Source organism: Lemur catta, chromosome 6 (genome assembly GCF_020740605.2).
Source record: "Lemur catta isolate mLemCat1 chromosome 6, mLemCat1.pri, whole genome shotgun sequence".
NCBI classification, from domain to species: Eukaryota; Metazoa; Chordata; class Mammalia; order Primates; family Lemuridae; genus Lemur; species Lemur catta.
This window is the reverse complement of record NC_059133.1, coordinates 67561899-67706077: the sequence shown is the minus strand read 5'-3', so window position 1 is coordinate 67706077 and position 144179 is coordinate 67561899. Positions and strand designations below refer to the sequence as shown.

At 36.6% G+C, this 144179-nt stretch overlaps 1 protein-coding gene across 1 annotated transcript; it reads right to left on the bottom strand.

Annotated features, from left to right (window-relative positions):
- Positions 1-68369: 68369 nt before the first annotated feature.
- Positions 68370-125420, bottom strand: SYT10 (synaptotagmin 10). Its single transcript, XM_045555252.1, has 7 exons — positions 124983-125420; positions 113930-114287; positions 100159-100726; positions 78841-78961; positions 75482-75653; positions 72669-72798; positions 68370-69858 (listed from the first exon to the last, which is right to left on the bottom strand). Exons 1-7 carry the CDS (start codon positions 125131-125133, stop codon positions 69787-69789), a joined length of 1572 nt encoding a protein of 523 aa, XP_045411208.1. The 5' UTR covers positions 125134-125420; the 3' UTR covers positions 68370-69786.
- Between the last annotated feature and the right edge of the window lie 18759 nt (positions 125421-144179).

Sequence of the window (144179 nt, the reverse complement as noted above, 5' to 3'; positions counted from 1 at the left end):
TTTGTTCTGGTCTAAAGACTGGGCATTATTTTATTAATATCACCAGGGGATCAGGCTAACATGGAATGATGACAGATTAGGAGAAAAAAAGAAGAAAAGGAAAATAGGACAAGGGGAAAAAAGAGAAAAAGGAAGTGAATGAGAAGGTCAGAGAAAAGAAATAAACAGGGAGGGGGATGTAGGATGGACACAAAATTCAAGATAAACTGGGGCGGAATACAGGACAAAAAACGAAGAAACACAATGGACCCCTATCCTATTCTGTGACAAAGAGCTATGTGGAAATAGGAAAAAAAATGTTTCTGACCCATTTAACTTCTCAGAAAAGAAGGACTAGTGCTAATGGAAATTTGGACTACTGTAGCATTTAAACGTAAGTTCCATCGCAAAGCTTCCCTGTTATTAACATCTTATTATTATTATCTTCTAACGCCCTCATAACTCCCTCTCTAATTGCTTGTGCTGTAGAATCTGAAAGAGCTCTGTTTCCTTAAGAAGTCTTTCAAAAGCACCATTTGTAACATAAAAACCTGTTATAGGAAAATAAACAATATTTTAATTTCAGCTTTAGTAGCTGATGTTTCAGATTTTCCCGGCTGAGTGAGGCAATAGTAACAACACCATTTCTATATGTTTATTTATACTCTCTGTAGGCCTCGGCCAAAATGCCACTTCTTTATTAAAACTTTCCCAGATCTTTCCTTTCTAGAGGGAATTTTATCCTCCTCTGTATTCACAGCATTTTATCCTGATTATGATGCCCTCTGCCGTTATTATAGTTATGGGTTTGTTGTACCTCTTCTATAACCATCCACGCCTGATTTATTTATATATGACCTAGTTGTGGTGGCATCTGTAGGAACTCAACAATATTTATTAAATGAATAATTGAATTTCTAGTTTCACCAGATGAAAGCAGGAGAGAATTTATTGGCATCTATTTAAAAAGCCAGTTGTTTATATAAAATTTAGCTTAAAGAAGGTATAAGTATATTTTCCCCTCTTTGTTTATGTATGTGTGCACACAAATGCATGCATGACTATTTCAAATAGCTTTATTTGATTTATAAAGATTGAGTAATTTCAAATTCAGGTCAAAATATTTCCATGATGCCAGCCTGCCTTTTCAAGGGAGATATACTTCTGCTCAAAGTAAAAATTTTTAAATGTCTGTATCTCGTGAGAAATGAGAAAGTGCTTCCTTAAGGTAGCTTACTTTTCTTTTTGCTGGTAATATAACAAAAGGGTTAAGATCTTACATTCTGGAGTAAGACAGAAGGGTTGACATTTCCACTCTGTCCCTTTGGCTTACTCAATTTCTATAATCTTAATTTCTTATTTACAAAATTGGGAAAATATGATTACTTTATAGGATTATTCTGAGAATTAAATGAGATGTAAAGTACTAAGGAAAGTACCTGGACCAGAGAAAACAGTGTTAATGTTAGTTATAATGACATCAATAGAGCTCTGTGTCTAATTCCCACTTTTCTGGAAACTTCTTTCCACCTTAATACATGTGGTTACTTCCGTGTTTGTTCAATATATGCTTAGCCTTTTGTCACAGTCAGTTAGCTTAGAAATGGACTTTATCCTAAGCAAGGTCAATATGAGTTTCTTCTTTGGGAATGGGCATTTGAGACCAAGAGAATTATTTTTTTTCTCATGTTGAGTTGCTAGCACTATAATGTAGACATGGGAGGTATCGTATGGATTTTGCATATCACCTAAAGAACAAAAGAAAGCTAGTCTTCAGCAAGAAAAGGAAAAAAAATGGCAGCTTGCTGGGCCCTGGCTAAAGATGGTGGATTGAACATACATATTAACCTCACTGTTTTCTGAAACCCTCAATGAACATTGTAAAGGAATAAAAAGAAGGCACAAGTAGCCAGGTGCAGTAGTGTGCATGTGTAGTCCCAGCTACCTGGGAGGCTGAGGCTTAAGGATTGCTTGAGTTCAGAGGCTAGGAGTTTGAAGCCAGCCCAGGTGACATAGCGAGACCTTGTCTCAAAAAAAAAAAAAAAAAAAGAAGAAAAAAAAAAAAAAGAAAAAGAAGATACAAATACATATAAAAATACACAGAGAGAAAAGAAAAGAAAATAGATTTTCCACTTCTAGAACAAGATGGAGGAGGTGCATTTCTTCTTATTCCTCCAGTACATATAGCTAAACACTCTGGACATTATATATAAAACATTCCAAGAAGACTTTGAGAGGTGGAGAGAAGACAGACTAGCTCGGTATCTTAGGACCCTAGGTAAGGCACAGCATTGAGTTTCCTGGGTTTTCTTTTTACCTCATATATGCTCATATTTTTGTGTGCAGAAGAAGCCAGCAACCCAGAAATGGGAGTGATCAGACAAAAAGAAAAACCTAAGAAAAGCCTATTCTCTTTAGGCAAAACCAAAAAAGAGGTAGCATACCAATACAGAAAAGTTCTAGACAACAATCACACTAGTATAAGCAAACATCATAGAAATAGTGTGGCCCCTCCCACACCCCCAACAGCAAAGGTGCAGTGGGAAGCCTAGAATTCCACCCTTGACCAGCTGTATTGAAGTCCCTCCCCCGCTTGGTGTGTTTCTAAGAGGGCCAAGAGGGAGCTGACACTTTAATCTCTGACTGGCAATATCAGTAGAGCCTGGACTTTCATTCCCACTCAGAAGTAACAAGATGCCCGCCCCCCCTACTGTGGTAATGTTAGCAAAGGCTGAGCAGGAAGCTGAGATTTTCACCTCCTTTCAGGGTGACAAGGCCCCTCCACCCCATGGAGTCATCAGAGACTTAATGGGGAGCCAGAACTCCCATCTATACCCAGTGGCAGCAAGAAACCCTTCTCCCTGCTCCCCAGGTATAAATTAAGGCTGAGTGGGGAACTTGGACTTCTACATTTCTGTCTCCAACTGGCAATAATGTGGGGTAAGGCCTAAAATTAAGGCCTGATATTGTGTTGCCTCAATGTTTGGTGAAACCAGAAGGGCCTTATCTGGCCTAACCACAGGTTCCCCTCCCCACTATTCCCCTGATGATAAGGTCCCCTAGCCAAACAATCCTCCTTATCAAGTGGATCAGGTGCAGTTCCTGCTTATCTCTGAGTTGTAGATTTCAGTTTCCTGCCAGCTTATGGAATTATTCAAGCAAGCCAATCATATCCTCTCACAGGAACCAGAGGGCACCTTACCCTTTTGATGCTACCAAGCTTGCCTACTATAATCCCTCATTGTTCACTCCGATCTTGAGTGCAACCCCCTGCCATGTGACCTGGTGTGGAATGGTGCGTGGTGTCTGTGGCGTCCTTCTTCCCTGGGCTGTGAGTATGTGTGATTTACAAACTGCTGCCAATCTCCTTTGTCCAATGTTGAGTGACATGTGCTCAGCCATCACTATAGCTCTAGAGCAGGAATCCCTCCCTAACCAATGAGGTAAATGGAAGGTCATGAAAACAGGAACAAAACAGAATCATCCTACCTCCACTGGAGCAGTGTGGAAAAAAAAAACCAAAACAGAAAGTTTAACGGAGATCCAAAGTCTCATAACGCGCAAATGTCTAAGTTTCTATGAAAAGCAGCTCATCATTCTAAAAACCAGGAAGATTGCAAATGGAGTGAAAAAGACAATCTGTAAATGCCAACAGTGTGATGATACAGATGTTAGAATTATCTGATTGGACTTTAAAGCAGCCATCATAAAAATGCTTCAGCAAATACAAACGTACTTGAAACAAATAAAAAAATAGAAAATCTCAGCAAATAAATAAATAAAATTATAAAGAGGAAACAAATGGAAGTTTTAGAACTGAAAAAAAAAAACAATAAACAAAATAAAAACTCAATGAATGGGTTCCACAACAGAATGGGGAGAACAGATGAAAAAAATCAGTGAACTAATAGAATAATAAAAACTACTCAATCTGAACAACAGGGAAAAATATACTTTAAAAAAAGAACATACTCTCAGGGAACTGAACCTCACACCCTATACAAAAATTAATGCAGAATGGATCATCTATTTAAATGTAAAATGTAAAACTCTAAAACTTCTAGAAGAAAGAATAGGAGAAAATATTCAGGATTTAGGACTTGGTGAAAAGTTTTTAGACTTGACACTGAAAACATGATACATAGATGAAAAAAATTGATACATTATACTTCATCAAAAAGGCCTTATTAAGAGAGTGAAAAACAAGGTACAGATTGAGAGAAGGTAATATGCATATTACATATCCAGCAAACGACTCATATCTAGAATATAAAAGGAATTTCCAAAATAAGTTTTTGTTGCTAGGACCTGACAATGTTTTAATTTAAATTCATTCATTTGAGATGGTTAGATTATAAAGCATTCTGATTCTAAACTGAAAGTATGTTTTAGAGTTAAATTAATGATGGAAATGTTTAGGAAATCCAGACACAATTAGGTTTTCTTAATCATACATCTGAAAGGATTAAGATTCTTAAGCTCTTACTAAACACACACTTGTAAACTAAATTATTTTGGTGTGAGATCAGATTAATGGAATTAATTATCTAAGTTTTCCAGCTATTCTCAAATATTTATAATAATTGCATGCATGAAGATCAAAGAATTTTTAAAATTAGAATATTAGAGATCCTATTCAAAGTTTAATTTATGATGCCAATTTTGTCTGTCTCTACAAAATTTTTTGTCTATAGCCCACTTGTATAACTGAGTAATTCTCTGTTGTATTTATAATAAAATATTTTTTTCTTTGCTTTTAGACTAATACATGGAAAAACCAAAGATCACAAGATGAGATACAAAATTAGATTGTTCTCTGTCTCTCATTACAAGTAAACTGTATAAGTTCTCTAACTTAAAATTTTCACATTAACTAGAGAAGTAGTTCATTTTACACTACAGGAAGACTTGATCTTAAGGAATCTGCAGCCAAAATATAAGATATAAAATTCTCATCTATCAGAATACATTATTGTAACCCAAGTACATTAAACATTGTGATTAACTAGAAAAATGATTTTCAGGCCTCCTCTGAGTCTTCAGTTAGTTAAAATGCATATCAAAATTTAAAATGATTTCCAAAATGATATAAGAAATAACTGGCAGAATGGGAATTGGGATCCTGTCTAACTTACTCCAGATTGAAGATCTTAACCATTTTGCTACATAAGCCTACAACTTGAATCCTAAACATCTCCAGAGAAGATTTTTCCATTGGCCCATTTTCATTAAGGCAAAGAAGCTACATCTTGTCTTTCTCTGATTTCTTCTAGTGCAAACTAAAACAATAATAATAGCACTGCTCTATTTTGTTTATGAGTCTTATATATAATATCCTGCCCTTTAAATGATTGTGTTAACTCTGTTTTATCAAATGTGACAGCATGTTAAATGCAACTTTTCCGGCTATCTTTAAGATTACTCATAAGCCCCCAAACCTAAAAAGAAGGACCTCTAAGTCATAAAATGAGGAAGGAGTTAGATCACACATTTGGTGCAAGACATGCTGAGTGATTGGGAATCCTGTTTTGTCAAACTCTGCTTGTCGGCCACATCCAAGTTCCATAAGACACGTTGAGGAGGCTGTCTTTTTTCCCAAGGGAAGCATACATAATTCCAGCTTAGAAGGAGAATAAATATTAATCAACAGATTTGCTAACAAGATGGCCTTAAGTGGTCTGATAGAATTATAGTAAAAAGATATACAAGGATGGCAGGTTGACACCTAGTGCCCCTGCCCTCAAACTCAAAGGTGTCTCAAAGTTGAGAATAATAATGTGTCACACATAACACACAAAGAAGGTATAAAAAGATTTATTACTTACTTATGAGGCTTTCTGGGGAGAGTGCGGCAGGCATCTAAGTTGATCCAAAATAGCTTGAATGAAGGGAGAAGTAGGTAGCTTTGGTTTTTATTGTGGTCAAGGGGTGAGAGCAGAGGTTGATGTGGTATTCCAAGTTTGGAGGTCCCAGGGACTGATGCTCTGTGTGACTTTTATCAGGAGATATCTATGGGCAAACTGTCACCTGAGATGACTACCTGGTGGCAGAGAGAAAAGGCTGCATGGAAAGTGAGCTGTAACTCATGGTGTGGTAAGGACCTATGTCTGGGGTACTACATGTTGACCCAGAAGGAATGTGGGTTTATATATAAAGGGAGTCCACATAAGAGTGGCATCTGGAGTGGTAAAATATTCCAACAGAGGAAGGACCCATTGGGAGATAGGAAGCAGGCATGGAGTCCTAAGTAGACAATGTAAGAGACTCTACTATCATCCTGGGAACTTGGTGGATCTAAGGAAACCTCAAGGAGGTTTCCTCAGGGAGGAAAAACCTTGCCTTTTACTTTCTTATATTCAGTGTCTGGGAGCTGGTGACTTAAACTAGCAAAAGATAGATTAATAGGAGAAAAGGCATGCAATTTTTAAATAAATGTTTATGTGCATGGGAGTTTACAGAAAAATAAAATAAAACTTGTAGAAGTGGTTAGACTCAGGGGCTTATGTCAAATGGTAATTTTAATAAAGGAAAAGGAGTTTAAACTTCAAGGGATGATAAATTGTGGGGAAGTGACTAGGAAACATAGGGGGAAACTATTGGAAGATAAAGGTTATTTTAGCAGGGTCTTTTAATGCAAACTCACCTTGGTGTTGACTCTTTGTCTCTGGTGATAATAGTCACTCTCTTCTTCCTGGTATTGGGGAAACCAGGGGGTGGAAAGACATGTTCACAAAAGGAAATTTATGTTCTGCTTTTGGGCAGTGTACCCAAAGGGGAGGGCAGAGAACTCTTTCTGCATCTTGATTCTTAATTACCTTTACTTCAAAATACTCTTTATGCCAAAGTGGCATATTTTGGAGTGGCTTATCCTGATCCCCTTCTTGAATTTGGAGTAACATGACAATTGGACAGGAATTGTATTATTTATTACCTAAGAGTGACTGAAAAAGCTGGGGGGCCACTGCGATTCCATTCAGAGAATTAAACAGAACTTTTCAATGGAATGAGTTTAATGGAGAGTGAGAGAAAGAATAAAGTTGCTTTCTCCTTGCTTTCGATTGATTAAACCCATTTGTGAAAGGGAAACTCAATGGAGACAGGCACTATGAAGTGATTGACTGCCTGCATGTTAGTGGCCCCCCAGTCACCTGTTAGAAGAGTATAAGAGATGAATATGCCAACACAATATGGAGTTAAGTGAGATGATAAAGAGATGATGAAAAATTTCCTATTGCAATGGGAGCGAACTATGTGATAAGATCATGGTGTGACCTTATGTGAAAATAATAATTATTTAAAGATATAATAATTATAGCAATAGGTAAATTAATGGTATTAATTTAGACTCTGGATAGAAGATGGGAGCCATGTGTCTAGATAAAGGAATAGAGAAAATGGTGCAGATAAGTTGGTAGAGGGAGTACTCTGGAAATTTTGAGAGCAGCGAAACAGTACACACCTCCAGTCTCATTTGGGGCTAACATGTATTAATAACTGCAACCCAAATTAAAGAGATCATTTTTCTTTGGCCAAGGAAACTTGAGAACTCTGTTTGAACCAGATATAGATGAAGGTTGGAATACAGAAAAAAAAGTCAAATTCTAACTTAGAAGGAGAATAAATATTAATAAACAGATTTGCTAATGAGGTGGCCTTGAGTGGGCTGATAGAATTATAGTAAACAAGTGCACATGGATGGCGGGTTAACACCCAGTGCCCCTGCCCCCAAACTCAAAGGTGTCTCAAAATTGAGAATAATGACGTCACACATACACACCAAGAAGGTTTATTACTCGCCTACAAGGCTTTCCGGGGAGAGTGGGGCAGGCATCTAAGTTGGTCCAAAATAGCTTGAATGAAGGGAGAAATAGGTGGCTTTGGTTTTTATTGTGATCAATGGGTGGGAGCAGGGTTTTTGTGGTTTGAACTTGCCACCTGTGCTAAAAGAGAGAGCTCGGGCTTTCTTAGCTGAGTTTGCCTAGAAGTGGGCCAAGAAGAGAGGGGAGAGGGGAAGGACTTGAAAATTGTCAATAGGTAAACATCAGAAATGGAGTCAGACTCTTTAAGATGATAATAGCATGTCTCCTCAATTTTATACTTTTAAAGTTAAAAAGTATTTTGCATTCAAGGTAATTGATCTGAGGGTGTACTTTGAAGAAAAAAAAAAGTTTGTAATGTAGAATTATAGCCCCTGGAAACAACCTGGAGCTCTTGGATGGTATTATAGTAATAAAGGCAGAAGGCTTGGTGTTTCAGACTGAAGAGACAATTTGTATAACAAAGTCTTTCTTATATTAGAAAGAATTTTTATATTGTTATATACTTACCTCTTAATTTTTTACTACTTCACCATTTTAAAAAATCTTATTATTTAAATTAAGGTACTTTCTATACAGCTCAAATTTCTTAGACTTAGGGCCAGAGCACTTACTAATTACTCACCACAGGTTTTCTAATAGAGTGTTTACTACCCACATTGTTGGACCTCTCACACAAAGTGCTTTTGCTGAAACTGTCACAGACAAAAGAAGTTGGAATTTTAAATTTAAAAGGTCTCATTTGTAATTTAAATCTATGACTAAATTAAAGTAAGAGAAATAATGAGATCAGAAATAGATGATGGGAAACTAGAAAAAACAAACGATAACTGTGAACATTTTAAAGAGAGATTTACTGTATTTTCTGACTGGCTTTAAAAAAAAAAGTATGTTGATGGAATTTTAGGTAATTAGGATGTTATGTTTTAGAGTTAGTGACAGAAAACTATAGCCTACAGGCCAAATCCAGCCCACTGCCTGTTTTTGTATAGCTCACAAGCCAAGGATGGCTTTTACATTTTTAAATGGTTCCATTTTAAATGGTTATGTTAGGCTTAAAGAATTCACCCTTCCCAAACTTCCATCCAAACCTCCTGTAAAACCCGTGGCTCTCCCCTCCCTAGGCATGTATTAGGCAGGTAGCCTTTGCCAGACCCCTAGGGAGATAAGGGAATGACATGCAAAAGGGGAACTTACTTTCCTTACCCCTCCTGATGAGGACGATGCTTATCCTTCCCTGTTGTTTGAAAAGAATTTATTACAGTGGCTGTTCTGGCCCAGTTACTCAGTCCCCCTGAAAAACCCTTGGTAAAACCAAAGGTTCTTCCCTTTCTCAGGGTGGATGCCTTTTTTGGCCTCTACCCGTCTGCTCCCAGATGCTCAAAATAAACAGCATTGTGCTACACATGAGGCTTCATGTGTCTCTCTCTCTCTCAGCTCTGGACCTAACAGTTATCCAAGTAGCTTTATAATATCCTTGATTTTTGCTTCTTGTTCTGTAAAGTCCAAAATATTTACTATCTATCTCTTTACAGAAATAAAATTTGCTGGCCTCAATTTACAGGATAGATTCAAATCAGTGTGGGGGTCAGGGGAAACTTCCCCTTTCCCTGAAAGTTCTCGGAAAGATCAGCTCACAATTAAGGCAGATTAATAAAAGAAAGGTTTATTTACCATTTGTGCATAGGAGAGAATCACAGAGTGATTACCCAATATCCCAGTGAGGTCCAGAAATTTACATACACTTCTTTTAGAGGGATGAGATGAAGAATATAAGTAATTTTGTTTAGAGTCAATAAATCCTTGCTAGGGAGGATAAATGGATGGGGGAAACAGATTGACTTATAAATGATTGTCTTTGCAAATTAAATTAACCTGAGAGACAGGTATTATATTTAAAATGATTTGGGCCAGATCTAGTTGCAATATATTGAGGTAATAGGCAGGGAAAGGGAAATCAATTGTTCTTTTTGATGGGTCTGTCTAGTTTATGCAGATAGAGGGAGAGCCCCTTCCAAGGCCTGTTGACCTCTAAGGGCCTTCAATTCAAAATACTCTTTATTCCAAGGAGTCATATTTTGGGGTGAGGTTTCCTGAGCTTCTTCATCAGCAATCATAATGGGCTCGAATTTTGAGAAATAAGCAAAATAGTAAGAATTTGTAGAAAAAAAATAATGATGGGGGAATAATCTATTTGAAGGTAGCATGTGTGTTTAGGACCTTGCCTTTTAGTATATGAACATTATAATCTTGGCATTATCTTTTAGAGGATTAGAGTGGGCCATGCAGAGAATCCCACAATTGACATTTGACTGTTGTGGCCAATATCTATGAGGACTTTATAATTTGGTACCTTTTATTGACAGTTGATTATTACCATAGAAGTGGGTCTTCATGAGGATGTCTTGAATCAAAGAAGCCAGGACCTCAGCAAAGTTATAGGACAGTAAGACTTCACAAGAGTGGCAGGGTGGGTTGGACAGATGAATTTAGCATGAATCCTGCTGCAGCTTGACCATATGTGCTAATCAGGAGGGGATGAAGAAAGATGCTGGTGGGCTGCAGAGGTCTGGTTGGGAAGGGGAATCTGAAACAAGGATGTGACTAGGGCAGAGAAATGTTTACTGTTTTTCAAATACAACATAACTGAATTTTGCGTGTGCTAGACAGCATAGTAAGGGGCTAGTGCCTATCCTGAGTAGGTAGCAAATGATCCGTTGCCCAAATTCCATTCTGTGTTCAGCACCAAAGAGGCACTTGTGTAGGAGCTCCCTTAGATTCATGTTCTTCTCCACACGCTAAAAAACATTACTCCTATTAATTGGTTCAAATTGGATCCACTTGAAGAACTCTTTCCAACAAGACTGGTTTCTTAGATATCACCAGTTCTTTAGCAAGATGTAATTTTTTAAGCAATGCAAAAACAGTCAATATGGCACAGGGCTGAACATACCTTCTCACACCAGAGTCTAGTTGCTTTAAAACTAAATAATGCATCATTTAATTCAGTACTGGAGTGCCAAAGGAAATGAAAATTGAGAGGTTTGAAGGGATGTAAAAGAAAGGTACCCCAAAAATAAACTAGTGACTACACTTGCTACCATTGCAAATTGCTAAACTTTGCAAGAAGGGAGCAATTTCTCAGATGTCATTGTCTGAAAAAACAAAGAGAATGGTTTTTCTCCAGCTACGATAAATTTATCATGTTAAACATTAAATTTTTTTCTGAAAGATTTTTCCAAAATCATTTTACGTTTGCAGTTCATAGGTTCTGGACAACTGGCACAGGATGACCATTTTCTCTCTCTTTCTGCAGTTAAAACACTGAGTCTGTGCTTTGCTTAAAGGTTACCTCAGGTGATAGATTTTGGCAGCAGTTTTTAGTCTGGAATAACTATTTTAGGGTCTGAAGAATGATTCATTTTCTAAATGTCATGCACATGGGTCACTGTTGGGATAATCTCTTCTTTCCCGTTAACTCCTTTCCATAAAAGTGAGTTTCTTGAGAGATGTGACATTGAATTGATGAAACTTCCAAGACCTCTTCCAATCAGAGATAGTCCAGGGTGCAGGTCCTCAAAAACTCCATCAAGATCTCTAAAACATATCTGAGAGACTGGGCAGAATTAAAATCTGAGAAGTAAGAAATCTATATATAATTCATTTGAACTTTATCTCACAAGGCCAAGAAAATTTAATTTCTAACTTTAATTCCTCTGGTTTTTAATATCTGTGGACTTTAACTTGCAAATGGAATTTATGTTTGAAGTTTAAATTCCCCCTGAGAATTTTAGAGTGGGATTAGTTTACTTGCAAATTTGAGATATTTCTGTAATACTGAAAATGTATTTTTAGAGTGATTTAATGTTGTCATTTGCTTTCATTGCAGAACCTTGAATAGATTATGATGGATAATATTATGTGCATAATTTGAGGTGAGAGTCCCGTCTCTCACCTCATACTGCAGAGTGAACTTTTGGCCTCGGGCACGGAGTGACTTAGAAATTAATTAATTTAATTTTCTGTTCATACCCGTTTCAGAGGCTTTTGGGAAAAATCTGTGCAGACCACTAGCAGTTCTAGGAAAGGACCCAAAAGAATAATGGTTGGTATTAGGTATAGCAGATCAGTTTGGATTTATTGCTGATCTCATCTACAAGGGAAAAGTCACAGGCTTTGCACATTAATGACTTAATGATTGAGCCCAATAAGGAAAGAGAATGAAGAAGTAGGAGATGGGATTGGGGTGGGGGAAATTCTTCTTTCTGGCTACCTTCCAATGAAAGTCCACTCTATTAGCTCATGGGCTCCATCCATCACTTTGTTCATTTCATTTAGAGGCTTGAAGTGATGTATGTGACTGCTGAATTTTGGAGAAGCAGCGGGTGTAAGAGTAGCCCAGACTCTTCCTCTTCCCTTCTTTGGGAGTGAGGCTGCCTTCTGACTGTACATTAGCCTCTTTTATACCCAAAGTTTTCCAGGTCCCTCAGTGGAGAGACATTTTCTGTGCTTGGGAAGTGAATTCTATCTAATCCTGGGATTCAGTATTAACAAGACCATTTGCCTACAAATACAGGTCACATTCTCCAACATCAGACTTATTAATAATGAAAGTGACATGTTGGGTTCCTTAATGAATATTTTTTTTCCTTTATACCTTAATTTGTTCAGCACCTGGATGGGAAATGGAATATTATTCGTTGGATCTTTTCAAAGACTTCAAAACTCACGATGCCAGAGCTGCTTATAATTACATACTTCTTGGCCCTACTTCTTGTTCTAGTTTATATCCTTAAATAGGGGTGCATCGTACCGTGAATATTTGATCAATACATAATATTTGACCTGTCTCTATATGGACAAATGTACTACATATTTGACTTCTTTTTCTTTTCTCAAAATCAAAGGTGAATCAAGCTCCAGGTTCTAGTTCTTTTTAATCCATAGCCTCAATTTCTCATTATCCATAACTGGGACCATGTACGTTATTGTTCTTAATGTAATTTCGGTGATTCTTTTAATTTTAAAAGTCTAATAGGACCAAGAGCAAGAAAATTATCTTGCTATATTTTTAAACACTATACAAACATCATCATAGGAAGTATAGTTTTATGCAGACTCTTGAGGCTAATAATATCATACTTCACAGACAACCTTCTGATCCTTGGTTGTCACAAAAAACGCAAGTCCCTCAAATCCTTTCCTGTGTTCTGTGCTTATTGTTCTTAAGCTTACCTCCTAGTTCTGCCTTACTCCTGAAACTACTTCTCAGTCTTTGGAATGCCTAGGGCAAAAAAATTCTCTAGGTTCTCATAGTCGTGAAATGTTACAGGCAAATTAAAGATGCTCAGCATCATTGCTAATCAAATGAGTGAAAGTGAAAATAAAGATTTATCGCTCTACAGCTATTGGACATGTAACATTTAAAAACCTGGTTACAGGGATATGCAAACATAGGAGCACTATTGTACTGCAGGGTAGGGGCTCACTCCAGAGAGCAATCTAGTGATATGTCATCAAAGTAAATAGAGTATACACACACATACATTGATTCAAAAATATTGTTTTTGCATATAAACCCCAGAAAATTCCCACACAGTCCCATAAGGAGATAAGTACAAAAATATTTATTATTTTTGGTGATAGAGGATTGGAGGGTACCTGGTTATCTGCAGAAACAAGAAACAAAAGGCTTTCCAGAAACAAGAAATAGTTTAGAAGACTAATTTTAGTTCTTATCAAAAGAGTAAAATAAGCACAGGTTGCTGGCCCCCTTTTTCATATAAACCCCTGAACATTCTGGGAACAACATAGGAAGGCAGACCAACACAGGGTCACACTAAAAACTGGTATAAAACTGTAAATATCCCAAAAGGGTGACATTTAATAAACTCCAAAAAACAAAAAGAAGCTCACAGACAAAAAAAAGAAAAAAGTCATGAGATGTCTAGATGTATTGTTAGAAAAATACAACAAAGAGAATAACTTATGCTAAGGGAAGCACTTCTAATGGAACACAGCACAATGAGGGAGACTAAAATAATAACAGAAATTAGTGCACTGTTACAAATAAAAAATAAGAATAGGTAGCTATGAAGAATTGGAAATATGGGACATGAAAAAATATACTTGTCAAAATAAAAAAAAAACTGATCTGGAGAGGAGGCAACATTTGAAGAATTATGTTAAAGCATTTTTTAGAACTAAAGGAAGATGTAAGATGTAAGAATGCTCAAAAGATTCCACATCTTTGCAATTGTGAATTGTGCTGCAATAAACGTTCGAGGGCAGGTGCCTTGAGGTATCTAAAGAATGGAATAAAAAAACCAGATGTACTTGCTATGAAATTGGAACTAACTTATGAGCACAAGAGTGCATAAAGGGAAGTAAATCTCAAAGGAAATCAAGCAGGGGGGAAGGGGGAGAAGGGGATGGGCAAAAACCTACCTAACAGGTACAATGAGCACTATCTGGGTGACGGGAACATTTTTATCCTTGACCCTAGCATTACAAAAGTGATCTATGTAACTAAACACATTTGTACCCCCATAATACTTTGAAATAAAAAAAGAGAATGTGCAAAAGAATAGGTAAGAAAAATTCACAGTTGGGCACAGCAAAAATAACAAAATATTTTAAAAATCTCTATAGAGAAAAAGCATATAATTTTCACAGAAATGAAAATTAGATATTTATTCAACAGAGATTTATAGGGTGTTTATTATAAGCTAGGAATTTTCTAGATTCTTAGGATATTTTGTGCCCAAATACACTAAGATCCCTGCCCTTATGGAATTTATATTGAGGCAAATAGATGAAGAGACCATAAATAATAAACATAATAACAGAGGTAACTAAAACAGAGTAAGGGGATTAGAAGTGCCATGGAGAGTGGGTTGGGAGATAAGAAGATTGCAGTTTTTAAATATGATCATCAAAAGAGTCATCTATCTCTTCTAGCCATTATCCTTCGAAGAGTAACCATTATTCTGACTTTTAATAGCATAAATACATTTTTCCAGTTTGTGTAATTTATTTATATTTAGTAATTACATGCATATTCAGCTTGTCAGTTTGGCATGTCCAGTGGGTTATTTTAAGTCTAGTGACTGGCAATTCTAGTTGCAGCTCCTGTTTGAGATGTGGTCTCATTCCTGAGGTGAATAAACACAGACCCCGGTACTTGATACACAGCAATTGAAATATGTTATTTTTCTCTCTACCAATAAACTGAGAATTCCAGAGCAACATGCTTTCACCAGGCAGGGACTGCAACATACCTTTACCATCTTGATTCAGTTCTACATCATATCTCGGGCTCTATGCCATAATTCTATCATGAGGGAACAAGATTGTCTATTCAACAGAGCATCACTCTGCTTCACTACATGGATAGAATTCATGCTTACAAGACTTAATTTATAGGAAGTAGCAAATACTTAGATGCTTGTTAAAATACATATGTGGCAGAAGATGGAAGATAGACCCCACATAAATTCAGAAGCTTACAACTTCAGTGATAATTCTAGAGGTTATGAGTCTGAGGACGTCAGGATAGCACTTGAAAATTTTCTGCACTTACATCTCCTACCAAAGTGAAAGGAGAACAATGCTTGGTAAGAATCTTGAGAGTAATGCAAACATTTTGTTTGCTTCTCCAATCTGCAATGCTGTGCATTTTGAGTGAGTTCAAGAGCAAGAGAATACCCTCAAATTCGTCCAGGCAGAAATGCAAGCATCTCAGTCTCTTGGCTCTGATGAGACAGTCATGCTCAAAGTATCTTTGGTTTACTGAGATGCTGTTTGGAGCTTCTAACAAATTTCTATAGGAGAATCACAAGATAGTCTTTTAAGGTTTTGAGGTAAAGCCATGACCCCTTTGGCAAATTATTATTTTGCTTTTGTGAACCAGATTTGGCCTGCTTTGGAGACCTGGTAGAGAACACCAAATGATTACCTGAATTGAGTTGAATATTATATGGTCTATCAGGCTGTAGAATTGGCAGTACCAACAAATTTCCATCATCAAGTGGTAGAAGTACAAATGAGATTGGGCGTAAGGTGGTCTGGAGGTACAAATAAAGTACGTGATAAACCTGTTCAAATTCTCAAGACACATGCACTGTCACTTCTTAATAAGCACCTGAGACCCCGGGTAAAATTCCCCACAACCATATGATGGAGGATGATAGTTCATAAAATGGATTTGCTTTCCCTGCCTTCATGGTTTTCCTAGCAACATCATTGTTAAACTCACTGAATAGTTTATTCACCATTATGGTGCCCCACACAGTACTACTTCTGTTTAAGAAAATCATTGTACAGGAAAAAATAAAAAAGAGGTAATGGCCTTTCCATAATATTAATTCACCTTACCGTGTATCAGTTATGGTCTTCAAAAATAGATTAGCCTATTGAAGACATTGAAGTCTATTGGAAAAATGCTTTGCAAAGTTACTATCTTATTCTTCAGAGTTATGTCATATCTTCTGAACAAAGACAAAATACTTAGTTTTCTAAAACCATAATAGACGTGTCTGGGAACTAAGGAGTAGCAGTGGAAGTGATACTTTTCACTAGTACGCTTAATTACTAACTTGAAATATATTTGCTCCTCACTCTTAAGACCCTCAAGGGTCTTAGTTCCCAGGGGACAAATGCTTCCATTAAGGGAAATAACAAAGATTCCACTGAGCTGGGAAGTTGAGACTGGCCTTTGTTTGTTTGGCCTCCTCTTATTCTGATCCAATATATAAAAAAATGATACTCTACTGATAGAGCGGTTAATCCTGATTATCAAGGGGACACAGGGTGGCTGCTACACAAAGAGCATGGAAGTGTATATCTAAAATCCAGGGGATCCTCTCAGAATCTACAAATATCGAAGTGGTAAAATTTAATTAAAGGTGCAGCAACCACACGGGAGCAGGACCTGTAGGATTCAGACACCTCAGGAATGAAGGGTAGGATCACATGTCATATAACAAACCTTGATCAGGCGAAGTGTTGAGGTTAAAGACACATCCAATAGGGAGCAGAATAATGAAGTTATAAAAATACTAATTACAGTCTGTGTCCAGGTGCAAAGACCAAGACTGAATAAGATATCTGTTTCTTCTTGATATAGTATGTATTTATGAGAATTAATCAGTTTTCTTTTTTTTTGTTATTTTCCCCATATTTTATTTAAGGTGTATTATAAGTTCATTATTTAATCACTCCAAATATATTTAGATAAAATTGTGACTGAGATAAAGGAGCAAAACACAGCACCTGAGAAGAATATAATGACTGACAAGATAGTACATTTCCCCCAAAGAGAGGATAGTTGCACTTTTATTTGTATACATGTATTATGTTATGTGGGAATAGTTATCATTTATTCCCTTATTTACTCATTTGTTAATTTTTTCGTATTGACCACCTACTATATGCCAGGTACAATTCCAGGCACTGGAGCTATTAGAGTTAACAAAATATAAGTATTACATTCATGGCTCTACACCTCAGTGGGGAAAGAAGGCAATAAATGCCATAAATAAGGGAAATGCATGGTGTGCTAGCATAATGCTAAGTTCTATATAAGGTAGAAAAGAAAGATTGGAAATTCTAGAGGGAGGGAGGTTGATGAGGATTCAATGTAAGAAAGTTGAGCAGGAAAGACCTCATGATTTGGTGACATTTGAAGTATCATACACTGTAGGACATGAGGGAAGGAGTCATGCAATTATCAGAAAAAGACATCCCAGGTGGGTGACAGGCATCAGGGCCCTGAGATGGGAATGTGCTTGACATATTGAAGGGACTACTAGGAGGCTAGTATGGCTGGAAAAAATGATGTGTGTGTGTTGGGGGGAGGGAGACGTGCAAGGGAATTAGAGAATTCAAAGGGAGCCAGATTGCCACTTGTTAGTCACTCTTATGGCCCTGGTTTTCAATTGGAAGGAGAAAGAATTTTAAGCAATGGGTTTATTGCTATTGTTGAAAGCTAATAATGGGAAGAATGATATCAAGGGAAGAATCATGATGGATAGCATAGAATGACTCACTCAACATCTTTTCAATCACATTCTATTGAGCTTTTTGCACATGAAAAGGCTGCAATCCACACTTTCCCACTAAGGTTTTCTTATAGCTCTGCTTTTGGGAGTAGTTTAGTTTCTGCAAATCAGACGCATTTGTACAAGGATTGAATCTGTAACTGTTTTATATAGGGAGACAGTGTCGCCGTAGGTGTTCATTGCAGATTGAGCAGGTGCTGTATGTACTGCTCTGCAGACATCTGCTATGGCAATGGCTTCCTGACCCCCAGATTGAAGGCAAGGCGGAATAGTATCAGAGCCAACAGTTCTGTTGGTCTGTTGGTGACTTCTCGATGCCTTTTCCATCAGGTCATGTTTTTCATCAGAAAACAGTTCTAGCTATGAAATCCTGATCTCCAGATCACAACTAAGGTAGTGTGCTTGTGAAGGCAACAGTTGGAAATAACTCTAACCTAGTCCATTTTCTGTTGCTATAACAGAATAGCAGAGATTAAGTAATTTATAACAAAAAAAATTTATTTCTCACAGTTTTGGAGGCTAGGAAGTCATCCGTGTTGGCATCTGATGAGGACCTTAGTACTGCATCATAGCATGGCAGAAATGCAAAAGAGCATACAAGACAAAGAGGAAATTGGATCAAATTTATCCTTTTTAATTGTGAGCCCACTCCTGTGATAACTAACACACTCTCACAATAATTATGCTAATCCATTCATGAGAGCGGAGCCCTTCTGGTTTAATCACCTCTGAAAGGCCCACCTCTTAATATTCTTATAATGGCAATTAAATGTCAACATGAGTTTTGGATGGGCCATCCAACTTTTGCTAGAGGGAAACATTATCTTAATTATCTTACCCAGGAAGCAAATCTGTCCTCTGCCCCAGAAGGAGACACTAGTTCTATCTTCCAACTCTATTTGCTCTACACCACCATCATGGGATACTTCTGAACAAAAGCTCACACAAGTTGTGAAAAAATTGAAAAATGTCCTGGAAAGATGTTTGAATTTTTTTCTCTTTGTTATTTTGAAATACACAATACCTTGTTGCTATGGTTTGAATATTTGTTCCCTTTAAAATGCACCTTGAAATTTAATCCCCAATGTGACAGTATCGAGAAGTGGGGCCTTTAAGAGGTGATTGGATCATGAAGGCTCTGCCTTGATAAATGAATTCATCCATTTCTGGAATAGCAGATGAATGGGTTAATGGATTAATGGGTTATCACAGGAGTGGGACTGGTGGCATTATAACATGAGGAAGAGAGACCTGAGCTAGCACACTCATCCCCTCCCTATGTAATGCCTTGCTTTGGTACTCTGCAGAGAGTCACCACAGTAAGAAGTCTGTCCCTAGATTCAGCCTTTAGACCTTGGACTTTCCAGCCTCCAGAACTACAGAAAATAAATTTCATTTCTTATAAATTACCCAGTTTCGGGTATTCTGGTATAAGCAACAGAAATGGACTAAGACAATTGTTATAGACTATAGTGACCCTGCTGTGCAATGGACCTCAAAATTTATTCTCCTTGTCTAACTAGAACTGTGTACCCTTTGACCAACAACTCCGCATTTTCTACCTCACTCCCCTTCTCTTGTTAAGCCTCTGATAACAATTCTACCTCTCTACTTCTATGAGTTTGGGATTTTTTAGATTCTACATACAATTATGATTTGTCAATTAAAAACTACTAGTAATAAAAAATGTCCTGGAGGATTGTCTCCCAAAGGAGACCAACCTGCAAATGTGAGTAAATGGATTGGTGAGTGATCTCCCTCAAAGTTGAAAAGGGCAAGTGATTCAGTTGTTAAGGTAAGATAATATGCTCAGTTTTATTTGATTTAAATAATTCCTTCCTCTCTTGGGGTAGTTCAATATTTGTTCTAGTTTACTTAATATGTAAGCCATGTTCTATCTGCTGAGTTGTTACTGTGTGAATGTAGAATTTCTGATTAGAGGAGGAGTAGGTATAGACCTCAGTAATGTCTGAATTTTGGACTATGGAAGGATATTGTGTCTAGAAACTGACCTTGACTTCCTCTAGTCAAACATTAAAAATTCTCACCAGAAAGCTACAAGCTTATTTCTCACCAGAAAAATATACCTGGTAATATACCTGGCAGATATGATTTTGGAGTCTTGAGGAAGCTGGGGTAGTTATATAGAACATTTGGGATGGGAGAGGCAGAAGAATGTAAGCACCCTATGAAAATGGCCAGGTGAGCTCTTACACTTGGAGGAATCCCCCATTGCTTTGTCACTCTACACAGCTGCTAACATTTAAAATTCTACCATCCTGTCCTGTGAATGCCTGGGGTCCTGGGTAATCTGTACTTCCTTCTGAGTCCTTTCTTTTGTTTTCTGCTTTATTTAATCATTACTATAATTTTTATATTATTTTCTATTAAAGCAACTTTATATGCCCTGATGGTATCTATAATATCTTATCATTATTCAAAGAACAATCCCATTGTGTTGTGCTATGCACTCCCTCTCTCTCAATTTTAAACTATCATGGTTCTGTGTGTATTCCATGCTATCTTATATATCCATGCCATGCCCTTATTTATATAATACCACAATTGCTCCCTCTCATCACTAGGATATAGTTTAATCTGTGAGGCACTACTATCACCATGGACTCCCTGAGAAATATAAGAGGGGAGAAAGAATGGCAATGTTTGGGCTAATTTCCTGCTAAGCTAGCAGATGGAGCCACAGGGCAATTATAGCTTAGAGGATTGGTATTAATATGACTTTATTTACATCTTAAGCTGGTGAGCCCTGTAAACATAGGAGCCACATATTAGTAATCCTTATTAAAGGAGAGGAGTACATGTCTCAAATAAAAGTACTTTTCAAAATAGGAGAATATTAATGTAGTGGCACTGTAATACATTTCCCTTTTTTCTATTATATCTTTTTTTTCTGACCTTTAAGGCAAATATAATACATTTTTGTTTTCAGGAGACAACATTGTTACTTTTGCTTCCTATTGAGAGTCTGGATTAAATTTAGGAGCAAACACACTCCTACAGGATTATGATGAAAGTATAACTGAGAGCCAGCAGAGAATAGAACTCAACTCCAGTATCATACGCTCTATCTAAATAAGGTGTAGCAGTGAAAGGAAAACTTCCCCTTTACCCTTCACTGAAATGAACTGATAATAGACAGTAACAGTAGAAAAAAGCATACAAATTTATTAAGGTGCACAGGGGAAAATCACAGGAGAGTGAGCCAATGAGGTTCAGAATCTTATATACTGTTCTTCACAGAGAACAGGGAGATGAGGGGAATGTTAGTAATTCTAGGGGGTGGTAAACAATTTTTAAGAGAATTGAATTGGCCCAAGGAACAGACAATACTTTGGAAATGATTGTCTTTGTAAAATGGAGAAGATATGATAGTCTGGGACAGAGTTTGCCTAGGCTATGGGTGTGGTGTTCAATTTTCAGTCTCTTCCTCTGTGATATGACTTTACATTTTCTCTGGTTAATACAATTTCAGGGAGAGGATCAAAGGCAATTGTGTTCCTCTTTTGTGGTCCAGTTTCTAGGTAGATAAGCTAACTTCACAGGACAGCCTCATCCTATGCTTTTCTGGAAAGACAAAGGATTGACACATAGGAGCGGAGAAGGGAAAGTCAGAGCAACCTTGTTGCTGCTGCTTTATTTCAGCATGTGAAAGTGCCATATTCTGGGGTATGGTGTAGTTTTCCAAGCCCCCACAAAGGCATAAAATGTAACTTTACAAAAGACTTAACATCTAACCTCACACATAAAAGGTTTCTTACATTCCTAACATACTTTTGCAGACACAGAGGACAGGTTTTGTAAAATATATGCAAGTATTCTCAAACAAAGGTGCAAAATTAATCTGATTACTCATTTGCTGTACTTGTGGAATATAAAATGAAGAGATTATGTGATGGTATTCAATATGAAATGACAAGGGCTTCTGAGAGGCTGTCAAGCTTTGTGGTTAAATGTATATCGGGAGCTGGGCTTTCAGTGGTAGAATGATGGTTCCGCTACTTATGAGATGTGGCATCATGAGCAAGTTACTTAATTTATCTGCATCTCAATTACCTTACTTAACTTATCTGCATCCAGTTGCTAAGTATTTTTTTTTTTAAAGAATATGTCTTTATTGGTTGCTATGAGGATTCAATGAACAAGTCTATGTTAGGCAATAAGGTCAGAACTGGGCTTATATATTTGCGTAGAATATTTCTGTAAGCTAAAAATAAAATCCTAAGTGCCCCTCTGACTGCACAGACATCTCTTGGCCAAGGGGACCTGAGAAAAACCTTAAAACTGAGTTTCTGGCCATGATGAGAAGGGAGGTTGGACACGTGTCATTATACTCCCTTCCTTTTAGAATTTAAATGTAACAATTGGCCAGCATTAATTAATGTTAAAATAGAGATTATAGACTGATCAAGACTGACAAAACAGACTTTTGGTGGCAATAAGATACCAAATTATAAACAAGACCTGAGGGCATGCAAGGCAAGGGTTAAGTCACACCTTACAATCCATAAAATCTAATCCGGCCTTTTTTGCTCACATGGTATCACATGACAGATATCAGACCCCGTTATCTTAACTGAAATATTCTTTCCTACTCATTCTGAGTTTTTAGAACAAAACTTAGCACTCTCAACTAATTGCCAACTAAAAAATCCCTAAACCACCTATAACTTGTAAGACCTTGCTTCAATATGGCCCTCCTTATTGGGCTGAACCAATGGATACATTCCATGCATTGATTTATGATTTTACCTGCAATCTCTGTCTCCCTAAAATTCATAAAGCTAAACTGTAGCCTGACTGCCTTGGGTGTACTTTCTCAGGACCTCTGAGACTGTTTCCCTTGGCCGTAGTCACTCATATTCAACTCAGAATAAAATTGTTTTATTATAAAATTATTTTATAGAGTTTTGGTTTTTTCTGTTAACATTTCTTTTTTTTTTTTTTTTTTTGAGACAGAGTGTCACTTTGTTGCCCTGGCTAGAGTGAGTGCTGTGGCGTCAGCCTAGCTCACAGCAACCTCAAACTCCTGGGCTTAAGCGATCCTCCTGCCTCAGCCTCCCGAGTAGCTGGGACTACAGGCATGCGCCACCATGCCCGGCTAATTTTTTCTATATATATTTTAGTTGGCCAGATAATTTCTTTCTATTTTTAGTAGAGACAGGGTCTCGCTCAGGCTGGTCTCGAACTCCTGACCTCAAGCGATCTACCCGCCTCAGCCTCCCAGAGTGCTAGGATTACAGGCGTGAGCCACCGCGCCCAGCTGGTTTTTTCTGTTAACATTTCTATATGTTCACACAAGAAATTTGGTATGGTCATTGCCTCTGGGATATGGGAATGAGAGTCTGGAAATCTGTGCTGTGCTAAAGATTTGGTTTTCTTTGCCCTTATACTGTTTATACTTCCTACATATTAAATACCCTAATTAATTTGAAAAGATTAAAAATAAATGAGAATACAACAATTTAAAATTTCACAGCCAAACTGCTTTTACTAGTACAATCGTAGAAAAGTAGATTGCAGATTTTGTTTTGAACATTTGATCATATAATTTAATAATACCACAACTTGAGAAAATTGTTCTTATGGGAGGACTGCCCTATTCTTTAGTATCCTATAAAATTTTCGTAAGACTTTCTTTTTTTTAAAATGTTTAAATGTTTTTTGAACAATGTATATTTAAGATTTTTCCCATTTCTAATTACATATTCAGTTATCAATTTGTTCTCTTTTGGAGAGTCTCCTATTTTGGTCAATAGAAATTAATTTATAACAGCATCTCTACAACTTAAATAATAAATATCAGCTCAGAAAAAAAGGTTTGGATATGTAAGTAAAGGCAATATAGTACCAGGCAGCTCAATCTACGACATTATGAAAATGTTTCAGAGGGGCTCTAATCTATCGAGATGTGGGATCTTTGTGTCCACCAGAGAGGATGGATTATCAGGTTTGCGTATAGGTTTGAGATACATTCAAGTAGGAAAGAAAATGGAGTAGATCCAGTTCCCATGATTGGCATTATCAATACATGTTGAGTCAGAAGAAAGCTGAACCTTGAGAGAGAGAATGGGTCATTGCATTTCTAAATTTTGAAAGATGGAGGAATTGAGTTGGAAGTACCAAGGAATACCGTGAGCTGGAGAGGCACCACACTGGGGACCTTTACTCAACAAGACAGCTGTCAGTCTTGGGGAAGGAGTGAAACAGAATTGTCATAGTGGAAAGCCGAAAGCAGAGACATTCTCATTCTTGCCTAGAGGTTTACGATCTTGTCACTTTGAGATTTAAGTCATCCATTTAATTACCAGTATCTCTCCCTTTAGTATTACAAAAGCTTTTGAACATATTGTCCTTACCAAATGCATATATTTTCCAGACTTCTTTATTCCCATCTTGGCACTAAGCATAAAACATTCCTTAATGGGACTCTGTCTTCCAAATATCTTAGTGCTTTTTCTTCATTCTCTGGCACTTGACATTTTATCAAATAGTGTAGATGAAATGTCCTTGCCTGTTGCTACAGCAAGCAAGGTGCCAAATGTTCACATCTCTTTTAGTTGACAATATCCAAGAGAACTACACACTTGGCATTTGGGCAGTAGACTGTGGGATCTATGTTGATTTTCAGTAAGTGCTAGGAGTATCATCCTGGCAGCTTCATCCCCAAGGTTACACTTAGTAGGAACACAGTATTGTTTAAGTCTTAGGGAATATATGTTTCCTGACTTTTTCATTTGGTTAACTGCTAAAAAATAGTGGTCCACAGCAATTACATATGCAGCACTTTGTTGTGTGAAAGAAGTGTCTCAGTCAGCCTACAATGGACAGCTAAAAATCAGTCTTATTTTTATGAATAACACACGTGAGTTATAAAGTTAATGTTTCATTTAATCTATAATCTAAGAATTGGTTGGTGCTGTGTAGGCTTCTGGCCTTTCTTAGCTCTGCCCCATCTGAGGCTTTATACCCCATACTCTCTCTGTTTCTGCAGTCATCGCAATGCAAATGAAGCATGAGGCTGTCACGAAGTACTTTTATGGAGACGGCAGGTGATAAATCCCTTTTCTGCAGGGATGACTAATGTGGATTTGGTTTGGAACCATTATAAAAGTCAATAATGCAAAGCATTCTAGGACAACAACAGAATGGACTTCCACGAACTGAAATGGCAAAATAGATTTTACAATTGTGAATTATTCCAGAATTTATAAAATGCATCAGAGATTGGACTGTGTAATTTATCTGCTTTTTAGGTTCCTGTTCAGAGTCACATTATTTGAGAACTTAGTATATGCAGATTTTATGTTCCAACATACCTTATTATTACAAAAGCAAGAATTATACTTGCTACAGAGACTTCCCCAGCTTCTGATGAAAATAAGAGAAAGGAAGAGAGAATGGGATGCATGATGGAAATAATATGAAAAACACACCAGCTGGAGCTGCTATGGTACTCTAGATGTGGTGAGCCCAGAATTATTTCTCTATAGCCGACTACCTGCCTCACTTTTCCCAGACATGGGGAGTAATATGGATTCTACAATAATATGGAAAATATAGCTCAGGGTTTTTCTTTTAAATCATTTCTAACCCACAGCATTTAGATAACCTAACACAATACTAGGTTCTTTAGTTTCTTTTCTTTTAGGGACAAATAGGGGAGGTTGCCGAGATATGCAATAGATGTAGCTCCACTATTCATCTAGTAACATGTGCAGCTGTAAAAACATTTTGGATATAGAGAAGAAAGACACAACAGAGTTTTCCAGATAAAAGAGATTCTGTGATAAATGAGGATAGAGCTTATCATAAGAGACAGCTATATCTGGTTCTGTTTCAAGGTCATTAATGGAAGGGGAAAAGAAAGAAATGAGCTGGTAACCTCCCCTAAGGATATGCCTGAAATTCTTTCCTAATTGTCAGAGAGAAAAGATGAGGCTTTAAAAAGAGACTGAGGGCAGCAGGGGCACTCTGCCTCCTTCTCTGATTGTGGTTTGCTCTTTCTTCACAGCAGGGGCTGGGGCTGGCCCCTGAATCTTTACAGTGGCTGGGGCTTTGTTCCTGGAGGTCTTTGGCTAGAGGGCATTGACATGAGCTAACATATATGAGGTGTTTTAAACAGTGGTTGGCATTCTATTATTCTCAGCAAGCAATAAAGCATTGGAACATCAGTGGTAATTAGCACATATTTGTTAAATTAATGCTTCAAAAAATTCTGGGTTCATGTAGCACAATGTTCCAAATGTGTGAGTCCAGGGTTGCAGATATATAATTGTTAGGTAGAGGGACCTCTGGCTCTCCTAAAGACAAAAGTGGTCACCCTACCTTGGTGTAGCCCCACTTTGATCCTGCCCCAAGCAATTTGCACACCTGGGGGAAAACGAATGCCCTACCAATCTGCAAAAAAATGCAGGGAGTTCTCCAGCCCACAGACCAGACAGCCCAGACACAATACGGTCTGGAAAAGGACCTAGAGTAATCTAAGGCTAATCATCATGTCATTAACTGTCCATCAAAGTGGTTCAATGGTGACGTTTGAATCACCAGGAAGGCCAAATCCAGACAATATAAGACAAGACTCCAGACCATAACAAGCGCCTCTTGTTAATGACAGGGGTCCTGCTTGTCATCTGTGGCAAATATATCTTGCTCTTGCTCGACAAACCTATTTTATTCTTCCTCAATAAACTTCGCTTCGTACTTACCTTGCTTTCGGTGTGTCTGGTCATTCTTTGGCCAATGGCACACCAAGAACTGGGAGTGGACTGCCAACTTGACGAAATCATGGAAATGAACCAAGGAATGGAATGGGTCAGATTTGTAACTGTTCACATGTAGAGCCTGTAAAGAAAAAGTGAAGGGGAAAATTGAGAATTTAGAGACTTTCTGTGATGTGGATTTTAGCTCTATTTTGGGATGAGGTAACAGAGATGCAAATAAGTAAGACAATCTCGGAAACATAGCATTTGCAACCTGTTGTAAACAAGAGAACACTAAGTTTATTTGACCAGACAGGTTAATAGTCTAGTTGAGAGATGTAAGGAAACAGTAGGACAGTAGAATCAAGATATGTGTTGGGGCTAAGAAAGTGATACCCCAAAGGCTGCTGCCTTGACGAGCTGAGAGGCCTTAGAAGCTGCCTCAGAATCAAGGTTCTTGTCTTGTTCCTCCTTCACCGAAGCTCAGGGAGGAACACTTTCTCGAATTTCCTTATCTGACCACAAAAGCTTCTTTCCAAAACAAATACAATGGTCTTAAATCTCATTTTTCAAGATCTCACTAAATAACGAGGAAAGACCAGCTACAGAGAAGAGAAGAGACGGGCGTCATCACCTGCCCAGACAGACTTTCCATATACTCTTCTGAGGGCTCCAGTGATGACCTGGGGGAATTTAACTGTATAAAAAGAGAACCTTTTTTCCTGTGCCTCTCCACCTCTCACTTTCCCTTAGTATCTGCCTCCCACCTCCCAGATCCTTTCATTGTCCCTAATGATATCCTGTCCCTCAGAAGAATTGCCTACATTCCCTGTCTTCCCCTGCCCCAATGAAAAGCATATATAAGCTTCTGTACCACAATGGGTTATTGGATAATTATTCTCCTGTGATCTCCCTGTGCTATGAGTGTTAAATTAAAATTTAGTATGTCTTTTCTTTTTTTTTTTTTTTTTATTTCAGCTCATCATGGGGGTACATAAGTTCAGGTCATATACATTGTCCATGTCCCGCCCATCCCCCTGAGTCAGAGTCCCAAGCGTGTCCATTCTCCAGACAGTGCGCCTGGCACTCACCATGTAGTCATATCTTTTCTTATATTAATCTGCCTTTTGTGAGTTGATTTTCAGCAAACTAGAGGGCAAAGGGGTAGTTTTCCCTTGGCTCCTACATATGCATATATATGTATATATATTAATGTACATTGTGATAACACACTGTATTTTTAAATGCTCTGGAAATAGTAAAATTCATTAATTATACAGCACTTATGCAAGATTAGCAAGATGGATAATGTGGAAACAAGAAAAAAATGAAACATAGGGTAATATAATTAAAAGACGAAAGTCCTATTCTTTTGAAGAGGTCAGAAAATAATGAGACTTAAAAAATACCAAGAGAATTCTCAAGGAAAAGGGTAAAATAAGGTTTAAAGAGCAAAAATTGATATTCTTCAGTATGAGCTCCATTAAGTTATAGACTGAAAATCTAAAGGTGAAGAGATTGAGATAAAAACAGCAAAATCAAGGAACAAAAGAGTAATTTTATAAGTTGGTTTAAGGCCCTGAAAATAGCAAAAAATGTTGATGTGTGAAAACAAAAATGAAGCAAGAAAAAGCAATTCACAATGACATCTTAAAAAAGGAAAACAATGTGTAAGGGAGATAGGAAAAATAATTTTCTCTCTGCCATTCATAATTCTTAGTTGGGGCAGACTCCTGTGGCGAAAGACAGATTAATAGGGGAAAAACAAACAGAAGTTTAATAACAGCATACTTCATGGATACACAGAGTAAATCTCCAAGAGGTGATGTTGAATTCAGAATTAAATACCATTCCCCTGAAAGAAGGGCGTGAGGATGCTCAGTAACAGAGATGTGACCAGGAAAAGCAGGTAAACAAGGGTAAGGTTTGTTATGCAGATTTAAGTCAGTGCTTTGACCATGGATAAGACTGTAGTGATTTAGAGTCATCTTTTCTTCCCTGTTTAGAGAAAGAGGCACCCTGACAAATGCAGAGTTACTTTATGGGTGTGAATTTCTCTTATGAAAGGGTAACTTCCTACTCTGTTTTCAGAACTTCTCCTGTAGCTGCAGTTTTTCAAAATAATCGATTCAAAATAATCCTTACACCAAAAGGGTATGTTTTGGGGTGGCATATTCTAGTCTCCTACAAGAGGATATTAAGAATTTAGTATGCTTACAAAATTTTATTCATGAATTTTTTTTTGGTGGGGTGGGGGGTGAGGGGGTGGGGAGAGTCTCATTCTGTTCCCCAGGCTAGAGTGCCGTGGCATCAGCCTAGCTCACAGCAACCTCAAACCCCTGGGCTCAAGCAATCCTCCTGCCTCAGCCTTCCGAGTAGCTGGGACTACAGTCATGCACCACCATGCCCTGCTAATTTTTTTCTATTTTTTAGTTGTCCAGCTAATTTCTTTCTATTTTTAGTAGAGACTGGGTCTTGCTCTTGCTCAGGCTGGTCTCAAACTCCTGAGCTCAAGCAATCCTCCTGCCTCAGCCTCCCAGAGTGCTAGGATTACAGGCATGAGCCACCACACCCGGCCCAAAAGTGTTTTTATACAGGTAGACAAAAGTGGCCCAAATATGAACATCCAAGGTACAGCAATATATTATGGACCAAAATTAGATTATTCATTCTTAAGAAGAATGAATCAGAGGAGTAGAATGAGGGAAAATATTTATGTTTGGATCACTAAAATGCCTCTACTTCAGTAAGTTTTTAGTTTCTTTTTAAGATTATGTTATACCAATTATGTTAACAGAATATGGGAAGATTTTAGTTAATGAATTTGTTAATCAAAATGAGTGACTGAGGCAAGAGTCTCAATCAATTAAGCTAGAGCTTCAGGTTATGCCCAGGAAAAACACGAGTCACAGACTTGTCTATGAATGTTTTTTCCAAAGAATGTTTTTTCAGGAGGCTTAGTATTTATACATTTCCTTAAAGTTGGTGTTGGGCAGAAGGGAAAACTTCCCCTTCACTCACAAAAAGTTTGCTGAAAAATCAACTCACAATAAAGCAGATTAATGAGAGAAAAGTGATCACATTTATTTTAACATGTATATGCAGGGACTCAGAAAATGAAGACTCAACAACCCCAGCGGGGTTCAGGAGCTTATATGCCTTTCTGGTGAAATGTGTTACGAAAGGGGTGGAATAGAGGAATTCTGGGGCAATAAAGGATTACTTTACTGGGAGGATGACTGGATGTGGAACAAAAGTTAACTGGTAAATTCCCTTTGGAATTTAAGTGAGTCTGAGAGGTAGGACATTATCTTCTTTAAAGAGTTTGTTCAGGTGTGGTCCTGGTTTTAAAGGGAAAGGAAGAAAAGAACAATTGTTCTCCGAGGTAGGTGTGGAACTCAGGTAGATGAAGAAACTTTAATGATTTGGGGAGAGTCAATGGAAGAGGGGAAGGTGAGAGAGACATTGAGGATTCCTCAGTCAGTCCAACATGTCGGAAAATATTTCTCATTTCCTTCAGGGGGAAGGCATGTAGGGAGAGGGGAAGGTGGGTGGGAAGGTGAATGGTTACACTCATGTGAGACTTTAGTTAGTGCCCAGTAAATCTACATTTTACATAAGGTAAGGTGAAAGTTTGAAGCAAAAAGGAATTAAGGAAGAATCAGTTATGCAGATGTTTCTGGTTAGGTGGAATAATGATTGATCTCATCTTGTCTTTGTCAGTATGGAATCAAACAGACTTTAGTTTTAAGACCTAGACTTAGACTGCAGACCTGAAGTGATAATTGGCATGTCTTTGTTTATGGGAGGATATACATTGTGAAAGGTTTTAAGGCCAGCAAAGACCTTACTTATGAATGATTTGTGGGGGCCAGTCATTGGAGATGCCTGAGGACTTTTGCCTTTCCATGGGGGTCTGACTAATGTATAATGCTTTGACACAAGATTGTGAAGTAATAGCTATTCATTTGGCAGAGGGTGTTGTATGACTCAGTCTCCATGCTTAATTTTCCCTTTGGCAGAAGGAGTCTGGGGGTCCTGAGATTTTTATTTCTTTACCAATTAATCAGCATTTATGTAATAGCATGTATGACTTTGACAGGCAAGGTAACATAATGGAATAAGCATGGTTTTTGTTTTGATATACCTGGGTTCAACTCTTCCTGTCACATGTCAAGATATGTGAGTGAGTGACTACGTAACTTTGGGATAGTTACATTTTGTAAAAGTTACACCGTTTTCATCTGGATAAAGAAAAAAATAACAGTAATCTTTCAGATGATGAGGAGTAGAGATGAAATATGGAAAATAAGTAGCACGAGATCTGTGCAAGATAATTTGTCTTCTTTCCTGCCTTCCAAATTGCACATTTTTCTCTATCTTTTTTTCTGAAATTGAGATGTAGCTTACAAATGTCAAAAGAAACTAGCTGGCCACCATGGCAAGGACTAAGTTTTAATTTCCTTTGCTTGGGAGAGCTCAGCTTTTTACAAAGGTTGCTGTTCATTTGATTGTCACCTCAATAGAGATATTTACATTGATAACTCCACAGGCAATTGAATTTTAAGTTAATTCTGGATTCCTAATTTTTGCTTAAAAAGTCTCTGAAAAGACTGTGTTGTGATGCAGCATTGAAATGTAAAGTGACATTGTGTATAGAAGATTGACTGTCACAAGCCAAGTAATTTAAAGATGGAAGAAACTGCCAAATCTTTCAGAATATGATAGAATTTTTCAAAGCTAAAAGAGGTTGGAGTGACTGATTAGTGTGTCATAAAGAACTATATCACTCAGGTGCCCATCAACAATCTGTCAAAAACTTCCAGGTGACTAACAAGAAAAGTGTTCAACTTCCATTGATATACACTTCAATTGAAGATGTCGAGGTGGGAAGGTGTCATATCTTTCCTCATCAGTTGTAAGGGTCATGGCTGATATTCCTATAACAAAAGACAGCTTAACAAGGGAAAAGCATAACAAATTTTACGTGACACGGGAGCCTTCAGAAATAAAGACACAAAGGCTGAGGAAAAACTATCCATTTTTATACTTAAATTTGATGAAGGATGGACAGCCATGTAGAAATGTGATTGGATGAAAAGCTATGATCTAATTGTAGTAGACTGGGTTGGGGACCCAGCAAGGCCTGTCTGTTCATGTTCTTGGCCTCTCTGTGTAGCATGCCGTCCTCCCCTGTACAGGCAGGACTCCCTCTGGAATGAGGATCTTATGGTCTACAATGAGTCAAAGTGGGTCAGAATATTTCTTTATGGCCAAGTCCTGTACAGAAAGGTAGGGGAAGATAAGAGTAATATTCCTACTTTCTATGACCTGCCTTGGGGAAAAATAATTGTGGTTCCTATGATTGCTTCGGGAAGAAAGAGGAGTGGGAAACATGAGAGCAGAGAAGGTCAGACAGACTTTGCTTCTGAGGCCTTCCAGTCTCCTTTGGTTCGAAGTTCTCATCATGCCCAGGCACCGTACTTCAGGGTATCATTTTCTGAGCCCCAACAAAGATTAAAAAGTTGAGATAATCTAATAGGAATTGCAGGAATAAAAACCCTGTCTTTGAGACTTTGTATGTAGAGAAATCTTAGTCTAACTTTATCTTTACAGTCTCTATCCTAAGCATTCTTTGTGCATTAATGGGTTTAAATCTTACCACAGGCTCAGCAGGTAGATATAATTTTTCAGAGCCACAGAAAGATAAGATAAATTGTCTAACAATTAAGCTGAGATTTGAACTTAGGTGGCCTGGCTTCAGAGGTGCACACTCAGCTTCTCTTAACCATTAGGCATATGCCACTGAGTTGCAGAGCAGCTCATGAAGAATTTAAGTAATTCAGGATGCAATACAACTCTAGTTATCTAATTATTTCCTTGTTCTTTCAGCTAGTTTTATCCATTCCTTGCTATTCTATTCACTGTAGACCATTTATGTAAAAAAGAAATTCTTTAAAGGTGGGAGTGGGAAAGAGAAGCAGATATGACAATTTTAGCAAAGTGCCCAAAGGTAGCTCTGACACACTGCTAATTGTACATATTCATGGAGTACATGTTATATTTTGATACAAGCATATAACATATAATGATCAAATCAGGGTAATTGGGACATGATTCACCTGGAACATTTATCATTGCTTTATGTTGAGAGCATTTGAAAACTTCTAGCTATTCTGAAATATGTGATGGGAAGGGGTAATTCTGTTAAATAGAAGGAAAATGTTCTAGTGTTCAATAGTGCAATAGAGCAACTATAGTTAACTAAATAAGATCTTGACATAGGAAATGAGGCTATTGCATCTGCTTAACCACTTACTGTGTTGGATTTAGGGAGCGGACTACTTAGATACATAATCCCTCATTTTTCCTATCAATTATAATCTCTTACCACAGCCACTAACACTGTCCAACTTGTCTTGGGCATTAACACTTCTTGCTGTGATCTATTTGAAATGCAGAGACAATAAAACAATTATAAGTGAAAAGAGTTCTAAGGCTGGGTGCGTGGCTCACACCTGTAATCCTAGCACTCTAGGAGGCCGAGGATGGAGGATGCTTGAGCTCAGGAGTTTGAGACCAGCCTGAGCAAGAGTGAGACACCATTTCTACTAAAAATAGAAAAATTAGTGGGACATGGTGGTACATCCCTGTAGTCCCAACTACTCGGGAGGCTGAGGCAGGAGGATCACTTGAGCCCAGGAGTTTGAGGTTGCTGTGAGCTATGATGATGCCACTGCCCTCTGCCCAAAGTAACAGAGTGAGACTTTATCACAAAACAAAACAAAACAAAACAAAACAAAACAAAACAAACAAAGAAGTCTAGGGAATCTCTGTATGACTAGAAGTTATCTGATGTTTAATGTGTTTTATAATATAACTACAGAAATAAAATATAACTACAATCTAACTTTAAATAACTGTTTGCATTTCTGTCAGAAGTTACATTCAATAGAAAAATATTTTTAAGAGGTAAATGGAAAAGAAATATACATACTTATTCCGAACCCATGGGAGAGGGTATATGTTGCCATCTAACTTAACTATGGGTATTTTGTTAGTCATCAAAATAGTCTCAGTATTTATGAGAGTTTAAATGCCGTATTCTATCCACAAAGTGCTCTTGTTTTTGACTTTAATAAAAACAAATATTACACCAGTTGTTCATTTATACTATAAAAGTATACGTTTTACAGAATCTTTCTCCTACTTAACAAATGCAAACACCCTACTGCTAGACAGATTTGAATGAGAATGATGAGAAATGAATAGATTTTTTGCTGTGGTCTTTTTGACAGTGTTGCAATTAAGCTGCCAAAAGCTGAGCGAAAGAGAACACATGCACATGCTGTATCTGACTACAGAGTGGTGTTCAAGCAGAGCACATTTTGTACGAGAGACTCAAGGAACAATTAGCATATCTGACATATAATAACAGTTCAGTGAGGAGCAGTGAGCTGTTATTCACATTACTCACTGGAAATAGCTGCACTATAGGGCTTACTCACTTTGCGTAGTCTGAAGTCTTAGACCTCTGTATCTGAAACGAATGAAAATACAAACACACCTCAAGAAATTAATGATGTAATGAACATCGCTTTACAGAGAGTGAAGATGTGAATGGTAGAGTGACCTCCCTTTTAAGTCTCATGCACCTTGATGGTGTGTGGATAACCACCAGAAGACTAAATTTCGGTTAACAGCTCAGATTCTTGAAGCATCCACCTTTACTGACAGGTTAACTAATTGTCATGTTTTCATATGAGTATCATTGTAGGTTCAGAGTCCAATAAATGTTATAAAAAAAGGAAACTTCAAGAGATATGTGTCTTAGTCCATTATTTGTTGCTTATTATAGAATATGTGAAACTGGGTAATTCATAAAGAAAAAATATATTTCTTAAAGTTCTGGAAGCTGAGAGGTCAAGGGGCCACAACACCTCTGGTGAGGACCTTCTTGCTCATGGGACAGTCCTGAGGCAGTACAGGGCGTCGGTCTTTCTTCCTTTTCTTATAAAGCACCAGTCCTACTCATGTGATAACCCATTAATCCATTAATCCAGGAGTGGATTAATCCATTTATGAGGGTAGAACTCTCATGATCCAGTGACCTCTTGAAGACCCCACCTGTCAATACCGCCATGTTGGGGTTTAAGTTTCAACATGAGTTTTAGAGGGGACAAACATTAATGTTAATTAAAGTTAACATTAATTTAACTTTGTTTTGTGTTAAATATATACATGCGCATTATTTTGAAAAATCAATGGGCTTATACTTGAAATGATATGGTTAAGTGTTTGAATCTCCCCAAAATCCATATATTAAAAACTAATCACCAATGTGATGATTTTAGGAAGTGAGGCCTTTGGGAGGTGATTAGGTCATGAGGGCTTAGGCTTCACAAATGGGATTACTGTCCTTATAAAAGAAGCCCCAGAGAGCTACCCTGCCCCTCTACCATGTGAGGACACAAGGAGAAGGTGGCATCTGTGAGCAGCTTTTGTTATATGAGAAGGATGCTTGGTTTAGTTCATCTCTTGCAAATATTCCTTTACTCTGTGTGTGTGTATAAAATTTCATGGCTGCTTCTTTCTTCTTGTTTTTTTTTTTTTTTTGAGATGGGGTCTTGCTCTGTTGCCCTGGCTAGAGTGCAGTGGCGTCCTCATAGCTCACTGCAACCTCCAACTCCTTGGCTCAAGGGATCCTCCCACCTCAGCCTCCACAGCAGCTGGGACTACAGGTGTGTGCCATCATGGCCCGCTAATATTTCTATTTTTTGTAGAGATGGGATCTCACTCTTGCTTAAGATGGTCTCGAACTCCTGGCCTCAAGTGATCCTCCCACCTTGGCCTCCCAAAGTGCTAGGATTACAGGGATGAGCCACCATGCTTGGCCTCTATTTTTTAATGTTAGTGGGAGAACTAAACTCATAAAAGAAAATTCAATAATCATCTAAGGAATGACAGTTAATGTAGACAAAAGCATGCATTTTCATAAGTTTTCACCATTTTTGAAAAGATAAATCAACGCATGTTGTAGCATTAAGAAATTCATATTTAATATCTTAGCAAAGCAGAGGAATTGTAGGGGTTTAAATTACCTTAATTTGACCCTCTGAGCTTAATTTAACTGAGGAGTACTCAGGAGTATGTATGTACTCAGGAGTAAATCCTAAAGTCTCTCTCCTAAAACAAATTTAAATAGACTCTATTGATTAAGCTTCATCCCAGTGTCTTTCAGAACATAGTAGGAATACTTTTGCCTGGTTTTATCCTTCTTTTCACTCATGTCTTAGCTCTGTCATGATTTTAACAGTATACAAATGTTATGTCTAGATTTGAAAGCAACTGGCCTTAGCTCTCTTGAGTAGGTAAGAATTAAGAACATGAAATGATGTTCAATATCATCAGCCACTAGAGAAATGCAAATGAAGAACACAATGAGCTACATACACACCTATCAAACAGCTAAAAATTAAAAAAAAAACTGACAATATCAAGTGCTTTCATACATTGTTGGTGAAAATGCAGAAAGGTACAGCACATAGTTTAAAAAACAGTTTGGTGATTTGTTAAAAAGTTTAACATTAACTTACCTTATAGCTCAACAATCCCACTCCTAGGTATTTATCTGTCCCCACCCCAAATGAAAACTTACATTCATGCAAAAACCTATATGTGAGAATTTATAGTGACACTATTCATAATTGCCCCAAACTAGAAACAAACTAAATATCCTTCAACTGGTAGATCTATACAAAAATATACTCCTCAGCAATAAAAAGGAATGTACCATTGATACATATAACATGCAGATTTTGTTATGTGGAGTTGGGTGGGGAGAGGAGAGAGAAAGAGACAGAAGATAGAGAGATATAGAGAGATATAGAAAGAGAGAGAGATATCTTGTAATTAGGATCTAAGCACTAAGTGGTAAATTCACTGAGATTTCAGATATTTACAAATAATGTCAAAAGAGCCAGCAAAACAGGGCTATTGAGATGTTATTTGCACAAGGATCCTAGGACATTGGTAATGTCAGAGATGTGGCTAAAGCAGAAGCTGCTACTAGGAGTCAAGACATCAATTGGACAATTTATATTAATAAATAAGGGTTCAGGGAGGAAAAGGCAATCATAGGTCTTCATAAACTCATGTGAAACATATCATTCCTTGAACCAGAAAAGTGCAATTTGGGGATAAAATTTCCCTGATTTTCCTGGCAAGAGCTAGGGGAAGCTACTTATTTCTTTGTCATTTGTTTGTTTGTTTACTCACTCACTTGCTCATTGATTTATTCTCACACCCATTTATCATTTAGTTCCTGTTTTACTGCACAGAGCATTTGAAGTGGTTCTTAAGAATATCAATCAAAAATAGAATTAAAATTGAATAATGGAGATCAGACAACAGGGTTGGGGGAAAATAAGAATGATTATTTCAATAGAATTGTAAGTATGGCCTCTTTGTTTTCAGTTTGCCAAAGCAAAAAAAGAAAAAGAAAGAAAGAAATAAAAAAGGAACAAGTTGTGTTATTTGCATTGTCTATGCAAAAGGAAGACACTAATATTTTAGGAGAAGCAAAATGTTTTCTTGCTTTAAGAACTGAAAGTAAATTCTCTTGGGTAATATTCACGTAAGAGGCATATTTAAATAGAACCCACCAGTAAATAGAATTGTCTGTTCTGCCCAGCAAGCTCTAGCATCATCTCTCAACTTGAGCTAAGAACATAGCAAAAATGCATAAAGAAGAAGAAAGGAAATCTGTGGGTGATCAAAAATATGTGGTTTCAGGTCACAGCTCTCTGATATTCTGGGTGTACCACTGAAAGACACCTTGGTTTAAATAATTAGAAACCAAGTCAATGTAAAGTGACCAATTAAAAAATATACAACAAACTGGAAGTAGGAAATTCATTATTATGATTCTAGACTTTATTGTATTTCCTGGATAAGCCAGGCCTTTGAGACATGACACATGCTATTTCATTTGTCTGGAAAGATCAACTATCCTAACTAACTTGGCAAACTCCTAATTGTCCTGTTGTACATCATGAAGGTTTAAGGTGCTGAATTTCCAAACAAATAAACCTTGGTTGGTCTTATGACCCTGTAACTTACCAGCCTGGAACCTCATGTAAGTGACTTCCCTATGCCTCTGTTTTCTTATCTGACAAATGGGCCTTGTGTTGGTTAATTTCACATGTCAACTCAGCTGGGCCATGGTGCCCAAACATTTGAAACATTATTTTGGGTATTTCTGTAAGGGTATATTTAGATGGGATTTACATTTAAATTGATGAACTTTGAATAGAGGAGACTGCCCTCCCCAACATGGGTGGGCCTCATCCAATCACTTGAAGAAATAGAACAAAGAGTGACCTCCCCAGAGCAAGAGGGAATTCTGCAGCACATTGCTCTGGACTTGAATTGCAGCATTGGTTCTCCCTGGTTCTCTAACCTGCCAGCCCACATTGCAGATTTTGGACTTGCCAACCTCCATAATTGCATGAGCCAGTTTCTTAAAATAAATCTCTCTCTCTATTTGCACATATTCTATGGTTCTGTTTTTCTGGAGAACCCTGACTAATACAGGTATAATAATAGCACCCTCCACAACGTGGCTCCCCAAACCAACTTTGCATAGTGCTTGGCATACAGTGAGGCTGAAATAAATCCTGGCTATTAATAATTTTGAGAAAGTTTATGATTGATTTATATGAAATATTCAGGAGATAAAAAGATCTTATAGAAAAGTGGCAATGAAATCAGTCTATCCAAAAAGACCGTCCTTGATAAAACTTAATCTTCTTTTTAAGTTTTTGTATTTTTGTGGATGACATCCCATTGCTCACCTTATTTCGGCAGCCTGCGATTGAGTCAATTTAAATAACTATGTGCAATGCCTTATTTTAGCAATGTGTCAGCAAAGTAATTGAAAGATGTAAGCTCTCTTATTTCATAAATGATCATCCTAAACTTTAAAGGTCTTCCATTTAAAATAATTAAAACTTTCTTAAGGCAACTTTTCTCCTTCCTTTTTTTTTTTAAAATGAAGGACTTCATACTTTTTCATGTTTAGTTTCACTGTTATTGTTGATCAGTGATCTGCATGTATGTGAACCGAACCTGTGACCATGTATTCTGACTTCATTTAATGAACTTGACCAAAAGGGAATAGTTGCAACTCCTTTAAGCACAATCTTTCCTCTGATATTATCAACTTCTCTTCTAGATTTAGCCTTGAAAACTCCTTGTACTGTCTCCAACTCTGCATCTGGTCCTGTACACCCTCTGAAACCAAAGCAAGGGAGTTGGCTTCTGTTCTGCTGAAAAGGATACTAAAAACCTGAATGCTCCATGGCACTGTGGGGAACAAACTACCTTTTTGTCCAGTCTTACTTGTTACCTGGACCAATATCGTATTCTCAGGTTTATGGTTAGACTAGAAGCATGTTTGGAGGTTGGAAGGTGAAAAAGGGAATTTTTCCTGACCCCCTACCCATCTTTTAGACCAGCCTTATGATCCCCTTCCTTTCATTATCTAGGGGTTGAACCACCATGTTCCTCCTTTTTCAATGTTTTTTTAGCTCTTGTAATTTGGATTTGATTAATCCTTGGAATAATCTTCTTCTTCTTTTTTTTTTTTTTAACTTATCTGACCAGGGACCAGAAATCTTAAAGAGGTTTATTTCAAAGAAATCTCTACCAATTAAAATTAAACTCCTTAGCATATCAAGGTATTGTTATGCCCAGATAGTATACTCCCACTCACATTGATCTCTCTTTTGAACTTCAAGAAAACTTATCTATGCTATACATCTCGGCATTATATGGGTATATGTTTTCATACTGTTTTTCAACAAAGCCTTAAACTATATTGATGGAAGAGACCATGATAAATAGTATATTTAAATTTTTTTATGTGGAGTGGTACTATAAAAACAACCATATGAATTGAAGAGACCCAATAAATTTGGTGCCAGTAGCTTTCTTACTGATGCAGAAACCAGAAAGTTTACAGGCTTCTAAGAAAATCTTGACACTGGGCTTGGTGTCATTTCCAACACTGGCGATTAGAGGTGGCTGGCTCAAGACATCATTTAAAACACTGGTGCTTGGAGATGGCTGGGAAGGTGATCCACAAGTTTTTTCAAGCTCTGAATAGTGGATAGAGAAGTGCTAAGAAATCAGTGTGCCAGGGGAGAATCGGGGTTGGAACAAAAAAGCATAGTATACAAGAACTTTGTGATTTGATCTGAAGGGGCATGATGCCATGGACTTCAATGTCAGGCACATGAAAATGCTCCAAAAGCCCCAGTGAGTAGTCTCATTTGCTAACACTGATCACACACCAGACCAACCACCCATCCTGTCCCAGAAACTAGAAAAGACCAGGGGTAAAAGCCCTTCTCTGACATCCCTCCCTCCATCACCAAAGATTTCTTAAGCCCTTCCATGCATCCAGATGTCATTTTGGGGATCAAAAGAAAAACTAGCATTTATATGAATAAGACTGAGTTCCATGTAAAACTTTAAAAACTGGATTGAGTGAGTTATCATTGATTGGAAATTTATCTCCCAAATATTTCATATAAACTGATCATAAACTTTCTTAAATATTATTAATGGCCAGGATTTATTTGAGCCTCACTGTAAGCCAAGCGCTATGCAAGCCAAGCGCTTGTTTTGGGGAGGATTGTGGAGGGTGTGCTATTATTATACCTGTATTAGTCAGGGTTCTCCAGAAAAATAGAACCAATAGGATGTATGCATATATAGAGGGAGATTTATTTTAAGAAATTGGCTCATACAATTATGGAGGTTGGCAAGTCCAAAATCTGCAATGTGGGCTGGCAGACTAGAGACCCAGGGAGAGCCAATGCTGCAATGCAATCCAAAGGCAATCTGCTGCAGAATTCCCTCTTGCTCTGGGGAGGTCACTCTTTGTTCTATTTCTTCAAGTGATTGGATGAGGCCCACCCATGTTGGGGAGGGCAGTCTCCTCTATTCAAAGTTCATCAATTTAAATGTAAATCCCATCTAAATACATCCTTACAGAAATACCCAAAATAATGTTTCAAATATTTGGGCACCATGGCCCAGCTGAGTTGACACATGAAATTAACCAACACAAGGCCCATTTGTCAGATAAGAAAACAGAGGCATAGGGAAGTCACTTACATGAGGTCACAAACTAGTGAGTTATAGAGTCATAAGTCCAACCAAGGTTTATTTGTTTGGAAATTCAGTAAATCTGTAAATCTCCATGCTGTACAACAGGAAGAACCACCTTCCACTTCCCCACCCCCTCCCCAAAGGGTTGGTGCTCATGAGAAAAATAACATCAGTCATGGGAAGTAAAAATGAAAAAAAAAGATTATTCTTCCCACATAGATCTGAATAGCAATAAGTTTGTAAGTGTGCTACATGAGTAACATCAGGTATAGGCAAATTATTTCAACTCTGTGAACATTAGTTTCCCTTCTAATAAAATCCATGGTCCTAGTAAAGAAATTAAGATATTTGCAAAAAATAAATGCCACAATTTTTCTTGGGACATTGTATAATTTCTAAAATAATCCAAGAAGACAAAGATTCTTATATTCTTTTTACATATGATAAAAAGGGATCACAGAGAGATACCTACTATCATTGACATTGGAACATAGAATATCTCATTTATTCAACTATTTATTTATCAGCTATTAATTAAGCAGCTCCTGGCTGCCAGACTCTGTCCTAGTGGCAAGGAATGCATCAGTGTACAAAGCAAAAATCAAATAAATGCATATAAATTAAAGCAAAGGAAGAAAATAAAGCAAAGAGGAGGAGCAGAAATTGAGGGTGACTGTCGTGTGTATGGGTACATGAGTAAATAAGTGCAGAAGTGTACCTGTATGTACATGAGTGCATGAAAGTGTGTACATACTGCAACGGTAACATTGGAACTATTTGTCAATGAAAACAGCACAGATGGGGAACAATCGGAATGAATTCCTGACCTGTAAGAAGAGACTCCAGGGGCAAAACTGCATTTATCTCTGATGGCAGGTACAAGTGGGTGTGATATAATCTGCATAAGAAGGAACATGAACTGGAAAGAATCTGAAAGGAGAATAAAATGAGCTTTCTCATTGGAAAAAGTGGACAAAATATATAGGTTAGTGTCATGTTTTAAACAGTCCTCTATCTTTGATAAAAATGCATATGGGGTCTTTGATTTGTTTTAAAATCAAAAGGTTAATTTTTAGTTGACACTTTCACAATGAGGTTCATGTCTCCATGACTCAAAATGAGTTTACTCTACCATGAAACTAACTCCAATTTTTACTTCATTTATACAAAATGCATTCCAAGTACCCTTGTAGTTATATTGTGGCCATGTGGCCATGTTCTGGCCAGTTGCCAAGATAAGTCACATCCAGGCCTGTCTGTTAAAAATAACTCATGCAATAGTTCTGTTCTCTCTTATTCTGAGGCAAGAACTTTAGAAACCGTATGTTACAGAGGTAGCTATTAGATGGAGGGGGCTGCCCAACTCACATTGAACTTGATGTGAGCAAGAAATAAATCTTTATTGGATTAAATCACTAAGATTTCAGGTTTCTTGTATTTTCCTTTTTACCAGTGTATAGTCTATCATGACTAATTCAAGAATCATTGTGTGCTATATCTGTATAAAAGTCTATATAAAAAAGATGCAGTAAGCATTTTTAAAAATTATATAAATGCATTTCACAACATAGACCAACATTTTCTATAGTATTCGTATCATTCAAAAAATTGATACTTTGTCAAATAAATGACAATGAAACAATGCCAGGAAGCACACAAATTGTTTTTGAAACACCAAAATGCAGATTGGAGAAGTCTAAATATATTTGAGAACATTGAATAAGGCAACATTAGCTATAATTATATTTAATTATATGTTAACACTTTTGGGGTTAACAAATTTGAAAAAATAAATCTTTGGCAGTTGGAGCATTTTTTCTTTAAGAAAAATTTTAACTAGCAGATGAAAAGAATGATACTGTTATATTAGATAAACTCAAAGTGCTAATAGACTGAGATAGGAATCTGAGGAATACCCCTAAACCTAATAAAACTAAATGAATATATCTTCAGTAGAAGTCATGGTAAGTAATTGATGACATTTTGTAATTTTCTTTTTCATAAAAGTCATCTGCAGAACCTGTAAACTGAAAAATACTGAAGTGTAAGCAATAAGGCAGGCATCAACTTTAGTACGTAAGTCACGCTGACATTATGTGAAAAACAAGAAGCTACAAATCATTAGAGTGTGCAGTTAAAGATCATTACCACCGTCATGGTCCTCTTTAGATATGTAAAATATAAATTAAGGTCCATGGATAATTTGCAAGGGCCATAGATAAGTTTTTCTGTAGAAAACAATGCTAGCCTGTCAAATTCACCCGTTTCAATTTGTAGGGATTGTACAGTACATATGGTACATGACTCATCAATTTTCAGTGGACCAGATAATGTTGGGCTGCATTCTGAATCTGCTATTGCCATTACATGCAGCTAGCCTTAATTCCTGCCAGCTGTTGCTAGAACAATGTGCACCTTACTATAATTAAATAAGGATTGCTCAATTATATGGCCCATTTTCCTGTTGGAGTAACATTTATGGTTTTTTGAAGTAAAAAAAATTAAAGACTGACACAATTATAAATAAAATATTCAAGGATCAATACAATATGAAGATTGTTTTTGCAGATTCCATTCATTAAAAATCACAGAGAATTCAATCATTCTCTTCTGGGCTTCTATAAAGTTCCACAGAAAAATAAATCAGGGATACATAGAATATGCTTGGCATAGTATTAATAAATTTTGGCTACATGACATGGGTATAAAGAGATACCAGTATTTTAAGTGACAAATCAAAAATCAGAAATCATTAGATTCAAGTACTGTGTTCTCTTTATAAGTAATGGAACACTAATACTACAACGTTACAAGTCAGGAATTTCTAAACTATATCTCCTCTTTGCTCTTTGGCCTTCTCATCCTAAGTTGCTAAGGTGTGTATTTTTTGTTTGAAATTGCCTAAAGAACTAAAGGGAAAACAAGTGTGATCAACCAAAGCCAAATGTTAAGACATTTGTCTTGAAAATTCCCTTACACAAAACAAAACATAAAATAACTAAATTTTAGAACTGGAAAATATCTTTGAGATTACTGAATTTTTGCTTGTCTATCCCTATCAGTAGTCTGATTCTCATCTTTTCCAGGTTGACAGGTTGAGATAGTGAGTAGTATACTTAATCATGGCTGTTGCCCACACAACCTGTGCAGTTGCGTTAGAAAAAGACGTGTAGGTGCTGGAGAATGGGAGGAGGGCTCTGCCAACCCAGGCTGAGGGGGCCAGAATTGTGAGCTCAATTTGTACAAGTCAGTCTCTGGATATCCACCAAAACTTCCTTGATTTCTTCTGATAATTAATGTCCTCTTTCTTTAAATTAATTAATGCATATACATGTGAATATACAGTGTCATGCATGGAGACTGGCAAATAGTAGCTCTACAAATGTTTGTACCTGACACAATTGCATTGTATATTTTTAATAAAACTCTTGGGACATTCTGCTTAGTATTAGCACTGGTAGAATGTTTGTCTGGGAAATTGTCAACTCTTTCGAGGTGGGACCAGTCCTTGGTTATGTACCTTATTAAAGTCTGCATGGCTTATTTATGTCTTTTTCCTCCTCCAGTAGATTATGAGTCCCTGGAAGAGTAAACTGTGTCATCCTCATCTTTGTGTCCCTCATAGCACCTAACACAGCTTGGTACATAATAAATGCTTAAAAATTGTGTGTTGAATTTGAATGGTATCTCCCATGTGTAATTTTATTTTTGAAACATTCACATCTGGATGGGACTTACTTTATTTACTTTGTAGATTAAGGTGACTGTGAATTAAACTAAAAGTCATGAAAAACTTTAAAGTGCTGCTTCAAACTTCACTGGGGATTTGACATGATCAGTACAGCATAGCAGAATGCACACATGCCATTTGGTACTTTGTCATTTTTGAATTGTGTTTGCTGTGAGAGAGTAAGGCACCTACTTCATAGGGCATTATTTTTTAAAAAAATTATTTTATTGTGATAAGAACATTTAACATAAGATGTACTATCTTAACACATTTTAAAGTATACAATACATATTATTGACTTTAAGTACAATGTTGTACAGCAGATCTCTAGAGCTTATTCATCTTGTGTATCTGAACTTTTATGCCCATTGATTAGTAATTACTCATTTCCCCCTCCCTTGAGAGCTTTTTTAAAAAAATGGGGCAAAAAAATCCTAAAGACCATCTATATTTAAAAGGCCCCAAATTCTTTGTACATAAATTTTGGCAGTGATCAACTTAAATTTGCGCCATGTAACAGAAAAGAACAGCTAAGAAGCTGAGCTAGACATTCCACTCAGTCAAATAATTGAGCTTTTTGAATTCTCAAAGACAAATGTGTACTCATTTAATTGGCTGTGTGTCGCTGATGTCTGAGGCAGGAAATTTGTCAGACAAAGGTAGAAGGACAGTGAAAGAAATTTATTTATTTATTTATTTATTTATTTTTTGAGACAGAGTCTTGCTCTGTTGCCTGGGCTAGAGTGCTGTGGTGTCAGCCTAGCTCACAGCAACCTCAAACTCCTGGGCTCAAGTCATCCTCCTGCCTCAGCCTCCCTAGTAGCTGGGATTATAGGCATTTGCCACCCATGCCTAGCTAATTTTTTCTATTTTCAGTCGTCTAGCTCATTTCTTTTTGTTTTTCGTAGAGATGGGGTCTTGCTCTTGCTGAGGCTGGTCTCGAACTCCTGACCTCAAGCGATCCTCCCACCTCGGCCTCCTAGAGTGCTAGGATTCCAGGGGTGAGCTGCCACCTGGCCGAAGTTTTAAAAATTACTTGTTTCTTATTTGATCCCCCCATTTCTAAAAAGTGCCAATGTTCAATTCTATAAATATTTTTTTAAAATACTGAACTATTACAAAAAATAGATTTACGTGTATAGAGTATGCTTTTTAAAGAAATTTGGAATCTTTGCCTTTAAAAGACGCAATCTGTAGCCCTCAAGCTCTAGATATCAATCAAGCCTTTTCTTAATTTTATTTCAGAATTGATCATTGGTTTGTTTGATCATTCTATGAAGGTAATGATTTGACATCATTGGAATTATCAAAATTAGCCCTCGAGGTTGGAAAGGACGGGGACTATCAGTCATCATCTCTCTCATCCAAACACTAGCTAGTTTCCTGAGAGTCAGAAAAGTCCCAGCGTATAACACCCTCAGCAGCTGATTGCTCTAAACTCAGAATAATGGAGATTTGAGCAGGTTAAAGTGTATGCAGTTTCTCCAAGAGCCATTACTAAAATTACAACTTACAGAAAGCTCCTTTAAATCGTAGCAGCCTGGAGTGAGCAGACATCTTCCCTGAGGAATTTATCAAGGGAAAATCTAGTTATAAGTTCCTGCGGGTGGAGACCAACTCTGTCTTTGAAAAGGAACTTCTCTAGTGTTAAAGATCGACCTCCCTCTAATCTGCTGATGGGTATGTCAGACAGAATCTCTCATCTAATTTGAGACTCTTGAGAGTGAAGGGCACACTGTTAGTAGACACACAAAGATCGTGGTCGTAACCCAGTACTGTCTCAGGGCATGATGGTCGTCACACCAATAGAAATTCTTTTATTATGTATTGTTCTCTTACTGCCTGAATTTATCTGTCTTTTGTTTCTTTTATTTTCTAGAGTCTAGACTAGATACCAGATTGGAAGTTTTTCAAGGAAAGAGACTGTCTTTCATTCTGAAGAAATAGAGTAGTCTGTTTTATTTCCCATAAACTATGTTATAGGAATAAATGAAAATATATAATTATTTATAAGTCTTTCCCTTCACTTTTCACTTCCATCCCCCCCGAAACTCCATCTCCCTTCCACCCCAGGTCTCTAAGGAGGAAGAATGCCTTGTATCTTGGTCAGCTAACAGTCATCTTTGTGCCTACAAGACCCTCAATGTGCTGGGTTTAGGAAGAAGAGATACTGGGAGAAACTGAGAGGTTCTGATCATCAATGTGTAAAGAATGGCAAAAGGGACTTGTAGAAGAGTTTGGAAAGACAGGGGAAAGGGAAGTAAGAACGTTGTGGGCTCTGTATAAATTTTGCAAATAGAAAGGTTTAAGAGATGTGAGTAGTTACTATGTAAGTGAAACTCTGAGGGAGTTTGGGAAGTTTTGGTCTCTGATGTGCAAACTAATTCTAATACATCTTTAAGTGAACTGCAATAAAGGCCAGCAATATTCTCATTGTTTTATGGAGCTGGACTTCTATATTTTTTGAATATAAGAAGATGCCATCGTTTTATTTGTGTTATATCTGCTAAGTATATATCAAAGAGCAGACATTCTATTTGGAGAAGCAATGTTGAATAGCATATGTAACAGATGATACTTGTTGAATACTTGTAGAATGAATGAAGAATGAATGCATGAATAAGTGACCACACTTGGAAGGTCAGAAAGTTTTTCTCCTCTGAACAGCTTGAGGGCAAGTGGCATATATCATACCATTTACCCCTAAATATTTTAATGTGTATTTTGTCAGAATAAAAAATCATGCAATTTTATTTATTCTCTTTACCAATTTTATGGCTTTTTAGAGAGGATGTGGGGAAATTTGCAATCAGGTGGTTACTATCGTCCTCCTGAGAGTTATTTATTAATAATGTACTTTTTCACCCAGCTATGACCCCTGGTTATTGCTACAGAACAACACACTGGGCATGCGCCTATGTACCTGCTCCTTACCTCCCCCAAAATCACAATTTGTGGGAGAGCAAACCCTCATGTTCATCATGTTCTTTCAAATGTGCTAGTTGCAAGAGCAGATCATGAACATAGTTCACAAAAATTTTTCCTAGTACAACATTAACAATAACAGTGGTTCTCTTCAAATCTCAACTTCTTCTAGCAGAAATATACTTTCATTTATGCTCAACGAGTTTATTACCTCCTGTATTCAGTTTATCACACCTGCCATTCCCTCCATCAGCATCCCCTATGGTATTCTCATGGGCCTGGTTTCTGGTTTCCCACATAACGTCACTGTGATCGACTGCAATCCTGTACTCTGCTCCATTCTACTTTCTATGTGGGTCACTAGGATATTGTGTGTTTTGTTCTCCCTACATTTCTCATATGTTAATTTAAATCACATATTTCTGTTTTTCTACTTTCTACCATCTTGTTTATTCCCCTATTTTATTTTTTTAATTTTTAATTATTATGGGTACATAACAGTTGTATATATTTACTGGGTACATATGATGTTTTGATACAGGCATAAATATATAATAATCAAATAAGGATAATTGAGGCATCCATCACCTCAAACATTTATTGTTTCTTTTTGTTGGAAACATTCCAATTCTACTGTTTTAGTTATTTTAAAGTCTACCATAATTTATTGTTGACTATGTTGACTCTCGTTCAATTCTCTTGTATTTTTCCTTGGTTATGCTTACTGCAGTTTCCAAGAAAAGTCCTTAATATGGAAATTCCTGAGGACACCAGTGTATTGTTTACTGGATCTTCTGAGAAGTTTTTCTAAATCCTAGTAGACTGTTGGTGGTTCAGGAAAGCAGGAGGAAGCCTGGATGGATTAAATTACTGTGAGCTTCCAAAGGTACCTTAAGGGAGAATTTGCAAACTCATTACTGACAGGTCTGATCCAAGCTGCAAGACTAAAATATCTTTTCTTTCTTTATTCCTTTTTTTTTTAAATTTTGACCCACACAGTGATTTAAACAATTTTCGATTAGTTGCCCACATTTAACATAGAGATTTTGACTTCTTTTTAAAATGTGGATCTAAAATCCTGCCGAGTGGCAATCAGCTGTATAGCTGAGTAGCTGTTGACCTCTTTAGATGGGGTATATAATTTGGAGTTTATCCAGTCCTCACCAGACCAGTTTTAATCATTTATCTTCCCTGCCTGGCCCCTCTAGGCATTTAGAGTTTTTGACATTTATATTAAAGTCTTGGAAGCAGCCTGTTTTGGAAGTGGAGAACAGGGCTATATCAAGGTGATAATTACCCTTGGAGGACACAAAGAACCCAGAGTATTTCTACAGTGGCTCCTTCACCTTGTTCCCTACTGTTTGGGGAGATTTTGTTGAAAATGACTGACTGAACTTCTCAACAATCATTGCGATACCTTAATTTTATAAACCTCTGAAACCCAGCAGGGCTAGGGTGGAATTTGCAATTCTTCCAGCCCTGGATAGGAACAGTTGTGAGGAGGCAGTGCTCTTGCTTAGGCACAGGTTTCTCGCAAGAGACCAGGGCCAGGGCCAGACTCAAGGATTGATTTCATCTTTTTTTCATCTAACTGGCAATGCTTCCATCTTCTTACTGTGATTGGATTAGCCATTTCTTAAGAGGGAGATCTTTAGGGGTAAGGAAAGAACAGAGAGGTTATTGTAATTGATTAAAATTATCGATAAATGGCTGCCTGTCACAATCTTGATTAAAATCCTGCTTTGGATTCTCCTTGCATTTGAATAATAGCTCAGCTCCTTAGTAGGTACCCTCACTGCTCCTCTGTCTGCCATGGTAGCTGCAGTATGATCTTATACTCCTCTGTCCCTGCACCTCATTTCAGGCTGCTCGCTCTATCTCCTGCAGATTTCTGACATCTATATAAAATGCTTGGAAGCAGCCTGTTTTGGGTGGAGAACAGGGCTATGTCAAGGAAATAATTTATCCTAAAAGGAGACAGAACGCAGAGTATCTCTTCAGGTTCCTCCAGCACAGCAGTCTCTTCCCTGCCTCAGGGACTGGCCTTTCCTGTCTTGTCTGCTTTCGTTTTACCTCATCGCTTGACTCGTTCTCTTCATCTTTTAGTTCTCAGCTTAAATGTGCCATCTTCAAAAAGATCTGCTTTGAATCTTTTTCAAAACAGGCCCGCTCATTTGCTCTCCATCATATCACCTTATTTACTTTCATCTTGGTATTTATCACCCTCTGTTATTATATATTTATTTGTTCTTGTCCATCTTTCTATCTCAGACACGAATATAAACTCTATGACCACAGGGACCTTATCCGTCTACTTTCTCTTTTCTTCCTACCACCCAAGCAGTGTCTGGCCGGTAGCAGTCATTTGACAGAAATAATGGAATAAATCAATGTGTGCCACATGTTGAATCCCTTTTGTGACTTTGATATTTCTGCCTCCAGTAATGCAGTTTCTAGAAACAAAATATCCCATTGGAAATAATATCTTTTATATATACAGGATGATTTTTTTACCACATTTTTATTTTCAAGACAAAATAAAAAGGAAAATAGTTGAAACAATTAAAACAAAAATATACTACGTGAAAATTTTAGTTCTATATTGTGCTATTTCCAGTCTTTCCATGGTTTATTGATCCTGCTAATATGACCATGTTTTCCGGCATGTTTTTAAAGAATAAGCCACGGTTTGTGTGTGTGTGTGAAATTAAGAATTCAGAGGGAGATTATTAATTGAATTAACAATTGACATTATCAAAGCAAAGCAAAAAACATTTCCTATGATCATGATGTGTTGCTAGTTCCATGTTATATTACTATAAAGGAATATATAGTATTTGTTGTTGCAAGTTTCATAATTTCGACAAGAAAACGAGTAGAAAGTGCAGTCTAATATATGTGTCATCAAGTTCTAGTTCCTATAGTATAAAAGCTGAGAAATTTTAAAAAAATTCTATATGTTGAAATCTTATGGTGATACTAATTAATGGATGTGAGATTTTGATTGACCTTAAAGAGAGTATGGGAATTAGACTAATGGCTGGGCGAAGGAAGAGGAGAGAACACAGCACAGGAGAGGTCAGTTTACATCACAGAGTGTACCAACTCCTTTCCTCTGAGACAGTACATTTTTGTCTAATCCTCTAATTTTATTGGATCAACTCTCTACAATATGGATTGTGTTCTCTTTAGAACTCTAGGATTTTTAGTTTTCTTGTTGTTCATAGAAATGGATGGGCTTGCTGAGGTGAGTCATACCCAGTAAATTAGACTAGGTTCAGTGATGTTCAATTTTGCCATGTGTGTAGCACAGCCATAGCTCTGGAAGTTATTTAGATTTTATTTCAATAACAGCAGGTTAACTGGTAAGGTCACTTTGTGATTCAGAATAGAAAGACAAAATGTTCTGAGCCAGATAATAAAATACAGCTGGACATGTGACCAAGATTGTTCTCAGGTACTGGAATCTGAAACATATTTTTATGTTGATGAAAAGCAACACCATAATATTGTGAAATATGTCCTGAATAAAAATTAATATCTGATGCTGACATTGGTCTGCACATAACAGGTATCTGACTTCAAGTAGCTGCAAAGAAGAGGGGATTTTTAATACTGAATTTAAATATTATAGATCCAGTGTCTTCTTGGCAGTCAGGAAACAATTTTTTTAGGCTCTTGAAATTTTATCCAAAATTCAGGAGCTATAGATCCTTCCTTGTGCTGTAGTGAAGATGAGAAAGAAAATGACAAATAGGAAGGAAGAGGTTCAAGGAGGATGGAGCTAGAGAGAGGCAGAGATATAAAGACAGAGAGAAACAGAGAATGAGAACAAAGGGAAGACAGAGACTGGAGGATATATGGGCCATCAGCTCTCTTCCCAAACCCAATACTCAGTGTTATGGACTGAATTGTGCCCCAGTCCCAAATTCGTATGTTGAGCCTCTAATTATAATTGAAGAAAAGGCTTTTAAGGAGGTAAGTGAGGTTCAGTGAGGTCATAGGGTGACACACTAGTCCAATGGTACTGATGTCCTTTTCCTATAAGGAGAGGAGGAGACACCAGAAATCTCCTTCTCTGCATGAACACAGAGGAAAGGCCATGTGAGGACGCAGGTTGAAGGTGGCTGTCTGCAAGCCAGGAGGAGAGGCCTAATTAGAAACCAGTCTTGCCGGTACCTTGTTCTTGGACTTCAGTCCTCTAGAACTGTGAGAGAAAATACATGTCTGTTTAAGGCATCCAGTTTGTGGTGCAGTATTTTGTCATGGTAGCCTGAGCAGAACTCTATACTCAGTATGCCAGTAAAGGAACAGTGCTTTTGGGAAAACTAGGAGCAGTGTCCATCACGAGGAAGAATACCCATGAGACATAGAGGAGGCAGGAGTGGTTAGGAAGAGCAGGTGGGGAGGATAGCTTGAAGACTGGCAGTTCCATCCTTTTTCTGTCTCTGTGTTGCAGTTAGCAGGCATACCCTGCACTTACAGTCTGGGAAGCAAAACCCAGATAGAGCCAGGAGGTACTTGCTTTATTACACTTGCAAACTTTTGCTTATGCCTGCTACGTGAGCTTAAAACTCAGATGCAAAGCATTGCCACCCAACCCACTATCCAAAACAAAACTCCACATCAAAAACAATGCTTGAGCATGCGACACAGGGCTATGAATCCTGGGTTCCCTTGTCTACCGCCCCAAGTTAGGGGTCAAAAAGCACAGAGCAGATAGTACTAACCTCAGCCAGCAGCCAGACTTGGCAGCTCCCAAGTGTTGAGAAATCTACAAAAGTCTTGTTAATGTGATACTATCATTGCATTAGGTCAATGTGACCAACCTGAGAGCATTTTAAAGTTACATATATAATATTAATAAAAAGTTCCATATTAAATTATTCCACTCTTGTTCCGTTGTACTCATGTAACCCAGCTGCCCAATGTAATGTGCACAAATTGTAATGCACAAGTTGCTTCCAGAATCCGTTCGTGTTACTGTTGGGTAGGAGGCTCGGTACATACACCTCTTGTATTCTGGCTCAGAGAGCTTAAGGAACTTGAGAGGTGCTCACACTGCCGTGTTTAAGGCAGGTTTTAACTTTGTAAAGTTAAATCAAAACAAGTTGCACCTGAAGCAAGAGCCACAGCGGCCACTTCTTATCTCGTACTTTTCAGAGTGTCAGAATGTTCCCAAAGATGAAGGCTGGGAAAGAGGAAGAGAGGAGAAACAGGGAGGTGAAGGAAAGTGAGGGACAATCAGGACTCAGTGGAACAAACAGCAGTATCCACTGTACCCTGTCTATGGTCCTTTATAGGACAATGGATCAGTGGCCAGCAGGAGCTCAGTTCTGCACAGCCTTGAGCATTCAGGGAAGCTCCTAGAACAGCATCCAGATTTATAGAAATGAGTCATATCATCTGCTGTCAATATTTATGTGCTTCCAAAGCCAAAGTAAATCAACAAATATGAAATCAAACTTTAAAAAAACCAAACACCACTTCTTCCTATACCCCTTGTCTCTCCACACCAATGAACCAACCAACACACAAAATCCACCTCATCCTTGAGTAGCCAAGCCACTGTTTCTGCTACAAGGACAAATGAGGGGCACATCTTGGTTTGTGTCTACGTGAATTTGAGGTGACATAACATTGAAGTTGGCTCCAATTTTGCTCTTATAAAGGAAGATTTTGAACTGCATCTCTACCCAAAAACAGTTACGGAGACTTTCCCTGAATTCAATCCTATTATGTGCCTAATGCCTACCTATTTTTCTATTCTAGGAATTGCCAAGGGTCGCAAGTAAGTCAGTGGTAGTTGGAATACCTTGGTAAGTGTCCAGGCAGCATTGCAGCATGGGCAGACATCACTCTCTGCTGGGTGGTTCGTACTCACTTTAGAGTGGGCTGTGGTCTAAGGGAAGCCCTCTCATCAGCAGAAAGCTTAACCACCAGAGACAAGTGATGGGCAAGACTCCCTATGCTGGAAGTGTGGGAAGGACATCCTTCTCCAGCCTCCAGGTCCTTGATCAAAATGCTCTGTCACAGTAATCCTTTGCTTTAAAATCCCTCGTTTCTGACCCCATGAGTTTCTGACTCATTAATGGCAGGCCGTCTTATCTGGGGCTCAGTTCCCCACCACCCAACCTGCAGAAACTCTTTCTAGTCTTATAGGGATTGAAGTGGAGAAAACTTCTCCTTCAGTTTGACTAAGTTATCTTCATGCCCCAATGAGCATAGGCTTTTGAAACAAAAAGGACAGGAAGAAACCTTTTTTCCTCTGTCATATTGCTTCCCTGAGAAAATGATCATGGGAAATCTAGCTTTTTTGACTGTGGAAAATAGAAGAAGAAAGGGGTAGAAAGTTAACTCCGAAGAGGAAGGAAGAAAAAGGAATAAATGATATTGATAAATATCTAAAAATATTATCCTGCTATGCATGTTTTGCCACCTGCTGTGTGCACATATGCATATACACTGCTATAAACTCCACTTTCTAGCTCCTTAAGGAGGAACTTAGGGAACCAGTGGCCAATAAAAGTGACTATAGAAATATCACAAAGACTTAAACCAGGGAGAAAGAAGTAATGCCATTAGATCAGTGGGTATCAACAAGAATGACACTGCTCCCATGGAGGTATTTTTGGGTGTCACAGTTCTATCTCATTTAATGAGAAAGGACAGGAATTGCTAGATGTTCTACAGTATTTTGGACAGCCAGCACAAGAAAGAATTATTCAGCATTCTGCATGACTTTTGTATTAAAAAATTAAAACATTATAAAAAATTATTTAAATTGACAAATAAAAATTCTATTTATGGTGTACAACATGAGGTTATGATATATGTATACATTGTGAAATGGCTAAATCAAACTAATTATCATATGTATTTTCTTACCTAAGTATCTTTTTTGTGGTTAGAACACAAAAGGTCCCTTCTTAGTAATTTTCAAGTATGCAATATATTGCCTTTCACTATAGTCACTATAGTACAATAGATCTCTTGAACTTATTCCTCCTATTTAACTGAAATTTTGTATACTTTGATGAAGATCTCCCCCATCCCCCAACACCTCAGCCTCTGGTAATCACCATTCTTCACTCTACTCCTGTGAATTGCCCTCGCTTGGATTCCAAATACAAGTGAGATCATTTTGTATTTGTCTTTCTGTGTCTCTCAACATAATGTCCTCCAAGTTCATGCTTGTTATTGCAAGTGACAGTATTTCCTTCTTTTTAAAGGCTGAATAGTATTCTATTGTGTGTGTGTGTGTGTGTGTGTGTGTGTGTGTGTGTGTGCGCGCGCGTGTGTGTGTATATATATCACTTTAAAAAAAATCTCTTCATCCATTGATGGACATTTAGGTTGTTTCCATGTCTTGGCTATTGTGAATAGCACTGTAATGAACATGAGAGTGCAGATATCTCATAAACCTACCAACTTCAGTCTTTTTTGTGTGTATTAGAAATGGGAGTAGCGCGTCATATGGCAATTATATTTTTAGTTTTTTTGGCAGCCTCCACACTATTTTCTATAATGGCCGTACTAATTTACATTCCCACCAGCAGTGTATAATGATTTCCTTTTCTTCACATCTTCATCAAAACTTACCTTTTGTCTTTTTCATAATAGCCATCCTAACATGTGTGAGGTGATATCTCATTGTGGTTTTAATTTGCATTTCCCTGATGATTAGTGATGTTGAGGATATGGCCATTTGTATATCTTCTAGTTAGAAATGTCTGTTTAGATACTTTGTTCATCTTTAAATTGGGTATTTTGTTTTCTTGCTATGGAGTTGTTTGAATTCCTTATATATTTTGGATATTAACCCCTTATAAGATATGTGGTTTGCAATATTTTCTCCCATTCAGTCACTTGTCTTTTCACTTTATTGATTGTTTCTTTGGCTGTGCAGAAGCTTTTTAGTTTGATGTGATCCCATTTAACTATTTTTGCTTTTGTTGCCTGTGCTTTCGGATTCATATGCAAAAAATTATTGCCCAGACCAATGACATAGAGCTTTTCCCCGATGTTTTCTTCTAGTTTTTTTTTTTAAAGTTTCAGGTCTGAAGTTTAAGTCTTTAAGACATTTGCACTGATTTTTGTATATAAGTCTCTAAATTGTCCAAGCCTATTGGCTAAGGTACAAATCAGGCAGAGATTTAGGTAAGAGGTTCAGTCAAGTAATAAACATTTGGCTGAAGATTTTTTTGGTGCTGCTTCCCTTGAGAAGCTCAGAGTGCCTTTGTATGTCATGCTCTACGTACAACTTAGTTATCTAACAGCCTGAACTCAGAAAACTTTTCTTATCCAGGGTGAACAAATCACATTACATAAAGTGATTTTGAAGTGCATTAGTCATTGCTTTCATGATATAGGTACAGCTTATAAGAGTATACAAATGATTCATTTAGCCAAAATGGGTTGCATAAATTGATTGTATCTAAAACAAAATAAGAAAATTGGTTAATTGAAGACTTTATGATACCTCAGCTGAAGAGTCTCCATTTATCGTAGAGGTACATACCACTTTATCCAAAGTTAAGTGACATCAAGCAGCAGAAAATGCAAATGCATACTTTAGAGAGCCTGATTCTGGATCAGCCCACAGGGCATGGAGGTGGTCCTTGGGGATGAAGTGACTCATGCTTTGAACTCTGACTAAAAGCTATTAATCTTTCTTCTTTTTCAGAACACTGTTAACATTTTTAGCATATTGAAGTACAATTGAGCACGTTGGATAATTCAATATATTAATAATAAAAGAAAAGCTCCCTAGGCGCTTTCCATAGCTGTCACCCAAAGAGATCAAGAAAGCGTGCTGCCTGCCCTATCACAAAGCACCAGGCATCTTTTTCAGACTTCAGCAACCCTGTGGAGCCAGGAGCCCACCACCCTCCAGAGACCACTGGGGTGAAATCTGCTGTGTGGCATTCCTGCTATCCTCAGACCCTGTAGTCATCCAACCACTCTCAAGTTCATATTCTCATAGCGCCCTGGGGCTCCTCTCCACTGATCGGGTCTCTCACTCCTCTTATACCCGTTGGCTGTGCCATTTTGTATTCCCTACCTATGATCAGTAAGCTCTTATGTAGCCTCAGCTTCCTTCACATACTCAACTTCACCAACTCCTGTAGCATCTCCCAAGCAGAAATTGCTCACCTGCCCATACTCCATTCATGTCTGGGCCAGATCACGTGAAACATGCAGGCTATTAATGGTTTGTCCACCCACCTCAAATGGTGTTCTCTTATGGCTGTACCTTGTACCTTTTGTTACCCCAGACTGGTCCATCTTAAAATCCCCAATGCAGACATTTCATTGAAAGGTCACAACCTCCTGTATTTCTTTTTCTTTTTTTTTTTTTTTTGAGACAGAGTCTCGCTCTGTTCCCTGGGCTAGAGTGAGTGCTGTGGCGTCAGCCTAGCTCACAGCAACCTCAAACTCCTGGGCTTAAGCAATCCTACTGCCTCAGCTTCCCGAGTAGCTGGGACTACAGGCATGCACCACCATGCCCGGCTAATTTTTTCTATATATATATATTTTTTTAGTTGGACGGATAATTTCTTTCTATTTTTAGTAGAGACGGGGTCTCACTCTTGCTCAGGCTGGTCTCGAACTCCTGACCTCGAGCCATCCACCCACCTCGGCCTCCCAGAGTGCTAGGATTACAGGTGTGAGCCACCGCGCCTGGCCTCAGATGTCTTTTTTATAGAATGTCTTTTGTTCTTGTGGTTAAATGCCCAGTAATGGGATTGATTGGTGGATCAAATTGTAGGTCTACTTGTATCTCCTGACTGAGGCTGTAGGGGTAAATGAAAATGAACCAGATCTATCCAAAAGGGAATGTGGGAAGGTGGAAGGTGGGGCAGTAGAGGAATGAACACAGATGTAGTTTGTCTTGATCCTCGTTGAGGGAGATTTGAAAGAGATCAATACCTTTTCAAATTTACATGTATTATTTTAAGTGGTAAAATTAATTGTTTTTTTCTGTTTAACAGATTTAATTAACCATATTTGATTCACTGATCCAGTTTTGTGAATTGAAGATGTGATACATGAAATATAACAAGGTTAATGTTAATTAATTATTTTTAAAAGGAACCTCAGTTGTACAGAATTGTGTTAGTTATACTGCTTAGTTTGTAGATAGATTACCTTCATTGTTCCATGCAAGGTCCTCTTTTGTTTTTTTTTTCTGAGACAGAATCTTGCTCTTTTTGCCCTGGCTACAGTGCCGTCGCGTCAGCCTAGCTCAAACTCCTGGGCTTAAGCAATCCTTCTGCCTCAGCCTCCTGAGTTGCTAGGATTACAGGCGCCTGGCTAATTTTTTTCTGTATATATATTTTAGTTGTCCAGATAATTTCTTTCTATTTTTTAGTAGAGACGGGGGTCTCGCTCTTGTTCAGGCTGGTCTCGAACTCCTGACCTCGAGCAATCCTCCCGCCTCGGCCTCCCAGAGTGCTAAGATTACAGGAGTGAGCTACTGTGCCCGGCCAAAGTCCTCTTTTATGTTATGAATGTAGGTATGGGTGTATATATGTATGTATTAATATAATCAGCACCCATGAACTCAAGCCTTAATCAAGAACTAGCCATTTCCAATTATTTATATGTATATATTTATTGATCTTCATTCTATCCTTCTAGCTCCCACCTCTAAATATACACTGTTCTGAATTTTATATCTATTATTTTCTTGCTCTGTTTTTTGATAACAGCTTTATTGGGATATAATTCATATAGCAAACAATTCATCCACTTAAAGTATATATTTAATGATTTTTAGTGTATTCACATAATTATACAATCATCACCACAATTAATTTTAGAACATTTTTATCACCCCAGAAAGTAGCCTTGTATCCTTTCCAGTCACCCTCAATCTTCTCATCCACTGCAGCCCCAGACAACCATTAATCTACATTCTGTCTCAGTGAATGGATTTGCCTATTCTGGACATTTCATAGAAATGAAATCCTACAATAATGGCATCTTTTGTGACTGGTTTCTTTCACTTTGCATAATGTTTCCAAAGTTCACCATGTTGTAGTATGTACCAGTTCTTCATTCTATTTTATTGTCAAAAATTATTCCATTTTATGTACATACAACATTTTATTTCTCTATTCATCAGTTGTTGGATTGGATTGTTTCCTCTTTTTTGACTATTATGAATAATGTAGCTATGAACATTTATGTACACTTTGTGGATGTATGTCTTGATTTCTCTAGGGTATATATTTAGCAGTAGAATTGTTGGTCATATGATAACTTAATGTGTAACATTTTGAGAAATTGCCAGAATACAATGTGGTGCACCATTTTACATTTCTAACATGTTACAAGGACTCAGATTTCTCCACATAGATACTAACCCTTGTTATTACAAACATTTTAGTGCGTATGAAGTAGTATTTCATTGTGGTTTTGATTTCCCCATGACTAATCATGTTAAAAATCTTTTCATGTGCTTATTGGGCATTTGTATATCTTTTTGGAGAAATGTCATTTAAGATCCCTTGCCCATTTTTAAACTGAATTGTCTTTTTAATATTGAATTATTGAAGCTCTTCATATATATAGACATAAGCCTCTTATAAGATATATGACTTACATATAATTTCTTCCATTTAGTAAGATGTCTTTTCACTTTCTTGATGGTGTCCTTTGAACCACAGAAGTTTTTAATTTGGATGAAGTCCAATTTATCTATTATTTCTTTTGAAAACATTGCCAAATCAAAGGTCATAAAGATTTATCCTTATGTTTTCTTCTAAGAGTTTTATAATTTTAGTTTTTATATTCAGGTCTTTGATTCACTGTAAGTAAATTTTTTTTTATCCTGTGAGGTAGTGGTCCAACATCATTTATTTGGATGTGGATATCTACTTGTCCCAACACTATTTGTTGAAAAGGCTATTGTTTTCCCATTGAATTGTTTTGGCATCCATGTGAAAAATTAATTGACCATAAATGTGAAGGTTTATTTCTGGACTCTCAATTCTATTCCATTGATTAATATGCCCATCCTTGTTCAATTATCATGGTCTTTGGACTTTTACTCTTTTAAATTAGTTTGTGTGTAGTTTTTGTTTGCAATGATACAATATTCTTTAGGGGTTTAAAAATTATATGAAGGTATAACCATATGTATTCTTTCAGAACAGTGTTTTCAGTCAATATTTTCTAAGATTTATGAAGACTTTAAGTTACTAAGATTTATCTATGTTGTAAATAGCTATAATTTAATTATTCCACTCCTGTGTAATTTTTGTTGGTGATATACCATCCTTTCTTTTTCCAGAACCTTTTCTATAAGCATGTGAGTCATCTACTGTTCTCCCTCCCCTATTTTGTATAGTTTTTCTATGAAGATTCTTGTACATATCTCCTAAGACACATGATTGAAGATTTTTCTGGGTTTCTTTGGGGTGGGATTGCTCCATCCCAGATATATGAATTTTTAATTTAATAAATACTCCTAAATTATTTTCTTAATATCACTGTCCTATCAGAAATGTATAAGAAATTCTATTGGTTCACCACCTCCTTAGAGTTGGTGTTTTGAGACTTTGTCAATTAATGCTGTATATTGTTCTCATTATAATCTTGCTTTTCATTTCCTTGATCATTAGTGAGGTGAAGCACCTCTGTATATGTTTATTGCTCGTATGGATTTCCTTCTCCGTAAAAGACCTTTTATGTTTTTGCCCATTTTACATTGGGTTATTTAAGCTCTTATTGATTTTTAAGATTCATTTGTATAACTTGCTACTAACCCTTTTTTAGTTATACGTACTGTACTGTAAATATTCTGAATTTGCAGCTTGTCTTTTTGCTTCCTAAAGGTGTGATTTCGTAATAAGTTGTTTATTTAATCTCATACAATTTGTCTTTTTTTAAATGTAGAGTACATTTTGTGTCATCAGAAACCATTCCCTCTCTCTAAATTATTTATACTTTACAAAAAATTTTGAAAGTTTTCATTTGACATTGAAGGCCATTTGAATTTAAATTTAGTATGTAGGCTGAAAAGAGGAGCCAGATTTATATTTTCCCTATGAATAATCATTTTTTACAGCTACAGTTATTAAATAGTTCCATGTTCCCCCACAGCTTAGTATGTCCTGTCTTTTACACATCTAACTGGCATATTTTTACTCTACTTTGTCAACTTGTCTATCTTCAAACTAGTACCACACTGTTTTGATTACTATAGCTTCAGAATAAGACATGATACTTTTAGGTTAAGTCTCAACTCCTTCCTTTTTCAGCAGAAGACCTATTCATAGACTTTAACTTTTCTATACACATTTAAGAATCAGCTTGTCAAGTTCCATTAAAACAAAGCTGAAAATGCTTATTGGAGTTTTGATGGGAGTTGCTTTGAAACTTTGAGTGGCTTTGAGATCAATTTGGAGGAAATTTAAATCTTTACATTTGTAAGTGTTTCTATAATTGTCTTGGGTCATTTCTAAAAAACTAGAAAGTCTTGGCCAGGTATGCTTACTTTAAGGTCACAAAGATATCCTGGTTGGTCTTTCAGAAGATTTATATGTTTAAAATTTCTATTTAAGTCTGATGTATATGAAATTAATTTTTATATATGATATGAGGTAGGGGTCAAATCTTATTTTATTTTATTATGGATTTGCAGCTGTTCCAGTGCCACCTTTTTTTTCTTTAAGATTCATTTAGGGTTTTTGAGTAAGGGTATGAGATGTTCAGAGATGCATTTTCTGGAGATAGATCTGTGTAGTAGAGGGTGAGTGGCTTCTATGAGAGTCTGGAGATTTTTAAACCAATTAGCAAGATTTATAAAATGCAGAAAAGAAGCTTTACAATCTGAACTATGGTATTGGCAATGAGAGAATTAAAAAAGTGGAATATGATCAACAAGAGTCTATAGTACTTGAACCTATAGGCAATGCCCCTTCTGTACTCTTCATTGCTCTTTTGTGTCAGGTCAGGGTCAATTCATTACCTACACCCTCTTCTTAGCCTTGATGTACACAGACACCTGTCTTATGGCTTTTCAAAGTATGTATCCCATTCATGGGGTCCAGCTCTGAACGATGGGAATGATGTTGGTACAACAACTAGTACCTACTATTTGTAAAGTGTTTTGCATATCACAAAACTGGTGCACACATTAATTGCTAGGTCAGGGAGATATAACTGATCTCAACTTATAGATGAGTAAAGTAGGTGTTAATGAGGAGTGTGTATCTTCCATCTTGGTGATTTATCTAAAGAGGCAAAAAGGCCTTTAAGTCTTCTTTTATTTCATAGTATGTTGAGTGAGTTCTACTGACAAAGCAACAGGTCATAAAATGTACATGTAGTGTGAGGGCCAAAGACCTAGACTTGAGGCCCAGCCTCATAATCCACTGCATGACCGTGGGCTTTCATTTAACCTTTCTTCATCACAATTACTGTCTCTGTTAAAGGGGGTGATAAAATCCACATGGCTTGTGGTAAGAATTAAGAAACAGTATATGTGAAAATATTTTAAAACTATATAAATATTAATTTTTGTATTTTATAACTTGTAGAGAATAAAAGCCCAAACTTTGGAATGAGTTAGCCATGTGTGTAAAGTTGTGATTTGCCATTAACTACCCGTGTATCCACTTAATTGATTTGAGCCTCAATGTATCCATCTTTAAAATGTTCATAATAATACATCATAGAGATTTTGTACAGATAGAGGATAAGGTAAGTAATGAGCATAGTGCTTGGTGCATAGCTACACGTTTCGTATGTTTTAGGCAACGTGTCCAGTTTGAAAAAACTCTCCTTTAATTCTTGACTCTAGCTTTCAGTCATAGCTTCTGGTTGAGGTAACTCTGTAGCTTTTAGTACTACCAATGCCTTGTTATTTACTAATTCGAGCTGTTATATATTTATGTTTTCCTGGTGACACCATTTACATTGACTACAGGGTGAATTATGCCTCTGACAGTGTGTAATTTGGTGGCCTGTTCATGTCTTGTGTTCTTAATATGATTCTTCTCTATTAATTCCTTCACTTTCTGGTTTGAGTTCCTGTCACTGACTCACGTCTAGTTTCCCCTTTAAGGTAAAATTTTTAGTTATATATGTTCTGAAATTTATTAAAAAATCCCTGCTCACCAAAGTGCACACAGTCTAATCAGTTAAGACTCACTAAATACATTCATAGTGGGAATTCATTTCTGTTCACATAATTTAAAATCATATTTGGAACTTTGGATAATTATTTTTCATTTGGAGAAAAAGTGGATTTTTAAGAAATCTCTAACTGCAGTATGAAAATGAAAACCGTTTGTCAAGCATCCTATTTGTGGTTTCTGTTTAGATTTTTGGCTTATTCTCTGTGGACATGAATGGATATCGCTCTCTTCTTTATATTTCCTCATACATATTTTTAATATATATTTTTCATTTATATATATGTTGTTGCATTAAAAAAATGAAATAAAAACCTCTAAAAATAAGAAAGATCCCAACAAAAGAATGGGAAAAGACTTAAAAAATAAACAATCTTAGTAGGAAAAAAAAAACGAAAAGCCAGGAAATCAAAATTACCACACTGATTTTTTTTTTCATGTTCAAATTGGAAAAGATTCAAATAATAATGCCAGCTGTTGACTAGGGCACTTGGAAAATCATGTATTGTTAGTGGGAACACAACTCTTAAACCAATGTGAATATAAACACTTCCTGGGGAAACTTTGGAGATGCTATGAAGAAAATCTTTAAAAAACAGCATTTTGACTGGTTTTTTGTAGAAGTATGTAGATTTCATTCAGGCTCCTCACACTGTTTGGATACGACTCTATCCTACATGCATTCTAGACAGAGGCATAGATTAATTTACTTGCTTCTTCTTAGGGGCTGTATTTTTCTTTTAATAAACAATGACTCTAGGTACAGAACATCAGAACATCTGAGTCAGTGCTCTTTTGACTACCTAAACCTGGTTGCTACACCTATATTCCTTATGAAAATATTTTTTCAAATCTGAGGCAAAGCACCAACAAACAAACAAGCAAAATATCTGGTATACTCCAAATGCTGAATCACTAAGGTATTTCCAGGGATTTGGAACTTTTTTGGAGGTAAAACAAATTTAGCTAATTTGTGTAAATGGCATTTATCTCTTTTAACCCTTGACTTCTGGTTGTCTCATTCCTGCTTAATGGAAATAATCCAGGAATTTAAATTAATAATTTTGTGATAAAAATGGTATATATTAGAGGAGGCTTTTAAAATATATTCAGTGCCTGAGTTATTGAATTATTGATAAATAAACTTTTCTGCACTGCTAACAAGTGCCAAAAATAATGTCTATCAAAGAAAAACTTAACAACATAAAGGTCACAAAATTAAAACTGGAAAAGGCATTTTCTTCAAACACAGACAAAAATAATTTATAATCACTTTATTTCTTTTTCAAAATACATATGAAACAGAGTAAAATTATATTTCAAGTGCTTTTCCATTTTCTTTTACAAAAGTAATCATAAACTGTACACTTCATAACAGCTTTGAGGTTTCATTGTTACATAATTCATCTGAACCTGACAAGTATGTTCACACATTCTAAAGAAGACATTGTAAAAATACTGCAATGTGTAACATCTTTAAAGGTGGTTGCAAAAAACATTTGTTCTAAGTAATACAATTATATGCTGTCAAGTTTCACAAATGGCTGGTTACCATGTACAAAAGCCAGAACACGAATTCCAAAAGATTTTAAAATGTCTGTTCTATAATACGGAAGTCAAAGATACTGATTTGAACAATGGCTAAGTATTAAATCACAAACTTCAGTTAAAAAGTCACCTTATGAACAATGACTGAAGGGTACAAAAAAAGATCAGATATGATAGATCCAAATAATCTGATGTCACGTGTGAAATGAAGATTTTAGTGGTTCCTGCCAATTTAGAATAATTGGCAAGTACCTTGGACCATTCATTAGTGGAATCATCACATTTACAATGTGAGGCAGTTCTCTTTTGACTTCTTGTTTCTTCAGGCTGAAATTAAAGTTTCACTTCATGTATTCCTTAATTTCTCCATATTTTGCAGACAAACCCAATCACTTCTCAGTTGAAAGGGTCAATAACATGTTAATGTGAATGACAACTTGGGCTGGGCTTTTTGCTTATAAAACAAAGTGTAAATGCAAATATTTTGTATATTAGAGTTGGTCTACCTACTTTTTATCTATACAGTGATAAAATTTATGAAGCTATTCACACTGAAGATTACTGGTGTTCTTTAAATGGAAAGCTTAAGGGGTATTTTTAAAGAAAAAAATTATGAAATCCACAAAATGATCTATCTAGATATAAATAGAACAAATCATGCAATTGTTATAGAGAATGATTCTATGGCCAGTTTTTACATAGCTTTAGAGATTATAGTTTTTTAGGGTTACACAAACTTTATTCTACAGTGAAATCATAACCAAATATAATTCCCTGTATTGATGTTTAGATTAGAAAGAAAAAAAATTGAAAGGGATAACAAAATAAACATCCAATGCACTAACCTTTCAATATTGAGGCTTATTTCTCTTAACATTTTTGACTTATACCTATAATATGCATTGATAGCCAACAAATTATTTTTGAGGGAACAAAAACATGACATCGAATAACTGAAACCCACCACCCTGTATAGTACATATGGGCCTTCTGTGGATAGCAGATTCAACTCACAACAAAATTTCAGGAGAAAATGGCTTATTTTTACCCTCTGGTGACAAGATCAGGCATAGTTTTGCTCTTTGGAGAGGGTTCTCATAGTCCAGGTGAGTTTAGAAGAAATTATTGTCAGTTTTAGATTAAAATATTTCCATATACATGTATTTGTTATTAGCAAGTAATTTCTAGTGTCTCAGGATAGGATAATTCTAGTCGATTTATCCCTGGTAGGAGTATATTTAAATCATTTCAGGCATGAAGAAGTCTATCTTTTCTCTTAAATATCTTCTACTTATTTTTTCAATCAAGGTTTCTAGTATTCAAAATGTTTGCATTCAATAAATCATTAAATCACACTTCAGCCCTTAATTTAGTGCTTTCATTTTTCAAATCTCTGTAGCATGATGTTGTCATGCTACAAAATCAAACCCTGGTTTCCTATCTTCATGATGAACAGGATGAAAATGAAAATAATTTTTTACTTTGAGAAGAAAACACTTGAACCAAATATTAATTAACTGCCACTGTTCAAATACACATCTTTTTGGTTAACTGGTAATGGCAGATGAAAAGTAATTACCAATACATCTTTTATTAAATTACCATTCACTTTAATTAACAGAATACTGAGTAAATATAGAAGAGTCTTTCAATTAAATAGAAAATTCTACCTAAAAGGATATCACTGAATTATTGGAAATAGCATTTAGTTTAATTAGCTCTGTTTCCCATGTAAAATATAAACTCATTATTTTCTTTTAAATAATGGGTCCTTACAGTAGGTTCAGATGAATCATATTCTCAGCCATGTCACTGAGTTAACTATTAAATGCTGTGTCATGGGTTTTTTTTTTTTTTTTTTTGAGCAATGTCAGAGAAATTACTTTCCTCTAAAAGTTAAAATATTATACAAAGAAATTTTTTTATTTTGCATCTTAATATCTTTATTTCCATATGCTTTAACATTTTTGCTTAACTATCATTTACTTATGTGAATTCTTACTTTATTTTACTGTCAGTTCTTTTGAATCATTTCTCTTTGACAGTAATACATTTTTAGCCTAAAGATTAAAAAGCTTAGATCAATTCAAGTACCTCAGAACAACTGGAGTTGCTTTAAGAACAAGTTGTGAAGAAAACAAATCTCTGCGTTTTCTTAAGATTTAGTAGAGGTTGAATGATTTTCTTAAATTATTATCAACTCCAGATTTTTTAAAAAAATTACCATGTCATGAAATTACCTGGTTATAATCACAACTAAGTGGCAAAAAAAAAAAGTTAGACTAACTCCATTCCATAAAAATATATGTTCTTAAATAATATCAAGTATTTTTTTTAAAGAGGTAAAGAAATAACCATGTGTTCAATGTTAAAATTTTATGTGCCTTTATTTGTAATAGTCTTTGGCTCTTTTGGTAACTCATCCTGAAGTAAGTTATATTTTGTTTTATGAATAGCAAAAGTTGACACAGGGATGGAATTTTGACTTTTTCAATTTTGAAGTAATTAGTCATTAAATGAAAGCTTTAAGAGATTCATAACTCTTTCTTGAGTCTGCAAAATTTTAAAATAAATTTTATAGGAGAATAAACGCAGTTGGAAATGTCAATTAAATATCACAACCAAATAGGTTCAAATATATTTGCTTTTATCGAAAACCTGAGTCAGTATTGATCAGTTGTGATCTCCCTGCAGTAACTAGAACGTGCACACACTTCCCAAATCTGCATAAGAAAGTGGATGCCTGGCTCTGCTTTCCTGCTTCTATCCCCTGGCACTAGTCCTGATGATATTTTTAATGAACTGTGAATATATTAATATGGCAAATTTTACATGTAAAATGAAGTACCAGAAACAGGGCTGCCCTGACAAAAAAATTAAGATTGTCAAGAAAAATATTATTAGGAAACCAGTGTGAAAAAGCATGAAATGTTTAGAGTTTTGTGAGAAGATTGTGTACTCTACAAACAGTAATGTTCTTTTCATATTCAGTTTACTCATTCCCCTGATTGCTTGTTGATGAATCAGGTACAAACAGCAACAACAACAAACCCTAAAAAACTAAAAAGAACATCAGTGTTGTTATGCTAATGAGTCAACACTTGCTTCTTTTTCCTAGACTTATGTTTACTAAGTCCCTGAAGAAATCCCTGAAGTGAGATATTCATTGTATACCTGAACTACAGCTTCATAAAGTGTCGGTACTGTCATTAAAATGTGGTGTCCCACACAAATTAGAGGAGGATATTTCTAACATCAAATCTTAGTTCAAATACTGAAACTAAAAATACTTCATTTTCAATCACAAGCAGAAAGAGATAAGTTATGTGTATACAAATGGATGTGTGGGCTGGGTAGAGAGTGGGTATTAAAAGAGGAAGGTTTACATGTTTATAATATGAACTATCATTTTTAATAATCACACTTTATCAGTCTGAGGGTAAACTTCCCTCATGTATTATGTGAAAGATGAGTTGTGGTGAATTTCCTCTCCTTAATTTTTTGCACAGGATTAACAAGTACTCTGGCATGATGAGTTTATCCTAACTCCTAGGAAACATTTTCTAAAAAATTATTTAAAAAACTTATTTTAATCTATAATCCCCATATTAAAGTCTCCTAATTGGCTGATGGTTCATATTTTTTCATTGCAAGCACTGAAGTGTCTATGGATCATAAGTCCTTAAAATATATTTTTGGATGAAAATAATTATTATACTCATTTAGGAAATGTAGCTGCTAGTTTATTTAATACTTTAAGCTGCAGCAATATCTACTAATAAAGCAATTGTCTCCAAAAATGTCATTCTATTAAGAGTATAACTTTTGTCTTCCCATTTGAAAATTTTTATACCCCAATAAAACAAAGAGTTCCAAAATGGAAGTGCAGAAGGTCATCTTCATTCTGCCTATAATAGCAAATGATTCTAAAAGGCTTGATAAGGTAACCAAATATTTTCAAACAGGTTCCTTCTATTATTTTCAGTGAGAAAACGTTAGCTAGGAATACTTGTTGTCATTAGGATGGTATAAACATTTTTGAAAAATTTTTAGCAAAACTATGTTTGCCTTTAAAAGGTTAATGTAAAATATTCACCTCTTAGTGGTAATGCAATCATCATGAGAGATGCCCATAAACAAAATTTCAAGGCTTTTAAAATTTTAGTTCTTAATATTAAGAAATATGGAATTTTATGAAAATAAAAATTTCATAATTGCTGATAAAATTTTCTCATCTTCATAAATGTTTTTATTTTCTTGCCCTTTTTTTAAACAAACAAAAAAAAACCCCCTTTCTCTCTTAGAATAAGCTGAAATATGCACTATCTATAGTACACATCTCAAAAGTAAGGTTGGGGTAATCCAATATAGATGCCTTCCAATAGGGCCTGAAAATGAGACAGAAAAATTGACCTGATTTAAAAGAAAGTTCTGTCTTGTAAAAACATTTGCATAGTCTTTACATCTAGTGGCCTGATCCTTGGTCCTTATGAAGGCAAATGCGTCTCACGAAAGGACTGGAAGTCTTGGCCTTTACAATTCATTTGTTTATTTTTATTAAATGTTGAAGTTGTATTATTTACGGTATGTTTCTGTGGTTTGCGGAAAAATAAATCATCCTTTCTTTAAGAAAATACTCAGTTTCAATGATTAGCTTCTGATTGGGTTTAAAAGTCACTATTACTGTGTACAATTTAAACGACAATGAGCACAGACAGTTTAGTTGTACCTTTGGTGTCTGCTAATACGATCTACCAGAAACACAGGGCCTACAAGATAACTTCATGTCACAAAAATAACATGTCACAAAAAATACACATCATAGTATTTGAGAACCTTACAGACACTTTAAAAATGAACTTCTGATTCTATTCACTTCAGAATACTAATGCTACATTTGAGATTATTAGAATTTAAAAAAATACCAGTTAAATGGTGCAACAATTGTTTGAACTAATATAACAAGAAGACAGTATAAAATAGTAGCTATAATGGCTCAATCTCCACTTTCCAGTCACTAAATGTGTCACTTCTGAAATTTATATTCAAAATGATTCTTTAAATTTACAGCTTTATCTGTATGTTTTAAAGAACAAGCTTGAGGGTTAGCAGAGCCAAACCTCACCAAGAAAAGAATTTGCTGAGATAAAAGAAAGATATTATCAGATAGGTAACATCAATTTTACTGTGCAAAGATTTAATGATGTGTAAGTTAAGTTCAAATTTCCTTTAAAGTTTATATAGAACCATGTGCACAATTGGAAATGAACATAGTTGTAACAAAATCGAAACCATATGTATGCGCCATGTGCTACTTTATACAATAGCAGCATAAACTATATTTAATTTTACATAAGTAATTAATCTTTAAAAAACTTATTTCTTTGCTTATGCAAAGAATTAGAACATATTAAAACACTGTGAGCTAATAGGCATATGACAGGAAGGATAAAATGCCTTATGCATCTAAGGACTATTTGTATTGAAGTAAAATGTATTAAGATGTTCAAAGTTTAAAAAAAAAACAGACAAAAAAGTAAATAAAAAATTACACATCAAGTTTGTACATTATGATGGATATATTTTAAATGAGGAAATAAAACCTTCCACTTTTTTTTTTCCTGATCCAATGAGCACATGATCCTCGGTCCTTATTATAATGATCTTATTTTGGAGGCATTATGGTGTGGAAGGTGGTTTGGGAGATGGACAGGATCCTTGACTATCAAAACTGGTTGCCCGGCCAGGTAACTGAAAGACAGTAATTTCACAATATGTGATCTAATACAGAAATATAATACAGTGGTTAATTGTTGCTCCCTTTTAATGGTGAATATTCAACCACAGTATACAAGTCTCTGAAGATACACACAGCTTCCCCTGCCCTTCAGGACTTATTAATACCTTCCCAGGTAGCAGGAGGGGACATAAATAGAGAATTTACACAGAGCAGGGTACACATATATACGCAGAGCAGCACTGCACAGACAGCTATTTATGACTGCAGAATAATTTCACATTTTATGGCAGGCTTTTTAGTTCTTTTTAAAATAATTAATGAGAAAATAATTAATGGTTTACTGGAGTGAGGGGCAATTACTAGGCAAGTGCAATAAAACAGAGGTTCCAGGACCTGAGAGACTCCATTCTACTTGCTCTAAGGCAGGGGGTGGTTACAGGCACAGTTAATAAGATGAGAAGGACGGCATTGGGCAGATCTGAGTAACCAAGATAATTTCCCATGATCCTTACATACCTATGTGTATTTAAAAAGTTTAATTACCATGAAATAAATCTGATTATCTAGGTAGAAATAACCCGATTTTCTAAATGATGCTTTAGTCTTTGTTCTACCACCTGTCCCAATTCTTGAATAATTGTTCTTCTCTCATATTTATCCCTTCTCTGACAAGACCTCATATAATTTAAATTATACATTTATTTTTCTCATAGTGCAAAATCTAGCTAGTTCTTAGGTCTCCAGTCCGTATATTCTGTTTGACTAATGAATGTAGGAACAGGGGTTAGAGAAAAGGAGCTATTTTGCTGGAGAAGGTACATTTATACATTCTTGTTGTCGGAAACTCAGTTATCAGATAAACATCTGGGATATTTTTCTGATGCCCATATTGTGGCTTATCTTCCTGTACATCTTATTTATTATGACTGAAAAGTGTTCACATGTTCTCAGATGCAAACATATGCCTATTCCACAGTTCCCATTATCAGATGAGTGTGTAACTGCTTATTAAACAGTTATAAATAACTAATATGCTTTGGGTCATACAGCACTTTTCCTCTCATTAGTCAAAAGTTCTTATTTACATTATCACAATTATTCCTACATCATCTGGGTGACGCCTATAGGGGCATGGGCTTCCATTTTCATCAAATATGGAGAAATGCAGTTGTAGACAGAGTGAGCAACCTGCCCAGGATTAGACAACCAGAGGAACAAAGATTAGAACCCACTTCGCCATCCACTGTGGGTCCTTGCTTAACAAAGCTTTGCTCTCCTTTCTAGATTCTTAGGATTAACGTTCATTTTTCAAACTTAAAGAAGAGAATAGGAAATGAATAGTAATTATACAATAAGCAGTAGAGTCTACTTTGGACAATATCCACTGTTGAAACAAAGCATAACTTCCCAAGGCTTGAGCTATTCAGAGAATATGTCTGTCTATACTTCAGAAACTGTAGGGGACAACACCCTGTGGATATCTGTGTGTGTGTGTGTGTGTGTGTGTGTGTGTGTATGTGTGTGTGTGCCTGTCTTTTATGACTTATTATACACTAAATTATGAAGTCAGGTAAAAACTTCGAGCATTCATATATAAACAGATACCTGTGCTGACAGTTTGCCACCCTGAGCATGCAATGTTCTTACAATGTTCATACAGTTTTCCCTACAATGTCCTGAATAGCACAGCCAACGTCACATTTTTGTGACTAAACTGAGATTAGACCCTGGTCCCACAGATATTTAGCGAATTACACTGCACAACCTCTCCCATTCAACCCAGTGCTTAGTGCCTGAACAAGAAGCAGAATATTACCTATGGGGAGATGGTAGATGTATTTATTATTCACTTACTCTGTGGTCAGTGTAACTATTCTATTTATTAAATTGCATAAAATCCATCATCTACTATACATCCCTTTGTGAACACGCAGAACCTCTCAATTAATCAGGTCATATAAACTATTTCCTTTGTGACTCTTCAAGAGGCTCTAGCAACTGTCTTTGGGCAAGTTAAGCCATCCAACCTAGCACCATTTGGTGTATCGCATAGACTGATGACGAACTTCATGGCTAAAAATCCTGACAGAAAACAGGTACTGACACTTCCTCTGGTCAATATAACTATTAATAATAGCTAACATTGTGCCATACTTTGTGCTAAGCACTTGCTATTCGGCATTTATTTAGTTTTACTCTGAGTTTACTACTGTGATAGAGTCGCAGTGGAAACTCGGAGAGGTTAAAGTAACTTGCCCAAAGTTCCACAATATGTAGTCACACAGCAGAGTCAGGTCTTGAACTCAGGCAAACTGATGCCTCAATATTTTTAAAATCTGTGGGCAGTTTTACTTCCTGGCCAGAATTGAGGGAGACATACCTGTCCCCTTACACAGAAAAGTCGTATTAGGTGACAGTACCTCTATTTAGGGATTGTGGGGAACTTTAGGTAAGGCAGCTGTTTTCACAAGGAGAAGCACAAAAACTCAGTTTCCAGTTAGTAACAAACTTACTAGCTTGCCCCAGCACTCACTGTTTTAAGTTTTCAGGCTATGCAAAGAACATAATAGGCTTGCAGTTTTTACTGGGCTTATTGTCCAAAGGAATATGAAACCAGAAAGTCTAGTGGTTTTTAAAATCCAGCAAGGCACACAAAACTTTAAATACTGAATGGTAAACACTGTGAGACAAAAGCAAGAGCAATCTTTATTGCTATTTTTTAAACAGTTAATACATACAACGTCAGATAAAGGTTAGCAGATAAATAATACGTAAACAAAAGAGATAAGAGAGGGCAGATGTTGGGAACTCTCAAGCTCACCTCCAGCAAGGGGTGCCAGTGTGTTATGGGTTTTCGGTGGTAGGCCAGCATTTCATTCCAGTGGTCTCGCCCGAGACCTTCCGCGTCCAGTCCTGTTCTGCACACTCCTATGACCTCATTGTGTCCTACCCTATGATTAGTAGAGTATTACACTTTCATTTCCAACATTCACAGATAGATGGGGTTTCACACATCTTAGTAGAATTTTAAACATATGATTAAACCCCAGATTTGCAATTTTACTATTTCTGGTCAAATGAAAATTCTTAAGTAAAGCAAAATTAATAAACAGTATCAACATTCAAAAATGAATTTAGATAAGATGCACACACAAACCATTTTAGTGCTCTGTAATTTGAACTCATTTCACAATAATAAAAATAGTGTGAATGACAATGCCAGTAGGTCCTTATCTATATGATGAGTTTCTTTCTTAGTAGTCTTATTAAATGTAAGTGATGTAAATCGAATCTTGTTCTTTCCACAAAGCTTAATGTTTTGTAATGATGTTTAGATTTCTCACCAAGAGCCTAGTACCCATTTTCTTTTGTATAAGAGCATATTTAGTTGACTCTAAATGATATGTCAGTGTGTGTTACTGCTTGTACTACAATTAAGCAGGGCATGGTTATGTTCAATCCTGTGGCATTTATTATTGCATAACAGAGCACATTGGACAACATTTCTATTTTCTATTCATGTCCTGTTTTCCCAGCAATGAATCAAAATAATAATAGTTAATATTTTTGAGAGCTTACTATGTGCTAGTTTCTACGTAATTTAAACGTACTGACCCACTTAATCATCATACCTTGGCTATGAATATCATTATTATCATCTCATTTTACAGATAAATAAACTAAATGCCCAGAAGGTCAGGGATGCTCGACTTTGCATACTCAGTAAGAGGCAGAGGCAGGAGCTGAATCAGGGCAGTTGGCTCAAGACTGCACGGTAAGTTGCTTCTCAAGAATGGAATGTAATTTAAAGGAGTAGCTACAGGGTTATTTTGACAGACATTTCTGAAGAGACTGTTAAATGATAGCAGGACATTTCATTACTTTCTTCCTGTCACCGGTGTAGATATGTATATTTAGTGTTATTTTTCTCAATATGAAATTTCCCAAAGAAGCATATTTTTAGAAATAAAAATTTAATCTTCCATTTTATTTATCTCGTTAAGATCCATCTCCCTAAAATTGCCTGGGTGACAAATATTCCATGTATTTACCTGCACTCATTGCTTTGAGAAATCAGTAGCAGAAAAGGACTGTTGATGAAAATATTTACAACATTTTTGGGGTATGAAATTTCAACTAATCCAAGACTTCTCTCTCTCTCTTTAAAGTCACAGTGTTTTTTTATTTATATATAAATTTATTTCAAATAGATGGTGCAAATAATTTTATTTTTCAATGCTTTGTTTTTCCTAGCTCTGAGCCAGAGGATGATGCATTAATGTCCCTAGGTTACAAAGTTCTGGTTACTACCGTTTTCATGATAGTATAAAATGGACACTCTGTGTGTTTGTGTATGTCTGTTCTGTACCCACTTGCCTTATTATTAGAACAAAGTAAATGCAGTAAAACAGTGTTTATGTGCTGGTAATTTTGTATGTTAAAGATATAAGTATTCCTTTCCAAAAATTTATAAATATAAAAATCAAAATAGTAAAAAGAAGTATATAATAAGGGCCAAATAAGAGATATAAACCTTTAGTGGGACAATAGTTCAGAGGAAAAAGAGGTTGGTCAGCCACGCAAGACTTACAGACGAGCTGACATGAGCAGAGCCATGGAACACTGGGGTGAGGTACACAGAGCAGGGGACATTCCAGACAAAGTGGAAGGGTAAAGGTAGGAGCTGCAGCCTGAAGACCTTTCAGAGCTGCACTGGTGAGACTACAATTTATTTTATGAAAGGAGAAGTGACTCCAAGTGTGTGAGCTGGAAGAACTATCCACAAAACATTTTAAGATTAATGTGAAAGCATCCAAGCTGCATTCCTATGGCCACTATCACCTTTCATGCTTAATCCTCACTGTTTGCAGTTCTGTGTCATGATGAAGTTTCACAAATGGGAAAAGTGAGTTCCAAAGAGATTATGTAACTTGCCCTCTCACATACCTAGTTAAAGAGAGAGCTCAGGTAAGCATCGTAATATTCATATTCCAGCCCAGTTGGAAAAACAAATTAATTGTTATCTCTGTTATTACTGTAAAAAGACTTTACAATAGTGCTTTCCTTAATGTATTCCATACTATTTCTGGACTCATTCTTTCAGCAGCTGCAGGTGATTTTTAATTTAATGATGACTTCTTTTGGGGAGAAGAAAACAAACCCAAAACTGTTATATAGCAAACAATGAGTTTTGAATGAATCATTTTTCCCTCCCCCAATTTAAACTGCTGTCAAATTGGTATTAACCGATCAACAGTTTAAGTGCACATATAGTAATAACATTCATCAGGTGTTGGGCAGGTGGGAGGGGCAGGAGGGGATGGGTATATTCACACCTAATGGGTATGGTGTGCACTGTCTGGGGGTAGACATACTTGAAGCTCTTCTTGGGTGGGGCCAAGGCAATATATGTAACCTAAACATTGGTACCCCCATAGTATGCTGAAATTAAAAAAAAGAATGTACAATTTAAAATAAAACCTCTAATATGTATTAGAAAAACAAAAACAAAAAACCCCCAAACAACACAAAACCCCAAAACCCTGCTGTAACAGTGAATAACCCAGAAAGCTGAATTTGGCCTGCATGTGACTAGACATGGCGCCTCTTCAGGGAGCAGAGAGCTGCACATACCTATCATAATCCATGACTGCAATGGAGAGGCTGACTTGGTCCACGTTCTCTGGAGGGATGTCAAAAATAATAGCCTCATTGTACACAGGGTTTAGAGTGTTTTTCTTTGTAGTTGTTTTCCTCTTTTTTAATCTTCGACCCTCACACATCAGAGACACTTTGACATAAGGATCTAGGAGAGGGAAGGCAATTTCATTAAAATGAAAGTAATAGTAAAAAGCATAGGTTAAACTGTAGTTAATTTTTGCTGAATAAGAAAAGTGGTATTTTAAACCATTTGGTGTTAGCAGTATTAAATTCAAATGAGTTATTTGGGGGCAATAGATTCTCTAAGATGTCTTACTTTAAATGTAAGCAATGTGTCTTGAATAAACTAAAAGAATTCACTTGATCTCACTATTTTTAATACAAGAGAGAAAACCCACTACTTTATCAAGAGCCAGTCCAGAACTGTAATGCACCTTTTAGCCACAGTTATCTGAGGACACATTTTGTTAGAAGTGATTTATAGGGAATGTAAACCTAACACCTAAGGATAATTGCAGTAAGGTCAGTTTCCTTCAGAATGATGTAGAAGAAAAAGGACTAAAACTTGTGAAAGACTTAGCAAGACTGTATCTGAACACAGGTATGTATCATCACCATGAGTAAAAATTAGAAAGCAAAAACTAAATTGTGCTTGGAACTTTCTCTGATTGCTAGAATACATACTAAAATGAAAAGCAGCATTTTAGACCTAATGTTGATGCTTGATAAGGAGCTCGGATTCAAGAAATGATCCCTACAAATAATTTATTGCATGCACAAGAGTATATGATAAAAAGGGCAATATTTAAAGATGGTCACAACAAAAGACTCCTGATATGACGTTGTCTATATGATGCCAGTGAGAAGAGAAGAATTTAGTTGGGTTGTTTATGGGCCAAGGGGATCAGATAATTGTTAACAAATGTTGCTTGAGATGACTTGATCCCTATCCTTCCACCTCACACCTTAAACAGAAAAACTGTTACAGTATTACAGAAAATTATATACTATTATACTAAATTTCTAATAAGCCTTACTTTTGTGCCTTTTTATTCAGAGCAGGCATGGCTTTGGGAGGGGTGTGGGCATTGGGTTCAAAGTGTGCTAGATGTTAAATCAATCAGTGTCTGCTCTGTCTTCGTGGGTGTTTTTCATTGTGGTTGTCCTCTAACTGTGGCATCAGCGTCTCTTTTTGTCTCTATTTTCACAGTAATAAATTTTATTTCCTTAGAATAAGCCAAAATTATGGCAATATTAATTTATTTGAGCAGGTGAATGCTTCTTAACACATTCACTGCCAAATGAGTTGTATTTAACTTATGCTAATTTTGAGCCCGGGGCCTTGTGAAGCAAAACCGTGCAGTTGATTCTTGAAAATCTTTGTTGATGTTCTTATTGTTACAATTAATATTGAAAATTTAATTCTAAAAACATGGATCAAATGAATAGAAGTCAATAACAAATTTTTCATTAAGTTAGAAAGGATCATTTCATTTTTCGAAGTTTTTATTTTCTATTTTTGTAATAAAACACTATGGCCTCAAGGAAACATTTTCTCTTTCTAGTGTGTTAGTCAGTGTGTTAAACTCTAGAAAAATGTGTCTGTATATTTCAAAAACATTTCCATCCAGGAATAAAAGGTATTTTGTGGCTGGAAATAGGGTATAGAGAGGAAAACAAGGTAATGGGGCAATGTTAATGTCTGTTTCCCATTTATTTTTAAATTCTTTAATAATGGGAAGTATGTTCTAAGGAAGAAGCTCACTTCCGTGATACACTTTTGTGCTTCAGCCCCAGGCCTAGGCCTTCTCATTAACAACGGGAATGAGGCATGGATTATCCTCTGCTGCCGCCAGCACTTCTCTGCTACATTCCTCTGCTTGTGGCAAGGACAATTTCCTGGCTCCTCCTTGATTCGCAAGCCCGTTGTGAGGATTAATGAGGTGGTGCTCGTAAAGCAGGCGTTCCTCTGATGAAAAGCTCCATATAAATAAAAAGTAATCCTGCACTTAATTACAACGTTCATGCTGTTTGCTTGTCTCAAAATCTCATCTCTTTTCATATGTGGTAAGAAAGAGTAGAATGCACAGTAATTTGCAGAGTACACTGTTTATCTGAAGTTCTTCAACATTTATTGACCCAAGACTTTTTTTTTTTACCAAAATTAGTGTAGAATTTACTTGTTGTTGTGTATCTAGTTATACATACACACTATGTATTGTGAACTTTAAAAAATGGATCGTGACATAGTTCAAAAACCAAGATGACAGAGAGACACAATAAGACGTCTCTCTCCCATTTGTCTCCAGCCCTCTTTGCCCCTTAGTGTTTGTGCCTCCCTCCAGTGTTTCTTTATGCAAATTAGCTGTATGCATGTATGTTCTGAAATTCCCCATTCTTACACAGAAGAGTGCATGACATTCTTGTTTATTTTTGTACCTCCTTTTTTTCACTTTTATATTCAGGAGGTATTTTTACAGCAGAACTTAGAGGTCCCCTGTTTTTGTGATGCGAAAGTGGGTTTCTGTGTTGTTCTGAAGAACCACAGCTTTATAGATATTCCCCAAACGGCCATCCTTTACCACATCTCCATCACTATTTCTTATTTCTGTTTAATTCAACAAATACTTACTGATCTCCTCACTCTTTGCTTATTATTTTTCTTCCACTGTGCCAATGTTCATGTATTAAATTATAAATAATCCCCTGGAACTGCAGTGATTTAAATAAAGGGGTAAAGAAGCATGATGTGGCTTTATCTTTTTATCAAAGTCAGCACAAGAGAAATTTCCTTCAAGAATTTGTTTCAGAAATTTCAAGAAGCATTAATTTATTTAGTTATTTCTGTCAGACTCCGTGGATACCCAAATTTTTAGTTAGAAAGGTCTCAAGAATGCAAATGGTGGTCTTGGAACATGGTTTTTTCTCTGCAGATCAGGTGAGGGAAATAAATTCAAACATATGTCTTCATGTGGCCCTGACATATAGCTTAAAGTCTAAGAATCTTCCCTCATAAACAACTGACTAGCTGAAAGTGCAGGAGTGGATGGTGAGTTATGTATTTTTGAGATAGAACTAAATTGGTAGAGAAAGAAAGAAAAACAAGAACCCAAGTTCAAAGTCAATCTATTTGATAATATCCTTTAAAAAATTTCATAATGATAATGTAAATAAAAGAGGCGATTTGGAACATTTTAATGTGCAATCTCTTTTTTTCCTTTTATAGCACCCCACTGTGGACAAATAATTCAATAGCCATATATAACTTTAGATGCATGGAATATTTTACTTGGGAACGTGCCCTTGATTTTTCTGGCCAATTTTATACGTACCTGATGAACCAGTAATATCCATTGCCTTCAGATTTCTGCACTTGATAACCGTTAATGTCATACGTCCAGCCGTCGGCAAATAACAAAGGGAAAACATGATTTCACCCAGGTCTATACTTTCCTAGAAAGGCAATTTCAAACACCAAATAGTGAAAACAACATATAATGGAAGATATGGAGTGAAAAATCACTTTAATAGAATATTGGAATGTCATTTTAAATAGTTTTATTGAGAATACAGATAACACTGTAAGAAAGCAGTTCTGAGCGTAGTAAGAAAATATATCCAGCTGCTTATTTGATATCTCCACTAGTGTTTATGACAAGAATCTCAAACTTAACACATTCCAAACCAGACCACTGATACCACCCATTCCCCATCATTTTCCAAAAGTGAATCCTCTGTTAGTGTTTCCACAATCAGCAAATGGCATCCCAATTCACCAAAAGGCTGAAGCCAAAAACCTAGGAGTCACTTTTATCCTTTTCCCTCACCCCTATGTCCAACCCATGGGCAAGTCTTAACTGTGACTGTCTATAAAACATATCCTGAATCAGTGACTTTGTTTCCATTCTACTACTGCTATTTAGACCACCATCCCCTCTTGCCAGGATTACTTCACTAGCCTCTGAAACCGATCTCTCATTCCAGAAGTTAAATCCTCACACACAGCAGTCAAAGTGATCATTATGAAATGCAAATAAAATTATATCCATCTTCTGCTTAAAACTAAGGGTTCACAACTGTATTGGCATAAAATTCAAACTCCTTACCTTGGCATATAAGTGGAGTAACTCCAGGACTTATAGTTAAAATACTTACAGTTCAAATTCCTGGTTTATATCTGTTGTCCTGGTGTAATTATTAAGAATATCTCCTTCCATATTTAAATATGTTTTCATTTAAATGTGGACAATACATTAGGCCCAAGTCATATACATTAGGCCCAAGGTCATCTGGGCCCTACCTTTCTCTCTCATTTTATCTGTAGCCTCTCCTCCCCAGCTCTGATGCAGGCACCCTCCATAAAGACACCCCCCTTCTTTGTTATTCAAACATATGAAGTTTGTTCTTACTTTGAGGCCTGTGTGTGTTCTTTTCCCTTTGACTAGTGCCTTTTTCTCTTATATCTTCACATGGCTGACTTCTCACCATGCAGGACTCAGCTCTAACAGTGTCTCAGCATCTCTTCAGTGAGGCCTCCCCCATCATGTCATTCATTTTAAGGTAGTCACCCCTTCCTATCCTATAGCCTCCCCACTCCCAGATCCCTCACTGTTTCTTCAGAGTACTTATCATTGTCTGATATCATCTTTTAAATCCATTTTTCCTTTGTTTCCCTCACTCCCATCCATAACGTCTAGGAGAGCAGGGTTCTTGGCTGTCTTATTTTTTTACATCCTACAGAAGTGCCTGGTATACAGCTGGTTGTCAGTACATAGGTTTTGAAGGAATGAATAAATTATGTAACTAATCTGGATAAAACCTGACCTGTTTTGTTTCATTTATAAAGCAGAACTGTCCATAGTATCCTGACATAGATTTATATGCTGTGTTTGACTGCAGAAATCATGGAAAAGTGAGAATGAATGTGGACAATGGACAATTTAGAATGTCTCTCAAAGAGTTGTTGGTCTGAATTACTAGGCTCCACTATTCCTAGACCACAAATAAAGAAATGAGAATTACATAATTCAGAGCCTGAGCTGTAAGAGTAACTAAGCCCAACAGATGTTAATAATTCATCATGAAGAATTTTTAAGAACCTAGTTCTGCAAACCTGGATGCACAGTCAGTAACTTATTTCCCCCAGAATTAAACATACCACAAATTCAAGTAAGAAGATCTTTACTCCATTCTCAAACATACTAATTTATTTCGCTAAACATTCACACAGTGGTAGGAAGAGATTCATCTCTTTTCACCACCTAACAATTATTGAGCATTATTTGCTAGGCTCAGTGGTAGGTGCTACGGACAGCAAAATGAACATGGCATGGTTCTGCCCTTGAAGGTCTCAGTTGAGAAAGAAGAGAGGAATAAAGGGAAATAAGTCTGAATGCCATTTTTATCACAATTCTCTTTTTGTTTCTTTTTCCAGGTATTCTTTAGGCTCAGTCAATGGGCTGAAATTTTCTGACAGCCATCTTCCTTTCCCTCATTGGGCATTTCTCCTTTCAGTTATCAGTAAGTGTTGCATATTTTGTTGCCAGCTCGTCAGATTAGGGGATCTCTCTATGAATGTAGAGCATGATACCAAGTTCTACCAAGAAACACGGTGAGTGTGGTGATGGACAAGCCAGGAGAGAAATAGGAGACATGATTTCAGGCATGAAATGCTTAGAACCCTGCAGGAAATGCACCATATGAAAACAGAAAAAAGTACACAGACAGTCTGGGATTAACAAAACATATTTTCACATTTGACTGATATGGTTTTACTTCTGCACATTAAATAATCTGTGAAAAAATTACTGTGAAAATAATTTTTCTACTTCTCTAGATACATGCTTACTGAGTGGAACAAAGAAAGTTTACCACATCTGGTTCCATCTCTCAAAGATCCTTTCTATGGATTCAGTTGCACCATACTTTTGACCATCTGTTATTAACAAGTATTTGATAAACAGAGAGAAGCTAAACTGAGGAATTGACCAAAACACTAAGCCAAACAAACAGAGAGCACAGAGCACCACTGAAGGCCACCTTCCAGGAGCTCCGTATTACGTGCTGCTTGGCTTCATGCCTACTGTGGTAGTGAGAATTCTACTTAAACATTCCAACTGCGAGTAGTCAGCAGTTTTAAGGAAACTAGAATGAAGTGGGTGGTAAAAATTAACAGAAGATATGCATGCATAACTGCACAAAAGTTTAAGTCTCCATTAGCCTCATTTTTTCTTTCAGGAAGTGCAAATGTGAAAGAACAACCTGCCTACATACTGCAAAGGGCAGAATACTCTCTAAGGTAAATACCAATATTATTAAACTTTTTAAATCTTGAAGTGATCTAAGAGATAATCATGAGAAAATTAACTTAATGAAGATAAATGACATGACCTTAAAAAAGGTCTTATAACACATGTAATGCAGAACTGTAGATTTTGGCAACAGTGCTCTGAGCTATGGTATACGCCAATTCTCAGTACCCTACACTAAATCTGTCTTGGTATCGATAGTCCAGCTTCAGTGAGCAGTAAAGTTTTAATTGCCACCTCTTCTCAGCCTGTCCCATACTATTGTGGTTTATAAGGTTATACTCAGCCCCAACAATCCGAACGCTGTGGTGCCCAGCCAAGACCCAGGAAACAAGTTGAAAGTTCTCTGAACTTATAGCATACATATAATTATACACTAAAGTTTTTTTTACATAAAAAGACTACATTATTTCTTATTCAATACCCATTTACTATTGTTTTAGACAAAATTTTAGCACAATTTTTTACTGGTATATCAATCTATAGCAGGTCAAAACTCCCATATAAAATGAGATGAGGAAACTAATAGCATAGGTGTAGTGAAGGCAGCCATGAAGGATAGCTACAAAGACACGAAATAGATAAAAAAAGAAGCAAATACTCTAAAAAGGATAGCAATCTGAAATCAGTTTGTATTAAGGGGAGCTCATCCTAATAATGCCTTAGTAACTTAACTCTTAACATTTTATGACTGAGTTGCACAGTAATTAATAATTACAGTGATGACCTGGAGTCATCAAGATAAGGAAATATATCTTATATGTTCTATTTAAGAAGGTAGATAAGTTCAAGATTGTTTTTATCCAAAATGCTTAAAATGTTTAAAGTGGGGATTTCAGCTTAACATGAGGAAGGTTCTGAGTTTATAAAAATTTTACTTATGTGTAATCCCATTTTCTACAATTTCATATAAACATGAGTTTTCCATACTAACCTTTGAAAACTCTTGTATCTTTGGGCAAATAGCCATGTAAAAGCCCGCTATAAAGTCTAGGATATAGTGTTCCATAAAGTTGCTTTCAGGTGAGAAGATCTTTAGTCCATTCTCATACACACTAATTTATTGAGCTGAACACTCACAATGGCAATCTTCTAAGTTTCTACTTGGAAAATGGGCTTATGAAAATGGGCTAACAGTAAGATTGGGTCAGTAAGATTGGGTCAGGGGTATATTTTATTTCCTCATCCCGGCTCCACCAAAACAGAGCTGGGTAGGTAAAGATCATTTTCTGATGATTGGCCATAGTCAACCTCACAAAGTCAGAGTTATAAAATTTTTTTCCATGAACTCTTTCTCCAAAATAAAAATAAAATTCACTGGAAGAATAAATTGGTATGCAAATATTTGCATCACACATCCTATTTCAGGACTGATTGAACAGTAAAATCAAGCTGTAGCAATTGAGTGTAAGATGGAGAAGAGATGTATTAAAGGCTCTATAACTAGAACCAAGGGACACATTCCTGGAGGGAAATTATCATTACATGGGGTTTAAAGAATTAAGAAGGTGAGATTTCACAGGGAAAAAGAGGAATAATATTGTATGTGAGTACTATGATAAATACTCAGAAATAAGAATAGGCAGTATGTATTGAGAAAAATGGAGCTTGGTGACATGTTAGAGGAGTTTTAGGCTTGATGTAGCCATTTGATGACTTCAGTGGGAAAAAGGGATCCAAAAGTGTTGGTGACATGAAAAAGTGGTAGTTTGCCAGAGTAGAAAGGGTATAAGTTCCTGGGTCAGAAAAACTAGAGTTAAGATCCTCAATCTTCCATGTACTAGTTCCCAAGCACATGGCAAAAATGCCTGACCTCCCTGAGCTTGAGTTTAATAGCAAGTAAAATGGGGATGATAATATCTACCTTGCAAGGTAGGTGTCAAGCATGCAAGGTACCTGGTATAAACAGACATTCAAAAATTAATAATGATATTAATGAAAATAATATTTAAAAAACACTTCTTCATGTTGAGTAGACTAGATCAGGATAAAAAAGACAGAAGAGAGAGAGGCTATTGAAGTAAAATATTTGTGGGAAGGTGTTGGCTGAAGAAGGTTTGAATTCGGTGACGTATTGGGATGTAAGAATCATTAAGACTTACTGAAAAAAAAATTTAAACATACAATTGGTTGCTATGGTGACAGCAGCCCTCACATCCACTCAGCACCCTAAATGTAGCCTGTCTTCCCCGGTTTCCTCGGTGGTAAGAAAACAGATGGTTTCTTCACACTGTTAAAAGCAAGATGCATTACTAGATCAAATGGGCTTCTTCATCAAGTTACTAGCCCTTCATCAGCCTGCCCACAACATGAAGCTTCAGTGAAATGCAGACCCAGAGTGGGTCTACCAGATTCAAAGTACTGTAAAATTTTTATTTCTCCCTGACCCACACCTCTCATTCACCTGAGAAAATCATGGAATTTAACCTCAGACACTCTACTTAACCTCACTTGACCTCAGTTTCCTTGGCATGAGGAAGAAATGAGCTAATTTATTTTCCAGCTTTAAAATTTTGTAATTTTAACCACTGGTTAAAAAAATGAGGGCTCAATAGCACATATAGTTCCAGCATGTTCAGGAATGTCTGGACAGGCCCTTTCAGATCTTGTTTGCTATAGTGCCTAGTGAGCCTCATTGAGAAGACTACAGAGGATCAGTTGGTGCTAATTGCTCAATTTCAAGGTCAAGAACAAGTGATCATAAAAAACAGCTATCATGTAAATTTCCAGGAAGGATCCACAGCACTTCCTCCCTCAACAGAGAGTATCAGCGTTGATCTATTGGGGATTCACGAGGAAAGACCATACAGGATAACAGATGAGCAATGTTATTTATATTATCTTCTGGCTCTGCTAAAGTTCTCAAGGGTATATACTGGTATGTGTTGGGCACGCAGGGCTTAGAATATAAAGTCCAAACTCCTCGACATGACACACGTGGCCTCTAACAATTTAGTCATTGAGGGAATACTGATGACCAAGACAAAATTTTTCTCCTCATAGGGTTTATATGAGATTTTGGGCAAGTTACTTAATCTCGATGAACATCACACAATTAGTGAGAGGTCAAACTGGAATGCTAACATACATCTGCATAATTTCAAAGTATATGCTTTTTGGGGAATTCAGTATTGTAAGTGCTTTTTAGAGGGATTCTTGGGTTTTGATTGTATGAATAGTGATGAAAGGTACCTGATTCTTCCCATGAGAGTCTAGGAGGGCTTCAGAGGTGAGTGGCAATTAATGTGAATCTTGAAGAATGAGTAAAGGCAAAGGAAATTTAAAACAGAAGGTGCAGCATACAAATAGGCTGTGAAGGAGGTGTGGGGTGTCCAATGATGACCAGAAGATCAAACAGAAAGCATGGGCTCTAGTTTTGATTTAAATGGCAACACAGTGGCCTTATTCTAAATGGCCCTCCTTAGGAACACTTAATCAGATTACCTCTGATTTTCCCTGCAGGATGAGATCTATTTTCACAGCAAATAACAATTACCTGGAGGGGCTGCAGTTAGATTTAGAAGGGGTAATATACAAAGATAATATATGACATAGGCCAGTTTGCAGCCTGAAACATAGATGCTCAAAATATATACACTTTTTTTCCTTGTTCTTGACAATTTTCTGGGGTCAATGATTGGCATGAGGTTGATGCTCAATAAAAAGCTTATTGAATGAATAAGTAAATAAAGAAATCATGAAAGCATCAGTCGAGTTCATGACTTCAGTTGCAGCACAGACATCTACTGTTTGAAGGAGTGAAGACTACCCAGCAACCAGAGAACAAGTTTTTGTGTGTGTTGTTCTTTGTGAGTAACCCTCCCCCCTAGAACTGGGCAAGGGCTTGTCCACATATGATGGCCCAGAGAATGTGATAAACTAATAGTCATAACAGTTTTGAGCCATTTAAAGATACATGTAAGGTTTTGGGAGCTAGAGTTAGAGAACACTCATCTATTATTAATAGCTTTATAGAAACTTATTTCTCTATAGATCTCTCTAGTCTTGCATGTGACCTGGGATTTTGTTTGCTATAATTCTATAGTACATTGAAATTTCAGAATCAAATATATCCCTAAGATCTACAGATTGCTTTTTTTTTTTTTGCACATCTGGCCATCTGTCCCAACCAGCCAGCACAAGGCATCTAGTGATTCTAGATGGCAAACAGTGAGGAGGAAGAAGCTGTTTGATAGAGTACAATTAAGAAATGTAATTAACATTATAACCATCCTTTGGTGACTAACCCACTTCCCCCCTTTCTTTCGAAGAACCACAATTTTCACACAGCACTTCCTCCCTGCCTTTCCTCCTTCTCCCAGTGATTCTGATGAAATCGGATTTCATTGTGTTCCAGAGGAGTGGGGGCAGGAATAGGAAAAGGAGGCCTCTATCAGAAAACCTAGTGAGATCCCTAGATTTTTACATCCCATTTTCATTATTGAATCTTTTCCATTAGAAGACAAAGAAAATGCTCACCAGGTGCCCCTTAGCAGGGCCTCCTGGTATTTCTGCACAATGGAAGGAATGCATTTTGTTTTAAGCACATAATGTTAAGCATTGTGCTTGGCCATGGCACAAAGTCTAGGTGAAACTTGGCTGAAGTCAGGGCAGAGAACATGGCAGTGTTAGCGACTGGATAATTACAAACCCCACTGGGCACTAGGTGATTAACGGTAACAACCCAGAGCTGCTATGGCCAGGGGTGCTGCTTAAGAGCATCCATGGTTCTGCTCGATGGGAGATCCATTTTCAGCTTCTGTCCAAGAGAGAAATAACTGTCTGCAAAAATAGTTTAGCACTTATCCTATCCAACACAGCCATAGACTTTAACTGCCAAGAGCCATGAAGTGCTCAGCTTATAGAGACAGAGCTGAGGCCTTAAAACAATCTTTCCTTGATTTAACAAATCAAGCCTCATAACTACCTGTGTATCAGGGATGCTGAAGCAAAGAGGGAATAGCCCAGCATAGATATGGGGACAAGAGCAACTTGGCAGACAAACAGAGGATATAAATTTGATAACTCTTCATCATACTAGTTAAGAGATATCATAAGCTTCTCAGTGAAATAAACTGGAGACTTATTTTCAAAACTCCATTATCACTTACAGATAGGTACATAGAAACTTGTGCAATAAGCTACATACAGCTCTCTTGATTGTTTGATGCTTTTAAATACCTTTACAAAATTCTTAATTAATTAGAGGAATCCCTCTAAGTACTGCTGTATGTAGACATTTAGACCGGATGAACTTCCCTTCACTATCTTAGAGTCTATCTTAAATTGATCTTATGGTTCCACTCCCACCCCTCTAAGTTTATTCTCCGCATACTAGCCAGAGATTTTATTGATTCTAAGTGAGAACATGGCTCACTTTTGAACAAAAACCATCAATGGCCTCACTTATTACTCAGAATAAAGCCCAAAGCTCTTTCTGTCTTGAAGGCTTTAAATGACCTAACCCCCCAACTACCTACCCCTCATCATTCTCATGGAAGGGTCCTTATCTGAGCACCCCACCCAGGTTGGCCCTGCCCCACTGCCATTTCCTGCCTCTTACCCTGCCTTGTGTTTCATGTAGCACATGCCTTCATGGTACATGCTGGGTATTTCCTTCGCTATTTTCTGTTTCCCTTTTCTAGAAAGTAGGCCTGATAGAACAGGGACATTTTATGTTTTAAGATACCCAGTAGAGTGTCTGGTAAACAGGAGACCTAAATAAAAGTTTGCTGAATCGATGGATATAAAATCCTTGCTCCTCTCTATATAAGTAGATTATAAATTAGAACATTAGCAGTCTAATTAGTATGATAATGGCCTGTTTGGGCATAATTTTCTGCATGCAGATATCTAAGCTCTTCTGTGGGCTGAGATTTGATAGGTGCCCATCACCCTTTATTTACTATAGGGTGTGAGGTTATGCTTAGAGTATTTTAAAATCTAAAAGCATCCCCAAAACATGAATAAAATGGGTATCCAGTCAGAATGTCTCTGGTTTAGTGAATTAAATTTATAGGACTTAAGGCAACATAGGCCATGGCATAGCCTTTTATAATACTGTCATATTTTATTCTGTTTCCAGATTTAGGAAAAGAGTTAAGACATAAGTATCTCTCATGCATTTAAAAAAATATAAGGGTAGTGTATTTAAGAAATCTAAATATTAGAGCAAGAACTTTAGGACATGGAAGGAACTGGGATATTAGTAATTGAGCAGATAAGAAGAAGGTATCTCCTTTGTATGCAAGATTATAGCATGTTGGAGATAACTGACAACTAGAAACTTTAAGTTTCATAAGCATTTCACATTTATTATGTCATTTTACTTTCAAAATATTCCTGTGGGGTTGATACTATAAACCTCTTTTTGTGCATGAGGAAACAAATTCAGAAATGTTAAGCAACTTATTCAAAGTGATACAGCTAAAAGGTACCAATACCAGGATTCTAAGGAAAGTACATTCACTTTAATTCCTATATTCTTTCTGCTTCACTCTGTGGCTTTCCCCAATAGAAATCGTGCCTAAAATTTTAATAGCCAGAAAAACAAACTTCAGATTGTTTACATGGTCTTAGATTTCAAAGGTAGCAGATGAAATATTGTATGTCTTTGAAAAAAATGTTTAGAAATTACAAAATAAGATACCTGATTTATAGCAAACAATTTAGTGCAACCTCTTACAGATGAGGAGGAGAATTCTTTTGAACATTTACATTTAAAAAGCAACTGAATATTCTTTTCACTATATAAAAACATGTTAATAAATAATAATTAAGCTGGTTACATGCAAAGGAGAAACAGAACAACTTTAACTAAACAGTATCTTTAGAACCACACTAAATTCCTAAAACTTGGAACAGATCCAGGTGTGTTGCTAGATCATCTCAAGGCTAAAGTGTTTCTCTTTATTTCCTACAACCTTCAAGCATTAAAATATACCAAGACACAAATTAAAATATACCCAGACACAATTAAATTATACCCCAATATGGATTTTTCTCATTGCATCTAAGAAAGAAAAATTGCCTAGAAATTTCCTGAAATAACATTGACTCCGATTATGTTTTTAAATAAGGCAAAGACAGGCATTGTTTAGTTCTCTATGTATTTCAATCACAGTTTTACAAGATAGATTTGACATGATTGTAAGTTTTAAAGGCCATATAAATATATTTTTGTCTCCAGTGTTATTGTTACAAATTTCTTTAATTCAAACTATATTAGTATTTGGAGATTTCAGTTCTATAGGCCAAAAGTTGAACTTCCATATTTTAGAAGAAAAATTGTTTCTTTTCTCCTTAGTATTTAATATATTCTGAGTCTGGTAAAACTGAAACATAATTTAGGGCAAACAATTGAACTAAGAGTCAAAGATTTGAAATCTAGTTCTGGCTGTTCTACTAATCAGCTTTGTGAATTGAAATGATTTTTTTTTTAACAACCTTGGGTTTCAATTTTCTAAACTATAAAATGAAAGCATTAAATTTGAACCCTCTACCAATTCTAAATAATGATCATATGATCTAGACATAAGACTTCTCAAAAATCCAGCCCAGAACATACCCATTAAGGTAATATGAAAGACTTCTGACAACCTACTACAAGTCTTATGTGCTTTTTTTTTTTGAGACAGAGTTTCACTTTGTTGCCCGGGCTAGAGTGAGTGCCGTGGCATCAGCCTAGCTCACAGCAACCTCAAACGCCTGGGCTCAAGCAATCCTTCTGCCTCAGCCTCATGAGTAGCTGGGAATACAGGCGTGCACCACCATGCCCGGCTAATTTTTTTCTATATATTTTTAGTTGTCCAGCTAATTTCCTTCTATTTTTAGTAGAGACGGGGTCTCGCTCTTGCTCAGGCTGGTCTCAAACTCCTGAGCTCAAACGATCTGCACACCTCTGCCTCCCAGAGTGCTAGGATTACAGGCGTGAGCCACCGCGCCTGGCCTAGTCTTATGTGCTTTACGGAGAAAAAGATTTCTGGTCATTATTTAAAGTACTGATTTTATTTATATACAATTCTACCAACTTTAGTATGTGACTATTCAACCTAAAGGCAACAAATTGGAACAGTAAGGAACCCAGGAAGCACATATATGTATAATAGAGATGAAATGGTGAAATATAAGAGATCAGTGAACAAAATACAACTCTGCTTTTTAAATTTATATAATTAATGATTGCAAAGATCACCACTATTAAGAAAAGGTTAATTTACATTCAGTATATTCTACTTAAAAAGCAGGGACATCTATAGCATTTTCTAAGTATTTCTACTTAAAATTTTTAAAGTAAGAAACTGGGAACATAAAAATGTTTTGGAATCTATAAAATGAACATAAATAGAAAATTATTTTTCCAGACTATTCTAATTTCGAGACCAGACTATACTAAATAAATGATGCGTTGTCCCTGTCTGAAATATTGATTTTAGGAGGCAGAAATTCTGACTCTTTCAACTGCAATGAAATGTGGAATTCCACATTTAAGGAGATCATTTGAAGTTCGCTGTGTAACAGAGTAGAGCGTTGTAGCAATGGTCAGAGCTCTTTTCTCATTTCTGTGGTCGAACGACTTGTCTTACCATCAAGCCTTTAAAGGAAAAATTTGATTTCTCCTAAGGTAATGAACACACAGAGCCCCTCAGATACACAGCATGGTCCTGAAATGTTAGAGGAAATTAACCTGTTTGTAATTAGGAATCACTTTCTTTCTTTAGGGATGCAGCAGGAAACAGATGGCACACACAAATTAAAGTAATTCCACAGGGCTTCATGAAGGGACTATTCACAGATGTGAGGGAGCCAGAAGTGGGAAACCACAGAGATCAGTGCTGTGCCCTGGAGCTGGAAACAGCGGAGGCTGTAATGGCCACTAGGACTGAAAGAGTGACAGGGAACAGTCACCTGGGTTCAGAAGGAAAGTGGTAAGAAGAAAAGGCTGCTAGGAGAGGAACTGTAGCCTCAGGGGAAGGACATAGCCAACCTGAGGCTTCTCACAGGGGAAGAGAGCAATGGACAGAAAAGACATGTCCCTGCTGCATTCTCCCGCCCTAACATGTCTTTCCAGAAGGCAGAAACTCTTGCCTCAGAACGCAGAGAGCCCTAGAACCAAACAAGCCAGCTTCCTGAGGCACCAAGCAGGGTGGAGAATAGTGGAGAGTGAACCTAAAGGAATAGATTGGAGACATCCCCCATCTTCAAGCTCCTGAGGTTTCATATGATGCAGGCTGGTGAGGGAACAAAGAGGAGGAAGTGCCCAGTGGAAAGGGAAGAAAGCCACGCCAGGCTTCCCCCAGGAAGAGAGTCTGAGTGTGAGTGGAATCTAAAAAGACAACTGAGGCTTTGCCAGGGAGAAAGAGGGAGAACGCACAGTTGAGGTGGTGGCATCAGTGGATGAGAAGCTGGCAGGCATGCGAAAGCTATCGCTTTGAGTGAGGTGAAACCAGTGCCGAGGAATCACATAGAAGAGTGGCGAAAATGAGTGAAGGAAGTTAGAAATGGGCCAGATAACCAAGAATAGGTGTAGTGGGAAATCAGAAGGGAACAGGAAGGAGAGGCCTTGGAACAGGTAGGGCACTCAGGAGGGTGATACCTGGATGGGACAGGAGAGAAACTGAGTAAAATGCCAAAATCCTTAGTGAATGCAAAAAAATAATTGGGAGATCATCTCTAGGTAGGAGATGAAGGACAGGCTAGATGGCTTGGTAAGTGTACACATCACAAAAAGAAGCAATTGTGTCTACTCACTGAATCACAGCATACAGTGATTAAATAGATTTAAATGATCTCTGAGTCAAAACTTTCCCACCTGAATAGAAAAATACAACACCTAAAATTATCCCTTACCATAATAATAGGATATAATCATTTTTAGTATCAAGGTCTTTATTTCTATTCAATGTATTTAACACATTTAATATGTTAGCTACATCAATAACATCCAAAAACCTACCACAAAATGTATCCTGATGATATCACTGCTAACACTTGTTGGCAGCTAGCATATACTGAGCTTTTACATTGGAGTCAATGTTATTTCAGGAAATTTCTAGATAGTTTTGTCCTCTTAGATGCAATTAGTAAAAAATTGAGGTATAATGTGATTATATCATTTTTGTCTTGGTATATTTTAATGCTTGAATGTTGTAGAAAGTGAAGAGAAGCATTTTAGCCTTGTGATGTTCTAACAACATACTTGGGTCTGCTGCAAGTTTTAGGAATTTAGTATGGTTCTAAAGATGTTCACTTAAAGTTTTTCTACTTCTCCCTAGCATTTAACCAGTTTAATTATTAGTTATTAACATGTTCTTCCATAGTGAAAAGAATATGCCTGATTCTGTGCTAATGACTTATCCTGAGTCCTCACAACAAATGATGGTTTCTCCTCTCATAATCCCCCTTTTACAAATAACATAATTAAGACTTGGAGAGATTTGGTAATACGCTCAAAGCCATATACATATAAGTGACACAGCAGGAATGCAAAGGCATGTGGGTTTGTTCTGCAGCCTTAAGTGCTTTACTGATGAGGCTACACTGCCTTTAACTATAGCTATAGAGGGAGAGAGAGTCCCAAGGATGGTGGGGAAGCCAGATGGCAATTGTAATCTTCATAAGTAGAACGGTGTAGGAATTTAAATTGGAAATTATGTAGATGCAATAAATTTAAGCAAAAAACTCCATCATTTTGCTTTTTAAACAACCCCAAATATTATGACTAAAATATGATTGGCAGCCATTCTTTAAGTGGCCACTTTGGCTACTCATTTTCGAATGACACCCTTTCAATGAATCAAAAGATCATACTGTGCTTACCCCACAATGCTATGTTTATCCAAAAAGTATGGCAACAATGTTGAACTAAGTTTAAAACTGGTGACACAAATTTAAGTCTCAGATTTGCCTTAACTTTGATTATTCATTTTGTAAATAGAACCCTGTAACAAATGTTTCCAGAAGCTGCTGTGTAAACTGCTAATAAAAGACTGATATAATCATTATTGTGGACTCTTTTATAGCTACTTACCAGCAGTCTTTCCCATGAAATGCAAAGGTAGTCAAAACAGACTGGCCAGACAGTGAAATCTTGTTCTCTAAATGTGCATAGATGTGATCTAACTTAAAAATAATATAATAAGCTATGGTGATTTTCTTTCTTTCTTCCTTCCTTCCTCCCTCCCTTTCCTTTCCTTTCCTTTCCTTTCCTTTCCTTTCCTTTCCTTTCCTTTTCCTTTCCTTTCCTTTCCTTTCCTTTCCTTTCCTTTCCTTTCCTTTTTCCTTTCCTTTTTCCTTTCCTTTTTCCTTTCCTTTTTCCTTTCCTTTTTCCTTTCCTTTTTCCTTTCCTTTTTCCTTTCCTTTTTCCTTTCCTTTTTCCTTTCCTTTTTCCTTTCCTTTCCTTTCCTTTCCTTTCCTTTCCTTTCCTTTCCTTTCCTTTCCTTTCCTTTCCTTTCCTTTCCTTCTTCCTTTCCTTCTTCCTTTCTTTCTTTCTTTCATTTTTATTTTTATTTTTTTTTGAGACAGAGTCTCGCTCTGTTGCCTGGGCTAGAGTGAGTGCCGTGGCATCAGCCTAGCTCACAGCAACCTCAAACTCCTGGGCTTAAGCGATCCTACTGCCTCAGCCTCCCAAGTAGCTGGGACTACAGGCATGCGCCACCATGCCTGGCTAATGTTTTCTATATATATATTTTTAGTTGGCCAGATAATTTCTTTCTATTTTTAATAGAGATGGGGTCTCACTCTTGCTCAGGCTGGTCTCGAACTCCTGACCTCGAGCGATCCACCCGCCTCGGCCTCCCAGAGTGCTAGGATTACAGGCGTGAGGCACCACGCCTGGCCTATGGTGATTTCTTGAATATTAAATATTCATGAGAGTTCTTTTTAACAGGCTAAGTTGGGCAGGTGCTCAGGCCAAGAAGAATCATGCTTTGAGAACTCTCATAGTCTTGCGATAGTCTACCATAGGCTTTATTTATTTATTTATAGAGATGGAGTCTTGCTATGTTGCCCAGGCTGGTCTTGAACGCCTGGACTCAAGTGATCCTCTTATCTCAGCCTCCCGAGTAGCTAGGGCTACAGGTGCACACCACCATGCCCAGCTAAGACTTTATTATTTTAAACTTAATTTAAATTTAATTTTATATTGCAACATAAATGCTTTCCATCAATTCTTGCAAAATGACTAAAAGACCTTATAAGCAGGTTCATGGAATTTACTTGCAACATTTGAATTAATGAATAATTACTGGCAGCCCATTAGCAGATGTATAATCTGTTACACTCCGGGGCCAGGTGTACTGCAGAGATAAAATAGAAAACTAGGGTGTTCAGAGAGGAGCAGATGTGGGCTCATCCTCCCAATCTGGAGGCGTATGGCCACAAGACTGACTGCTACTCCCTGGGAGACCTAGTGACAGAGATAGTCCCTGACCAGAAACGTCCAGTCCCTACTGCCCTGCCTTCCACCACACCTTTTTCCTTATAATGAGACTGGAATTTTGCCATTCTTTAAAATGTTATTAACTGACATATCATTCCATAGATAGATATTAGAAGAGAATGCATTGATAGCTAAGGGAAAAAAATATATTTTTGCTTTCCTATAATCGATCCAGGATGATTGGGGGTAGAATTAAAAATATTTATCTAGGATTAAGAAAGTAAATTAAAAAAATTTTTAAACATCTTAAAAAATTTTAGTAATGTGTAATTAAGTAAGTTACTTCAAACTGAAGCTCAGCAGGTACATTCAGTACTCTAGATGGTTGGTACAATGAACACAGCAGTTCCTTTGTATGTGTCATGTCAAGGCCTAATCTTTGACAGATGCTTGGTTAGAAGATAATAGATTCACACATTTTATAGCTGTAACCCAGGTCAATGTGGTACGTGCATGCAACCTCTTTACTTGTGAGAATTTTTTACGTTGGTGAACATAGTGCTGAAAACCATTCATTGAATAGACAAGTGAATAAATAAATATGCAAAATGATGTTGGTTCTGTTCAAGAAAAGGAAATCTTTTCCTCATCTATGTATACTTTCAATGGCTTTTTGAGAATACATGGGAAAACTACATATAAACATTCAAAATATATCAGTACTTACAGTGATTGACTTTTTGAAAAAAGTTAACTAAACATGTGAATAATACTATGCACAATCTAGGCCTACAAGGTCTACTGTGAAAAAAAAAAAAAGAAAAAAATAGTATACACAATGGTTATAAAATAAAATATACCTAAGACAATATGCGGCAAATCATTCCCTTTCTATATTCATTCATCCAGTTTCTACCACTTTTGCCAATAAGAAGCTACTATTATTAAGTTTTTGTGTGTCTGTACGTAGACTTGTTTTGCATATATAACTGAATATGAATATGTATTTCTCCTTTACATTTCAGAAATAGCAGCATAGGGTACACATTGGTTTTCAATGTAATTTTTCCCTACATTGGAGATATTTCTATGTTAGTGCCAGAGGTGGTTGGCTTGCCATATTTGTGATATATAGTGGAATCGTCCCTAAAGTGAAAACTAATTTTCTGCACAGAATAACGACTCACCTTTATTGTTTCGTTTGTCATTCAATCTCTAATTTCAAAAAGAAAAATTGCTAATTCCTGAAAAAATATTAATCCTTCTTATATATAAATAACTTATTAGTCATGAAATTACAAAGGCAAAATATGTGACTTTTGCTTCAACTTGATAAGATTTTTGTCAATAATTTAAAATTTTCCTGGTTTATTTTACATATGAATAGATGCCATACCTTGAAGATTTAAAAAAATATTTTTCTATAGAAAGTAGCTAATGTTAACAAAATATAACTAAGCATATACTTACTGATTTGTAATCAATGGGGCACATGATCACATTGTTTTTTCCTTTGGTAGTGGCAGATTTGTACTTAAATAATTATACACTTAACCTTATATAAAAATTTGCTAAGTTATTTATTCAACAGGTATTAAGCACTCATATATGCTGTGAAGGATGCAAGATGATTTCTGCCTTCCAGAAGCTCAGAGGCAAGTGGCAGACATAAGGCAAATATTTGCAGAATGCTTAAATAAGTGCAACAGCTAGTGCTTCCATTAGCATATAGTAGCTCCTTTCCATTCTCCTTGCTACCAGCCTCAATCAGGCTTCTTTCATCTCATCTAGATCGCTGTGTTGGGTTCCCACCTGGCCCCTACATCTCACAGTGCCCCCATTCCTATCCGCTGTACCCATCGAGTTGCCATATGAGATGATAGCTCCAGTAATTTCACTCTTGGGATAAACACAAAATAAATGAAACCCCCATTGTATTAAAGGTCTTCCTGGTTGTAGTTTAAGCATAACATTCTGGTTTGAGTTTTTTTTAGTCTCTTCTTTATTCCATATTCACACTCTACTTTTTTCCCGCTGAAAACATGCTACAGTCTTGATTTATTTCCTTTTCCTCATGCTGTTTTCAAGGAACACCCAACTTCTCTTTTCAGAATTCTACCATCATCCAAAGGGGATCTCAAATACTATTTTCATATGGGATATGATCTGTACCAAAAAGAGTGTGTGCGCGTGTGTGCGTGCATGTGTGTGTGTGTGTGTGTGTGTGTGTGTGTGTGTGTGCATGCGTGCGTGTGAGATATTTGTGGAGGTTACCAGGAAAACATTATACAGTAATTCACACTCTGGCAGATACTTTCTTTATTACTTGTCTCTTCTGTTAGACTAAAGTCCTTGACTAAAACTTGTATTTTACTAGTCTTTTTTTCCAGTTTAGAACTAAATATAAACTTTGTACATAGCAAGTTCTTAGTACATGTTTATGTAATCAAATTGAATTTACTTGAATCAAATGCTATAGAAAAAAAATTGATTTCATGCAATGAACTGTCATGGGAAGATTTTTTGGATGAGGCCTTGGACAGGCTTTTGATGTATGGGAAAAAATGTGACAGAGACTCTATGATGAAAATTTGTAGGAATCAGACACTTAAAACAATTAGAAACGACAATCACAAAAAGTAGCTACTCTGATTTTCATAAAGTCCTATTTTCAATAATTATAAGACATAATTATATAATTAGCTTGAAGAAGGAAAAAGTGAGCCATGACATTTCCATCAATAAGATAATAAAGCAGGACTTAATGATACTAAACAGAATCATTAAAAATTAAAAATACGTGAACTATTTCTTTTCAAACTGGTAGCAAAATGCTCTTTTTTCCCAGTAAATTTTGTAGTAAATTAAGTTGCAGATTTGCAGTTATATAAAGGCACTCTGTAAAATCTCATAAATGATTATTTCAAATAAAAACCTTAATTATAAGAATTCTTATAATTGTAAAATTATAAGATTTATAAGAATATATTTGTCATCATTCTTAATATTTTTTTAATATACACATCATGGAATACTATCTCTTAACCTAATGATAGCTAATCTTTTAATTTAAATATTTATATTATTTTTTACATAAACTCTTTTATATCTATGCCTGCATAGTTGGATCGCCTTTGTAGGTTTCGATAGGACTTGGATGAGTGAGAGCATATATTACATTTCTTTTCATTTATTTCTTTTTTTCCTCCTTTCTAGAAAACTCTGTAATTTCTGTATAAACTATTTAAAATTATAGACGTGTGAAGAGGAAAAGTTTCTTAATCAAATTTCAACCCACATCTCTTTTTTTCAAATTTTTACTAATAAGTCAATATAAAATTGCTTAATGATTTTTCAAAAGTTGAATAGAAATTTTAATTAAATACTATACTAACCATAATATTAACTTTGGCCAAAGAGCCTAGATATTTAGGTTTCATTACTAGGTACCCAACAAAAAAAAATTCCATAAGCAACATCTTGAACAGTGTGTGGCTTGATGTTCCAGTTAAAGAAAAATGTCCTTTTACTAAAATAATTTAATGATAAATTTATTTTTATCCTACTTCTTTTTATATTCAGAATACTGAAATGAAAATATCTATGGGTGTGACAGTCAGAATAAAGGTACTCTCAAAGATGACCATGTCCTCATTCCTGGAATCTGTGAATATGTTACTCACAGGGCAAAAGGGACTTCACAGAAATGATTAAGATTATGGACTTTGAAATGGGGAGATTTTCCTAGATTACCCACGTGGATTCAGTCTAAGCCAACAAATGCCTGTGGCCTCTAGAATTTGGAAAAGACAAGAAAATAGATCTTCCAAGAACTTCTAAAAGGAATGCAGCCCTGCCAACACCTTGATTTTATTTATTTTAGTAAGATCCACACTGGACTTCTAACTGAACTACAAAATATTTGTGTTAAGACACTAAATTTGTGGTAATTTTTACAGCAGAAATAAGAAATTAATACACTAGGCATATGGGAGAGTTGAAAATAAATTTGAGTATTTATTAATATTTACCAAAAAGTGACTATGTATTACTAACAGTCCAAAACAGAAGTTTCCAGAAAGAATTCCTACTCTTTTTCTAAGGATCAGTTAGTAATACAAAAGCTTAAGAATGTAAAAAACAATTCACTGCCAATCTCCTAGAAAATTATACTAATCTTTAGACTATTTGGAGATTATTTACCTCTGAGCCTGAATACATGAACAGAATATGCTTCAAAACAATTTTTTTTTATTACTGTTGTCATTCTTGTTTTGCTGACTGGTGGCACATTCAGAACCTGGGATTTATGCACTGTTATTAATAGTAATATGTTTGTTGCAAGCCTGGTACTTGAGCATGCCAAGCACAAAGAGTATACTCAGTTAATATTTGTTGAATGAATAAAAAAGATAGTAAGATTGAGGAATCAGAAGAAATAACCTAACACTTAATTACTAGCTGTATTTGTAGAATTTTGGAAGGTGTCATATTTTTAAAAACAATAAATATCACTCTTACCCTATTTCCCTGTAGAAATATCAGCAATATAGTGAAAATCATGTGAAATCAGAAGATCCCCAATGTGCCTCTGAAATATATCCAGTGTCATAATTCCTTCTTTGTTCCCTAATAGATATCCTGATAGATATCACAATGGGGACCATGAAATAAAAATTCAACAACTGAAAATGTTGTGATGATGCAACATAATCCACATATGTAACCTAAACATTTGTACCCCCAATATTTTGAAATTAAAAAAAACACACAATTTTATAATGAAAATATAATCACCCCAAATATTGACTGTATAATAATTAGTAAAGCACTGATAACAAAAAAATTACCAAAAGAGCTATTTTGAGTAAAAAGTTTTCTTATTTTTTTAAATAATCCCCTGTCTCTATTCAAAACTTAAACATTTTAAGCTTAAAATTTTTGATAAAATGCAAGCAAAAGATGGTAATACATAAAGACAACCTGATGGGAAAAAATTAAATGCTCCATTTAAAAACTAAAAAGCCAAAATAATTTAGAAATTTAATTTAAGAGATCAGTTCTCTAATTCCACTTCTACAAATCTATCTTAGACAAATAGTCTTGAATAAAAAAATAGATTTTGGAAAAAAAGAACACAACAATTTTTAGTGTAAAAAAATTTATGCCTACTTGGAACGTTTAACAATAAGAAAATAGTGAGGTAAATGGATCATATATCTAAACTTCATGCACTAAGACAAATACAGCATAAAAAAAATCAGTGTGAAAATTTTAAACTTAGTATGATCTTAATTATTTAAAAACATGCATAGCAAGAAAATGGAAAACATTATGCTAAAATATTATACCAATTGGTACCATTGTAGATTATTTTAATTTTATGCTTATGTGTTTGTACTCTGTTTTCTGAATTTTCAGTACTAAAGTTGGTAATATTTTATGATCAGAAAAAGCATTTTGTAATGAAAAAGAAAAGTTCTAATGTAAATAATCACTTCTTGATCATTCAGCATTTCATACACTGTAATTGTGTGTATTCCACGAAAGCATCTAAAGTAATGGACTGTTACAAATCAAATTAAGGACTTTTCCAACTAGCATCGAAGTGTGTTTTAAGTTTGATCTGAGGAACAAAATCATCTTAAATAACGAAAGTCAATATTAACTATGAGGAAATTGGGTATTGGGGATAAGTTACAGGTAAATATTTCACAGGAGACAAAGCCTACTCTTTTTGGTAACTTACAAGAGCTAGTTTTTACTTTCACAATCACTAAAGTTATCTATATAGTGTTAGGCCCCAAATTATTATTATTACGTAATTAAATCCTACCTTTGCAAGATCCTGGGACATAAATTCCATTACTGTAAAATTTATTCCAATAATCTGGGTAATAATTGGTCTTATACATCACTGTAGGTCAAATAAAAAACAATATATTGGTGGAATTATTACTTACTGTGGTAGCACAATGAATATCTTTCCATACTGTGGCTTCCCTGGAGAGATCAGAGACTTCAAACAAATTATCAAGAATCACTTCCCCAATCATGTCATGTCTAGAAAATCTGTCAAAATCATACACACTGAAATGTAGCTTTCGGTTGCATAGTTGGTCGTACACTACAGGAAATTGAAAAGTTTCATCAAATAGAGGATTTAAGGTCTTTCTGTGCACACGGGTCTGAAATTTCTTTTTCCTATCTGGAAGAAGATACATCTTCACATAAGGGTCAGAAGTTCCAGTGAAGTCTTTAGCAGGGAGATCTAAGGCTTTGATTATTTTAACAACTAGAAGTTCATTTTCATAATCATACTGGAGGGTAAAGTTAAGTTTCCCACAGGTTTTGACGTCTTCTTTTCCGTTGCCCTCGGAGTCAACTGATTTCTGTTTGTAGAGCTCTGGTTTTATTCTCCCAATGCTGGTTGTTGTTTCTCCTCTTTGTAAAACAGGTTCTGTGCCCATGCTAAAGTCAACACTGGAAACCTGCATTTGCCTTGGTAGGTGTCTCCTGAAGGAATTGTGGCTGTACACATACACATATACACAAAATCATTTTGGGAGATCATTTTGATGACAATGTAATACAGTGGCATTAAACTCTCCCATCCCCCCAGGATAATGAAAAGATATCTATATATCTATACCTACATGGCTAGACACACACACACACACACACACACACACACACACACACACACAGAGCTTCTTTAAAAAAAAGAAATGTAATATTCAAAGAAAAAATCTCTTAAAATTCTAGAAACACCTGAAACACGAATGCACATTTTTATGAGCTTTTGGAACTTTGTATTTGCAATCATAAGCACACAATTAAAGACAATTATAGAGAAACATGATTATCAACAAACTCAATATTCCACAAAAAAATATGAATGCTATCATCTGGGTATATCTGGGTATATATAGATGTAAGCATTGCAGACAAAATCATAGTGGCTGGCTTCTTTTCATGAGACATTTGGGCCTCAGGAATTTCATGTTTTAGTGACAACAGTATTAAGACAAAAATTGTAAGTCCACATATTCTTACAATATGTTAACTATTTCTAATGATTAAGATAACTAAATGAATATTTACTTTTAAAAAGAATGTATAGTTGTGACACCCAAAATGATTACATTTTCCTTTTTTCCAACATGGAGTGGGCTTCAAAAACTCTAAGGCTAAAAAAAAATTGTAGAATTTTAGAATTTGGGGCCAACATAAAAGAGTTTTTAAATTCAAACTGAATTTTCTATAGTCATTATTATTATGTATCTAGCCAACATTTCCAGAATATTAAATATATAAGCTTAGTAATATCTTCTAAATGTGGCTTGCGTTAAGATCTGTGTCTCTCAAATTTCCTCCATGTTTTTTGGCATGAACTGTGCCAACCTGTATGTCCTCTCAAGGCTCAGTCCCAGCTCTTTTGTTCTGTCTCTCCTCAGTCTGCCCATCAGACTAATCATCTGTTCTTGGACTATAATTCTTTTCTTGAATCTGATGGTTCCTCAAGTAAGTCACAGCTATATAAACTTCTAGTTCCATGTCTCTAAATCTCCAAGGAAGTCTTCTAAACTGGTATCCTAATGTCACTGCAAACTCAAACAAATTCGTCATTTTATCCCCTTTGCTCTCTCCACCCAGTTCTCTCTCTCACAGTCTCTGATAATAGCACTAACATTTTTATCAGTCACTCATGCTTGGAAACATGCAGTATGCTTTGAATCACTTTCCCTTTATCCATGGGATTTACTTAGTTTTCTAAATCCTGTTGCTGTTTCCTCTGAAACATCTCATATGATTATCCATTCTGCTCCATTTCCATTGCTACTCAGTCCAGACCCTTAGCACTGTATCCTTTGCTTTCTGTAGGGGACTTCAGCTGTCTTTCCTTCTTCCAGCCCTCTCTTACATTGACCATCTAGTCAGCACACTGGCAGGACACTTCAAAATCCTTCACGCACTTTTGTTGTCTATTACAGCAGGTCTACACCCGTTATAGCAGTAAGTAGTATGGAGGACATTGCTTAATTAACATTTTATTTTTTGATGCACACATGAAATCTGATTCTTAAAGAATAAAAATATAGTGACCATCTAGAGGTGAGACCGCCAGGCACAATATCATTTGAGAAACAGTTACAGGAGCTGAGGATGTTGAACCAAGAAAGGAGAAGCAGCAGGGTCAAAGGGCAAAGATGAGTTAAGGCTAGCTGTCTTCTAATGCCTGAAGGACTGTCATGACAGAATAAGAATTTATAGAAGTTACAGGAGGTAGACTTTAGCTTAATATAAGAGAATATTTAAAAATATCTAGGATCTATCCAATAAGGTAAAGTAGTGAACTGTCCCAAACTAGAAGTGTAAAACAAAGGTTAGATGTTAAAGAGAAAGATTTCTGCCTCAAGTCTACCAACTCACTTGAGGCAGAAAGCATTAAGTGTTTTCTAACCCTAAATTTCTGTCATTCTCCCTCATTCTATGGTTCTTTGATAATTTTATGGGTCTAAATATTCATGATAAAGTATTATTGGTATGTGTATTAATAAAATTGTATTTATTAAAATTCAAATTATAATCTGAGGTGGTGCTACATGCATTCTCTTATATTTAATTAGCTTATTTTCCATAATTGAACTAAAATAGTGAATAATAATTCAAACACCACCACAAAAATGCCTAGGGCTATATTGAAATGAATTCAACCTCTTTCTATAGTTGCCCTTTATACAGATAAGGAAGACCAAAATGAGCAGTGAGAGTATCAGCAACTCTGCCTGGTACTACTGTATTATTCCCAGACTTGTCAAAAAAAAATTTAAAGAAACTATAGTTCAGTACATATATTGCAAATTAAGATAAAATTGAGACTGGTAAAGTGATGGACCAGTGCCACAGGTGAATATACACTGCAGCATTCTTGAAAGATCTCTTTCTCAACGTTCTGCTTAGCTTCACCACTGGAATGAGAGGCTTGTGTGTACTGTCACAGAGAATGATATGGGTGAAAAGAGAGGCTTAAGGAAAAATGATATTCCAGTATCAGATTAGTGTGAAAGAATATTAAGAATTAAATGGGAAAAACTAATATCCATGACAATTTGGAATGAAATAAAAATCAATGAAAGGCAGGAAAAAATAAACATACATACACTGTAACATTTTCACAATAAAAAATTAGTGTGCCATTGCTCTTCGATTTTGCCAGTTTTAATAGCTAACATAATGAGTGCTTATACTGTGGCAGATACATGTGTAAATTCTTTATTGACTCATTCGAGTATCATGTAACCTTTTGAGGGACCTATTATTATGTTCCCTATTTTACAAATGAGGACACGGAGGCACAGAGAGGTGAGTAACTTATTCAAAGTCACACAGCTAGGGAGGGGCTAAAATTAAAATTTGAGGGAGTCTGGGCCTCGTGGCCTCACACCTGACTACTATACTATATTGTCATATTCACAGTTATCCTGCTTGATTAAATTACTTAAAAAATCAATCATTCTACTAAGTAACCATGTAAAAATATTAAAACATTTATATTTGTTTTTATATAACTTTTTCCACTTAAACATTACATATAATTATGTAATATACTAACATCCAACATTTACTTGGTTGAAATAGCTCGAGATATGGTTTTAGAGATTTTATTTTTATTTTTATTTTTTATTTCAGCTTATTATGGGGGTACAAAAGCTCAGGTTATATATATTGCCCATGTCCCGTCCATCCCCCTGAGTCAGAACCTCAAGCGTGTCCATTCCCCAGACAGTGTGCCTGGCACTCACCATGTGGTTTTAGAGATATTTTTAACTTCTTTGACTAGTTACCAAGAATTGAAAGGGAAGGAGGATGTTTAATTTCTAAATAAAACTATGATCAGACATTGTATACAAAATTCTTACCAAGTCTATATTTATTGTACATTTTCTAAGAAATAACATATATTTTGAAAACAGTAAGTATCCAAGTAAAATTTGTAAGACAATTTATGTTATATCATATATTCAAACATGACTGATTACGTTAAAATTTGACTATAATTGAAAAAATATTTCTATATATAAAAACATACTAGGACTACTTTGTCTTGGGTGAGGGGATTAGCTCCTAGTTAAAACTATACTGAATTTAGGGCCCAATATTTTAGTTTCTTTATCTAAGTGAGTGTATATGTAAAAATCTTTGCTAGCATATCTTGAAGTGATCTGTTTCTTCAGAATTATCCCATTTAAATGTAGTAAGCGTGATACGAAATGTATTTTGACCCTGAATCTACCCTAAATATAAAGGGTCAGGAAAGGTCAGAGAGAATTTATGAAAATAAACAAAGAATAAAAAAAGGAACACAGGTGGTATATGTTATAACATATTAAAGGAGTCTAATATAATCAAGTTTGTATAGTCAATGTTCCTAAGATATTTGGAATATTTTATTGATTAATATAATATTCTTACTAAAATCACTTTTACTTATGTAACAAGCCTTTGATTTCTGTGAGAAAAATCCCTAAGCACTTAATTCCTTAATTTTTTTATAGATTTATTCTATAATTTCACACTCACATACGCTTTCCAATATAATAAAACTTCTATCCTTCCCCCCAAATAAGTAATTTCTTCTTTATGCCTGTGAATATAATTCATGTGGCTGTAAAGCCCCTTCTAACAGCACTCAGAGTAGTAACGTTTTTGTTCAAGTAAGCCAGTGTCCTAATTATAGGGTAAATAGTGCATATTCTAAGTCACAGTTTAACTAGTCAGTTAAGAAAAGCTTTAATTATTACAATGTTCAACTATTGCCATGACAACACAGATCTTCTTTTTCTTCTTGCTTTTTTTTCTCAGCTTTTGGAATGACAGTGATTAGTGGCTATATAGTCTCACACAAATACCCAACCAATCACAGTGGAAGTCATTTGACTGTCACTAATCCAATTCTTATCCTTCAAACCTGGGAGGGCACCACCCAACTACTCTCCCAGAGGAGAAAAAACTTTCCCCACCTTTCCTGGAACACCAAACTAGATATTGTCAATATTACTGGATGACCCAGGAATATAATGTATTTATACAGTGATTTTCAAATATTTTACTACCAATATATCCTTTTCTCCCAACCAAATTCGCGGCCAGAGTTGAACATGTAAAGACAGAGGTGCTCTGGTTGACATGTGGGTAGAGTCCTGGAAACTCAGGAGAAAATGAGCCCATTTCTTCCCACCTCTCAAAAGATAGGGTTTGAAAATTTTTACATGGAGATTAGGTGGAAAAAAGGCTGGACTGGAATCAGAGTGCAGTTTGGCTCTAGCTTCCCTTCGTAGTGAGGGCAACTTTAACTTGTTTCAGCTTTATTTTTATCATCTAGAAAATAGTCCTTTCACAGTTTTTGAGATCAAATGAGATATTACATATGACTTTGAAAACTATAACTTTTCATTAGTTATTATCATTAGAATTCAAGACACAAGAAGCCCAAGTGCAAATGCCATAACGAACTCTCTAGTTTTGACAAGCTCAAGTCCAGGCTTCCTGTCTGGGGATACAGAGATGCACAAAGTCATTCCTGTGTCAGCTCGTCCTGGACCACCACCCTGGACTAAAGAGGCCCTTGGACTAACTCACTTCTCAGCACCCAGCAGTTCTCTTTTCCGAAAGTGGGAAACCTATATACTCCTACTCTAATTTGCAATGTCTTTACCATCTATTAAGTTAACCTTAGACATTGCATGAGAAATCAGAGAGGAAAAGCAAAAATATCTTTAGCAGTACTCTATTTAGTTATCAAATATGTCTAAAAGAAATTCATCTCTTCTCTTTTAATATTGAAATACGCATCAGAGACTATCGCCATATATTAACTTATAGCCCCATTTCATAGTTAAGGAGGCTCAAATAGTAAGACTAAAGCAAACTTCTGGTAAACACATTTTTTATTCTTGTTTCTTATATTCTTCTATTCAATTGGAAACAAGGACAAGAGTGATTCATTCATGACACATCTGAGCATATATCATGCAAAGACTATATATATATATACACACACACACACACACACACATGTATATATATAGAAAAGCAAACTAAATTGTATAAAATGCCACAATGAAATTTTAAAAATAATTCATTAACTTCTGCAGCCTTAATCTCTTTTCTGAGTGATCTCTCCTTATTGTTCTGTGGAAACCTGGTTCTTCCCCAAGGACATGGTTTCCTCTGTGGCCTTTTCGCGTGGTAGCTGTCATTTTCCCCAGATCCCTTATTCCACTGGGCCTGGGGTGTAGCAGTCGCCCATTCTTCTTGTTCCTCATCACCACTTCAGACCATTCTCCCTTAAACCACCACTCCCAGCTGTGAAGCTCAAGTCAACAAATCATATTCCAATGCCACTTACTGTTAGCCACGTACTGATACCCAAATCACAAAGTCTTCATTATCTTAGTCTTCTGGTTCATTAACACTCTTTGGCAATGTTTCTGTTCTAATTCCTAGCAACGTATGTGTTTCATCCAACCACTTGGCCTCTAGGTTCAGTGAACCCCTCTCCTCCAATGATGTTGTCTGTTAACCTCAGTCACTATCCTGAGCATAGTCAGAGTTTGTCATTATCATTAACTGCACACTCTCCACAACCTCAATTTCATCCGTGCCTCTCTTTGATCAACATCTCCTACTTTTCCAGATTCTTTTAAGATAGAAGTAATAATAGTATGCTCTTATGCTGAGGGTACTGATCAAATAGAGAGGGAGAATTAATAATGTAAGAATCAAAGAGGAGCATTCTTAAAGGTGCCATGAGAGTAAATGAAAACTAGTAGAGTAGACAAGTGGAGGCGTTGGCTTTCGATAGAAGCATTGATAGTTAATCTAATACCAATCAGGAAGGTGAATATACAGGGCAGATGCTGATAAGAGGGTTGATAATGTGGTGAGAGTTTATGGGAAGTTTCTACTCTTTGCTTCAATTTTCATAGTAAAATGGGAAGTAAGGTCATTAATTAAAGTTGAGAATGAGGAAGAAGGTGATGGAAGTCTAAAGAAAGATAAGGTGTAAAGTAGTTGCTGTGGTTTGAATGTCCCCTCCAAAACTCATGTTGAAACTTATTCCCAATGTGGCAATATTAAGGGGAGGGTGCTTTCAAAGGGAATTGGATCATGACGTTTTTGCTCTCATGAATGGATTAATCCCCTCATGGATTTAATGTATTAATTTATTATACAAGAAAAGGAAGAGAGACCGGAGCTAGCCCCTCGCCATGTGATGCCCTGCACTGCTCAGGACTCTGCAGCATGGAGTCCCCCGCCAGCCACAGTCACTTGCCCATGTGCAGGTGTAGAGATGACAGAGAGTTAAATTTAACCGGGGCTGTGGGTTTGTCTTGCAAATAAGACAGTAGAGAGCAACAAGGGAATTGGGGATGTATGCAAGAGACTGCCTCTAATGACTGGCCATGGAATTAAAACTGAGTGAAGAGAGAAATATAGTATCAAAGAATAGTCAAAGAATTAGGGGTTATGAAATGGTGATAGAATCAATGGATTGGAGGTTCAGGTGAGTTGGAAGGCTTGTCTGAGTTGGGGTTTAAAAGGATAATGAAATTAATGAAATAAATATTCAGTTATTCTGAAAATATTTGCCTTAACAAGAGATGATAAGCAATTGCTTTTGATCTGGCATATATTTAAAGGAATGCATATGAAGTAATTGAGTTGAAAATATGTCTCCATAGTTTTTGATCCATAAGGTTCTGAGAACATAACATTTTATATTACACAAGTGTAGAATGAAGCCTTAAATATTAAAAAAAAATCTCAATAGCAACTGGTCAAAATAATAAATTCAAGAACTTATTTTTTAGTATTACTACATCCCTAGAAGGTCTTTTGACTTTAATTATGTATTCCAGATGTGAATTTCTATGCTCAGTGTGTTATTTCAGGCCTTCCTTTACTTTGGAATATGTTTCTGACTATCATGAGCCCATCTTCTGGTGAGCTCAGCTAGGTTTCAGAGAAAAATAGTCATAGACCTCCAATTGAGTTCACTACCACCTTGGATGACGCTTCGTCTGTGCTGCCACGTCTCCTTGAGCATATTGCAAATAGTGTATTGAAATTGCCTGTTTTCAGATCTGTCTCCCACTCTCTAGCCCTTTAACTGGATTGTGGCCTTTACAATGGCGGAGACTAAGTATTATCATCTCTTCATGGATTTCATCATAAACATACGCTGGGACTAAGGAAATGCCCACTGGAGTTTGTATGAAAATAATTTACCCTGATATTCCTGTGACTAATAAAATCAAACTTCCCAAGCATTATTTGTATTATAAAGAAGAAGGGTTCAATTCATTTATAATTAGTGGTTATATAGGAAAGATAATATTTAAACGTGCCAGAAAATAAACTCTTCAAGTTTGAATCTATTTTGTAAGATTTTGTCTCCGGCTTTGGTTTAAAGAGTCATCCCCTTTCAGAAAAGTGTATATGCTAAATCCATATCTTCCATTAAGGGGATTATTTAACTACCTCAAGTTCCTGCAAAGCATGTTTTATGAACTTTTACTTCAAGGAGATAGATCTTCTTAAAATAAATGTTTCCATTTTTCTGGGAAAGCCTTGCTTCTTGGTATCCCAGGCAGCTATACATCATTTAAATTCTCCCTTTGTGTAGCATCTTGTTTTCCATTCAGTACAGAGTTCTGGAATGGATAATTTTAATTTTTGCTATCTTTTGGGAGTAACTTAATTTTTGAAAAATCTCTTACAGTATAGAAAACTGTGCAATCCCATTTTATGTATTTTTACAAAATTCTTCATTTTCCTTATAACAATGTACATTAGCGTTCTTTTGGACAGTGTGTGTGATAATTTTAAGAATTACTTTTCTAATCACAGCTAATTATAAATATTGCAAATTCATTAGCACATATGTGTCCGTGATTGTTTCCCATGTACATTTGCCTGCTCTTGTTTCATATTCAATTGGATCTGCCATTATCTTTCCCAATTATTTTCAGTAGAATTTAGAATTCACTCTAACAGTGGAAAACCTATATAATTTCTCATCCTCCACAAATTATTTTGCCACTGACTATTCACCTCATCATCTTTATACCATTAATGAATGCACCAAACACTGGTTCTCCTATGTACCCCTATGAGTATGCCAATACTTCTAATAGGAACAGTGTTATCTCACCACCTGATGACGTCTTTAAAAGAGCAAAATTAAGTGGAGAGTTGATCTGTCAAAGCATTCACTTGATGCTATGCACCTAGTGTGGGAAGTTAGGAAGGCTTAGAAGTAGGTTACACGCCCTTGCTCTCTGAGAAGTGAGAATCTATTAATAGTTTGGTAAACAACTAGAGCTCTATGTTGACACAAAATAATTAATTGTTAGATTGTAACTACAGCTTTAAATAACAAAAAATAATAGCTTATAATTGGGCAGAGAAAGTAGACTCTCAGATGCATTTTCCTTAAAGATCTTATAGTAGGTAAAAAAGAGGCCATCATTCCAGATAATGGAAGCAGCATGAACAAAAGCACAGAGGCAAAGAGAGCCAAGGTCTTCAGGAGGCTGATAAAAAGACTAAGCATCCTTCTAATAGGCAGCCATGGAAGTTCTATATGGATAGACAAGAAGAGGTCCTTGAATTCACTTATTGATTTTTTTTTATTCAACAAGTATACCATGAGTTCCTAAATAAAGTGCTTTTGTCTGGGCACCAGAAAGCAGTACAGAGGTGAATGCGTCAGATTTTCTGTCTAAGAAAGCAGCAGTCAGCTATACGAGTGGGGGTGTTGAGTGGGGGTGTTGAGTGGGGGTGTATGGAACCAAAATGCTATAATGGTAGCTTGGTATAATCAGATTTTATACCAACCTTGAATGTCAGACTTTTAAAAGGTTTTGACTAGACATGGAATGACTGAAGTGCCACTTATTTTTTTTTTATAAGAAATCTTCAATTTTTCCTTTACAGCTATTCTTAGGTTTCTGTCTTTGTTGTTGTTGTTTGCTATTTCCTGATTTTTATTATGCATGAACTACTATACTAGGTTCAAAATAGATGTCTTCCCCTACAGCTTGGCCTATAAACTGTTGTCAAATTAATTGTCCTGATATGTAACTCTTATCCATAGGACTCTTCTGCTGCAAAGATTTTTTGACCTGAGAGACATATAACATCTTGGCATGATTTCAAGGTCTCCCTGTACTTTAATTCCAGCTGATTTTATCTTCCATTATTCCTTCACTCATCTCTATTTTCTGATCAATGTAGCTTACCTGTTGTCTGCTTAGTGAGACTTCCTGTTTTATGACTTTTCACATAAAATGTTTCAATCTGGGATGCGCATCCTCTTCTGATTGCCATGTATGTGAATTTCTGGTTTCCTTTAGCCTCAGTTTAATGGCCCTTCTCCACACCTTAGCCAGAAATAATTTCTCTATGCTCTGAATTCCACATTCTCCACCACACAGTTGGCACTTATAATTCCTTATATTGAAGTTGGTATTACATGTCTTAGCTCCATATTATATTGTAAATTTCTTTATAGGTCCTTAGAGTTTTCAGCATGGAGAGAGTGAGCAGATTACAATGACTGCCCAGGACTAAATACATATTGAATGAGATCATTGGATGAATAAACAATCAATCATGATGGATGCTAGAAGAATATTGGTAGTGAAGAAATAAATACACAAATGCCAGCTGGGTCATTTTTTTGCCTGGCAGGCTGACAGGGCAAAGTGTCCAGGTATTTGAATAAAGAGTTGAGAACTTGGGAAATGTGGCAGTTTCCAGCAATGCTGCTAACTTTTAGACTCATCAGGATACTTTTCAATTTCCAGACAAGTAAAATTTGAAAGGGTATGATTTTGTTTACCCTTTCTGTTGGAGTCTCAACAGCAGACTGGAGCAGGGACATCCTAACAAGGTGAGGAAACCAAGTACTAAAGTTAAGTTCATTTTGTGCACGTGTGTGTGTCTCTGTGTGTATGCGTGTACACGTAGGTTTAAATTTGCTACATCTCAATGCAAAGTTGGCATTGAGCAGAATAATTGATTTATAATAACGTACGCTTAATCTCTGTGTCCAAATGGACTGCATAATGAACTCAGCACTTTCTTGTTCCTCTCTCTATAAAGGTAATTTCTAGCACGATGAAGTAATTAATGTAGATAAGGGTTTTTGGGAAGTAGAAATAATCAAGTTTTCTGTGAGAAATTCATCCTTAGGCCAAAGAGATTAAAATCGTGACTCTAGTCATTCTTGATAACCACAAACAATTCCAGATTCTAATTGAGCAGAAGATGCTCTTATTCTGCAACGTCCAAACTACCAGCCCTCAGCAGACTTTGTAACCACCACCTTTAAATGCAGAAAAACTATATCCCCTTGGCTTTAAAATGTGTTCCACCAATCTAGGTAAATTTGAATTCTCACTCTTCCAAGCTACATGACTTCAGAAAAATTTTTAAATCTCTCTGGGCCTCAGTTAACTCACCAGTAATGGGGGTACCTAATAACACTTCATGCATGTTGGTGAAGGATTAGCAGGAAGGGAGCCTTGATATAGGGACCAAATTGCAAGAGCTCAAAAATCGTCTCTTCACTCCACAACCACTCATATAAACAAGGAAATTCATAGAGGCTGGTGAAGTGATATTAACGTTCTAGCAAAATGATGAATTTGTATTGTAGTTTTTCTTTTAAATATATATAATCTAATGTGTTTTTTAAGATTGAGGAAAAAAGTTTTTCTGATTTATTTAATTTCACATAATTCCTGAGAAATCCATGGCTAGTAAAACCAAGTGTTCACACATGTGTTGTCAGTATTTATTCTTTTACCTTCCCCCAGCTGGGGATAATCAGATAAGTGATTTCTTTATATTTAACAGATAATGTTTTGGAGATAGTATTTTGTTTTTTCCTGAGGTTTCCAAAAACATACATTACCTCTATTTGTCTTCATTAATTGAATGTCCTGCTAAATAGTTTGTACTTATCAGCTAAAAGAATTGAATAATTCTGAATGCTAAGCTGATATATAATCATAGCTATTGTTAGTATTTTAAAAACATTTTGCAGATTAATTGAAATATTTTTACCCTGAAATTTCTGAGTATTCTAAGGCTTTGTGGATATTAAAAACCATATTTGGCCAGAGTTTTCAGGGATGGTAGTAGTGATACTTAAGTAGCCACATGAGATAATTCCCCCTAAAGCAGTTATCTCTATAAATATACTGGAACCAATGTGTTGGAAAAAAACAAGTTGCCTCCAAAGGCATTTTCTTTTACCATTTCTAAAACATAAAAAAAGTATTACAGTGGATAATTAAGTTTAATAGTTAAATATCTATAAAAAATAAAAAATTATGAACTTTTTTTGGTTACATTACATAAAACTTATGAATAAGAATTTTAAAATGACATTAAATGCCACTACTCAGGAAAACTTGTCAAAATAAAAACTAAATATTAAGCACTCCTTGGTTATAAAATTTAAGTAGCACAGAAAAGTGTAACATGGAAAAGGCACCTCATCCATCCTCCTCATCCCAAGATTCCTTATCTCAAAGGTAACAATTATTCTTACTTATCTCTCTGGAATATATTTCAGAAAGAAGTGGATTTATTTATAGATACAATCTTTTTTCATTTACACAAAAGATTAGTAGCCAACATGGCCTAGTTTTTCAGCTTGGTAGATTTCTAAACTCATAAAAGTATATTATGATAGAAAGCATGGCAAAGCATGGATGCACCTTAGGTTTAGAGAGGTAGGAAGGTAAGATTAGGAGGTTAGCAGGAAATAGTAGTTACCTCCCAATAAGAGACCATCAATTTTACCCTGCACTAGAGTAGAACTAGTTGCTACTTCTAGAAACCAGAGAAAAACTGGTACTATTATGTCATTTGTTTTAAGAATTGATGACTATACGTAGCAGAAAAAAAAATGCCTCTTCACAAGATTTCGGTTAATACTACATGAATTCACTGTGGCAAATTAGTTTCATTCAAACAAACTTTTGCTGATTTTCCCAGTCTAGGTTAAAATGTATTTCCTTAAGGAGATCTTCTTCCTCCCTTGTGTGCACACTCCTTCTCCTTGGTATGCTCGTGATATTAGACTTCTTGTGGAACTTACCATACTTTGTCCAGTATAAGAGTTTGGCCTGTATGCGCTCACATAAACAATGAAATTTTCCAGCAGTTTCATGTTTATGCTATAAATGCTAAATAATTGTAGACTAAACATTAGTCTCTGTGAGTTGTGACTGTGAAATTCTAGATGATTCCTTGTTTTGTGCCTCCATGATATACATTTCAAATGGCTTTTTTCTAAATATTTATTAATCGAACTAAACTGAATTGAAGGACTATAAGTAGCAGCTATCAATCAATGATATTTAAACAATAATCTGTGGTTATATGATTTTACTGAGACCACAAATTCTAAGCCCCTTTCATGGTACAGCTTCCTGGTTGGCTTCTTTGTCCTCAGTTTCCCTCTCTCCACCCCTACTTAAACTCTGTCCTACCCTTTCCCTTTTTATTCAATTATCTATTTCTTATGTCTTTCCCATTTCTCCTGTCTCTCTTTTGTTTTCTCCCTCCCACATAAGTTTTTGTCTTATGAATTCACACACACACACACACACACACACAAATAGCTTAACATATTGGCTCTTTTCTTACCGTGATGAAGATGTAGGCTCAGTAATTTGTCTTTGCACACGTGCATGTTTAATTAAATGTTCTTTTAAAGCAGTTTGGACTTCTGCTGGGATATCAGGGGAAGTGTGGCTGATCTTTATTGCAGGCTCAATAGCTTTTACAGCTGGCTTTTCATTTTCCTTAACTTCTTTTTTCTCTTCAGTCTCAAAAACTTCAGTAGGAGCACTGGAAATGCTCTGTGGCAGGGTACTAATGTTGGAAGTCACAGGTTTGCTTTTCCAGCATGGCCAGCACAACTTCCAGAAGACAAAAAGTGAGACAACCAGCAAGGCCAGGCCACAAAAGCTGACAACGACTGCTAACAGGCTGACTGAAATATCTGGAAAGATTACAGTGTAAAGAAATATTCATTATTATTGTACATAAAAGGGCAAAAATGGTGAGATAATTTTACATGATAATTGTTATTAATAGTTTCCTGATTTAGAGTGTCAAAGATTCACCTTTAAGTTATCTTTGTAGGGAGGAAAGTTTAATAATCATGTCCAGAAATTCTCAAGGGAAGTATTTAAAAAGATCTGTCCCAGGAAAAATTTCCAATCATACATGGGAAAAGCATGACACATCATAGCATTTCAAAGTACAATACAAGGGTTTAAGATTTTGCAAATGAAGGCTGACATTCTGCAACTTTCCAGGAAGCTATGGAACTAAAGAAATTCTGAAACTGCACACCATAGAACATCTGTTTGCTTCATCTTTGATCTAAAGATGCAAACTTCTCATTCTCCAAGCAGGGAATAATGTTAAATATTTGTGTAAACTGCTTTCTGTAGTTTAAATGAGAATAATACATTACTATTACTATTAACAATACTAATAACAATATTGTTAGTTACATTTTCAAACTTCATAGGTGCTTTCTGATAAATTTGTATGCTCCTAATTTCTTAAGTCCTAAATTAGTTAATGAATCATGCTATGGTCTGAATATTTGTGTCATTTCAAAACTCATCCGTTGAAATCCCCAAACCCCAAAATAATGGTATTAGGAGGTAGGGCCTCTGGGGAGGTGCTTAGGTCATGAGGGTGGGGTCTTCATGAATAGGATTAATGCCCTTATAAAACAGGACCAAGGGAGCTCTTTTGCCCTTCTATCATGTAAGGCACAGCAAGAAGGAGCCATCTATGAACCAGGAAGTGGGACCTCACCAGACAACGAATCTGTCAGTGCCTTGATCTTGGACTTTTCAGTCTCCAGACTGTGAGAAATAAATTTGTTGTTTATAAGCTATTCAGATTATGATACTTTGTTATAGCAACCTGAATGGACTAAGACAAATTATCTAGGTATCTTTGAAATATTTTTATTTGAAAACAATTACAATATTAATATACATGCATTATATAAAATGATTCAAAGGAATATGGCTTAAAAGTTAATAGGATTGGGTAAACAAACAAATGGAGAAATGACAAATCTCCCATGCAAAAGAATTCCAAACAGTTTATGTAGATACTGCACCCTCAAGGAGGTGTAGCATAATTCCCTACTTCTTAAGTGTGAGCAGTACGTGGTGCATAGTGACTTCCTTCCAAAGAGTACTATATGGAAAGGAAAGGGGTAACTTTACAATGGAAAAACTTGACAAATACCAACCTTACCCAGGTGATCAAGGTTAACATCAACAGTGATGAACCACGTTGACAGCATGTATCCTTGATATAATGTGGTGAAATTGGCACATTACTTTTGTGGTCTTCCTCCCCCAATCCCATAATTCAAGTGTAATCATGAGAAAAATATCAGACAAATACCAAGGGAGGGGCATTCTGCAAAATACCTGACCAGTACTCCTCAAAACTGTCAAGGTCCTCATAAAAAGGAAAGTCTGAGAAACTGTCACAGCATCTGAGGAGACATGATAACTAAATGCAATGTGGAATGGGTTCCCAGAATCAAAAAAGAACATCAGGTAAAAACTAAGGAAATATGAATACAGTATGGACTTTGGTTAATAATTATGCCCAATGTTTGCTACTACAACGTAGCTACAGTGAGCATTCTTGTACCTTTCTCGTTGTGCATTTATTTTTGAATATTTCTACAAGGTAAAGATCTAGAAATAGAATTGCTGGGTAATAGATGGTGCACAGATTTGGTTTTACCAGATATTTCCAAAGTGAATCCAGGTTGCTGCAACAGAAACATCATATGAGTTTACCAGTTCCTACAATCTCGGAGAAATAGTTACACTTTAATTTCCACTGATCTGATGGGGAAAGGATACCTTGTTTTAATCTACATTTTCCTGATTGTTAAGAGAGAATGGATCCATTTAAACCCCCCAATTTGTAGCTACTGGAAGTCCATTCAGAAATTGAAATACTTCCAAGTTTTTATTGCTACTTATTAGAATAAAAACTAATTTTGACATGCTGTGATACATAGGCATGTTTTCCTTCACATTCCAGTTGCTTACTAAGCAACTACTGAATGTTTTCTGTTTATATTCCATTGGTGAAGAGTGTGTGACCATATTTTATTTTTTGTAGTTTATTTTTAATTTTTTATTATTCATTATTGCCATAACTTTAAGGAAAAGAAAAAGGTATAAATTGATGTGCTTCCTGATTATTAGCTATGGTTTACGAACAGATGAATAAATATAATTTTGGCTTCATAATCTTCATGTATTTTCAGCTCCATTTCCATTATATTTTTCTGTATAGTTTAACTCAGTAGACTTTTTCAACACAGTGTCTCCTATGCAGTTGGAGCCAAAAGCCACGATGTAAGGAAATTGCAGGACAGTGTGGGATGTGGGGAGGATGCAAGTAGTTTTCAGTTTCTGACTGAAAATATCTCCCTTGTTATTCATGGGGGTTAGTCATGAGAGAACCTTTTACACTCCACCCACAGGGTTTTATGAAATCTCTTTATGTCACTATTCCAAGAGACGGGCTTTGCCATTCATAATTCTTACCTTAGGATAAAGCCTTGTGGAACTCTCTGAACCTACTTGCATTTCCCCCACTGCTAAAAACTGGCTTCCTATTGACATCTGGTTCTATCATTTGTAGGACCATATGTTTCATCCAAACCAGGACACTTTCGAAAGGAAAAAGTTATGTTATCAATAAAGGCAGAGTAGCAGGAAAAAAACCAAGTTGTGTCCTGGCAACTGAGCATGTGTGGCCACCATACCTCTTTCCCCTTAGCCATCTGTGGCAAATATAAACTTTGGATGACATTCCATGGCATCTTTGTGATTTGACCCCTGGCTATTGACCCTGGCTATTGATCCAGCTTCATTCTTCAGCCAGTCTGCCACCAGTACTCCTTTCCTGATCACACGTTACCCTCTCATGATTTTGTTCAGGCTGCTTCATGCAGCTCCAATGCATTTTCTCCTCCTGTTTGGCTGCCTGACAAATTTGTATTCATCCTTCAACAATCAGACCCAATAGTACCTGCTACGGTTTGAATGAGTCTCCCAAAGTTCATGTGTTGGAAATTTAATCCCCAAGACAACAGTGTTGAGGTGGGATTTTAAAGAGATGATTATGTCATGAGGGCTCTGCCATCATGAATCAATGAATGAATGCCATTATCACAGGAGTGAGTGCATTACCAAGGCAGTGGGTTCCTGAGGAAAGGATAAGTTTTATCACCCCCCAGCCTCTCGCCATGTGAGGCCTTCCACCATGTTATGATGCAACAAGAAGGCCCTCACAAGATGAGCACCCTTGATCTTGGACTTCCCAGCCTCCAGAACCATGAGGCAATAAATTTCTATTCTTTACAAATTACCCAGTCTCAGGTATTCTATTATAGCAACACAAAAATGACTAAGACAGTACCTCTTCCTTGTAGCCCCCTCTGCCTCCTCTATGCCTAAGGCTTCTAAAGCACACTCACCACTATGATGCTAGTGTTGTAATTATGGATTGGCCTATAATCCTTTATCCCAAACTCTTGGGCAATGATGTGTTTGAAAAATTATTACTATTTTCTTTTGAATATTAGAAAGGTAATAGGGAAAAGAGGCCTAGGTATCAGGTATTGATTGAGTATTGACTGGTGATCCCAAAGGTTAGTAAAGAAGGGAGAAAATCCTCTTATGATGGTATTTGATACTAAAAGAAATGAATTTGTTTATAATAGAAACTAAAATTTCTAAGTGAATTTTAATGTTTCAGAAGGCTAAGAACCCTTCACTTTCTTATCCATTTTGTGCTCAGAACAACCAAAAGATGGACACAGTAATCAGGAATTTAGCAATTATTAATAAAATACTAGGGAGTGTCAGCTTAGGTTTCTCAGAAAGTGGACTGGCTAACATATCACCTGGATTAATCAGACTTGCCCACACAGTCACAGGCTTGGCTGGACTACCGTGGGCATTCCCCATGGAGGCCTGACCCTGTAAAATTTACAATATAGAGAGAAGCAGAGAATATTTGTTTCCTGAATATGTCAAGTGTATGCCTCAAAGTACGGGAAAATCGACATGTCATTTCTCAGGGATAGGGGTGAATCAAGATTCCATGATTATTCCTATCTTGTAGCTCCTTCCATCCACGGATGTAAAGCAAGGGGAAAGGGAATTTCCCTCAAATTTCAAAAAGTGAAAGAATTTTATCTTGAAAAATAAAAGTAAAATTATACAAATACGCATATCGTATTTTATTTATTTTTACATTACTTGCTATTGCAATTATGATTAATCATTAATAGTATTAAAAATGAAATCAAATACTTAATGCTTAGGTCTTCATGACATAATTTTTTTCCAATAAGCTTTATTTAACAAAATAAAAAGAATCTGACTATCAAAAGATTGAATGAGGATCTAGGAAAATTTATAAAGTCACCAAAAAATTTTAAATGACATGTTTATAATTGTGATTCAACATTTAACCATGATGTGAAGGGTGCTATAAATCTAGATTCAATAATAAAAAAAAAAAGTAGCCCCAGTCAAGGTGCTGAAATCAACATACACATTTCAGCAACAACATTTTGGCTAGAGAGGAGATAGAAGTGGAGGCAAGAGGGAAGACGAAATACTAGTTAGTAGATTATAACAGCCATCCACATGAGAGAGTGTAGTGGTTCTGAACCAGAGTTGCTGAAATGGGGAAAAAGATTCAGGAGACAATTGAGAAATCAAAGCTTTGGCGAAGGAGTGTAAAGATTCAAAAAGGGCAAGAATGGGACTCACTGGGAGAAAAGTAGGATGATGAAGTAAGGAAGACCATGAGTTCAGTTTTGGTCATATTGACTTTGAAGTACTGTGGTCATGCAAGTAGAAATTTTGAGTAAGCTATTGGTCGTGCATGAGTGCAATTTGGTTAAAATTGAAGGACTTTTGTAAATAGTGGGATCCAAATCCACGGAAGAGAACTAGTTCCTAAGCAGAATCCTAGGTACACCAATATTTAAAGACAGGGAAGTTTAAGGAGCAAGAAGCCTGCATAGAAGACTGGGAAAGATTAGAAAAGAGAGGTATGAAAAAAAAATCAGGTCAGTGGATTTTCATAGAAACTAGAAAAATATTTTGAGAAATAGTCAACAGTGTAAGAAGTTAAAATAAGTTTGATTAAAACAAGGGTTGACAGGTGACCATTCACTTTAACAATTAAGCCTTTAGCAAATCTGATGAAACTAGTGAAGTAGATGCTGTGTTAACCAGATTAATGTGGTTTAAGAATGAATGGGAGTGAGGAAGTGGATTCTGTGAGAGTAGATAATTCCTTCAAGAAATTGTACTTAGGAAAGTTAGAGAGGGGGGGGCAATAGCTATAGTAAGAGTTGATGAAGGTGTTCTTAGTAGAATGTGCAGTACTTCAGCATACTTAAAACCAATGAGAAGGAATCAATGGACAAGAAGAGACAGAAAGTTAAACAGAATAATTAATAGTGAAGTACCATAAAAGGTAGCAATGAATGATATCTGAAGCAAAGGTGAAAGTATTGAATTGCTGTTTCTGTTGTAAGAAAAAGAGGATTGTTCTGGATACCAGTAAATTTCTAGGTCTTCAGGCAGGAAGTCGGGAAAATTCTTTTATATAGCTAGTATTTTTCTCTCTGAAGGAGGAGTTAGGGTCAACTGTCAACCCATCAAATATTTTGGGAAGTTTGGGAATAGTTTGTAAATAGTTTGGGAATTTAAAGAGACATGAGAAAAGTTAGAAATATGAACTATAGAGAACAGGAGAAAGTTGAATAGAAAAACATAGGTTGCCTGATCAGAATTTAGAGTTCTTTTGAAATTGGAAACAAATAGAGTGATACTAGCCTACCTGGTTGGAAATCTCCTAAATGTTCAGTTGCTTTGATGTAAGGATAGAGAGACAGATGAATTTATCAATAAGTTTTATTTGTTTGTTTATTTGTTTATTTTTGCAGGAGAATGTGATAAACTCCAAAGGAGAAAGTGATTACAATGATGAAATGATGCATCGTAAGTATGATGTCCTATTTATTGGCAGGGGATTCAGAGATAAGTAAAAAAGTTAATGGATTGGATTTCCGAAGAGAAAGATGGACGTATAGGAGCTATTGGTTGGGAATTGGATTATTTCAATTTATAGTTCTAAGATAGCATTGTTTACCATACTGGCAAGCGTTTGGGTATGATCCTAAAAAAAAGAGGTAGGGTGGATTAGAAAAGATCACTGGAGGACAGGGGCCAACCACTGGGAGCTAGGGTGATGAATATGAATGGTTTGCTTTTCCAGATGGACTTTTAGGTTACCCAGTACAATGGACAAACTTGATGAGTAGGATGTCTCTAGCTCTAATTTTCAATGTCTCTGGAAAATTAAAAAGAACCCATTATATGACATTCATCTTATTATAGCTGGTGATATTAAGAGTTAATGAAATTTACAGAAATTAGATTAGGCTCTCAGATAATTAGGTTTAAAACTGCTCAAACTCTGGTTTGATTTTATACATATGCATAAACTTGGTTCTACCACTATCTGCTTATCTATCTGTCTGTCTGTATATTCTAACTCATTTTAGCTATAAAGATTTTACTCTTTTATAATGCCTTACTGTCTCAAAATGAAGGGACATAGTTCTGAAAAACTGACAACAGTTCACTTATCAGAAAACAAAGTAACCTCCAAAATGCTAATTTCTCAGAAACTCTGAGTAAAGCAGAACTTTGCTAACTAGATCATAACATTCGCATGAGCCTTTCACTGTGGCTTATGAATACCATTAGCTCCCAAGCAGCTGGCTATGATCATGCAGAAAAGCATGGACCAGCTCTCCTGTTCTCAATTCTGGTGACTACTGCTTTGGTTGATACTCTTATCTGTTTCTATTTGTATCATTTTCCTTTTTCAATTTTAAAATTCTAGTTCATCTTTAATTTTTCAAAATGTACAAAAATAGGATTTCTCATAGTTAATCAGAAATTATAATTTAGTTCATGGATATTCCAAGCCTTTTGTTTCTTTGGGTGCTCCCTGTTGTTGTTTGACCACAGTCTTTGCTTCTGTTTATGGCACTATTCTGCAGAGAAGGAGGTAGAATAAAACTCAAATCTGCAGCTCTTGTTCAAAGAAAGCAGAGGCAACTGCCTCTAAGATGAAAATCTGGAGTCATCTTTGAAGTTAACATATTTTCACTATTTATATAACATTACTATTATAATAACTAAATAGTGATGAATTAAATGCTTATGGAAATATTTCAATTAAGTCTATACAATTGTGAGCTTAAGTAAGTGTGAGCTTAAGTGGGTTTGATTAGCTATGATTGATGAGGCCTGCCTTTCAAGCAACATAAGTTCCTTGAACCTAATAAGCATTTGGGCAGCAATTCAAGACTGACCAGAAATTAACCAAAATCCAGTTCAGGAACTATTACGTATATTCAGTTACAGTATACCTGAAAAGTAACATTTGAGCCCAATATAGTGCTTTGTATTTTCCATAAGCATCCTAGTATTAAATCATGTTATGCAAAATGAATTTAGTGGGTAGCATTATCTATTTGGGGGGAGGAGGAGAATCAGTGGTAAAAAGACTCCAGAAATCTGATTTTCTAAAAATTGGACATGATGACTTTCTAGTATACTAGTAATGTTGATTACATATAATAAACTGTTATACTAGTAATGTTGATGCATATAATAAACTATTCCAGAAGAATAAATTAACTAGTGTTGGCTGCTGCAGTGTGAAGTCTTCCCAAATTTTACTAAAATATGAAATTGGTCAACTTGACTCGGGGATCCTCAGTGCAGCTTTTGCTACTGCTGTTTTGGTAAAGGGGCTGGTGATGTTTGCACTTTATTGACACTTAAAAAACCAACAGCATGATACCTTATTTGTATATGTGATTTGTAACTCCCTTAATGTAGAATGATTTTAACCAGGATTACCTGAATTTCTCTCACTTTATCTCTGTGTGGAGGAATTAAAAATATACACAATTTTGAAGCTTGTAATTGTCACTGTAATGTTAGAATAACCAATACCATCTGGGTAGTGCTCATTAACTTAAAAAGTAAATAACCACTGTACCATTCAACACCACTGATGTCCTCCTACCAATAATGCACTTCTCATTAAACAATGAGTAGAGAGGGTCACTGGAAGTAATTTTATTTAGGCACTTATGATAAAGGGCACAACTGCATGAGTTATAAGAAGATCTACTTTAAGGAACAATGTGAAGCTGGGTGCTAATTAATAGAATTAAATATTTGGTAAATAATCTTTGAATCCACTTCATAGATATCTATTAATATTGGGAGTCTAGTCTATTTGCAGATTAAAGCATTTTACTTCTGTTGCATAGCTTTGCAAATGGAAAATGTAGAGCGATCTTGTTCATCTTTATATCTCATATACAACCTAGTGGAATATCTTCCCTACTGATATCCATTCAATATATATGTTCATGTATTAAGTTGAATGCCTTATTTGAATGGTATGTATTTTCCTTTATGGGGAGAAAAATATTGCAATTATTTTAGACTAGTTTTTCTCAACTTTTTCTTCCCACGGGAAAATCCAAAAGGAAATTAGGACCATGACTACTTGTAATGCTTAGGATAAGCTCAGAACCCTTCCTATAATTCCTATGCTGTGTTTTACCTTAAGCTTATATAGTTGTGCATTTTAGAAAAATTTAGAAGCTAGCATCTGGTTTCCAACCCTCACACATTTTCCTCACTACCAGCCATCCTGAGACCCAGGAAACCACTATTTGGTGTGATCACAAAGGGGTCAGAGCGGGGAGGAATTGGTTTTACTCACAGCGGCAACTGTTGCATGACCACAACACCGATCTTCAAGCGTAAACATTCTCATTTCCTCCACTGTAGCCCCTCGTCTGAGCGTGTGTGAACTAAAGACGTTTTGGAAGAGCTTATCCAATGTCACCACAGAGGACTCTAAGGTCACACTATTTTGGTCTTTACCTCATGCTTAGCAACCATACACATGTCACACATATACAAGACGTCCGCCCAGTCTCTTCCACTGATAATTGGGTTTTATACATTCCTAGGAATTTAACACCTACTGAACAAATGGAAAGACTCTCAGTCGTACATACATTCACAAAACATCCAAGTTTTCTGCACCAGGGTCCAAGCAACAGCATCTCCTCAAGTTTGGCCAAGCGCAGACAGAAGCCCCTCTTGGCTCCTGTTGCTACGGATCAGAGAATTCCCAAAGCCTACAGCTATGCCATGTAAATAATGGAATGTAAACGCTAAACTAAATGCATTCCCACCTGTCGCCCCCTCCTCTGTCTTGGACTCCTGGGGCGGTGGGGGTGGGGGATTCACTATGTGTGCGCCCCCCTTGCTCCTTCCCAGCGCGCAGGACTCTCCACTGTCGTGCTCCGCCCTGAGCTTGTGTGTTCAGCTTTCACTTGTTGCCCTGGCTACCCTCAACCGTCAAAATCCCGCCAGGAGACCAAAATGACAGGGCAAGCAAAGGGAAAGAGATAAGACCCTAAAGAAGGAATAGTAACCTTCCCGCTGAATGCGGAAAATCCTTGTTTCCCAACGCAACAAGTGGTCCTCACAAGGTCCGTCTCGCGAGTGTGAGCAGCGCAGCAGGCTGGACAAGCCAACCTTTGCGCGGATGGTAAAAACCCTTTATCCCGGTTGTGACCAGATCGGTGGCTCCGATTCGCTCCTTCCCACCCCCAAGCCTTTTGGAGAGTCTGTCACCAGACACTTCTTTCCATCTCCAGATTTCTGACGGTCGATGTCCTTCCTCCTCCATCCCACCCCGCTCCCTTACAAGTTTCCTGAGGGGTAGGGAGGACGCCTGTGAGTTGGGGGCTGTGTGCGAGCGTTTGTGCGCGGTGGATTTGTAACCGTTTCCCTCTCTTCCACTTCTTTGACATGTGCGCCCTGCGCCTTAAGCATTGCTTCAAAAATGGAATCAATAATCCCTGCTGTCTTGCTAACGTTGTCATGAAGCCCTAGAAAATCATATGTGTTAAAGGGTTTTGGAGACTGTCAAGTGCTCGACAGGTTGCAGCCGCGGGTTACCCTTGCCGGGATACTTTCCGCTTTCGAGGCCACGGCAGCCCCATGTGCAGGGGGTTTCTTTGCATCCAAGCACTGGTTCTCCCGCCGGGCCCCTTCGCCGAGCCCGCGACCCGCAGCCCGCGGGACCAGAGCGGACCGCCCGAGTCCCGCAGGCGAGCCGCCCCCGCGAGCAGCCGCGTCGCGAGCGATCCCGGCGCCGCCGCCCGCGCTCGCCGCTCCACTCCGGGAGGGAGACGGGAGGCGGGGGAGAGCGCGGAGACTCGGGGTGAGCCGGGGAGCGCGAGACGGCGCCGGTAGGCGGCAAGCACACCAGAAAGTGGGAGACGCGGGGCAGGCGGACAGGAGGAAACCAAACCCAAACGCCCCACGCTCGAAGTGGCCCGGAGCTGAGCGAAAGAAGGAGCGAGGTAGGAAGACGCGGAGCCCCACGGATGCCCCGGGCGCGGCGCGGGCAGCGCAGGACCGGGGAGCCTGGAGCTGCCGCGCGGGGTCCCGGCGGAGCGCGCGGACGCGAGCGGAGCCCTCCCCGTTACCTGTGCTGCCTCCGCCCTGGCTGCCCCCTTTCGGGGGGAAGATGCCCGAGCACTTCTCCCACTCCACCTGGCCCGCGAAGCACAGCTCGGTGACGATGTGCAGCGCCTTCTGGCACAGGCTGCTCACTCCGTCCTCCTTGTGGAAACTCATCGTTCGGCTTGTCTTCTCGTTTCCCCTTGTTGCCCAGTTAGCCGCCCTTTCCCCTTCCCGCTACCTCTAGGCTGACCCCTCGGCGCCCTAAGCCATAACCCGCCCGTGGTGACTTTGGCCGGAGATCGCGCTGCTGAGAGCCCACAACTCTTAGGAGCCCCCAGTTGGCCCCATGGCGGGCGCGGAGGGCGCAGGGGCAGGAGCGGCGGCGCCGGCGGGGTTTGTGCCAACTCTGTCGCCGCGCGAGCGAGCCGAGGCGAGCAGGAGGGAGAGACCCGGCATGGAGTGCGGAGGGGAGGGGGGAGACGTAAAGAAGCCAAAGCCCTCGACTCGCAAGAACTCCCCCCTCCTCTCCCCGGCGCGCTTGTGTTTCTGGCGGGTGCTTGGTGGCGGCGCGTCCAATCGCAGCCCGCCGCGGGCCGGGGATGACAGGCGGCGGAGCGCGCGGCCCCCGCTCCCCAGCCAGCCGCGGAAGGGACCCGCGGGAGACCCGCGGCGCTCACCGTTGCGGGGAGGGGGGCAGAGGAGCCCCCTCCGTTTTCCCCGGCCTCAGTCCCTGTCGCCCCATTCCCCTTGGTCCCTCCAACTTTTCTGCAGACATATTCTATTTCTGTGCTCTATCCTGTTCTACTCTTCTGGAAAAGTCATTCCAAACAAAGAAAAACTCAAAAAGTTAAGTTAAAATAAAATGAATACATGAACAATAATCAAACCAGACGTCTATAGAAAGAAGAAAGATGTCCCTGTAAAGCATTTTAAAAATGATTTCTAACCATGATGGCTTTAGGGACATAGAAGATTTTTACCTGAGAGGACTTTATTACTAGTAGTAAAATTCACCAGAAGGTACATTTCCTGTTGACCCAATTAAATGTTTTCTTCCAGCATAAATATGAATAAGCAAATTTAAATTTATTGCCTTTGTTTTTTTCTCAATGCCCTTAGGTCACACAACGAAATATGTTATTTGTGTTAATATTGTTAGGATTCTGTTGATTAATCAGTAATTGACAATTGAGAATGCAGAACTTGACTCCTTTTATCTCATTTGCTAGCGACTTAAGTACTTAAAATGCTTTATCTCATGAGTATTCAAGGGGAGCAGGATTAAGTTCAAATCTGTCACACACCCCTGCTTAACCTTGAAGAAGTTGCTTACAGGTCTTTTTCTAAGTAAAAGCGGCTTGGACTCTGGTGTCTTGAGCTCACTTGTTCTTCTAATTCTTTATGCAAATCGGTGCAAATCACTAATGGAGCTAAAGCTACAAAATAAAATTTCTAAACATGTGCCAGAAGGATACGATAAATGTGTTTACATAGTTTTTAAATCGTTTTCAGGCAGAATTTGATCCCATATCACAACCTGAGGATTGAATTATCCATCATTTGGGGGAAGGGTCTATATTTTTGAAGTGGAATATCCTGAACTTGTTCGTGTGTCTATACTAGTATAATAAGTAGTAGTATTTTAAGCTGTTCATCAGCTCATGGTACATAATTTTCCTTGCTAGGGCACTATGTTAAAGCTTACTATAAATATTAGGTCTCACACCCCAGTAGGTAAGCATTCATTAGTTGAATCACTTTGACTTGATTCATAGGACAATTGGTTTAACTGGAGCTATTTTTACCTTGAATTGACAAACTAAAATCTGCAGGCTTCATTTGATTTTATGCACATTGATTTGGGTGGTTTTTAGATCAGATTGTCTAAAGATCTAATAATTTCACTGTCAATCAAAAACATATTGAGCATCTGTATGCACCAAGCTAAGTGACACACTTTAATCAGGCCCTTTCTGATTGTCCTTGCCCTCCATTTCTCTGCAATCTAGACAGACAGCCCCATAGAAAACAACCTGCAATGCAGTGCTGTGCTTTCATATTTACTGTATGAACAAACTGCTGTGTGGGAAGACCAAATAAGTAATTGCTTAAGAGGAAGAATGCAGAAGGTCTCCCTAATGACCCTCTTATGTTTGATTTCAGTGTTAAATATTAAGTAAAGAAATTCTGAGAATAACTTTCCTGGTATTTGTTTATGCTGTCCCTGGCCTGTTGCTAATCTTACCGCTGTGTTTTCACAACAAGCAGAGTTAATTTCACTTGGATATTCATTTTTCTGAATTCATTTGTCTGAATTTTTTTCTTTTGTTAATGGGAAAACCCCCAAACTCTGTGAAATAATTTAAAGAGGTTTTTCCCTGAGCTGAGTATGTGTGACTGCCCAGTGCACATGGCCTCAAGAGGTCCTGAGAAAATGTGCGCACGGTAGCCCCTCCCCTCTGAATTGAAGATATATAAACTTCTGCACCCTGAGAACTGAACTCTGATCTTTTTTCTTTTTTTTGCCCAAATTCCTTTCTGAGGAGCCTGGTGAGTGATAAAATCTCACTAAAAAGGTTTTGTTAACCCAATATGATGTGGTTTACTTCCCAACCTGATTCTGGTATAGCATCTCCTGAAAGATAGAAGACTTCCTTATTTTAACTCAAGCACCCTAGCAGATCCTTATCTTAACTCAAGAGATCCATCCTCCTGTCTGGACCTCCCAGAGTGCTCAGATCCTTAACTTAAGCATTTTCTTTCTGGGCTTTTAGACAAAGCCTAACTCTTTCAGCCAACTGTTGACTAAAGAATCCCTAAACCCACCTATGACTTTTAAGCCCCCTGCCCCAGATGTCCTGCCTTTTCAGACGAATCCAATGTATGCCTTCCATGTATTGATTTATGGCTTTACCAGTAATTCCTGTCTCCCTGAAATGTGTAAAACCAAATCATAACCCAACTGCAGCAAGTCCACTTGCTCAAGCCTTCTTGGGTGTGGCTCTGGGCCATGGTCCTCAAATTTGGCTCAGAATATGGCTCTTTAAATTATTTTAGAGTCTGGATTTTCCATCCACAACCCCATTGGGATATTAGGTAATCACTCTGTGTTTCTCCCTATGCACCCGGTAAATTTGTACTCCAAATTTATAATCTCTTTCTCTTATTAATATGTCTTATTGTGAGTTGATCTTTCAGTGAACCTTCTGGAGGCAAAGGGGAAACTTTCCCTTCTCCCTCACAGTTGTAATATACTAAATATCAATAACTTTATTCTCTGGAGTGTTTTAATTCTTTTCAGAGAGGGGCTTTCTGATCTCTCACTAGGGATGTAGAGTAATAATTAAAGTCACCTGCTTTTACTTAATCCTTCTTTTCCAGTCTAAAGCCTCACACTGTCCTCTTTGGCTCTGGTGTCCAGGGTCTAGAGCCTTTCAAGTTTAGTGTCTCTGAGGAAAAATGATTTTATTTGCAATTTGTGGAAGGGTAATCACTGGCCACAAGAGACATATGGGTGGAGGCCTGAGCCTCAAGACATCTTAAGAATTACACTAACCCTCACTCCTGCCTTGTTAGCTTCCTGTGCTACCCCCACCTTCTGCTATGAGGTGTCCACCACTATGAGGTGTCTCCATTTCTAGTTCTTTCTGAGACTCTCTGGGGTGATTCGCTAGCTTCTCATTGTTGTCTGTCTCTGGAAGTTTAAACTGTCTGCTGAGCAAGTTGGTGACTGCTTCTTCCCTGCCTTCCACCTTGTAAACCTATTACCATTGAAGGAAATTAGAAATATTTTACCCCAAAAGATCTTTCTTTGACATATTTCGAGATGGTAGCCATGAGTCTCACAGACAGAAATAACACTGCAAAGCTCTTGTGTTGGAGGGTTCAGGAGGAGGAATTTATACCTGTAGAGAATGCAGTTGGTCAATCCTCCCTGGATCTAGAAAACATTAACTGAGATTCGGACACCTTTAAGGTCTGAAAAGAAACACTGTCTATTCTGTCCGCTGGTGAGGTTTCATTTACATAACAAGATCACATTTGCTAGCTACTCAAGCCTCTTCCTCTCTTCCTCCCAAAACATGTTTTTCTGTTTTCAGGCCCCTATTCTTTGAAACCTCTGCACCTCATTGAAGAGTTGCATCTTCATTTTCTGAAGGTTCCCATGTATACATGTTAAAAATAAATCTGTATAGCTTTTCTCTTATTAAATCTGTTTTATTGGTGTGTGTGGTGGCTCACATCTGTAATCCTAGCACTCTGGGAGGCCAAGGCAAGTGGATTATTTGACCTCAGGACTTCGAGACCAGCCTGAGCAAGAGTGAGACCCTGTCTCTACTAAAAATAGAAAGAAATTAGCTGGACAACTAAAAATATATAGAAAAAATTAGCCGGGCATGGTGGTGCATGTCTGTAGTCCCAGCTACTTGGGAGGCTGAGGCAGGAGGATTGCTTGAGCCCAGGAGTTTGAGGTTGCTGTGAGCCAGTCTGACGCCACGGCTCTCTAGCCGGGGCAACAAAGAGTGAGACTCTGTCTTGGAAAAAATAAATAAATAAATAAATAAATCTTTATCGTGAGTTGATTTCTCAGCAAAACTTCCAAGGGCAAAGGGCAAGTTTTCACTTCGCCCCCATACTGAAACTGCCCTTGCAGATTGAGAGAGGAGTACAAGGCAAGAACTGTGGTAAGGGCCTTGCTAAAAATAATGACAATAATTAGCCACCGTCCCCCTGTTTGCTTCTCTATGGTTGCCACTCTGGAGCCACATAGCTGGTGGTTGTGAAGATTCTTTGCTTTCTCCACAGATAACACCACCTTTTTGAAACCTAGGGGTAGTTTCTGCGATATTCTCCAGGTCCCGCATTCCAGTGGAACTGCTGACCCACCCAGACCGGTGGCCCACACTGAGGAACTGACTCAGCTGGCCTTGTGACCCCCACCCAAGAACCTGGTCAGCAAAGATGACAAGTTCTACAACTCTATGGTTCTGCCCCAAACACAGTCAATTAGCAGACTCAATTGCGTACGCCAAACTGTCTTTAAAAACCGTGTCCCTCAAATTCTCTGGGAGGCGAATTTGAGAAATTTCTCCTGTCTGCCAGCTTAGCGCTATGTGAATAAACTCTTTCCCTGCTATAAACGCTGCTGTCTCAGGTATTGGCTTCCTCTTCAGCCTCGGGCAAATGAACCTGGTTGGGTGGCAACAACCTATCTTTTGTCTTTTCCTGCATTCTTTCCTATTCTTTTTGTCCTTTTGGGTTTATAGCTTTTTATTGCTTTATTGTCATTTCAGTATCATTTCAGGAGGGTCAGGGACATGAGCACACAGGTCTTTAAATGTATCATGTTTAACTGTTTAAAAAGGCAATTGTCATTGTGTCACTGTTTAAAACTTTCCAGTGGCTTCCCTTTGTGCTTTGGATATCTCGAATAAATTCAGTATGGCTTGCAAAACCCTACCTGATCTGACCTTTTTGTTTTTTTCCCTTAATTATTTGTGTGCTTTCTTTCCAGCCTCTATTTCTCCTTGTAGCACAAATCATAATTAAAATCAAATAATTTGTTGTGAGCTCTGGAAGGAAGAGAACCTTTCTCCTTCATCACTACCCTGTTTCTAGTGCCTCAGCCTGGGCCAGCAGTGATAGTCATTCAATAAACGTTTGCTGGATGAGTAAATGAATGGATGTCATTTGTTCACTCTATCCCTTTCTCGCCAGTTGTCGTCAGCAATAGAGGCCTTTAGTTACTTGTCTCAGAAATACCAGGGTCTATAATAGAAACTGATAAACTGTTCTATTCCCAGGAAAAAAGAGGGATCACAAGAAAGAACAAGTGGTGGTAGTGGGATGTGTCCTGTTAGAAGGAAAAAGATGGTCATTTGTATGGCAGGGACAGTCGTAAACTTTTGAGTACTTGTTTTGTGTCAGGTCTGTGTCATATGTTTTATGTATATGATTTAGTAATTATAGTCATAATTATTATCTTCCATATGAGCTATATAAAGCTAAATACATTGCAAGCTAACTGTCCCCTACATTAATTCATTTGGAACAGTGACAGGCACAGTACTAAGCTTTTTACACACGTTTATTCATTAAATTTCCACAACAAACTTATGAGATAGGTGCTATTATTCTTCTCATTTTACAAGTAAAAAGCTGAGCTGCAGAGAGTTTAAGTAGCCTTTGTCAGGCCATATAGCCATGGGTAGTAGAGTCTAGATGTGAACTAAGACCTTAAGAATTTAGGTTCTTAACTATTGCAGTTAATTGCAATATATGGCCTTTATTTACTTCTGCATTCACATGAGCACCCAATCCTTGCCCCTAGTAGTTATGCCATCTAAGAACCTAGAACACATCTTGTCATATTCCTTTCCTCTCCCATAAAATTGAATAAGTATATGGACAGACATAAGGATAAACATGTGTTGTTCTGTTGTCTATTTTCCAAAAAGGGGTGGTTCTTACTCTAACTGGCTCTATGAACAAATTTCAATGACTTCTATTTTTTTTTTTTAAATAATCTCCTCCCGTAACTAACTACTTGAAGTTTGTGAGTTCTTTCCCAGAAATGGCAGGATTTTTACAAGATAAAGGAGTTGAGATTGTGAAGGCCCCTGAATAAGATTCCTGATGCCAAGAATCACCATTCTCTACGACCTGCCCCAATCAATGCATACGGCCCCTCCTTAAAAAACTATGATCTCTTGTTGGTTGGGGAGATGGATTTGAGACTATTTCTTCCGTTCATTAAAATATTTTTCTTCCTTGGCAATCCTCATTGTCTCAATAATCAGATCTTTGTGCGGTGAGTAACTGGATCTAGGCTGAAACTCCCTTGTGGTTTAGATAACATTACCCAACTGTAATTAATGAAAATCCCTCCAGTTCAACTGATGTAGATTTAATGAATTGTTTTTTCTAGCTTTTTTAGGGGGACAAATAAAAATGGTAAACATTCAAAGTGTATAATGTGATGATTTGATGTATGTATACACTGTGAAATGATCACCACAATCAAGTTAATTAACATATCTGTCACCAGACATAGTTATCATTTTGTGTGTATGTGGAGAGGGGGTGAGGACACCAAAGATCTATACCTGTAGTTACTCCCTCTACTGAAGTCTTGACCTCCTCAAAGTCATCCGTGAGGGTTGGAATTAACTTCTTCCAAACTCCTGTTATTATAGATGTTTTGACCTCCTCTAAGAATCACAAATGTTCTTAATGGCATCTAGAATGGTGACTCCTTGCCAGAAGTTTTTCAATTTACTCTGTACAGATCCATCAGAGGAATCACCCAACATTCTCCCACAATTCCCACTCATAGAGGAAGTTTTGCTTAATTGCCCTGTTTTGAACCCCAGTACAATGTTGAATAGAAGTGGCAAGAATGGACATTCTTGTCTTTTCCTGATCTTTAGGGGAAAGCTTTCAGTCTTTCCCTATTAAATAGGATGTTAACTGGGTTTTTTGTGTAGATGCCCTTTATCAGGTTGAGGGAGTTCCTTTCTATTCCTAGTTTCTGGAGTCTTTTTATCATGAATCCATTTGTTTTTAAAGTCAATTTAACAGCCAGGATTCAAGTTTGATAAATAAAATATTTAATCAAATTATGAAATTACAATTTAGCTTAAAAAATGGTGTTTTTCTGAAGTTCTCTAGGGTTTGGTAGCATGTGAATTGGCTTTGAAGTCAACTCCAAAAGAAAGACTCTCAAAAATATCTTGAGTAAATGTAGTATTATTGAAATTAGTGGTAAGCCCATGAAAGCAACTAAGCAGGAAAACAGTTTGCTCTTATTTTATAGCTTATTCCATATTCTAGCACTTATTCTTTAATGTTTGAAACTAAGAACATTATATTTTTCTGCAGAAAACTCACTCAACAAATTAAGATTGAATATTCTAGTCTAGCTTTTTTCCAAGAAAAGGATTTAGAATAAAAAGTTGATAAGAACTTATATTCTATTTATATAATCATGTCTAAATTATATGAATATTTGTTTAATGAATGAATAAATTATAATCATAGTGATTTACAAAGCATTTTGATCAATATATCCTCTCTATTGAACTTCTCAAAATAACAAGTAGTGTTTATATTTAGTATGTTCAGAAATTGGCACAGTGCATTCTAAGATCCTAATTCAAACTTGTCAGTTCTAGATAAAATTTGCTTGTAAGCAACTATAATATATGGTTTCATCTAGTCACTAAAAAGCTAAATCATTGTTTCATTTCTACTCTGTGCCCATAATTGTTCTCAGTTCTGGGATACAGTGGAGAAAAAGAAAAAGTCAGAAAGATCTTGCTGTCATGGAGTTTGTAATCTAGTATGGGGAAGATAGATTGTAAGCACATAAATAAACCAGCAAGATAATTTCAGAGAGGCCACTGCTATAGAGATAACAGAATATTCTAATATGATTTAGAATGACTGGAACTTCCTCTATGGGAGAATTTATCTAAAGAGGAATTTTAGGGAGGTTAATGGTGTTCTGTGTGAGGTAATTCATCACTTGTTGCCTCTTGAGAAAGTACACTGCTACTTTTTAAGCCTTTTGTGGGTCTCAGGTATTTTATTTATGAATGAGATGCCAAATTGAGAAAAGCCTTAACAGGCAGTAATAAGGCTGGGTTGTAACTGGTACATATATATCAAATAATCCTAATCCAAAGAGTGATGATTATAATTTATATGTGCATAATGTTTGACAGGTTTTGAGCACTTTCACGTTCATTGCTTCTTTTAAACATCAGGACAATCCTGATATACAGATTCAGTGCAATCCATATGAAAATCTCAGCTGTTTTTTTGCAAAAATTGATGGAATGATCCTAAAATTCAGACGGAACTGTAAGGAACCCTGAATAACTAAAACAGTCTTGAATAATGAAAAAGAAAGTTGAAGGACTTACAGTGCCCATTTTCAAATTTACTACAAAGCTCTACAGTAATCCAGACAGTGAGATACTGATATAAGGATGGATATGTATCAATGATAGTCGAGAAATAAACCTTTTCATTTCAGGGCAATTAATTTTTCAACAAAGATACCAACACAATTCAATGGATGTAAGAATAGTCTTTTCAACAAATAGTCCTGGGGACAAATGGTATCCACATACAAAAGAATGAAATTGGACCTCTTCCTCACACCATACATGAAAATTAACTCAAAATGTATCATAGACCTAAATGTAAGAGCTAAATCAAAAACCATTTAGAGGAAAACATAGGAATACATTTTCATGATCTTGAATGACAATAATTTATTAGATATGACACCAAATGCTCAACAGACAAAAGAAAAAATGGATAAATTGGACTTTATGAAAGTTGAACTTTCATGCTTCAAAGAAAACCATCAAGAAAGCAAAAAGCCATCTCAAGGGGTTTGGAAAGAATATTGCAAAACACTTACATAGTAAGGGACTTTTATCTGGAAAATATCCAGGACTCTTCTAAGTCAACAATAAAAAGACAGATAGCCCAATTAAAAAAAAAGTAAAGGATTTGAATAGACATTTCTCCAAAGAAGATATACAAATGGTCAGTAAGCATATTAAAACTTAGGAAAACAGTATGAACTTCCTATGAGTTATCTACTAATTTATTACTCAGTATTTACTCTGGGAAATAAGAAACATATTTTCACACAAAAAGTTGTACACTAATGTTGATAGCAGCATTATTCCTAGTAGCCAAAAAGTGGTAATAGCCATTAACTGATTAATAGATTTAAAAAATGTGATATATTCCATACCATGAAATATTATTTGTCAATAAAAAATAAATTATTGATATATGCTACAGCTTTGATGAACACTGAAAACACTGAAAAGAAGCCAGTCACAAAAGACCCCATAATGTATGATAACATGCATACAAAATATCCAGGGTACATACATCCATAAAGTCAGAAAGTAGATTAGTGGCTTTCAAAGTCTAGGGGTCGGGGTGGGGAATACCGGGGAATGGGGAGTGGCTACTAATGGCTACAGGGTTTTTTTTATAGAGTGATGAAAATGTTCCAAAATTAGATAGTGGTGATGTTTGCATGACTCTGTGACTATACTAAAAACCACTGAATATACACTTTAAAAGGGTGAATATTATGATGTTTGAATAACATCTCAATAAAGTTATGTTAAAAAAATGCTAATTTATCACCACGAGACTCATTTAATTTTGAATGATTTATATATTTAAAATTAATTCTAAAATGAAAATTTCTTTTAGATAATTTGAATATAAAAATTGAAGCCATAACACAAGACAAAAATATGCTGAAAAACACCATAAAAATGAACTGAGAAAAATATGTGTGGCATATATGCAAAAAAAAGTTTAGCAATGACAATAACAATATTATCTTAATAAAAATCTTATAAATTAATTAAAACTAAAGCCAAATTTTAGTAATGAAGTAGGTAACATGAATTTCTAAAAAATGTACATGTGACAAATTAACATGTAAAATAATTGGATTAATAGTCAAATAACTAGAGAATTTAACAATATAATGAGATTTTTAAAAAATGATAAGACACAGTATAGGCCAGATGTAGGGAGAAACTAGATAGTTAGGTACACTGTTGGTAAGAAAATAAATTGATGCTGTATTTCCCTAAATTACTTAATGGCATTGCATTTTTGTATGCTTTACTGAGGAATTCACTTCTAACAGTTTATCCTAAAGAAAATATTATTAATATATTCTGTGATTTGGCAACAAAAATATTTATTGAAACATTGTAGTACTAAAAATTTTAGAACAATATGCATTTTCACAATGGAGGATTTATTAGCAGGATTGTGGTATATTCATAAAATTTAAAACCATTCAGTTATTCAATAAAAGGTTATTGATGAGAGGAATCTGGGAACATGTAGAAGAGGAAACACCAGGAATCTGTCTCCCCATCTAGACAACAATTGCATTTGGAACTCTGGAGCCTATCAAAGGATTGTAACATCTAGGGGATACTTGGACAGTGAATTGCAGCTAATTAAGGTCAAGTTCAGCTCTTAGCACAGTGGTAGCTACCTTTCTCCCACCCCAGTCCCATGGCAGGCAGCTATGCATGTGTTCTTGGAAAAACCTACACACAACTTTCAGAAGCCATGCTGGGCAGAAAAGAATTCTGTCTTCTAAATATTAGAATCTGTGTTCTGATTACTGATCGATCCCTCTGATCAGAGGTGCAGGCAAAGTGGGCATTGTTGCAAGTCCCCTCCTCCTCTGGCTGAAGTGACTTCCAAAGACTTTAAAGGCCCAGTGTGTTTGCCTACCCCCCTCAATTTCTTTTTTACTCTTTTGGGAGCCAGACATTAAGGACTAGGGCATTAAAAAGCAGCTCCATATATGGGAAAATTAGAAAGTGACTAGGCATGCCTAGGGAAAGATTAAAGCTCAGAATAGACTTGAGAATATCTGAAGTTTACTCAAGCTGATCTTTGGCACAGAAACAGCCTACAACAACTAAAAAAAAGCAATAACAAAAACTAGCAAGCCCTGGGGAGCAGGGGAATTTGATTTCTAGAGTTACTACATTGTTAGATTCAAATGTCCAGCTTTCAACAACACATACAAAGAAATAGGCAAGTATGGCTTATTCAAAGGAAAAAGATATATCAGCAGAAACTGTTACTGAAAAAGACCTAACAGCAAAATTACTAGACAACAACTCTAAAGCAGCTATTTTAAAAATGCTGAAAGAACTAGAGGAAAATGTGGAGAATATAAAGAAAATGATGTGTGAATCAATAAAGAGATAAAAAAACCTCAAAAAAAAAAAAAAGAAATTATGGAGCTGACAGTTATAGTAATTAAAATCAATTAGGGATTCAAAGGCAGTTCTGAGCACTCAGAAGAAAGAATCAGAAAACTTAAGGATAGGACAATGGAAATTATTGAGTATGAGAAACAGAAAAAAAAGTGAAGAAAAGTGAACAGGACCTAAAGGACTTGTGGGAAACCATCAACCAACATAAACATTGTGAGAGTCTCAGAAAGAAAAGAGAGAGAGAAAAAAAAAGAACGAAAGAGAGAATTTGTAAAGAAATAATGGCTGAAATCTTCCCAAATTTGATGAAAGATATTAATATAAGCATCCAAGAAGCTCAATGAACTCCAAGTAAGATGAACTGAAAAAGACCCACATTGAGGCACATTATAAGCAAACTTTAGAAAGATAAAGAATAAAGAGAATCTTGAAAGTGGCAAGAAAGAAACAACTTGTCACATACAAAGGGTCACCAATATGTGACAAGTTGTATCTTGGGAGAGATGAGCTAGTTTGAGCCCCTGCCTGCTGGCATACACCAGAGGAGACTGCAGAGAAGAAGAGGGGAGAAGAGTGAATCCCTTTCTTGACGGTCACATTGTGAATCTCACATGGCCCTGCCTCCACAAGCAGAGTTTCTGGCTGAGTGGGGCCACTTCAGCCCCACCCTGCTAGCTTTCCCCAGAATCCTGGGAGCAGACCTTTGACCCTTGCCAAAACAGCTATCTTACCAGCTTTTGTGGAGTCCTGAGGGCAGGCTCACCTAACCCAGTCCCACTCAGCCTCGGATCTGCCGTGGTACAGAATAAGGACTCACATGGAAGTTCCAGGGCTCAACACACCACCTGGTGCATTTGAGTGCTTCTCCTGAGGGCCTAGGGCTGGTCACAGGTCCCCCACAAAACACTGCTGCTTATTCCTTCTGGCAAGCACCACCTACTGACAGGGAGGTCAGTATGCAAAGCCCTTTACAGCATTTACTGACTTAGTTGTACCGGGTGTGGTTAATTCTTAGCCAGAAGCACCACATACTATCTCAGAGATTAAATTGGGTGTGCCAGTACAATCCACACTGATAAGAAGACCATAAGGCTGGGGAAAAAGAAAGGATTTAGAGGACCTCCAACTTCCCTCATCAAAGAAAGACAGGGATCAGCCCACACACACAGCTCACCACTGCCACAGTCTATAAACAACTAGCATCTGAGAAACCACCACATTAAGGATATCTATGATCAAGGCATCCATCCAGAACTTAGATTGATATCAAAGCACCTACAGGAAAAGCCAATGTTCTTACCCAACATATGCTACAGATACACTCTTATGAGTGAGGAGGGTGGAAAAAGCCCCATCTAAAAAAAGAAAACCTAAGAATAAGATGTCACAGCTGCCCCAGATTAGAAGGAAAAGGGGAAGGAACTGTGGAAGTATGAAAAATCAGAGTGAACGGACACCCCCAAAAGGGAATGCCACCTTTCTATTGCAATGGATACCAACCAAAATGAAAATATTGAAATGACAGATAAAGAATTTCAAATATGGATTGTGAGGAAGCTCAAAGAAATCCAAGAGAAAATCGAAACCAACTCAAAGAAACAGAAAAACAGTTCAGGAAATAAATGAAAAATTCAGTAAAGAGATAAATATATTAAAAGAAAACCAAATAGAACTTCTGGAAACAAAAAATTCATTTAAGAAAATACAAAACACAGAGGAAAGTTGTAAGAATAGACTAGTCAAGACAGAAGTAAGAATCTCAGACCTTGAAGACAACTCTTTTGAATTACATTAGTCAATTAAAAATGAAGAATAGGAAATTAAGAGGAATGAACAAAACCTACAAGAAATAAGGGATTATGGAAAATTGTCAAATATAATAATCATAGGCATCCCTGAGGGTTAAGAAGAAAATGCACAAGGGCTGAGCAACCTATTTGAGTTAATAATTGAGGAAAAATTCCCTAGTACTGCTAGAGATTTAGATGTCCAGGTACAAGAGGCTCAACAAATACCTGGGAAATTCATTGCAAAGAGGAGATCACCAAACAAATAACCATCAGACTGGCCAAAATCAACACAAAGGAGGAACTCCTGTGAGCCATGAGGTGAAAATACCAAGTAACTTACAAAGAAAAACCCATCATGCTGACTGCAGACTTCTCAACTGAGAACTTACAAACCAAAAGGGATTGGGGTCCCATCTTCAGTCTTTTTAAACAGAACAACTGCCAGCCTAGAATTTTGTGTCTTGCAAAACTAAGTTTCATATATGAAGGGAAAATAAAGACTTTTCCAGACAAGGAAACACTTAGGGAATTTGTCAAGACCAGACCTGACTGCAGGAAATATTCAGAACTGCATTATACATGGATCAGCATAGTAGAAACCTACCAGTGTAAAACCACCCAAAAGCTACAGAAAAGAGCTCATATAACACAATAGCACAAGAGGTAAAACCAAGAAATAAGGTACTACCCAACAGGATGCGCAGGACAGCATATCAATTCTATCAGTCAATGTGGATGGTCTGAATGCCCCACTCAAGAGAGACAGATCAGCTGAATGGCTGAAAACATGCAATCCAAGTATCTGCTATCTCCAGCAAATACCTTTAACCCACAAGGACTCAAACAGAGTCAAGGTGAAGGGATGGAAAAAAATATTCCATGCAAATGGAAACCAAAAGAAAGCAGGTGTAGCCATTCTCATATCAGATAAAATTGACTCTGAGTCAACAAAGGTAAATAAAGAGAAAGGTGGCCATTATATAATGGTAAAGGAAGCTATCTAACAAGAAGACATAACAATCCTAAATATTTATGTACCTAACATAGGAACACTGTGCTTCATAAAGCAGCCCCTACCAGAGCTAAGCAAAGAGATAAACAGCAGCATTGTAATTGCCAGGGAATGCAAAACTCACTGACAAAACTGGACAGATCATCCAAGCAGAAAATAAATGAAGAAACATTAAATGGGACTTAAATGGGACTCTAGAACAAATGGGCTTAACAGACATTTACAGAATATTCTACCCAAAAACTACTGAGTATACATTCATCTCATCAGGACATAGAACATTCTGCAAGTTTGAGCATATCTTAGGCCACAAAACATGTCCCAACAAATTCAAAAAAATATAAATCATATCGGGTGTTTTCTCAGACAACAGTAGAATAAAACTAGAAATCAACTCTAAGAGATACACTCAATTCTGCACAAAGTTATGGAAATTAAACAACCTACTGCTGAATGATTATTTGGTCAATAATGAAATTAAGATGGAAACGAAAATTCCTTCAACTGAATAATAAAGGGGACACAAGCTATCAAAATCTTTGGTATTCAGCAAAAGTAGTCCTAAGGAGAAAATTTATAGCCTCAATGCCTACATCAAAAAGAAAGATCACAACCAACAATCTAATGACACATCTTAGGGAACTATAAAAGAAAGAGCAAACCAAACCCAAAGTGAGCAGAAGAAAAGATATATCTAAGGTCAGACCAAAACCAAATGAAATGGAAAAAAAAATACAAAGAATCATTTTTTACAAAGTTGGTTATTTGAAAAGATAAACAAAATTGATATACCTCTTGCTAGATTAACAAGGTATAGAAGAGAAATGGCCCCAATAAGCTCATTCAGAAATGAAAAATGAGATATTCTCTGATACCAGAGAAATACAAAATATAATCTATGAATACTATGAAAATCTCTATGCACATAAAGTCAAAAACATAGAGGAATTGGACAATTTCCTGGAAACATATAACTTCCCAAAACTCATTCAGGAAGAAATATAACTCCTGAACAGACCAGCAATGAGCAACAAGATTGAAGCAGTAATAAAGAATCTTCCAGTGAAAAAAACACCCTGGACCAGGTGGATTCATAGCCAAATTTTACCAGATTTACAAAGAAGAGCTGGTACCCACACTTCAGAAATTATTCCACAAAATTGAGAAGGAGGGAAGCCTCCCCAACTCATTCTATGAAACCAGTACCACCTTGTTACCAAAGCTGTCACCACAAACAACCAAAACCACAACAACAAAAACTACAGACCAATATCCCTATGAATATAAATACAACAATTCTCAATGAAATACTAGCAAATAAAATTCAACAGCATATAAAAAAAAAATCCACCATGACCAAGTCAGCTTCATCCCAGGGATACAGGGATGGTTCAACATACATACATATATCAATAAATGTGATTCACCACACAAACAGAAGCAAAAACAAAGACCATATTATCATCTCAATAAATGCAGAAAAAGTATTCAACAAAATTTAGCACACTTTCATGATAAAAACCCTTTACAAACCAAGTGGGCTTCATCCCAGGGATGCAAGCATTGTTGAACATACATGAATCAATAAATGTGATTAACCACATAAACAGAAGCAAAACAAAGAACATATGATGATCACAATAGATGCAGAAAAAGCATTCAACAAAATTCAGCAAAATGTCATGATAAAACCCTCAACAAACTAGGCATAGAAGAAACACATATCAAATTATAAAAGCCATTATGACAATCTCACAGGCAACATCATATTGAACAGGGAAAAGTTGAAAGCATTCCCACTTAGATCTGGAACCAGAAAAGGTTGTCCACTGTCACCACTTCTGTTCAACATAGTGCTGGAAGTCCTAGCCAGAAAAATCAGGCAAGAGAAAGAAATCAAGGTTACCCAAATAGGGAAAGAAGAAGTCAAACAATAGCTCTTTGCTGATGACATAATCTTATATCTACAAAACCCCAAAGACTCTACCAAGAGACTCCTGGAATTAATAAATAAATTCAGCAACGTCTCAGGCTACAAAATCAATGTACACAAATCATTAGCATTTCTATACACCAAAAGCAGTCAATCTGAGAATCAAATCAAATCAATACCATTCATAATAGCCACAAAGAAAATAAAATACTTAGGAATATAATTAACCAAGGAGGTGAAAGATCTCTATAGGGAGAACTACGAAACACTGAGGAAAGAAATTGCAGATGACACAAATAAATGGAAAAACATATCATGCTCATGGATTGGGAGAATAAAAATTGTTAAAATGTCCATACTACCCAAAGTGTTTTACAGGGTTAATGCAATCCCCATCAAAATACCAATGTCATATTTCACAAATCTAGAAAAAATAATTCTACGCTTTGTGTGTAACTAAAAAAGAGTCTGAATAGCCAAAGCAATCTTAAGTAAAATGAATATTTATTTATTTATAAGAATATTATGGGGTACTAATGTTTTGGTTACATGGATTGTTTTTGTACTGCTTTAGACAAATTTATAAGTGTGCCTGTCATGCAGACAGTGTACTTTGTACCTGTTAGGTATGATTTCACCCATCACTCCTTCCCCCCTCCTACCTGCTTGATTTCCATTGAGTTTTACTTCCTACTCTGCACACTTGTTCAGTTAGCTCCAATGTAATAGTGAGTTTTTTTCATTCTTCTGATGCTTCACTTAGAAGAATAGTCTCCACTTCCATCCAGATTGTTAGAAAATGTATTAACTCATTGTTATGGCAGAGTAGTACTCCATATTATACATATACCACATTTTATTAATCCACTCATGAATTTATGGGCACTTGGGTTGATTTCACATCTTTGTGATTGTGAATTGTGCTACAATAAACATTTGAGTGCAAATGTCTTTCTGATAAAATTACTTTTTTCCTTTTCTTTGGGTAAATATCCAGTATTGGAATTGCTGGATGAAATGGTAAGTCTACTTTTACTTCTTTGAGGAATTTCCATACTATTTTCCATAGTAGTGTTACTAGTTTGCAGTCTCTCCAAGAGTGTGTAAGTGTTCCTTTCTCTCTGCATCCATGCCAGCATCTATTGTTTTGGGACATTTTAATAAAAGCCATACTAACTGGGGTAAGATGATATCTCATTGTAGTTTTAATTTGCATTTCCCTAATGGTTAGTGACATTGAGCATTTTTTCATAGTTTATTGGGCACTTGTTTATTTTCTTTTGAAAAGCTTCTATTCGTGTCTTTTCCCCACTTTTTAATGGGGTTATTTGATTATTTTCTTGCTGATTTGGTTGCATTCTTTGTAGAATCTGGTTACTAGCCCGTTATTGGATGCATAGCATCTGAATATTTTCTCCCATTCTATTCATTATTGTCTATTCACTCGGTTGTTCTTTGGCTGTGCAGAAGCTTTGTAATTTAATCAAGTCCCATTTATTCATTTTTGTTGTTGCTGTGATTGCCATTGGGACCTTAGTCATAAATTCTTTACTTAGGCTGATATCTAGAATGTTTTTTTTTTAACATTTTCTTCTAGAATTCTTATGATTTTATGTTTTAGGTTTAAGTCTCTTATTTATCTTGAATTAATTTTTGTGAGTGTGGAGAAATATGGACCCTATTTCATCCTTCTGCATGAAGCTATCCAATTTTCCAGCACCAATTATTGAATAGAGATTCTTTTCCTGAGTGTATATTGTTGCCTACTTTGCCAAAGATGAGTTGGCTGTTTGTGGATGGTTTTATATTTGCGTTCTCTGTTCTGTTTCATTAGTCTATGTCTCTATTTTTGTGCCAGCACCATGCCATTTTGGTTACTATAGCCTTGTAGTATAGCTTGAAGTCTGGTAAAGAGATTCCTCCATATTTGCTCTTTTTGCTTGAGGTTGCTTTAGTTATTCAGGCTCTTTTTTGGTTCCAAACAAAGCATACAGTTATTTTTTTTAGATCTGCAGAAAATGATGTTGGTACTAGACCAGATGGTTTCACAGCAGAATTTTATCAGACCTACAAAGAAGAATTGGCACCCATACTGCAGAAATTATTCCATAACATCAAGAAGGAAGAAATCCTCCCCAACTAATTCTATGAAGCCAGTATCACCTTGATACCAAAGCCAGGAAAGGACATAACAAAAAAGAGAGAAAACTATAGATCAATATCCCTTATGAATATAGATACAAAAATTCTAAATAAAATTCTAGTAAACCAAATTCAACAGCACATAAAAAAAAAAATCCATGACAACCAACTGGGCTTCATCGCAGGGATGCAAGAATCATTCGATATACATAAATAGATAAATGTGATTCACCACAGAAACAAAAGCAAAGACGAAAAACATATGATATATAAATAGATGAAGAAAAAAGCATTCAACAAAATTCAGCACACTTCTATAATGAAAACTCTTAACAAAATAGGCATAGATGGACTATATCTCAAAATTATAGAGGCCATATATATATGACAAGCCAACAGCCAACATCATACTGAATGGGGAATGGTTGAAAGTAATACAGAGAATTAATGAAATAAAGAGTTGGTTTTTTAAAAAGATAAGAAAAAGATTGACCTCTTGCTAGATTAACCAGGTATAGAAGAGAAATGACCCAATAAGCTCAATC

Bases quoted from the DNA above. Each gene is read 5' to 3' on its own strand.
- SYT10 (XM_045555252.1), bottom strand. From the start codon at position 125,133: ATGAGTTTCCACAAGGAGGACGGAGTGAGCAGCCTGTGCCAGAAGGCG. The intron at 78,962-100,158 runs GTAAGTAATAAT...TTGCCTTTCTAG, and splicing joins ATATTCATTGTGCTACCACA to GAAAGTATAGACCTGGGTGA. The intron at 69,859-72,668 runs GTGAGCTTGAGA...ACTGTCTTTCAG, and splicing joins ACTGGCACCCCTTGCTGGAG to TTACCTGGCCGGGCAACCAG.